The sequence below is a fragment of the Delphinus delphis genome, chromosome 7 (assembly GCF_949987515.2).
Source record: "Delphinus delphis chromosome 7, mDelDel1.2, whole genome shotgun sequence".
Lineage (NCBI taxonomy): Eukaryota > Metazoa > Chordata > Mammalia > Artiodactyla > Delphinidae > Delphinus > Delphinus delphis.
This window is the reverse complement of record NC_082689.1, coordinates 65,348,034-65,492,212: the sequence shown is the minus strand read 5'-3', so window position 1 is coordinate 65,492,212 and position 144,179 is coordinate 65,348,034. Positions and strand designations below refer to the sequence as shown.

Below are 144,179 nucleotides of genomic sequence, written 5' to 3'. Positions count from 1 at the left end.
AGAAAAATTATTGAAAGCAGCAAGGGAAAAATGACGAATAACATACAGGGGGACTTCCGTAAGGTTACCAGCTGATTTTTCAGCAGAAACTCTACAAGCCAGAAGGGAGTGGCATGATATACTTAAAGTGATGAAAGGGAAAAACCTACAACCAAGATTACTCTACCCGGCATGGATCTCATTCAGATTCGATGGAGAAATCAAAAGCTTTACAGACAAGCAAAAGCTAAGAGGATTCAAAACCACCAAACCAGCTCTACAACAAATGCTAAAGGAACTTCTCTAAGTGGGAAACACAAGAGAAGGAAAGGACCTACAAAAACAAACCCAAAACAATTAACAAAATGGTAATAGGAAAATACCTATCAATAATTACCTTAAATGTGAATGGATTAAATGCTCCAACCAAAAGACACAGGCTTGCTGAATGGATACAAACACAAGACCCATATATGCTGTCTATAAGAGACCCACTTCAGACCTAGGGACACACACAGACAAAGTGAGGGGATGGAAAAAGATATTCCATGCAAATAGAAATCAAAAGAAAACTGGAGTAGCAATACTCATATCAGATAAAATAGATTTTAAAATTAAGAATGTTGGGCTTCCCTGGTGGCGCAGTGGTTGAGAGTCTGCCTGCCGATGCAGGGGACACGGGTTCATGCCCTGGTCTGGGAAGATCCCACATGCCGCAGAGTGGCTGGGCCCGTGAGCCATGGCCGCTGAGCCTGCGCATCGGAGCCTGTGCTCCGCAACGGGAGAGGCCACAACAGTGAGAGGCCCGCGTATCGCAAAAAAAAAAAAAAAAAAAAATTAAGAATGTTATAAGAGACAAGGAAGGACACTACATAATGATCAAGGGATCAATCCAAGAAGAAGATATAACAATTATAAATATATATGCATCCAACATAGGAGCACCTCAATATATAAGGCAACTGATAACAGCTATAAAAGAGGAAATCGACAGTGACACAATAATGGTGTGGGACTTTTTAACACCTCACTTACACCAATGGACAGATCATCAAAACAGAAAATTAATAAGGAAACACAAGCTTTAAATGACACAATAGACCAGATAGATTTAATTGATATTTATAGGACATTCCATCCAAAAACAGCACATTACACTTTCTTCTCAAGTGCACACAGAACATTCTTCAGGATAGATCATATCTTGGGTCACAAATCAAGCCTCAGTAAATTTAAGAAAATTGAAATCATATCAAGCATCTTTTCTGACCACAACACTATGAGATTAGAAATCAATTATAGGGAAAAAAACGTAAAAAACACAAACACATGGAGGCTAAAAAATATGTTACTAAATAACCAAGAGATCACTGAAGAAATCAAAGAGGAAATCAAAAAATAACTAGAGACAAATGACAATGAAAACACGACAGTCCAAAACCTATGGGATGGTGCAAAAGCAGTTCTAAGAGGGAAGTTTGTAGCTATACAAGCCTAACTCAAGAAACAAGAAAAATCTCAAATAAACAATCTAAACTTACACCTAAAGAAACTAGAGAAAGTAGAACAAACAAAACCCAAAGTTAACAGAAGGAAAGAAATCATAAAGATCAGAGCAGAAATAAATGAAATAGAAACAAAGAAAACAAGAGCAAAGATTAATAAAACTAAAAGCTGGTTCTTTGAGAAGATAAACATAATTGATAAACCATTAGCCAGACTCATCAAGAAAAAGAGGGAGAGGACTCAAATCAATAAAATTAGAAATGAAAAAGAAGTTACAACAGACACCACAGAAATACAAAGCACCCTAAGAGACTACTACAAGCAACTCTATGCCAATAAAATGGACAGCCTGGAAGAAATGGACAAATTCTTAGAAAGGTATAACCTTCCAAGACTGAACCAGGAAGAAATAGAAAATATGAACAGACCAATTACAAGTAATGAAATTGAAACTGTGATTAAAAGTCTTCCAACAAACAAAAGCCCAGGACCAGATGGCTTCACAGGTGAATTCTGTCAAACATTTAGAGAAGAGCTAACACGCATCCTTCTCAAACTCTTCCAAAAAATTGCAGAGGAAGGAACACTCCCAAACTCATTCTATGAGGCCACCATCACCCTATGAGGATACCAAAACCAGACAAAGATACTACAAAAAAAGAAAATTACAGACCAATATAACTAATGAATATAGATGCAAAAATCCTCAACAAAATACTAGCAAACAGAATCGAACAACACATTAAAAGGATCATATACCATGATCAAGTGGGATTTATCCCAGGAATGCAAGGATTCTTCAATATACGAAATCAATCAATGTGATACACCATATTAACAAACTGAAGAATAAAAACCATAGATCATCTCAATAGATGCAGAAAAAGCTTTTGACAAAATTCAACACCCATTTATGATAAAAACTCTCCAGAAACAAGGCATAGAGGGAACCTCCCTCAACATAATAAAGGCCATATATGACAAACCCAGAGCAAACATCATTGTCAATGGTGAAAAACTGAAAGCATTTCCTCTAAGATCAGGAACAAGACAAGGATGTACACTCTCACCACTATTATTCAACATAGTTTTGGAAGTCCTAGCCATGTCAATCAGAGAAGAAAAAGAAATAAAAGGAAGACAAATTGGAAAAGAAGAAGTAAAACTGTCAATGTTTGCAGGTGACATGATACTATACATAGAGAATCCTAAAGATGCCACCAGAAAACTACTAGAGCTAATCAATGAATTTGGTAAAGTTGCAGGATACAAAATTAATGCACAGAAATCTCTTGCATTCCTATACACTAGTGATGAAAAATATGAAAGAGAAATTAAGGAAACACTCCCATTTACCACCGCAAGGAAAAGAATAAAATACCTAGGAATAAACCTACCTAGGGAGATAAAAGACCTGTATACAGAAAACTATAAGACACTGATGAAAGAAATTAAAGATGATACCAACAGATGGAGAGATATACCATGTTCTTGGATTGGAAGAATCAATATTGTGAAAATGACTATACTACCCAAAGCAATCTACAGATTCAATGCAAGCCCTATCAAATTACCAATGGCATTTTTTACGGAACTAGAACAAAAATCTTAAAATTTGTATGGAGACACGAAAGACCCAGAACAGCCAAAGCAGTCTTGAAGGAAAAAAACGAAACTGGAGGAATCAGATTCCCTGACTTCAGACTATACTACAAAGCTACAGTAATCAAGACGATATGGTACGGGCACAAAAACAGAAACATAGATCAACGGAACAAGATAGAAAGCCCAGAGATAAACCCACGCACCTATGGTCAACTAATCTATGACAAAGGAGGCAAGGATATACAATGGAGAAAAGGTAGTCTCTTCAATAAGTGGTGCTGGGAAAACTGGACAGCTACATGTAAAAGAATGAAATTAGAACAATCCCTAACACCATACACAAAAATAAACTCAAAATGGATTGGAGACCTAAATGTAAGGCCAGACACTATAAAACTCTTAGAGGAAAACATAGGAAGAACACTCTTTGACATAAATCACAGCAAGACATTTTTTGATCCACCTCCTAGAGAAATGGAAATAAAAACAAAAATAAACAAATGGGACCTAATGAAACTTAAAAGCTTTTGCACAGCAAAGGAAACCATAAACAAGATGAAAAGACAACCCTCAGAATGGGAGAAAATATTTGCAAACGAATCAATGGACAAAGGATTAATCTCCAAATTATATAAACAGCTCATGCAGCTCAATATTAAAGAAACAAACAACCCAATCCAAAAATGGGCAGAAGTAAATAGACAATTCTCCAAAGAAGGCATACAGATGGCCAAGAAGCACATGAAAAGCTGCTCAACATCATTAATTATTAGAGAAACACAAATCAAAACTACAATGAGGTAACACCTCACACCAGTTAGAATGGGCATCATCAGAAAATCTACAAGCAACAAATGCTGGAGAGGGAGTGGATAAAAGGGAACCCTCTTGCACTGTTGCTGGGAATGTAAATTGATACAGCCACTAAGGAGAACAGTATGGAGGTTCCTTAAAAAAATAAACATAGAATTACCATATGACCCAGCAATCCCACTACTGGGCATATACCCAGAGAAAACCATAATTCAAAAAGACACATGCACCCCAATGTTCATTGCAGCACTATTTACAATAGCCAGGTCATGGAAGCAACCTAAATGCCCATCAACAGACGAATGGATAAAGAAGATGTGGTACATACATACGATGGAATATTACTCAGCCATAAAAAGGAACGAAATTGGGTCATTTGTAGAGACGTGGATGGATCTAGAGACTGTCATACAGAGTGAAGTAAGTCAGAAAGAGAAAAACAAATATTGTATATTAACGCATATATGTGGAAGCTAGAAAAATGGTACAGATGAAATGGTTTGCAGGGCAGAAGTTGAGACACAGATGTAGAGAACAAACGTATGGACACCAAGGGGGGAAAGCGGCAGGGGGTGGGGTGGTGGTGTGATGAATTGGGAGTTTGCAATTGACATGTATACACTGATGTGTATAAAATGGATGACTAATAGGAACCTGCTGTATGAAAAAATAAATTAAATTAAATTCAAAAAAAAAAAGAGTGTGTGTGTGTGTATACATTCTAGTGTAAGTATGATGCTATCATTCACCAACGTGAATTTTGAGCCCACTCCCCTTCCCCAATAATAGTGATGGACTTTCCTGTATTAGTCCACAGTGTCTCTCTGAGCCTTCCCTAGTGAACACTTTGCATTTGTGAGATAATCTGCCCCTTGAGTCTGGAGTAAACACCAATTCGGATCATGTTGGCACCTGTTGACCATACTTCCATCAACTGAGCCCACTCAAGTGGCCATATTTATTACAAAACATGATTTTAAATTTAGTGATTATTAAGCGACCCTCAAATTTTGGTAAAACATACAGATTTAAACCTAATAAGGTCATCATTGTATATTAGGAATCACTTACACTAAAGTCATAAAGTCATTGGCTTATGCACTCCAATGTTTCTTCAAAATACATTTTAATCCAGTTATGGTCACTGCCTTTCTAAGGGTGTGTTACAGTCTACTTCCCTTTGAATACCTTAATGCCTACACTGCTGAGAGATGGGAATACATCTCAGGATATTTTAACTTTACCTCCTCACAATCATAGTACTGAGTGTAAATACACCCAATGCTCAACAAATAAAAAAGAAATTGAATCCTAAAATGCGTAAGTTTGCAAGGTTAGTGCACTCTATGATGAAATAAGTCTTAATCTTCGTACTTAATTATTTACATAAATATCTAGGAAACCCCTACTGCTTCATTGTAGGTACTGTTATGGAAGCAGTGCCCGTTCATTTGGAGCACTCGATACACAAATCCACAAAATCCACAAAATACCCACATGCTGTAATAAGCACTATGGAGGAAGAAAACAAGGAAGCAAGACAGAACCTAACAGATAACAGCTTACTTTTGACAAGGTGATCAAGAATGATCTCTGTGACGCAGAGACCTTTGAGCTGAAGTTTAAACTTTGCAAAGGAGCTAGGCATTTAAAGAGAGGAAGGAATAGTCCAGGCACTGGGAACACTTGAAGAGGCCTAGGGAGTGAAATTGTTTCATGTGTTTCAGGTACTAAAAGACCAGGGTGGGGACTTCCCTGGTAGCGCAGTGCTTAAGAATCCACCTGCCAATGCCGAGGACACGGGTTCAAGCCCTGATCCTGGAAGATCCCACATGCCTCCCAGCAACTAAGCCGGTGCACCACAACTACCAAGCCTGCGCTCTAGAGCCCACGAGCTGCAACTACTGAGCCCATGTGCCACAACTACTGAAGCCTGCGTGTCTAGAGCCCGTGCTCTGCAACAAGAGAAGCCCCCGCATTGAGAAGCCCATGCACTGCAACAAAGAGCAACCCCCGCTCATCACAACTAGAGAAAGCCCACGCACAGCAATGAAGACCCACCACAGCCAAAAATAAATAAATTAAAAAAAAAAAAAAAAGACCAGGGTGGCTGGAGCATATAAATGAGTGGGAGATGCACTCAGGGAGATTGTAGCGGAGGGCCAGATCAGAGAGTGAGCTGTAGGCTACCAGAAGGAATTTGTTATTAACCGTTTTGTGTTTCTGCATTTATTCCTTTTTTCTATGTAGTTATGAGCCACTGAATGTTCTTAAGGAGAGGCATAATGGCATTGCTTTGTATGAAGAGTGAATCACAAGGGAGCGAACTATGGAGGTAGGTTAATGTGAAGGCTGTAGCAGGAATCCAGGAAAATTATGATGATGCCACTAATTTGGTGGCAGGGTAGATATAGAAAACAAAGTGGAAGAGGTACAGCTGAGAAATATAATTGAACAGAGATGCGTTTGGGAGATAAGATTGAGAGATCTAAACATGGACTGATTAGGGATAAAATGCCGTGACGAGGAACAGAAAGCAATCAACACTTGGTGGATGGTGGAACCATTAATCCAGATGACAAAGACTGGGGAAAAGGATCTGAGACAAGAGTTTTAGGGAAAATCATAAATTACTACCACTATGACGTGAAGAATGACCCATTCATATTAATAAACTTTAAGTTCCTTTACAGGGTTAGAAAAATCACTTCCCAGTACTTCACACTCTCTCACATGTCTAACAGGAAGAGACATTAGGTAAATATTAATTTTTACTATTCATGAAAAATGCAAGATTCTGTTCTTTTTCCTTGCCACAGAGAAAGTTGGTTGGTCACATTAAATAAGGTGAATAGGACCCCAATGATTCCACCTCTGAATTTCTTACATTTTCTTTGCTGCCAAAACTCTTCTCAGCAACAGGTAGCAAAATCACAGAAGCACTACCACAGGAGGGCTCCCATGGTCTCTCCTGGTCCTGAGAGTCACAGAGGCAGGAGGATGCTCTTGGCAGAGAGCCAGACCTGACTCATCTTTCTTCCATAGAAGCATCAGGTACCCTGTAAGCCCTGCCCTGCACCATAGGAATCATGGCAAACCATATACCCGGCTTTTATAAGAATATGTCATGGTGTCCCACGATTGCACAATGGTTCACGTTCAAAAGGGGACCTCTAAATAAAGAGGTACTTTAAACAGCTACAAAATACAAAAACGTACCTTAAGCAAAACTACTGTCGGTTGCCTGATACAGGGCACATCCTTCATTACATCAAATGCCATATTTTGTCTAGCATTTTGTTGTAAATAAGCTGTTCTAGCAATCATGATCATTCCACACACAGGGCTCAGATAAGGCTTTCAGATAATAAAATTTGTTAAAGATCCTACTTAACATAGTTTCTAAAAAAGTGAATTCTAGTTTAAATTGTTTTAAATGATGGAAAAATAAGTTAAAGACTTTTCAATAAAATGGACTGTTTAATAATTGGACTTGGTTTGCAGATGATATATAGATAGGTTTTATTGACATTAAAGCAAAAATCATAAATATATATTTTAAATTACCAAAGAAAGACAATACCTTTCTCCTGCCCATAGAGAAGCATGAGAAATAGAAAAGAACATTGTGTTTCTGAAAAAACCTGAACCTTCTAGCACTGACTTCACACTCAACAACTGAAAATCCATCATTCTTTTAAAAGCCTATGTTGACTTGGTCTTTATCTTATTGAAATGAGCTTTTTAAAACCTCCCCTAAGCTTCTCTCACATAAAAATTGCTCTTAGCTTCAGAGGAGATATAAATTATTTTGAATACTGCAACTGTAATAAAAAAAACTAAAATAATGAGAAATATGTTTGCTGTAATCACAAAAGTTGGCACTGAAGTTTCTAGTATGTTAATCTCGCTTTAATCTTTTGTCTTTAATAGAAGTGACGAAAACAACTATTTTCTTCTTAAACTAAATGACGGTTTCAGCTGAAGCCGATAAAAAGTTAAAATGATTCTGAATCTCATCTGAATTTCACTATAAAATGCACATTCGTTTGAAAAAAAACTGCGTCGAGAAATGGGGCTAAGCAGTCCCGTCAATCATTTGTGTTTGTGTGCTCCGAAGGGGTTCGGCGCATCCTCGCCGTCTCCACAGGTAGTGTCAGCTCTGTTGGTTCTGCACGCTCACATTTGCAGATGGGAAAAAGAACACATGCTTTTTGCTCGTAAAGAATACGACCTACCCCTGGAACCGAAACCCATCCAACGACTCAGCTAGCGTAGACAGAAAGAAATAATAGTAAACCATGAGGTGCAGCTAGCTGCCTTGCCTTTCCACATTTTCTGAACCTGAAATCCACACCGTCAAAACTGGCAAAGGACCGGTTGCCTTTCCAGCTCCTCTTTGTCCAGTCGCTGGCACCTCCTCGCCTAACTTCTCCCCTCTACTTTCCAGGTGGCATTAACACCGGTCGGCCAAAACACGACAGATGTGAAATCAGGCACAGGTGGGTGTGGCGGTCGAGGCGAGCACTGGCGAGAGACTGGCGGTTTCCCTGCCCGCCATACCGGAGGAACAAGAGAAAAGGCACTTACTTGCAACCTTGCCCGCCGACCATGCTCACCCAGTGCGCACGCAGAGTCTGGCGCCGGGTAGGGGGCGGGCTTCAGGGACCCTTCCTCGCTCCCGGCCTCTCTCCCGCAGCGTCCCCTCCGCTGCCGCTGCCACTGCCGCTGCCGCTCCCTCTTTCTCTGGGCTCCTGTTGCTCAGCGGACGCCTGCCACTACCCGCCGCTGGCACCCAGCCCCAGCCGGCCGAGCCCGCGGAATTGGAAACCAGACACCGGACGCAGCACTGCGGGCGAGGGCCAGCCCGGAGACTGCGCCCCTCCTTCCGGGGCGCGCCCAGGGAAGCAGCGGCCCCGCCCCGGTTCTCCGGCCCCTCCTCGCTCCCCGCCCTTTCCCCACCCTCGCTCCCCGCCGCCCTCCACTCCCGCAGGGGGCGCGGGGCGGGGACCCAGCCGGCGAGGTATTGGAGATGCTGCAGTCTCGCTACCGTGCGCTAGTAGAAGGCAGAGGAGGGGATGGCAAGACCGTGCACCCTCACCTACCCCATTGGGTGGGGCGCGCGCGTGTGTGTCCAGGAGCCAGAAGAGCCCTTCCCTTACCTCACTCCGCCCCCATCACCCCTTCCTCCCTTCCTGCTCAGCAGAATCTGCTGAGATTTCCGAGAAGTCACTTACTGCGGCTTGACGGGGAGCTGGAGAGAACTACGGGCAGAGGAGGTGGGGACCTATGGCAAAGGCCCAGCCATTGTCTCCTGGGCCCTGGGCTCCGAGGATTCAATACTGGGAATCGGTTCCTTCCCTGGGACTTTGCCCACGGAGGCTGGGTTGGTGGCGCGCTAGACCTGTCTCTAGGCTGCGATTTTTCTTTTCTTTTTTATGATAGATCGATCGGGTTGCCAAGTCTTCCAGGGAAGCAAAGAATGCATTTTCTTTCAAAGGCGGAGAGAGGAGCCCAAGTCGCCGTGGGTGGAGAGGGGGACCTGGGGCAGAGGGGACTTGCCTTCCCGGACCTGGGACCCGCTCATCTGGTTACACCATCAGTCATATAGGTTCTGACTTTCAGAGCTGGGTAGGAGCGACTGTGAAAAGAAATCTTTCTAAATCATTTTGTGCGATGTGTGTGCGCGCGCGCGTTTTCTACAGCAGCCTGCTGGGAGGAAGGGGATGAAAACAGGATAGAATTATCTTTCTCAAAGAGAAACAGGAAGTTTCCACCAAAGGGAAAAATCGAAGGATTAAGACGTTGAGGCAGGGTAGACTTCCGGATCCCGGCCTTATAAAATGGACAGATCACTTAGCTGTATAAATATGAATGATGGGCTTTTGCAGCTATAGTGTAATTTGCTTCCACTCCTATTATGGAAATGATACTTAGTGGTAAACACACAGGATACCAAGTCCCAGGGTTTACCTTTCTGGGCCGCTTATTGAGCTTCTGAGATTTGCCCTGGGGCTTTGGACCTTAACATTCTTGATTTGTAAGATGTGCTGTTGAAGGAAGGAAACTGTCAGTTTCTGAGGCTTTCCACTGAAGAGTGAACTGGGTCACTGGGACCTAATTCTCAATGCCATGTCATGGCCAAGTCACTTTCTCTTCCTTCATTGTTTGCAGACATAAGAAGAAGAATTAACTGTACTAGGAGACACAGCCTTTTTTTATTAGATGCAGTAAAGCCACTGTCTTTTCTTACCACCTTGAAGTGGAGTCTCCCTTCAACTAAATTGTCTGATGCACAGTCACTGAGATGTAAGATGAGCTCAATCAACCCTTTCCCTTACAGCTCTCTCCATTTCATTAGGGAATAATCCATATGACATTCAGAATAATTAGAACCCACAGAATTTCAAATCCATGTTATTTTTTCCTTAAGAAGATAAATTAGAACATTAAGGCTCTAGCTGATTAAGACAAAGAAAAACTGATCAGTGCCTCTGAAATTATAAAATTTATTAATATGATTAACACAGATTTGATCAAATTCCAAAATAGTCAAAGCTTTAAACAAACAATCAAGAACAAATCAAAGTACCATATTATAAAATACAGTATAGAGTGAGTTTACTGGATTTGTTATTCCTAGAGATGGTGAAAAATGAAGACAAAAATAGAGTCAAGAGGAATTGGAAAATGATGGCGCCATATGGAATGATAGGAAATTAGAGTCACTTCTGGTGGTTAATATCATGTAGGACCAACCAGAAAACTTCACTTGGGATAGTGATGAGATACTAGGCTGGGTGATCCATTGGTTCGATGAAGTGTAGCAGGTTTTCTTAATGACCAAAATTTTTTCCCACCTGTGTGGTAGGAAAGGGATTTGGTATCCCTCTCCCCCTGCCACTAAGAAAATAATAAATAATATATACCATGCTTTGCCACTCTAAAAATCTGTTCAATATACCTAGGTTCTTATTAGGGGTCTTCAAAAATAAAACCTCCTTGGTTTGTCTGAGGGGTCCCTGGTGGGATTTTACCTGTGAATTCATTGGCAAAGCATGGTGTACCTTATTCATTATTTTTTCTAATTCTCTTTCATCTCCCAACTATTTATTTACCATCCATCTATTTACTTTATGTACCATTTTCAGTCTTGCAAGAATTTGTAATCTGTTGCCTATAGTCTATGCTGTCTGTGTTTTTATTGCTCTTTTGGCAGTGCTGGGATTTTTTGTCTCTGTTTAAATTCAGAAAAAGACTCTCCAAGTCTCCTATTGAATATTATACTAAATACCCCTAAGAATTCACCAAACACTAAGTGATGGTGTCACATGTAGACATAAGTAGATAGTGCCATTGAGAAGGTTAAAGCGTAGGCTTGAATTATGGGAGGCAGAGAAGAACCCAGTTGAGCCAGCCAACAACCAATAAATTCTTGAACTATTCACAACTGATATTCTATGATTTGGGTAGAAAAAAGTAGGGATGTTTATACTTTGAAATTGACTAATATTATACTTCAAAACCAGAACAAGAATGAAGAATTTTGTTTTACTTGGTAGTAACATGGAAATCCACACATCTATCTTTTCCACAATTGCCACTCCAATTTTCAAAACTACAGAAGTTTCTGGAAAAGAGGTAGATAGGCAGTAATATGAGACAATAAACTAAGCAATACAGTACTGGCAGAGTTTTCTCATTAAATAGGATTAGAAATATCTATTTATCTTCTAACATCTGCTACATGGCAATGTTCTAATTTGAGGAAAAACAATTACACTGTTGTGAAAATGGAGGAATAGAGCTATGTTTTTGTGTATACATAGCTAAAATGTAGGGTTCAGGACTTCCCTGGTGGCACACTGCATAAGACTCCATGCTCCCAATGCAGGGGTCCTGGGTTCGATCCCTGGTCAGGGAACTAGCTCCCACGTGTATGCCACAACTAAGAGTCCGCATGCCACTACTAAGGAGCCCATGTGCTGCAACTAAGGAGCCCTGGAGCCATAACTAAGGAGCCTGTGTGCCTCAACTAAGGAACCCACCTGCCACAACTAAGACTTGGTGCAACCAAATAAATAAGTTTTTTTTTTTAAGTAGGGTTCAGAGACTTTCCTGGTGGTGCAGTGGTTAAGAATCCGCCTGCCAATGCGGGGGACACAGGTTCGAGCCCTGGTCCTGGAAGATCCCACTTGCCGCAGAGCAACTAAGCCCGTGTGTCACAACTACTGAGCCTGCGCTCTACAGCCCGTGAGCCACAACTACTGAGCCTGCGCTCTACAGCCCGTGAGCCACAACTACTGAGCCCGTGTGCCACAACTACTGAAGCCTGCGCGCCCTACAGCCCGTGCTCCAGCAAGAGAAGCTCTTGCTCCTACAGCAAGAGAAGCCACCGCAATGAGAAGCCTGTGCACCGCAACAAAGAGCAGCCCCTGATCCCCGCAACTAGAGAAAGCCCGCGTGCAGCAACAAAGACCCAATGCAGCCAAAAATTAATTAATTATTTTAAAGTAGGGTTCAAAAGTAGAGTTTCAAAGTAGGATTAAAAAGAACTAGAGCTATAATTAAAACATGGTGCAATAAACAAGGAAGATTATCAGACATAAGCTGAAGTGATAAGATGGACAAATTATGCATAATGAAACAACAGAAGAAAAGCAGTTTCCTAAAAATGTATCAACATCAGAGTGTTTACTGATCTAATTTGACATGGTCTTGGCCGTTGTGCCAGTAAACTCATGTAAAGAAAAATAAATGTGTTTTGTTTTGCATGTAGTAGATGCTCAGTAAATATATTGATTGATCAATTATTCATGAAGAATTCCTCTCACAAGGTCAAACAGCCCACGGATGGGTCCTTTACCGGAGCAATGCTTTTGTTGATGATGTGCTTTCTTTGGAATTGTTCTTGATCAAAACCACTGTTATCCAAGTCCCCTTCTTGCAGAAGCCTTAAACTAGACAAGGTTACACAATATATGAAACCTTTGCTTTTAGACATTGGGGCAACATGATATGCAAAACTGTGAACCCTGAGAGAAAGGAAATAAACAAGGTGAGTTGGTGATCGTCCCAGTTTACTACATGAAATTGGTTTTCAGACTGAAGCAAAGAAAGAGGAAAACCCCAAAAGAGCTCCACAACCTCCCTGAGTTGAGAAGACAGAAACTAGAGTTTAACAGGCTGAGGCAGCTGGAATCTGTGGGCTAGAGAACCAGAGAGAAGGGAACTGCATAGAGAGTATGCCAGGGACCTGCAGAGGAGACCCTCACCTTTTCTGGTTGATCCTGATGTGCCACTGTGTGAGAACAGACATACCTAAGGCCAGGGAAAGAACTAATGGCAAACAGCAAGTCAAAAAATTCCTGGACCTCACGCAGGCCTAGAAATTGTATTCCCCCCAGCCAAAGTGGAAAGATCTCGTCACATGTGAGATATTGGTAGAATCCTTAAAAGGATATTGTCTTAGTAGTGGGGCTAAATTAACTTTAAAGTTGCTCTCGATTTACAGCAACAAAGCTTAAAAGCAAGACAAAAGAATCCAACCGGATTCAACTTGCTTAATTGCTAACCAGAATAAAATTCAACATTTCTGAAGGACCTGAAAACATAAAATTATCACTGATTGGCATCCATTTAAAAAAAATTACCACACTTGCAAAGAAGGAAAATACGAACTATAGCCAGGAGACAAGTCGATTAAAAGTCATTTCTGGGAAAAAAAAAAAAAAAAAGTCATTTCTGGGAACAGACCCAGAAATGGCGAAGACGGTGGAATTAACAGATTAGGACATTAGATTGCATATTATGTGTGTTTTGAATGCCCAAGACAGTAGAGAAAAATCTGAGCACGATGAAGAGAGGGAAATAGAAGATATAAAAAACCCCAAAACTGAACTTCTAGATGTGAAAAATACAATATAAGAAATTGAAAATCCATGCTATTTAAAAGTAATACTCACTTGGAAGAATATTTAAGGAATACATATGCGTAAGGTCGGATCTTAACAAACGGCACCGCGAAACAGAGGAAAGCTTCAAGTGAGCTTTATTAGGGAGCGCTCCCGGGCGAGGTTCACCGGTCCGAGAGAAAGGGGCCAGAGAAGTCGCTCTCGGGCGAGGGTTGGGCAAGATTTTATAGGGGAAGAAGGGAAAGGGGTGTGGTGAATCTCCGAGGGCACAGGGTATTCCTTATTTGGTGGTCTTTTCGGGTATCCTGGGGGACCGTTAGTCCCGCCCCTCGAAAGGCGGGAAGGCTGGGCTGGGTTCAAAGTCCCCAGGTCAGTTCCTGGAACTGGGTGGTCCGGAATGTCTCCAGGGCAGTTTCTGGAACTGGGTGGTCCAGAGAATTTCGGTCTGATGCAACCTGTGAATCTGATTGTGTTCCCCTGCCTCGGGCCAGTTGGCCTTACAATATGTATACGCAAAATAGAAAAGTAATGACTCCTGTAATCCTGAATTTCATGTACGAACTGTTTTATTTAAGAGGTTGACCACTGTCTTTCCAGACTTTTATTTGTCTGTGTGAACAAATATAGTATTATTTGAAACAATAAAATAGTAATGCATAATTTTTTGCCGTTATAATAATTCAAAGTTGTGACCATATTTAACTTCGCAATAAGTATTTTAATATATTGGATTTACCTAACATATTATATTTATATTTATTAAGTTCACTCTCAAGGTTTAGAAATTTTTGTCCATTAAAGATATATAAAACAGGCCTTGAAGATAGTTCCAAAAGAAAAATTTAAAAATATTTCAGCAATTATCATTAGTGAAATCAAGATGTAACTTCCCAAGCTGCTACTTTAAAGGTGGTAACAGCTATTTAAATGTATTAACTCCGGTATCTTTACTAAATTGAAACTTCCATTATGCAACATTAAATGGAGTTTACATAAGTGGAGTTTATATAGGCATTTTTTTGGTGGTTGTTTTGATTGTTGTCAGAAGTAGACTGTTGGCAAATTCGAACATGTAGTCTAGGATGTGGTAATAACTGAATTTTGCCAGAGTACGAGATGTTAAAGCAAAGATGGGATGGGGTATTTGAGAAAGAAGAAACAATGGAATGAATGTTCCCAGTTCATGGATCAGAAGTTCTGAGTGATTTAGAAAGACCTAAGAGAGGGGTCAGCCTGGGGAGGTCTCCAGGAGCCCAGCATTCAAAGGGTCTGAGATACATTTGCAAGGACTTGTTTGCTATTTATAGACCCCCTGTTCTAAGCACTAAGTTTGTTGTTTAAAGATTCCCACACTGCAACTTTTTATCATGTAAATACTAATTAGTTAAGGTTTATCTTTGAAATCACAGATTTTCCAATGATCAGATTATCATTGTAGTGGGGAGTTTTGACAATTAAAAAAAAGGTTTACTTGGCTGTGTTTTAAGCAATTCAGTAAATAGACTCAAAATTTCCAGCAGTGAGGAAAGATCAAAAAAAAAAAAAGGAAACCAGATTTTCTTTAAAACCGAATGTATTTGTGTTATGATGACTAGGATATGGTAAATTTTAAATCTGAATCCTGTTTAAGCAATGTCTAAAATAGCTACCTATTCCAAAAATATTTTGGGAGTGCATCATTATGTGAAAGGTAGTGAAGATAGACTGAATGGTAAATAATACTATGTTTTTTAAAATGGTCAGTATATTTTTATAAAAAATTCAGGAAAGTAGTTAGGTTTCACACTTAAAATTGTTTTTGTCCTTGCCAGTGAGATTAATAACACTTGTTTACTTTTTAATACGTAGTAGACATTGTTTTTAAAACTCTACTTGTTTAACCCATTTAATCCATACAACAACTCGTGGAAGTAAGTAGTATTATCATCCCCATTTTTGCAGGTAAGAACATTTAAATGTGAGAGGTTAATTAACTTTCCCAAGGTCACCCAGCTAATATGTGGAAGGGCCAAGGTGTCAGCCTAGGTAATCAGGCTCTGGAGTCTGTGCTTAAGCACCAAGTGATACTAATCCCACAGGGAAATGGCTATTCTATGTCTTATAAAGACAGTATACACATTAAGAAACATAAAATTACAATTAAGAAAAATTGGCCAGGATACATTATAATTATGAATTGAAAATAAAGTTGGTAATTGTAATGTAGAAGAACAATATAAACATAAAGTAAATCTCTCAGTAGTTCATTTATTTACAAATAAACATGTTAACTGGAATCAAACAAGTCAGAGAAGTTCAGTTGCATTGTATTATAGTGGAGAGAATACAGAAGCCATTTCCTGACCTACCAATTATGACTGTGTCGTTCATTGCACAAGTCTCCTAATCTCTGTGTATTTCACTTTTCTCCTCTCTAAATAGGAAGGCTTGTACTAATTATTTTTAAGATCCTTTCTTTGCTAACCTTTTAGATTTGTTTCTTTTAAATGAATATGTGTAGTTTTTCTAAGTCAAATTTAAATCGAATATCCTTTCATTGAAACATGTTACCTACTGGGTAATTGTTGTTTGTAAGCAGCATGTATTCAGTATTCATATTTTCTCTATGATGGCTACTTTTGGGAGATGTTATCAAAATGGCTAATTAGTGTCTATTGTTACAAGTTAAGAGAAATAATCAAATGAGGATTAATTGAATAAAAGCCATAGACTCAAATGTGAAGTTATCCTTACAGCACTGGATTATGACTCATTCCTTCAGAGGTACCTCAGTCAAATTCTAGCATGCTGCATACAGTGGACATTCTGTATATACTATTGATTTGCATACACAAACTGTTTCCTCCTCACGCACTCATTTTGATAAATGCTATATCTACTGCCACCTGGTGTTCAAAATATGTCAAGTGTTTTAGAAAGTCATAAAAATCTTTTACACTGTTTTCTTTTTCTTCTATTTTTGTTTTACTTTATTTTTTTAGGGAAGTTCTGGGTTTACAACAAATCTGAAAGGGAGGTACAGAGCTTTCTCACATACCCCCTGCCCCCATGCATGCCCAGCCTTCCACATTATCAACATCACTCACCCGAATGGTTTATTTTTTACCAAGGATGAACCTACATTAATGCATCATAATCGCTCAAAGTCCATAGTTTACCTTAGAGTTCACTCTTAGTGTTGTACATTCTATGGGATATTGGACAATTGTATAATTACATATGTCCGTCATTAAACTATCTTACAGAGTATTTTCACTGCCCTAAAATTTTTCTATGCTCTGCTTCTTCATCTCTTCCCTCTCCCCCTCCGCCCTTGGCAACCATTGATCTTTTTATTGTCTCCATAGTTTTGCCTTTTCCAGAATGTCATATAGTTTGAATCATACAGTATTATGTACCTTTTCAGACTGGTTCTTTCACTTAATGATATGAATTTAAATTTTCTCCATGTCTTTTCATGGCTTGATAGCTCATTTCTTTTCAGCACTGAGTAATATTCCATTGTGTGGATGTACTTTGGTTTATTTATCTATTCATCTGCTGAAAGATATCTTGGTTGCTTCCAAGTTTTGGCAATTATTACTAAAACTGCTATAATGTCTGTGTGCAGGTTTTTGTGTGAACATAAATTTTCAGCTCTTTTGGGTAATATCAAGGAGGGCAATTGCTCAATCATATGCTAAGAGTAAGTGTTGTTTTGTAAGAACCTGCCAAACTGTCTTCCAAAGTGGCTGCACCATTTTGCATTTCCGCCAGCAATGAATGAGAGTTCCTGTTGTTCCACATTCTCATTAGCATTTGGTGTGGTCAGTATTACAGATTTTGGCCTTAATAGGTGTGTAGTGATATCTCATTGTTATTTTAATTTGCATTTTCCTGGTGCCATATTATGTAGAGCATCTTTTCATATTCTTATTAGACAGCTGTATATCTTCTTCAGTGAGGTAGCTGTTAAGGTCTTTGGCTCATTTTTAAATAGGGTTGTTTTTTTCTACCTGTTGCATTTTAAAAGTTCTTTGTACATTTTGGATAACAGTCCTTTATCAGATGATATGTCTTTTGCAAATATTTTCTTCCACTCTGTACTTATCTTCTAATTCTGTTGATATTATCTTTGGCAGAGTAGAAGTTTTTACTTTTAATGAAGTCCAGCTTATCAATTCTTTTTTTTCATGGACTGTGTCTTTGATATTGTATCCAAAAAGGCATCACCATACCCAAGGTCATCTGGGTTTTCTCCTATGTTATCTTCTAAAAGTTTTATAATTTTGCATTTTACATTTACGTCTGTAAACAACTTTGAGTTAATTTTTGTGAAGGGTGTAAGGTCTGTGTCTAGATTCATTTTTTTGCCTGTGAATGATCAGTTATTCCAGCATTGTTTATTGAAGAGATTACCTTTTTTTTTTTAAACATCTTTATTAGAGTATAGTTGCTTTACAACTATGTGTTGTTAGTGTGTTAGTGTGTGTTAGTTTCTGCTTTATAACAAAGTGAATCAGCTATACATATACATATGTTCCCACATCTCCTCCCTCCTGCATCTCCCTCCCTCCCACCCTCCCTATCCCACCCCTCCAGGTGGTCACAAAGCACCAAGCTGATCTCCCTGTGCTATGCAGCTGCCTCCCACTAGCTAGCTATCTTACGTTTGGTAGTGTATATATGTCCATGCCACTCTCTCGCCTCGTCACAGCTTACCCTTCTCCCTCCCTATATCCTCAAGTCCATTCTCTAGTAGGTCTGTGTCTTTTTTTTTTTAACATCTTTATTGGGGTATAATTGCTTTACAATGGTGTGTTAGTTTCTGCTTTATAACATAGTGAATCAGTTATACATATACATATGTTCCCATATCTCTTCCCTCTTGCGTCTCCCTCCCTCCCACCCTCCCTATCCCACCCCTCCAGGCGGTCACAAAGCACCGAGCCTAGCCGATATCCCTGTGCCATGCGGCTGCTTCCCACTAGCTATCTACCTTACGTTTGTTAGTGTGTATATGTCCATGACTCTCTCTCGCCCTGTCACAGCTCACCCTTCCCCCTCCCCATAGTCTCAAGTCCATTCTCCAGTAAGTCTGTGTCTTTATTCCTGTTTCACCCCTAGGTTTTTCATGACTTTTTTTTTTTTTAAATTCCATATATATGTGTTAGCATACGGTATTTGTCTCTCTCTTTCTGACTTACTTCACTCTGTATGACAGACTCCAGGTCTATCCACCTCATTACAAATAGCTCAATTTCGTCTCTTTTTATGGCTGAGTAATATTCCATTGTATATATGTGCCACATCTTCTTTATCCATTCATCCGATGATGGACACTTAGGTTGTTTCCATCTCCGGGCTATTGTAAATAGAGCTGCAATGAACATTTTGGTACATGACTCTTTTTGAATTATGGTTTTCTCAGGGTATATGCCCAGTAGTGGGATTGCTGGGTCATATGGTAGTTCTATTTGTAGTTTTTTAAGGAACCTCCATACTGTGCGTTTGGTAATTTTTAAATTCTATTTGACATGTTTGTCTTTTAAGTGGAGTGTTTAGATCATTTACACTTTATGTAATTATTGATATGGTTGAATTTATATCAATGATATTGCTGTCTTACTATGCTTTCTATTTGTTCCATCTTTTGTTTGTCTGTATTTGTTTTTCAAGTTTTCATTCTTTTGAAAAATTATTTTAGCACTTTGAAAGTTTCCATTTGTCCCCTCTTTTGGCTTATTAACCTTCTCTTTGTTTTATATTTTTAAATGGTTATTCTATAATTTAAAATGTGCTTCTTTAACTTATCGAAGTCTAACTTCAAATAATATACCACTTCATGTATACAGTATAACACCTATTCCAAAATACTTCTATTTCTTTAATCTTGTCCTTTTTGCCATGTTGTTAGGCATTTTTTATACATGTTTACAAACAAATTATAAAAAACATACATTATTATCTTGCTTTATACAGTCAACTTAAAAATATTAAAGATGAGAAAATATGTCTTTCATATTTATTCACATGTTTACAATTTCTAGTGCTTTTCATTCCATTGTTTAAATCCACATTTCAATCTGATATAATTTGCTTTCCACCTGAAGAACTTCCTTTGACCTTGTAGTGCAGCAACACTGGTGATAAATTTTCTTATCTTTTGTTTGTGTTAAAAAGTATTTATCTGATTCACTTTGTTATAAAGCAGAAACGAACACACCATTGTAAAGCAATTATACTCCAATAAATAAAAAGTATTTATCTTTGTTTTGGCAAGATTACACATATATAAGATTGTTAGATATTGGCCCATAGGTTACTGAGACTCTGTAATTTTTTTTCTCTCTAAATTTGCATAGTTTTTATTCCACATTTTCAAGTTCACTGATCTTTTCTACTGCAGTTTCTAATGTGCAGTTAAACCCATCTGGTTTATTTTTCATTTCAGATGATTTTTGTTCATCCCTAGGACTTCTATTAGGATAATTGTTTATAATTTTAATTTCTCTCCTTATTACTTCATGTGTTCCTTTATAACCTTGTCCATGGTTATAATCTTCAGAATAGCTATTTTAATATCCTGTTCTGCTTATTTCATAATTAATATCATAACTGAATCTGTTTCTTTTTACTTCTGCTTAAGAGTCACATTTCCTGCTTATTCCATTTTCTGAAAGTTTTGATTGGTTACTGGACATTGTGGATTTTATAGTACTGAGTGCTGCATTTTACTGTATTCTTTAAGCATGGCATGCACTTAAATTCCTTTCAGATTTGTTTAGCCTTTGTGAGGCCTGTGTTAAAGTGTGTTTAAGTCAGGTCTGGAGCAGCCTTTGATAAAGGGCAGAGATCCTGAAACTTAGTTGTCTCAGGACCCATTCTGTCAGATTTCATAATCTTGTGCTGACTATTGTTCAATGTCTAAAAATATTTGTTTCCTACATTTTGTCAAGTTTTCTAGTTATATACAATGAGATGGCAATTCCCACATCAATCTTTTTTAAATATAGGCAGAAGATCCTGACTTTAATTTTAAGTAATCTTAAATAAAGCCCTCTTCCCCAGTGATTGTACCTCATATTAATGACAGCTTAGAATTTGATTTTTTCTCTCCCACATTAGCATATTTAATTTTCATCCATTAAATCAACACAGATCTCTTGAAGTAACTAAGATATGGAGACTATAACCATAACAGAGTAATGCTATAAACAAAACTTCCTACCACAGTCAGCAACATAGAATCTCCGGACCGCCTAGATGAGTTACTCTACTTTACAATTTCAAAGAGAAAAAGTTAATCATATACAGTTAACCTTATATAGGACTCAACTGATAACATAAGAGCCACTGACATAAAACAATATAAAGCAAAATAAAACATACAGAAATTATTTGAGTGCTGTCTTAAAAATACCTATAAATGCTTACTATAATAATAATAATTTATAGTCTAGTTAGGATAGTGTAACACATTTCCATCTTCTTGTTAAAGAAGATTTGTGTAAAAGAGTAGAGAGGCTTATATTTGTAGTGTATGACTTGGCCGTGGGGGCCATCCTCCCTCCCTCCACCAAGAGCAGCAATCAACTTCAACCAATTATGTTGATAATTCTGGCAAATTGAGGTGAATGCACAAAGGCTGTTATGTTGTAGGTTTAACACATAGTCTCTGATTGGGCAAAAAAAAAAAAAAGTGCCCACTGTTTTTTTCATCTAAAATAATAAAAAAGTAACGTGATCATATTAGAGATTAATGATGGCTGTTCCAGGAAGGTGTTTAGAGCCTCCTGGCATTTCTTGTCATTGGTGTTAAGAAAATGGACTAGAGTGGATTCATATCCTACAAGCTGTTCCATTGGTAGCACATCAACACTTCATGCTGCCTCACAAGCACTTACCCAATTATAAGGTGACCTCATGACAAGCTGCTTTTGCTTCTTACATACTCTGCAGTGGGTGAACTGTTCTGGATTTTCATACTTGTGGTTTTAAAATATTTTATATTTCTGTTTAGCACTACAATTCTGATTATTGCTACAATTTGCTCGGGTTTTCAGTAGAAAACAATGCAGGTCAATGCAAGCTAATGCACATGCAATCGATGTCTTGAAAGCTTTTAATCATACTTTCTTCCTGTACAGATCAATCGTTAATGAAGGTATCCAGTTACTTTCCTTGGAGTGTGTTTGGGAATAGAATTAAGTGAAGAGATCTTGATGTGGCTACCTGTTTATAACTGTGCATTATTCATGAGACTTTTCCTGTGTGTATCAAATGCTGCAGCAGCAGAGATCCTCAGCAGACCTTGGCTGGTTTTTCTTGGGTTGCACTGCAGTAGAATCTTTGTGTGCACTGGAAGGATGCAGTGCTTTCTTCTGCAGAAAGCAAGGTGAGGACAGGGAAATACGTTTAATAATTTAAGGTTCAGGAGAAAAACAGACATCTTAGAGATGATTCTTAGTCACTCTTTGGGATGTAAAAGAAAATAACTCAACACATCTCCTTTAATCAAACTGATGCTACTACTGCAGAGCCTTGCTTTTCCTAAATATGGCAGTGCTTCTCCTTGATCTAAAAGCTTCGCTCAGTTGAGAGAATGAATACTTTCCTTCACCATAACTGTCAAGCATGGTTGATAGAACAATTCGAAAGAAATAATTATTCAGCAAAAAAAAAAAAAGATAGCTCTTTCATGTACTGAAACAGTATGATGTACCCAATGATCGAAAAACACTATTTTATGAGTTTATGATAGTTTCCTTCCAATTCACTTGTTTAGGATTATTGGGGAGAATCCTAAGCAAAAAGTGAAAGTCAGTGCAGGGTTGGAAATTACTGCCCGTAATACCCATATGGCTAAAAAAGAGACAATTATAATAGGATATTATATTAGAGTTCTATGCTCTCTACTGCACTACTGTATAACAATTTTTCAGTTTTAAGCTCTAGAGAATATGGTTCTGCTATAATGGTGTGATTTTTTTTTTTTTAAAGATTTGGACCTTTGCCCGGAAATTTTGGAAAGAGGTTTGGTTCATCCCTCAGTGTTCACATTTTTCTTCATTGCTTAGGTAAAGGAGATACAATGTGATCTGACTGTTCCCTACTTTAATCATAAAATATGATTATACTTTAATCATAAAGTATGATTATCTGAACCAGACCCTTCTAACATTGCTTAGCATTCATTGATTGTTGGTCTCCCTTGTTTCATAACAGATGCCCTGCCTCTTCATCCATGTTCTGGTCAGTGGAAAGAAAGTTAAAAAGGATAGAATTTAGTTACATGGACAGCCTTAATTGAAAAAAAAAAGGTTATAAAGTATAGTATTTATTCCAGAAGGTCATGTTATCTAGCTAAGAATCAGGAATGCTATTACCACGTAAGGATGGGAGAACAAGTTTGGGGGAAACAAAGAGTCTTTGTAACATACTAAGAGTCTGCTTAACCATGAGACCTAGTTAGAAAATTAGCCTTTATCTAAATCTTACACTTATTAAAAGGAACTTATTGAACAATTTTCACTGTCGTGCCTTGAATTTTCTGTAGTTTTCTCATCAGGATGAGAGTATGGTGCCCATTTGGAAAGGAGGCTGCTATCTCTGTTTCTGCTGGATGGACTGGAAGCTTGGAGAGAATTAAGACAGTATTCTTGGTGATGGATTTTCAAGTGCTCAGGCTGGGTTGTGGCAGCAAAGATGTGATTTTCTGAGCAGAAGAACTTCAAGTAATTGGGAGTTGAAGCAAGAGTGGAAGAAGAATTGGGCTGAAACTTGTGAAAATACTGTTTTTCCTAATTGTGTTCATACTGCTAGTGTGTGATCAAAGGCCAGATCAAGTCCTATGGTGATAATCAATTTAGTAGCTGTGGTACATTTACTTCCATTAGTAATCTGAGTTGCAGCATATACCACCTTTAATTATTTTTATATCATTTTATTAATGGTCTGTTGCCCCACCTAGATGTCAACTTCTTGAGGTCAGAAAGTCTGTATTTTACTTGGTTTTTGTACCTAAATATACTACTTGGAAATAAGAACAGACTGGTTTTTTGGCATATATGAGACAGTCTATGCTATAAGAATTTTAACACAAAAAGGATTATTCAGCAAAAAAAAAGGATAGCTCTTTCATGTACTGAAACAGTATGATGTACCCAATGATCGGAAAGCACTATTTTATGAGTTTACGATAATTTCCTTCCAATTCACTTGTTTAGGATTATTGGAGAGAATCCTAAGCAAAAAGTGAAAGTCAGTGTATGGTTGGAATACACTATTTTGCATATTTTCAGATATTATTTGATATCAGTTCAGATTTTTTTTCACCCTTTTAACCTTTGCTTCTGCCCTCCCTCAATTTCCACACATTTAGGAAGAGAACTGATTTGTTCTTTCTAAACCCAGTCAATTATATGTCAAGGCAGAAAAGACAAATAGCTTCTAAGTACTCTGGACTTTGCTTTTGAAAAGCCTGGATCTTTAGGAAAACTTATAGGTTTTAGGTAATCTTCAGATAGAAACAAAACATCTTGACAAAGCACAGGGGAAAGGTGAATTTCCTTTCTTCAGATTAGAAAAAAACGTTCTCCCAGACGGAAATCAGGAGTGCTTCTTTCAAATCGGGGCCACCAGGGAGGTGAAAAGATCTAAACAATTCACTCTACAAGTCTCACCACACAGGTCACTTCTTCCCAAATGTTGCTTGCCCAGCTCTTCTATATCCAAGTTTCCTCTCCTACCTCCCATGTTCTCAGAGCCATATAGTTTCTCTGTTGTCTTGAGCAATCAATTCAGCTGTGGTTCCAAGCTTGTTAACACTCAGCAAAATACAAGTATCATAGGATGTACTCTTCCTTCCTTCCTTCTTTTCTTCCTCTCTCCCTCCCTCCCTCCTTTCCTTCTTTTCTTCCTTCCAGTTTTCTTGCCTTTACTTTTTCAAAAAAATAAAGTTAAATTTAAAAAATTTAAAAAAAGAGAGAGAATAAGATTTAAGCTTACTTTGAGGTCAATTATTACAGGAGGTAGAATTTGAGTTCTTTCAGTTTCAAGAACTATAAAAGGCCAAAAGTTTAGGTGGTGTATGGATCAGGGATAATTTGTGGAGAGTTGAGCTCATAAAATGTATGGACAAAGTTTAAAGGGAAGTCAAGGGATTTTGCTTCTAGACCTGAAGGTGTGGTGGGGGTTGGGGATCAGGGTGCAGGAGGCATGGTTACAAGAAGTTCCCTAGAGACTAGATGTAGCTATAACAAAGTGTCAGTTACAGAAGTTGCAGCCATAAAGAGTGAAAATTAAACCCAGTAATCTGGGAGATGCAGAGACTTTCCTTCTCTGCCCAGAGACACCTGAATGGTTGAGAGGAGCCAGCAAGGAGGATGCAGGCACAAGTAGCTGGTCCAGAAATTCTCCTTGTCCTCATGAGCTGTTAGTAGAGGGATCCTTCCTCATTCCCTGACCTCCCTCTGAGAAAAGCCAGGTTGCTTGGCCTATGGAAACCTCTTTCAGTCCAGCAGGGACGAGTGGCAGCCCAAGCCACATCAGATAAACAAGGAAAACCAAAATAACACCTCCAAGGCTCTGAAATTAAACGACTATGAGAAACATAGCCTGCAAAAATAGACCAAGACCTATATGCTAAACCTAAACAGTGTGATTAACTGCTAAAATAAAAGATTTAAGTAGGGTCCAGTATCTCCTAATATAGACAAAATATCCAGAGTATGATTTTAAAAGAGCAGCCAACATACAAAGAACTAAGAAAAATCACAAGTTGAAGGACAAAAGACAATTTGTTGACACTAATCCTGAGATGAGTCATATACTGGAATTATCTGAGAAATATTTTTAAAACATCCACTATAACAATGCTTCAACAATGAATTTCAAATTCTCTTGAAACAAATTAAAAACCAGAAAATCACTGCAAAGAAATAGATTCTATAAGAAAAAAACAGTGGAATTATAGAACTGAAAAATACAATAACAGAAATAAAAAACTCAATAGATGGGTTCAACAGTAGAGTGAAGATGATGAAGGAGAAAATCAGTGAACTTAAGCAGAGGACAATACAATTCACCCAATCTGAGCAAGAGATAGAAAAAAGATTGTAAAAAAAAAAAAAAAAAAAAGAACAGAGCCTCAGGTACCTGTGAGACAATAACAAAAGAGTCATCCATCATGTCATTACTATCTCAGAAGGAAAGGAGAAAAAAGCGAGGCTGAAAAATTGTTTGAAGAAGTATTGGCTGAAGATGTCATAAATTTGGTGAAAGACACAAATCTACAGTTCCAAGAAGCTGAGTAGATACCAAACAGGATAAACACAAAGAAATCCATGCCAAAGCTGCACCCAATTAAAAAATTTGAAAACTAAAAATTATTGAAAGCAGCTGTAAGGAGATGACATTTTACCTACAGTGGAATGAATACCAATGCAAATGACAATGGATTTCTTATGTGAGGTTATGGAAGCCAGAAATGGCACAATATTCTTCAGGCAAAAAACTGTCAACCACAAATTCTATATCCTATGAATTTATCCTTCAGGAATGAAAGAGAAATAAAAACATTCTCAATTCTCAGAGGAAGAAAAGCTAGAAGAATTTGTTACTAGCAGACATAGTCTTTCTAAAAATTTAGTAATATATTCTGTTTAACCCAATATATCAAAACACTATCATTTCAACTTGCAATAAATATATATTAAATATAAAAATATTAAAGAGAAATAAACTCTCTTACTTTTAAAGATTGGCGAAGCAAAATTCTTCAAACAGAAAATAATTGATAAAAGAAGGAACAATGGATCATCAGGAAGAAAGAAATAATGCAAAGAGCAGAAATATGGACTCATACAAGGGACTGTCCTTTTCCTTATGAGTTTTAAAACCATATTTGATGACTGGAGCAAAAATTGCAGTGCCTTCTGATTCCCAAGAAAATAATATTTTCAAATAGGGAAGACAAAGAGACAAATGAGAGTGAGGTTTCCATACTTCACTAAAAGTGGTAAAATGCTTTATATTAGATTGTATAATTTGTAGATTGATATATATATAGATGAGTAGATATAGTAATACTCAGAACAAGCACTACCAAAAATATACAAAGAGATACACTTAAAAGCACTATGAATAAATCCAGATGGAATCCTAAAATATGTTCAGAATTGTGCAGGAAGGTAAGAAAAGAGAACCAGAGAAATGAGACTGGAGGAAACAAATAAAAAACAAATAATAAATGACAACCTTAAATGTTAACATATCAATAATTACCTTAAATGTAATTGATCTAAATATACCAGTAAAAAGTAGATTAAAAAATGTGACCCAACCATATAGTGATTATAAGAAACCCACTTCAAATTCAGTGACATATGTCTATTGGAAGTAAAAGAATGAAAACAAGGAAGATTTCTCTCAACAATGGGCAGGCATCATCCAGTTCATTTAAGGTCCAAATAGAACAAAAAGGTGGAGGAAGGATGAATTCTCTCTCTCTGTTCTTGAGCTGGGACATCTATATTCTCCTGCTCTTGGACATTGGAGCTCCTGGTTCCAGGGCCTTTAGATTCAGATTTTAGGACTTACACCAGTGTCCCTCCCCAGTTCTTAGGCCTTTGGCCTTGGACTGTGAGCTACCCCATGGCTCTCCTGGTTCTCAGGACTTTGGATGTGGACAGAACTGTACTGCCATCTTTCCTGGTTCTCAAGCTTGCACATGGCATATCTCAGATTCTATAATTGTGTGAGCCAATTCCCATAATAATAAATCTCCTCTTATATATCTCTATGTATCCTATTAGTTCTGTTTCTCTGGAGAACCTTGACTAATACCTTTTTAAGGATAAAGACAACTTTATCTCTAAATTACTGTGCCTAGGAGATGCTCAACAGTTTTTTATGAAAGATAGTAAGAAGAAAAGAAGGAAAGAATGGTGATGAAATTTTGTATGAATGGGGACCCTGAATTTATGGGTCATTTGAAGATGTTACCTTCATGTGGTTTAGACTAGAATCCAGGAGTAGGGGTGTTGTGCCACCTGGATGGTTAATAGAGTAGATAGCTGGAGTTGAGAGAAAATCCTGTGAGCTAATTTGTAATTTTGAAGTCAGTGAAGATAAGAGGTTCACTTGCAGATGAGGAGAAGAGTAAGTGTCTGACCCTGACAGTTTTAGGTTACCTAACATAAAGAGGAAAATCCCCACTGGTAGAGTGAAGCCTCAGTCATTCACTGGGCATGTTATTGAGTGTTAGAGTTGAGCATGTGGACCTGGAATTTATTGAAAGGAGCAGTTAAAGGAGGAGTGGGTTCAAGAACCAAAGGGAAAAATAAAGCATGTCTGGGAAGGGATTCAGAGTAATTCTACTCCAGTTTCTATTCCATCTCTGCTGTGAAAATTTTATCCTATTGTTGATTCCTCTCTCTCTTTATTGTCTAGCTTGAAGAACTAGTAGCTGGAAACCTAGGTCTCATCTCCATGACGAACTCCTCTCCTTAAAAGTGTCTCTGTGTTGAATACAGTTACGTTTTTCTCTAACTGATAAAATCTTTCTTTTTCTTCAGGGGCTCATTCAATTAATATCACCTGTAATTTCTAATGTAGAATCCATCATTCCTTCCTGTATATATATATTACAGGTTATATGAAATAGTATAAAACTTACCATATATTATATATCCAGCTGAATAGTTATGTTTCCCCTGGCAGCCAATAAATTCTTTAGTTTCATATTTATCTTTGTATGTATCTATGTGTATATATGTATGTATATCTATCCAGGCTCTGGGTTTATCTCTAGTATCTAGCAGTCAATAAATGTTGAATGAAAAAAACTTCTATAGTTTCATCCCTTGTGCCTTTCCTTTTTCCAGAAGTGGTCATGACTTTTAAAATTCCTTCCATGGGGGTGGGCTGTGGGTAGTGGTGGTGGGGGGCTGGATGTTGGGGAGAGAAGGAGAGAGGGAGAAAGGGAGAGAGAGAGAGGGAGAGAGAGGGGTGGGGGAGAGGGCGAGAGGAGAGGGAGGGAAAAAGATTCCTTATCTCTGCACAAAAATATAATTTATCTTAAACTTCCTTTGTCTTTACCCAGGTCATTTATTACTAGACAGGTGTCATACAGAGTGGTTTACTATTCAGGCTCTGAAACTAGCCCTGGTTTGCATTCCTGGCCATGTTAATTACAAGTTCTGTGTCATATAAAAGCCCTTATAACCCTTCTAAGCCCGAGTTTTTTCATCTATAAAATGAGAATTATCATTGGTTCATGAGTTGTGAATGCTGAGTTCATGCATGGTAAATACTTAGCACAAGGCTGGGCTTAACAGTCTGCTCAATAAATTGTAGCTATTTCCAACATTTTAAAAACCATATTAAAGTGAATTATATTTATTAAAGAAGCAGAAAGAAAAATTTTAAAGAAGCAGGTACTGATAAATATTAGCATAACAATAAATTTAATTTCAGCATTATCTTCCATATAGCAACTTCTAAAAATATGGAGATATATACAGTAAACTTCGGATTTTGCTAAGAGGAGTGCTTTTTACATTTTTCAGTTTGTAAGGATCTCTGGTAAGCTTACTAATATTTATTTTACAAAATTAAGTTAATCCAAACGAAGCAAAAATGTTTCCAGTTTCGAACTTTGAACCTGAATGAATAAGCTTTAATGTAAGGCTCATTTTAAAAAAGTTCTTATTACACAAAGTTGCCAACCTAATTTACGAAAGAAAAAGAACCAAAGCTTACCTTGGTTAACAAGTTGTATTTACTATTTTCTTTAGTATCTAAAAAGTAAAATATGTTGTAAGATTTGTTAAAAATAATTCTTTACATAGCTTTCGGAAGGTTAGTGGCAAACACGATTTACAATTAAAAGATATCATTTTCGAACTAAAATCAGTTCATAGTCTTTATGGAATTTACAGAAGCAAGCTTAGATTCAGTTTAAATATTTGAAGCAGTTTCCACATTAAAGCATTTCCAAGAAATAGAAAATTGAGAAGCTTAAATAAAGCACCAGCTGTCACCATGTCACCAAATTAACACTGATTCCTCACTGGTCCCCATCACATGATAGAGAACAGGAGGAGAGAGGGAAGCAACATTTATAGTAAGAAACAGAACTCTGAAATTACATTTGCTTAGGGGATCCCCCAAAGGCATCTTGGTCAGGTTAATACATTTCTGAGGAGCAGAAATAGATTATAATAGTTAAGGCTCAATCAAGATCATGCATTCATAATAAAATACAATTACTGATATTTAAGTGATATTGAATGTCATACAACATATTTAAAGCTTTTCATTAAGTCATCAGTATACATATTTTCCTTCTGAATCCTTTAGGGCTTTGTAGGCACACTGAAATCAATCATCACACAAATAGAATAAATATCTGAATCTCAAACTACAGGGATGCAAGAGACTGCATTTTATGATTACATCAAAACAACAATTTGTGCCTATCTTACTAGTGAAAATTAATGCTTAGGATTTTAAAGTTTTTCAAACATAAAACATTTTACATAGTAATTATGTATGTGATGAAATAAACACAAAACAAAACAGAAAACTTGGAAAGATAAATGTGAAAGTGGAAACTAAGTTGCATACACTGATGTTATAAAACACCACGAACAGCAAACTCACACTTTGATCTCCTAGTTCAGAGTCCACACAGTTTTAGTGATCATTTTCTTTCTGAAAGTTATAAAAATCCATGAAGTGCAGTGAAAAGTACTACAAAGTGGCCACAGTTTCCCAACGAGAAATGAGAAAAATTAGAAAATGTAGGCTATAACTGTAGCTCCCTTTATGCTGATTGTTCTAGGAACTCATTCTCTTAAAGAGAGAATGGTCCTTAGCTGGAACTAGCCAAAAAGATGAGAAAACAGGAATCCAAGAACAATGAAACAACATTAATTCACAAACCAAAAATAAATAAAACCAAAACAATCAAAAACAAAACCTAGGCTCTAATCAATCTTTTTCAAAAGTGGTTTGAATCAGCCCAAGAGTCTCTTTGATTAATCTCAGAGACACTTTCTAAGAACTGCCTTTCCTCTTCCCCTGATTGGCATCGGCCTAGGCAAGTTTATGATTTAATGGCCTGTAGCATTGTACTATTTTTTAAAATACCATCCCACTTTAAGAAAGTACTTGTTTATTTGTAATTAAGTCCCATTAGTAGTGACTTGAATCCCATCAAGTTAAAGTAGACATAAAATGTATAAGTAAGCTCCTTTGGCTACTAATTTCTGCTATTACCTCCCCCAACCCTCCAGAAGAAGCACACTCCATATAAGCCATATAGAGAAAACAAGTATTGGATTATTAAACAATAGTTTTAACCCCATTTAACTCTGCAGTAATATCAAGGGGTTGTCTTGGTCAGACTGAATATACAGGGGTAAAAGTGAATTGGACGTGGGATCTTGTGAGCACAAGCTTCTCTTCCATGGGTTGTAAACAATTGATTTTTAAGTGAAATCTTTAGTTTCTCTGATCTTTGCTTTTATTTCTGATCTAAACTTTTAACATTTGGGGAATATGTAAAGAAGGTGAAAAGGTAGTGAGTGGGATTAGATCTGGCTTTAAATAGTTGACTTTCCTTCAGTTTTGTCAAAATATGAACCTTCTTTGATAGCCTGAACTTCCACGTCTCCATCTATCATATGAATATCTGATGTTTTCTTGTCATTTTGCCTCAAACGGTAACTTTTATAAGCACGCTGAATGATGGTTGCTGAGACTGCCTCTTGTTTTCGTTTCAGAGTAGTTGTAATTGGCTCATATGTGATCTTAAAAGGGTTGGCTAACATAAATCCAGATTCCACCTCTGAAAGAACTTTCTCCATGCTTACATCTTGACTCATAACTCGCTTTGTTAAAGCAAGTAGGATGTCAAGGCAATGAACTCTGTCCCCGACAGCCATGGGAAGATCCATGGCAACGATCTGGCCCTTGTTTGGTTTTGCCATGAAAAGAGGAGGATGAAGAGCAGCTGCAAAGTCTGAAAGCTTGCTAGAGTCTATATACTGGGTTCTATCAGGATCAAACCTCTTCCATACCTGAAAAAATTTTCTAAAATCATCTTCACTCAATGTCTTGGCTTTTTTCTTAGAAGCAATATTTAAAAACTCCATGACAACAACAATGTACATGTTTACAATGATCAGCCATGATATGAGGATGTAACTGACAAAATAAACAATCCCAACAAAGGGGTTACCACAGTCTCCTCTAACCTGAGTCCCAGGGTTAATTTTATCAGGATCACAGTCAGACCATTTACTGTTGAAAATTGCATTGAGCATCCCGTCCCAACCAGCAAATATTGTAACTTGGAAAAGACAGAGCATACTGCTGCCAAAGGTTTCAAAGTTGGACATATCATTAATTCCAGCTTCCTTTTTAACATAGGCAAAATTGTACATTCCAAAGATGGCGTAGACGAACATGATCAGGAAGATGAGGAGACTGATGTTCAACAATGCGGGGAGGGACAGCACCAAAGGAAGCAACAGATCATGGAACACCTTTGGTCCTTTCTCAGGACGCAGGATGTGGATGATCCGTGAGAGAAGTATCAGTTGCACAAGGGAAGGAGGTACAAGGTAATACCCCACCATCAGAGGCAGAAATAGTCCTTGGTGTAGGAAAAGATAAAGCAGGCAATACAATTATTTAGAGGAATATAAATTATTTTACATTTCTTTGGTTTTCTTCTATATGTTAAGGTAATTAATCCTTCCCGTATAACATTTAGCACATATTGAAAGTCTGGGTTAGCCAAATACTAATTGTGGCAATGCTCAGAGTGTCTAACAAAATTTGGAAGAGAATTATTTCTACCATCATTTTCAGAGTATTACAGATCAAGCACTTCTGGAGTCACAGATGGCATGAATTCATAATATAGGACAGTAGTTATATTTTTTTTCCTGATTGCAGTTAGATCAAGAAATTTAATTCAACCCAACCTTTATTGGATACCTCATAAAGGTGTCAAGAAAATATGCGGAGATGAGTGACATGACTCCTATCCTCAAAGACCCTATAATCTAGGGAGTAGAGGTAGATATTTAAACTAACTATAATGCAAGGCAGAAAGACCTAGTGGGTAAACACAGTTTAAAAAATATTTTGTATTCAGTGATCACAGATTATAATTTGATTTATTGACTTCATAAATAGTATCTGGGACATTAGGAGCTTTAAATGTGAATTGAATAAATGAGTCTTCGCCAAGAACTTTTCTTTCTGGCAATGGTGGGAGGATGACGGCACTATGAGAAGGAGATATATAACTATAGAGCAAGGTGAAATTATAATTACCATAAAAAACATAAGGGATGCTCTCTGAAAGTACTGGAGAGGGTGTGGTTCATTCTGAGTTGAGAAGGTGGAGAAGGGGAAAATCTCATGAAACTTCTAAATGAGATGGTATGTTTGCTGAATCTGGAAGGATCATGTCTCACATTTCTGTTAATTTGGTCACTGTCAATGATGGCATTCTCTCTGACGTTCTATCTTACATATACCCTCATTTCCACAGTGCTTTAGTGAACTTTCTACTCTGACTCAAATTTTCATTTCTCCTCAATCTCTCAAACCCTTCCATTATGCAGGAGGTTTCCCTACTTAATTATAAACACATTTTTACTTCTTCATCACTAAATTTTCTTCACTTCCTTTCTTATCTAAAATCTGACTCTATCTTGAGGACACTATTTCCCTTGCAACACTCTCAAGCACAGATAACTCACTCTTTCCCATTCCACATTTCTCAGGGTAGAAAGATGGAACAAGCAAGCATATTTCCCTCTTTCCAATGTGATTTTCAGATACTTTTCCTTCACATTAATTTTATAAACAGAAAAGAAATTTTTGAGTTTGTGGACCATGACATTCAACTCTACCATCTCCTACCATTCCTTGATTCTATGATCTATTCATTCTCCCTCACTCATATTCATTGGAGACTTTCGTACATGGCTCACTGTCACCCTTTCCACCCCAGCACCTACCATCAACAACCCATTGAAAGGCTAGCCCTCCAGTATTTAGCTTTCTTAAATTTTAATAATCTCCATCATTTTACTGTAGACACACCCATCTATGGCCACATTCTGCACCCAGGATACCTGACCTTCTGAGATCTCAAATTCAAACATCTTTATCTCGGACTGCAATTTCCTCTCCTTCTAGATGTCTGATTCAGTAACTTTCATTTCAATCTCATGGGGCTCTTTAATTCTGTTTTCCTCTGTTTTCTTCCTATCAGCCCTTTCCTGACTTTACATACTTTTCTAGCAAGCTTCTTGTACTTGTCTATCAATATTAGCTGCACTGCCTCTACTACCAGCTGATGAATGAATTTTCTGGGAGCACAACTGAGCAGTTTATCTACATTTTTCACTACTGACTGCATAGAATAGTACCTGACAATAACATTAAATATTGTTTCTACTCTTATGGAGATAACATTATAGTATGTGTCTTATGGGAGGCAGACAATAAACAAACTTTTCTCTGCCTAAAACACTTTTATCTTAGATTCTTGGCTACCTCCTTATCCAATGGGTCTCTATTTAGATTTTTGCTTCTTCCGTGAAGTTTTCTCTGATCTCTACTTACTGATTAGGTGGTCCTTGCTCTGTTGTGCTGTTGTGGCACCCCATGCTTCTTCCCTTATCATAACCTTAATAGCACAACATTAACATGTACTGTTTAATTATCTGCATCCCTTGATAGATTATAAACTATGTATATACAGGAATTATGCCTACTTTGTTTGTAACTGAATTCTTTGCACACAGCATAACATATATTCAAAAAGAGGGTAATCAAGTATATTTATTAAATAAAGGACTGGGATCTCCAGAGTAAGAGAAAACTTGTAACAAATTCATTAAACCCTAAAACTCTAGTGTTGTGAAAGTAGCAAACAGTTTTAGAGATTAGAGGAAAGGGAACAATAATGAGTTTGAAAGGTTATACCATGCTAAGACATAAAGGTTCTTCTAGTGTCATCTTAGAAAAATAATGTATGTGATATACTGAAGGGGTAATTAAGCATTTATCTGGTGGTCTGTGAAGTAAAGTCTATGTATTAATTCAGAAAGTATTTTAATATCTTATATCTGTCAGGCATGTGTACATGTATGAATGTAAAAATGTAAGGCATTCCTGCTGGAAATAAAAAGGATCCCTACCTGTTTTGCTTATTAAGAGACTATATCTCAGGAGATATTTACTCTAAGAGCTTGCCTGAATTAATATTATTACAAATGAAAATTTGACTAAACAAAATCTTACCTGTCATAGAGAAAACAACCACCATAAAATCAAAAAGGTTCCATCCATTGGTGAAATAGTTATAACGGAAAACGATGAGCTTTAGTACACATTCTCCAGTGTACAGTGTAACAAAAACTGAGTTAATCCAGTAGACAGCAATGTCAATTTTGGGGTTCTGTTCATCACTTTGTATCATAATGGTTATTGCTTGGAAAAATATAAGAACCATGATGATGATATTAAAAACTTTATTTGTTACCAAGTCAAAGACAAATCCTTGGAATTTGTTCTGTGTGTAAAGAAAAAAGGTGTAATATTTTTATTAATAAGATATTTATACAGACATATTGTCTTTAGATTTACAGCTTCCCTCCCAGCATAAATAGGAAAATAACTGAAGACTAAGTTTTTACCAAGCAATAACTATAGCACAGAGTAAAAGCAAACAGAAAGACAACCAAAAGCTCTTTCAAAGACTATATTTTAAAAATTTTGTCAAAAGCATTTGTTGTTAAGAATTTTAAAAACACATCTTCATTTGTAAGAGAGAATATATAAAGGAAACTTTTTCAGAACTTAAAAAAAAATCTAGGTATTTCCTTACTCCTGGGCGAGGTACTGGTTTTTGAGAGACTTCACACATCAGCTTCTTCAGTGCATGGTATTGTTTCTTCTGTTTTACTGTTATAAAGATATTTGAGCCTCCCAGGTAAATAAAGGGAAGAAAAAGATATTAAAATCATATTTAATCCAAATTTCATCTTACATTAATATGCGTTTTCGAAAGTTTGGCAATTATTGATTTAATCCTTTAAAAAAGGCTTAACTGCAATGAACTAAATCATGTTTAAACATGTCTGATCTTCTGAACAAAAATTCATACAAAACACAGAGTATACACTGGAAATGATTGATAATTATCTTTTGATGAACTTTCCTGTGGGTAGTCAACCCTATTTTAACTTTTTAGTTACTGAGGCCGACCTCTTGTTAGAGACAAAGGAGAAACAGCAGAGGATATCTGGAAAGGTGACTAAGAAAAGTTGAACTAAAAAGCTAAAGGTAAAGCTGGTTTATACCTTTTAATAATCAGGAAAAAATGTAATTGGTCATATATGTGTTTTTATATGTTCATACGTTACTTAATTTTCCAAATACTATTAGAAGATACTTTTCACTATTATTCAAAAAGCACCAGTGTTTACCTCTTCATTGAACCTTCTAGGGATTATTCATCTTTGTGTTTCTAGTGCTAATTTCAGTATCTTATACAGAATATGCAAAGTGAATAAGAGGTGAACATTTAATGTGTTAATCTAGGAATTAGGAATTGTTACTGCCCATGGCAGGACTTGCTCACTTAAAATTGACAGGGGTCATCAGTTTGAAGTCCAGAAGCAAATCCTAGGATATCATCCCATTAGGTTGAAATCCCTAGGAAGATGAAGCATCCAATCCAATGAATATTTCATTTGACCACTGATCTTTCTAATCCCATCTAATTAGTGCAGACTCAGAGTGGTTTGTTTACCAGATTCTGCATGTGGTTAAGCTTTGATGACATGGCCAAAGATGGAATTTCAAGATTAAACTCTTCTTTTCTTTGATTTACCATAAGGCATTCCTACACCTAATAGAAAGTAGGGCCCTGAGGTTAAAATAAGTGAACTTATATGACTTTTGAGATATTTGTATTAATAGAAGCCCTGAAGGGAGTCTTTGTGTGGAGATGGCACCAAACATGGGTTGTTCAATTCTGCCTCTGAATTCTCTCTTATTTGTTTCGAGCACTCCTATTTAGGTCATGTAGTTAGGATTTATGACTCTACTTCTAGCAGAAAAAGCTATTTCAACCGACAAAGATGTCTCTGCTGGTTATGACTCTGAAAGCTTTGAGTATATCAGAGAGTAAAAAAGTGTGGTTTATTTTCCTTGAACATCTTCAGATATTTGTGCAGATGCATAACAATGTTATTTTTCAGCATGTCATTATTTACAAACCCATATACAGAAACATTTGTAATTTTTAACTTTTAAGCTTGTCTGTGCTTATTTAAATATAGAAAACGATGTAAAAGTGAACATGTCAGCAATATCCATCAATCTGTAGGAACATCAATCATTTTTTTAAAGATAAGTACCAAATAAAAACAATATTAAGCTGGATCCAAAACTAATTATTTGAAGCAGGACATTTTTTTCCCCTCAGACATTGATGAAAAAAGAATATTTATACTTATCTTTACTTTATGTTTGTTGAAATTAGCAATAATAGCACCAATCAACATACTCAGAGGAAGAAATAATCCAATGATAATGAAGTCAATAAAGTAACAACACATGTAGATGTTGTCTTCAAAATTAGGCTGCATATCTACCTAAAAGTTAAGTTAAAAAATAAATGAAATAAGGCAGAACATAGAGGATTTTTAGGGCAGTGAAAATACTCTGTATTATATTATAACGAAGGGTATATGTTATTATACATTTGTCCAAACCCATAGAATGTACAACACTGAGTGAACCCTATGAACTATGAACATTGGGTGATTATGATGTGTCAATGTAGGTTCGTCTTTGGTAAAAAATGCAGCACTGTGGTGAGGAATGTCAATAATGGAGAGGTGTGCATGTGTGAGAGCAGGGGTATATGGGAAATCTCTGTACCTCCCTCTCAATTTTGCTGTAGATCTAAAATTTCTCTGAAAAAATTGTTTTTAAAAATAAAATAAAAAGTGAGAAAATAAGCAAAATATTTATACTGACCTTTTAAGACTTAGAAAATAATTTATGACAAAAAAATACAACAGTGATACTTGAGGCAATATTTCCTCCTTGGTCTTTGGTGAAGAGATATCATGGCTTTTATTTGAATTTTAAAATTTATTGCATTGGTTTAATCATTGTTATGATAATCCTTCAAATGGGTCTGTTTGGCCTCAACCATTGTATATAATCCTGGAAGGAGTTCATTGTTCATGAAATATTCAATCTGAAATGTATTTAATTTCTATCTAGCATAAGCATTTGCTTTTACCATGTTAATTACTCAATTATTGCTTGTGTCCTGTCCTTGAATTGCAAAAATGTCTTTGTGTGAACCTTAACAGTGGCTCTAGGATTATATTGTACTTACACCAATAGAATCAACTGCTGAATTCATAATAGTGATCCATCCATTAAATGTGGCCTGTAAAAATGGCATGTATTTAATTTTTATGGAAATCTTATGCTTTGTGGCAAATAAAAATTAAAACTCAATCTGTTATTACTACAGTAAAGCATTTGATTAGTAAGGCTGACCACACTTCAATATACTGTGTAATTGAGATCTTTACCACTTTCATTTTTACATTTATACTGTTTATTAACAACTATTTAAAACTACTTAGCTTAATTGTAGTTAATAACTTAAAATATTTTAAGATAGTATTAATAAAAAGAGAGAGAGAGAGCACTGGTTAGATAGATAGATAAATGGTAAATAAATACACGCTGCCCAAGTGTCATAGTTAGTTGTAACTGCTGTATGTGTGCTTTACTATGACAGAGGTAAGACAGGAATTATTCACCACCTTATATCTGCTAGATATTGGGGGACCAAGTAGCCATTCCTCAAAGTACTAAGTAGAAACGAAATAGCAGTAATCTGAGTTAGATCAAAAATTGTGAACCTATTATCTCATCAGTGGTGGAGGAAATAGCTTTGGCCAGTACCTGTCATTTCCTCCGTTAGTCCTACCTTTATTTCCACTTCCTTCTCCCAACAGAGCAAGGACTTTTGTCTTTCTAAATGAGCTTAGTATAGTATGTCCCATAACATGTATCTACTAATAATTGCTAAAATAATTTAAAACCAACTTTATTAAGCACCCACATTTTGTCCTTTATGTTCACATACAATATGAATGAACATGTAATTCACAAATTCAAACATGTACTTACTACTTGAAGCAGTGAAAGGAAACTGATTCCAACATTATCAAAGTTCAGTTTTGCATTCTCCCATGGCATGGATTCATTAAACACAAGGCTTTCACATTGACTTCTATTCATGACTTCAGATATAGGAAACCTTTCTCCACTTGTTGGGTCAATGCATTCATAGAATGTGCCAGCAAATAAGTGTACTCCTATGATGCTAAAAGCCAGCCAGATCATAAGGCAGACCAGTAACACATTCCATGTGGGTAAAGTTGTTTTTACCAAAGCTCTCACTACCACCTGGCATATAAAAAACAAACATGTAAACTTTAGGTAAGAAATGTGAAAGTGTTTTAATTAAATTGGAAATATTTATTAATGTAATGTCATATTGAAATAACAACAAAAAAGACCATCTTTAAAGATTTAATAGATCACATCTGGTATTTGAATAACCTAAAAAACAAATTTCAATTAAAAATATATATTAAAGGCCATGAGCCTGTGCTCTAGTGTCAGCCTCAGTGCACCCCAAGTTACCTCACCACCCACACCTGCCCAGACTGTCCTGCTGCCTACTGCCTGAGCAATTTCAGTGCTAATTAGATGATACCAGCCTCAGATTGCTGATCTTTCTGGAAAGTTTTAACTGTGGAGGAGAAAGGAAATGTCTTAGCTTTAGAAGATAGGCCTGCCTTGAGGGAGTGGCAGACAGGTTGAGGGGGGCGGGATTTCTAAGAATTAGAGAGAGGTTGGAAGAATATAATAGGTCCTGAGGGCTTCTGAACCCCAACCAGGTCAGCCCAGCACAGCTTCACCCAACACGACCCTTGGAAGGGAAGAAGCGAGGTCCTGGTTTATTAAATGTGAGGAGTAAAATGCCTGCAGTAGAACTAAAACAATCAGAGTGGTTGATAAAAGAAAGAGAGAGAGAGAAGAGAAGAGAAAAGAAGAGAAGAGAAGAAATGAAAAGAAAAGAAAAGAAAAGAGAAGAAAAGAAAGATTGAAATGTTCGAGTTTTAACAAGCTGCCACATGATAACCATGTGCTGGTCTTAAGATCACATTTTGAATACAGTGTGGCTGACAGGGTCGTGGTGCTCCGGCTGGGTGTCAGGCCTGAGCATTGGAAGTGGGAGAGCCAAGTTCAGGACAATGGATTACCAGAGACCTCCTGGCCCCACATAATATCAGTTGGTGAGATGTCTCCCAAAGATCTCCATCTCAATGCTAAGACCCAGCTCCACTCAACGACCAGGAAGCTCCACTGCTGGACACCACATACCAAACAACTAGCAAGACAGAAACACAAACCCACCCATTAGCAGAGAGGCTGCCTAAAATCATGATAAGTTCACAGAAACCCCAAAACACAACAACAGATGTGTTTCTGCCCACCAGAAGACAAGATCCAGCCTCATCCACCAAAACACAGGCACCAGTTCCCTCCATCAGGAAGCCTACACAATCCACTGAATAACCTCACCCACTTGGGGTAGACATCAAAAACAACAGGACCTACAAACCTGAACCCTGTGAAAAGGAGACCCCAAACACAGTAAGTTAAGCAAAATGAGAAAACAGAGAAATACTCAGCAGATGAAGGAGCAAAGTAAAAACCCACCAGACAAAACAAATGAAGAGGAAATAGGCAGTCTACCTGAAAAAGAATTCAGAGTAAAGATAGTAAAGATGATCCAAAATCTTGGAAATAGAATAGAGAAAATACAAGAAACGTTTAACAAGGACCTAGAAGAACTAAAGAGCAAACAAACAGTGATGAACAACACAATAAATGAAATTACAAATTCTCTAGAAAGAATCAATAGCAGAATCACTGAGACAGAAGAATGGATAAGTAACCTGGAATATAAAATAGTGGAAATAACTACAGAGCAGAATAAAGAAAAAAGAATGAAAAGAATTGAGAACAGTCACAGATACTTCTGGGACAAAATTAAATGCACCAACATTTGAATTATAGGGGTCCTAGAAGAAGAAGAAAAAAAGAAAGGGACTGAGAAAATATTTGAAGAGATTATAGTTGAAAACTTCCCTAATACAGGGAATGAAATTGTCATTCAAGTCCAGGAAGTGCAGAGAGTACCATACAGGATAAATCCAAGGAGAAACATGCCAAGACACATGTTAATCAAACTATCAAAAATTAAATACAGGGCTTCTCTGGTGGCGCAGTGGTTGAGAGTCCACCTGCCGATGCAGTGGACACAGGTTCGTGCCCCGGTCTGGGAAGATCCAACATGCCGCGGAGTGGCTAGGCCCATGAGCCATGGTCGCTGAGCCTGCGCATCTGGAGCCTGTGCTCCGCAACAGGAGAGGCCACAACAGTGAGAGGCCCGCATACCTCAAAAAAACAAAAAACAAAACAAAAAACAAACAAACACACCCAAAACAATTAAGAAAATGGTAATAAGAACATACATATCAATAATTACCTTAAATGTAAAAGGATTAAATGCTCCAACCAAAAGACATAGGCTGGCTGAACGGATACAAAAACAAGACTGTACATATGCTGTCTACAAGAGACCCACTGCAGACCTAGGGACACATACAGACTGAAAGTGAGGGGATGGAAAAAGATATTCCATGCAAATGGAAATCAGAAGAAAGCTGAAGTTGTAATTCTCATATCAGACAAAATAGACTTTAAAATAAAGACTATTCCAAGAGACAAAGAAGGACACTACATAATGATCAAGGGATCAATCCAAGAAGAAGATATAACAATTGTAAATATTTATGCATCCAACATAGGAGCACCTCAATACGCAAGGCAAATGTTAACAGCCATAAAAGGGGAAATCGACAATAACACAATCATAGTAGGGGACTATAACACCCCACATTTACCAATGGACAGATCATCCAAAATGAAAATAAGGAAACACAAGCTTTAAATGAGACATTAAACAAGATGGACTTAATTGATATTTATAGGATATTCCATCCAAAAACAATAGAATACACTTTCTTCTCAAGTGCTCATGGAACATTCTCCAGGATAGATCATATCTTGGGTCACAAGTCAAGCCTTGGTAAATTTAAGAAAATTGAAATCGTGTCAAGTATCTTTTCCAACCACAATGCTATGAGACTAGATATCAATTACAGGAAAAAAATACAAACACATGGAGGCTAAACAATAGAGTACTAAATAACCAAGAGATCAGTGAAGAAATCAAGAGGAAATCGAAAAATACCTATAAATAAATGACAATGAAAACACAACAGCCCAAAACCTATGCAATGCAGCTAAAGCAGTTCTAAGAGGGAAGTTTATAGCAATATAATCCTACTTCAAGAAACAAGAAAAATCTCAAATAAACAACTTAACCTTACAACTAAAGCAATTAGAGAAAGAAGAACAAAAAAACCCCAAAGTTAGCAGAAGGAAAGAAATCATAAAAATCAGCATAAATAAATGAAAAAGAAATGAAGGACACAATGGCAAAGATCAATAAAACTTAAACCTGGTTCTTTGAGAAGATAAACAAAATTGATAAACCATTAGCCAGACTCATCAAGAAAAAAGGGAAAAGACTCAAATCAGCAGAATTAGAAATGAAAAAGGACAAGTAACAACAGAAATACAAATGATCATAAGAGATTACTACAAGCAACTATATGTCAATAAAATGAACAACCTGGAAGAAATGGACGAATTCTTAGAAAAGCACAACCTTCCAAGACTCAACCAGGAAGAAATAGAAAATATGAACAGACCAATCACAAGCACTGAAATTGAAACTGTGTTTAAAAATCTTCCAATAACCAAAGCCCAAGACCAGACAGTTTCACAGGCAAATTCTATCAAACATTTAGAGAAGAGCTAACAGCTATCCTTCTCAAACTTTTCCAAAATATAGCAGAGGGAGGAACACTCCCAAACTCATTCTATGAGGCCACCATCACCCTGATACCAAAACCAGACAAAGGAGTCACACACACAAAAAAAACCTACAGGCCAGTATCACTGATGAACATAGATGAAAAACTCCTCAACAAAACACTAGCAAACAGAATCCAACAGCACATTAAAGGGATCATACACCATGATCAAGTGGGGTTTATCCCAGGAATGCAAGGATTCTTCAATATACACAAATCAATCAATGTGACACATGACATTAACAAACTGAAGGAGAAAAACAATATGATAATCTCAATGGATGCAGAAAAATTTTTTGACAAAATTCAACACCCATTTATGATGAAAATCCTCCAGAAAGTAGACATAGAGGGAACTTACCTCAACATAATAAAGGCCATTATATGACCAACCCACAGCAAACATTGTTCACAAAGGTGAAAAACTGGAAGCATTTCCTCTAAGTTCAGGAACAAGACAATGTTACCCACTCTCACCATTATTATTCAATGTTTTGGAAGGTTTAGCCACACCAATCACAGAAGAAAAAGAAGTAAAAGGAATCCAAATCGGAAAAGAAGAAGCAAAACTGTCACTGTTTGCAGATGACATGATACTATACATAGAGAATCCTAAAGATGCTACCAGAAAACTTCTAGAGCTAATCAATGAATTTGGTAAAGTAGCAGGATACCAAATTAATGCACAGAAATCTCTTTCATTCCTATACACTAATGATGAAAAATCTGAAAGAGAAATTACAGAAACACTCCCATTTACCATTGCAACAAAAAGATAAAATACCTAGGAATAAACCTACCTAAGGAGACAAAAGACCTGTATGCAGAAAACTACAGATGTCAATGAAAGAAATTAAAGGTGGTACAAACAGATGGAGAGATATACTATGTTGTTGGATTGGAAGAATCAAGATTGTGAAAATGACTCCACTACCCAAAGCAATCTACAGATTCGCTGCAAACACTATCAAACTACCATTGGCATTTTTCACAGAATGAGAACAAAAAACTTCACAATTTGTATGGAAACACAAAAGACTCCGAACAGCCAAAGCAATCTTCAGAAAGAAAAATGGAGCTGGAGGAATCAGGCTCCCGGACTTCAGACTATACTACAAAGTTACTGTAATCAAGACAGTATTGTACTGGCTCAAAAACAGAAATATAGATCAATGGGACAGGGTAGAAAGCCCAGAGATAATCCCATGCACATAGGGTCACCTTATCTTTGATAAAGGAGTCAAGAATATACAATGGAGAAAAGACAGCCTCTTCAATAAGTGGTGCTGAGAAAACTGGATAGCTACATGTAAAATAATGAAATTAGAACAGTCTCTAACACCATAAACAAAAATAAACTCAAAACGGATTAAAGACCTAAATGTAAGGCTGGATACTAAAACTCTTAGAGGAAAACATAGGCAGAACACTCTATGAAATAAATCACAGCAAGATCCTTTTTGACCCACCTCCTAGAGAAACAGAAATAAAAACAAAAATAAACAAATGGGACCTAATGAAACAAAGGTTTTTGCACAGCAAAGGAAACCATAAACAAGGCAACCCTCAGAATGGGAGAAAATATTTGCAAGTGAAGCAACTGACAAGGGATTAATCTCCAAAATATACAAGCAGCTCATGCAGCTCAATATCAAAAAAACAAACAACCCAATCCAAAAATGGGCAGAAGATCTAAATAGACATTTCGCAAAGAAGGTACACAAATTGCCAACAAACACATGAAAGGATGCTTAACATCACTAATCATGAGAGAAATGCAAATCAAGACTACAATGAGGTATCACCTCACACCAATCAGAATGGCCATCATCAAAAATCTAGAAACAATAAAGGCTCGAGAGGGTGTGGAGAAAAGGGCAACATCTTGCATTGTTGGTGGGAATGTAAATTGATACAGCCACTATGGAGAACAGTATGGAGGTTCCTTAAAAAACTAAAAATAGAACTACCATAGGACCCAGCTATCCCACTACTGGGCATATACCCTGAGAAAACCACAATTCAAAAAAGAGTCATGTACTACAATGTTCATTGCAGCACTATTTACAATAGCCAGGACATGGAAGCAACCAAAGTGTCCATCGACAGATGAATGGATAAAGAAGATGTGGCACATATATACAATGGAATATTACTCAGTCATAAAAAGAAACGAAACTGCGTTATTTGTAGTGTGCTGGATGGACCTAGAGTCTGTCATACAGAGTGACGTAAGTCAGAAAGAGAAAAACAAATACCGTACACTAACACATATATATGGAATCTAAAAAAAAAAAAAAAAGGTTCTGATGAACCTAGGGGCAGGACAGGAATAAAGACATAGACGTAGAGAATGGACTTGAGGACACGGGGAGGGGTAAGGGTAAGATGGGACGAAGTGAGACAGTGGCATGGACATATATACACTACCAAATGTAAAATAGATAGCTAATGGGAAGCAGCCGCAGAGCACAGGGAGGTCAGCTCGGTGCTTTGTGACCACCTAGAGGGGTGGGATAGAGAGGGTGGGAGGGAGGTTGAAGAGGGAGGAGATATGGGGGTATATTTATGCATATAGCTAATTCACTTTGTTATAAAGCAGAAACTAACACACCATTGTAAAGCAATTATACTCCAATAAAGATGTTAAAAATATATATATTAAAAATCCAGATATTCTCAAAGTTTTTGTACTAAAAATATTAAAAGACAACAGGGCTGATCGGTATAAATACTAGAATACATAATTATTTCACTTATTTAACTCATTTTTCCATTTTCTCTATTGTGCCAGAAATGGGCAAGACAACTGAACCTGTGTATATGTATGAGATTATTTAGAAAGCATATAAAATGAGAGTGAAATAAGCCTGGATCTAATCTTGGGGATTCTAACTTCAGGGAGGATTAGCCTATAAAGGAGATGGTGAAGAAGTGGAGGGAAAATAAGAGGAAGACCAAGAGATTGTAGAGATTGTAGATTCTTGAAGCCAAGGCAAGAGATTGTGTCAAGAAACACTGAATGCGCAGCTGTGCCTCTCAAAATCATAGATCTCCTCTCTGAACCACTGTCTCTAGTGACCTACTCCAGAGTGGGTCATTTGGGAAATGAATCTACCACCTAAACTTAAATATAACAATAATCTATGATCACTGTCTCCATTTCCTCAGTTCCTTCATTCTTTAAATATTATTGATACATTCAGAATTTTATTCTTATCAGTCCACTAAAGCTGTTATGGTGAATGTAAACCAGTGGCTATACCCAATAAAATATTTTCAATCTTTGCTACCTCTTTATCTTTCCTTTATCATTTATACTTTGACTCCTTTTCCCCAACCTCACTTCTTTCTCTCTCTCTTTTTTTCCCTGAGGGAACCTTCTCTTTTCTACCATTCTAACCTTCCCTTCCCTCAGCCATTACTGGATACGGAGCCTTTTGCCTATACTTTCTTTCTTATATTCCTTAGATTTCTGTCCTTGAATTAATATTTTGATTTTTAATTATGCTTTTAATTACATTTAGTTTTACTTCTAAAACTAAGTCACAGATCCTTTGTTGACATTTAGATATTTTGAAAGGCCCACTGATGCTTCTGATGAAAAAAATGCTATGTCTATTAGAAAATACACACAAATGTAAGAATAAAAGCAATAGATATGGTTGAAAAAAATATTTAAATAGTAAGAGCACCTGAAGCTTATTAAATACATAAAACATTAATTTTGTAATCACTTAGCTTCCTTATATACTCAGTTAATTCAGCTACAGAACTTCCAGAGGATGAGATGAAGTTTAAGATCTGGATCTGACCTTGACCTAAACATAATTATTTACCTGACCTCGAATTGTCCATGGCTACTCTCTCATTGCCGTTCTAATTAATGAATGGCATCAAATAGTAACAGCACTTGATTTCTGAGAGGCAGCTTCCCTGGCAAATCGCTTCCTACTTTTCTGTGAATCAAGGGCAGAAAACTTGCTGATTTTGACACTTTTTTTTCCTCTTTGTATGTAAATTTATTAGGATAAAGAAACGCTGATATTATGCCAGAACGTTTTTTAAAATAAGGAAAAGTAGTCTAGTTACATTCATTATCTAATTTCTGTGTGTTAGTGTATATCTGTACATGTGTTTTGCTTTATTTAGGTATAATTTACAAAAATTGTGTAAATTTAAGATGTACAAGGTGATGTCATGATATATGTATAAATTGTGAAATGATTCCTACAATCAAGCTAATTAACACATCCATCACTTCACATAATTATCTTTTCGGGTATGTGGTGAGAAACATTTAAGATCTACTCTCTTAGAAAATTTCGAGTATACAATGCAGTATTACTAACTGTAGTCACCATACTGTACACTAGATCCCCAGAACTTATTCATCTTATAAATGAAAGTTTGGACCCTTTGATCAACATTTCTCCATTTCTCTTACCCACAGCCCTTATGTTTTAATAGGCCATGTGTGGTTTATAGCCCTAGAATATACTATGAAATTATCTTATCACTAAACTGAATTTATGCTAGAAATTTGGCTGTATTGTCATTCCTGAATCTTACAGATCTTTTCAATCATTTTCTCCTTTTCAGCTTATTTTCCTCCTTAAATTGGTTTAAAAGCACTGGGGAATATCACCACCTTGTGGACTTCCATAACGTTGTTAATAAAGTGTTTCGTAAGTCATAATGTAAATTACAATTAATATTCAAAATTTTTGTTTGCTAGATGTATGATAACTGGAAGTTTTCTGTATTTGCTACATGATCAAATGTTTCTTTCCCAACATCAGCACATCAAATGTATTTGGAGAATAGGTTGACCAGTCACAGATTCGTATTAATTACAAAAATATTGTCAATCATGCATTTGCATATATATTAAAATATAATTAACATACTTAAAACATATACACATGTATACACAACTGTGTATCACATAATCATATTATATTGAATCATATAAAGATGGTACTATTAAAATTTTGGAAGGATGTTTTAGGTAAAACACATTTTTTAAATTACTTATATTTGTTTAAATTTATAATAACCACTCAAAGTTTGAAATAAAAATAAATATCTATTTTTTAACCAAGTGGAAGGAATTTAAGTATTGAGTTTCTTAATGAATGGCAGTTTAAATGTAACATACAATGTATCAACTATAAAAACAATGCAGCTTAAACATAAATAAGTTTCTTATTGTTTCCACCTACATTGGATATATGATATTCCATAGTGTTAGTCAAAGAGGCAGGCTAATGTTAAATAATCCATGTAAATGACAAATGCAAGGAAATATAAATGTATGATTACAAAATAAAAGGTAAAATACTACTCTCCCATTTCTGCATATAATTGATCACTGTATGGCTATATAATTATACTAATTGTGGTGGTCATAGACTCTGCTTTTTCTTCTAGGTTGAGTCATATGGGACTTCCATTATAGGCCCAAAGATTGAACATTGGCCATTTTATATGGTGCAACCTATTAGTTTCCCTCACATTGTTCAGAAGAAGTTTTAACATGGGAGTGAGAGAGAGAAGACTGGCAAGAATTCATAATTTGTGACGTGTGACTTAAAAGTGAATTTATTTTAAAACTCAAACTGTTATTTCATTTGGTAAATTAATAAGTGTGTATGATGTCCTTATAATTTAAAAAAGTTAGCTAACTGATCAACATTTCATTTTCTATCAGTTATATTTTTTTTTTTTTTTTTTTTTTGCGGTACTCAGGCCTCTCACTGTTGTGGCCTCTCCCGTTGTGGAGCACAGGCTCTGGACACGCAGGCTCAGTGGCCACGGCTCACAGGCCCAGCCGCTCCATGGCACGTGGGATCTTCCCGGACCGGGGCACGAACCCGTGTCCCCTGCATCGGCAGGCGGACTCTCAACCACTGCGCCACCAGGGAAGCCCTATCAGTTATATTTTTAACATGGACATCATTTCATTAATACTTCTATGTATCAGTGGGTTATTATTTTTTCTCTCTCAACTATTAATTTTTTGCTTATCTTTATTAGTTTTCATATCTTATGAGCAATAAAGGCCTAAAATGTTAATAAGCATAACTAATAAACCTTTCTTCTGTACTTTTAATTAGTGATATGTAAGACTTCTGTATTAATATTGTTAAAGGTACAAATGTGAAGACAACATGATTGTTAATTTATGGAGATTTATTAATCCTAAATAAAAACCTATAGATTAGAAACTTTTCTCTTACCTTCATTCTTTCAAATTGAGATAGAACTCTGAGTGCTCGAAGGAATTTAATGGAAATAAGTGGTTTTAGTTCTTCCCGAGATTTGCCTATTAAGCTAAGACAAAACACCTGGGTATATCAAAAAAGTGAATAGAATTTAATTTTAACTTTAATCAAAACAATGTGTAAAAAACTTTTATTATGGAAAAGATACAGTCAAAGCCTACTAAGAAATTTATGAAATATTTTAATATACATTTCAATATATCTTAATGATGACCTACAGAAGATATAAGAAAATCATTCTGTGTTCAAGTCACTTAAAGAAAGATAAAACTATTTTCTGGTAATAGGAATATATGCTATCGAGATAAACAAAAGTTTGTATATTTGAGATTCTTCATGGTCAAAGCTTAATATTTATATCCACTTTTTATTTTTAAATTAAATTAAGAATCAGTTACATGATTATTTGCAATATGGTAATAGTACACAATGTATTCATTAAAACAAAATTCGGAATATATTTGCATATGAATCTAAATATGAAGATGGTTAAGATGATATAAAAAATAGGATTTCAGAGAAGAGGCATAAAGAAGGAAATGAATACTGTTAAGTCCAAGTACTAATTACCAAAAAATGTAGCAAGATTCTAAGGTGATTTTTTAAACTAAACATATATGTATAAATATGATTCAAATTCTAAAAAATTAACGGAGATTGAGCAAGGTGGTATAGTTATGATTAACTTTTGTTGTATCTTCATATTTTCTGTATTTTCAAGGCAATATAAATGAAAAAAATTACTCTCTTTTACTCCATGCTAAAGAGATTATCTTGAAGTGGACTTTGAAGTAAGGGTATCATTTATATAAGCATGGAGGGATGTGGACTCAAAAGAACAATACCAGGAAACAGGAAGGTGGGTTGCAGGTGTAGTATGGTTTGGTTGAAGTAGAAGGTTAATTGCAAGAATTAATTTAGAAGACAAAGGTCAGATATTGTAAGTCATTATTTAAAGACTGAGAAGCTTCAATCATTGTTTATAGAATAGGGAGACATTTGTGCATTCAAGAAAAATTATTGAGCACCTAATATGTGACATGAATTGTTCTAGGATAACAATTGTATAGGATAAGGAGAGAACCAAACTGAGAAACTATTTTGCCTTAATGGAGCTTATCTTTCAGTAAGCAAAATCAGTGAGTAAATTATATTGGGCTGGCCAAAATGTTTGTTTGGTTTTTTTCTGTAAGATGGCTCTAGTAGCACTTAGTTGTCTTTAACTTCATTTGAAACAATTTTGTTAGATTGTATTGTGACAGCTGTCATATCTGTGTGCATTTTTTAAAAACTTATCAAAATTGGTGAATTTTTGTGTAACCATTTTAATATTGAAGATGGAAAAAAAGAAGCAACATTTTCAGCATATTATGCTTTCTTATTTCAAGAAAGGTAAAAACACAACTGAAATGCAAAAAAAGATTTAGCAGTTTTTGAAGAAGGTGCTGTGACTGGTCAAATGTGTCAAAAGTGTTTTGCGTGCTGGAGATTTCTCGCTGGATGATGTTCCATGGTTGGGTAGACCAGATGAAGTTGATAGTGTCAAATTGAGACATTAATTGAGAACAATCAGCGTTATACCATGTGGGAGATAGCTGGCATACTCAAAATATCCAAATCAAACACTGAAAATCATTTGCACCAGCTTGGTTATGTGAATCACTTTGATGTTTGGGTTCCACATAAGTTAAGCGAAAAAAACCTTCTTGACCGTATTTCTGCATGCGATTCTCTACTTAAATGTAATGAAGACATTCTGTTTTTTAAAAAAAATTGTGACAGGCAATGAAAAGTGGCTACTGTACAATAACGTGGAATGGAGGAGATCGTGGGGCAAGTGATGAACCACCACCAACCACACCAAAGGCCAGTCTTCATCCAAAGAAGGTGATGTTGTGTATATGGTGGGATTGGAAGGGAGTCCTCTATTATGAGCTCCTTCTGCGAAACCAAACGATTAATTCCAACAAGTACTCCTCCCAATTAGACCAACTGAAAGCAGCACTCAGCAAAAAGCATCCGGAATTAGTCAACAAAAAACGCATAATCTTCCATGAGTTTAATGCAAGACCACATGTTTCTTTGATGACCAGACAAAAACTATTATGGTTTGGCTGGGAAGTTCGGATTCATCCACTATATTCACCAGACACTGCACCTTTGGATTTCCATTTATTTTGGTCTTTACAAAATTCTCTTAATGGAAAATATTTCAGTTCGCTGGAAGACTGTAAAAGGCACCTAGAACAGTTCTTTGCTCAAAAAGATAAAAAGTTTTGGGAAGATGGAATTATGAAGTTGCCTGAAAAATGGCAGAAAGTAGTGGAACAGAAGGGTGAATATGTTGTTCAATAAAGTTCTTGGTGAAAATGAAAAATGTGTCTTTTATTTTTACTTAAATCCGAAGGAACTTTTTGGCCAACCCCATATAATATTAATAGGAAATGAAGAAAGCAGAGAAAGCACAAAGGAGTATTGTAGTGGTTGCAGTTTTAAATATGGTAATGCAGAAAGACCTAACTTCAACACTTTCTTTTCAGCAAACATAAATGAGGTGAGCCAGCAAAAATTTCAGGTGGAAGGAAGAATAAGTGCAAAGGCACTAAGATAGAAGTAATTTTGGCATGGTTTTTGAACTTCAAGAATTCCGGTGCTGGTGGAGCAGTATATAGACCAGGATGGGAGAAAGGGAGAGTAGCAGGACATAAGACTGGATCATGTAGAGACTTGTAGGCCTTTGATTGCAAAGACTGTAGCTTTTACTATGAGTGAGGGGTGTTTATTGGAGGATTTCAAGAAAAGTGACTTGAGCTGAGTTTCATTTTACAACAGTACAACATATGTGGTTGCTATGTGGAGAGTAGAACAAAGGCGTGCAGTGGTGGAAGCAAGGATCTCAGCTTGGAATCTACTGCAGTGATACAAATGGGCAGTTCTGGTAGCTTGGATCAGTGTGGTACTGGTGAAGGTTATGATAAGTAGTCTAATTTTAAATGTATGATTTAAAGGTAGAACCAATCTAAATATTTTAGAATGCTGATATTTTCAAGATATTCTGCAATAAGAGTATTCTAATTAGCAGCAGGTTTATAGGCAATGATTAGAAGAATCAGGAGTTAAATACTGAACTGTTAAAATTTTAGAATGAAAAGAAAAGGATGGATGTGAAGCATTACATATGAAGATATATGGGATGTTGGTGACTGAAAATGTATATAGAGAGGGAAAAGAAAGACATAAGTAAATGGAAGAGTAAGTCAGAGTAAAGAAGGAAGAGTAAATCAAATAGCCTTTCAATTTTTTCTTTAAAATACGTACAATAACAACCATGAAGTCTAGTTGGTACCAGCCATTAGTGAAATAGGCTTTAAAACCGTATGCCATCCACTTTAGAAGCATTTCCAGAATAAAGATGTAAGTGAAGATCATGTCACCATATTCTAATAAGATTTTAATAGTCTTCCTCTGATCAATATATATATCTTCAAAAGCCTGTGGGTAAAAAATTTAAGGATTAGTGTACATGTAATTTCTATAAGCTCTTTTGGCACAGAGGGGAATGAAATCCCATCTCTAGATGGTGAGCATTGTCATAGGTTGTAGTCTCAAGGGCTTGTTCACTTGGTTTGGATTTATTCACACAATCCACATCTGTTTTCTGATCCCATGCCTGTAGCAGACATCATTCATTGATTCCAGAACCTCCAAATTGTGTTCTAATTAGTGATCTGAAAAGCCTCTCTCAAATCAATTAATCAAACTTAAGAGGTGGAATCTTTAGCCACATCTGACCTGGTTCTTGTCTCTAATTCCACATAGCCATCTCATAGATATATGCTATTGAGATTAAAGGAGCAGAGATAAACAAACAAAGAAACAAAACCCCCCAAACCTGTGTTTTCAGAAATCCATGCTGCTATTACATGAAAAAGTCACAGAGTTTGTCAGATCAACCATTGGAAACACATGAATATGAACTAAAATTATAATGTTTTTCTAAAGTTTCTTGGTTTTAATAGATCAACCTCAATTTTACTGTGAAGGAAGCAAATTCTGATAATGTCATTCAAAGCAATTTCATAGTATTTTTTATCACTGTAAAAAAGGCAATAAAATATCAATAACCTCAGGCAGACTTGTTTCAAAGTGTATTTGAGGTCAAAGATTAAACAAGGATGAAAATAATCTTTGGTAAATAATGGTGTGACTCTTAAAAACCTATTAAATAAAAGTAAATATAAAATAAGAGAATTGCTGACTCAACTGAACGAATTATGGAGTAAAAGTGTTTATAAAAGCAGATTATAAATATCATCCAAAGTTATTTTAAAGGACTTTATTCATTACATGTATTTACTTACTGAATAGGTATATAATGTGAAATAATATAAAAAGATATACAGAAGTCTCTATTTCAATTAAAACATTAAAAAATAGGCAAAACCAATCTGTGGCAGTTGAAGTCCACATACTGGCTATCCACATGGAATGAAGAAGTAACTGTTAGGGTCAGAGTATGGTTCTGGAGCCCTGGTAGCATTCTATTTCTCAAGCCAAGTGATGGTTACATAGGTACATACACTTGGTGAAAATCTTTTATGCTATACACTTAAGATTTTCATGCTTTTCAGTATGTGTGCTAAATGTCAGTATAAAGTTTACTTTAAAAATATTTGCAGTACAAAGTCTGGTTCCCAACCATGACTCTGTTTTGTGCATCTCATGATTAACTATTTCTTGTGTATCATTCTTTGATCTTCTTTAATCAAACAAAAGCAAATATCAATATGCGTTCTATTTTTCTCCCTTTCTTACATAAAATGTAGCATGCTGTACACTTTATTCTTTCTTTTTTTCACTTATTACCATATCTTGGGGAATTGCAATATCAGCATGCAGACAGCTCTTGTATTTTCTAGGTAACTGCACAGTGTCCCATTGGATGACTGTACCATAGCATATTTAAACAGTCATCTAATATGGTTTCTTTTTGTTTTTCAATCTTTTGCTATTACAAAAAATTCTTCAGTGCATAGCCTTGTAAATGCATTTAATATGTGTGAAGATTTTAAAATAATTTCCCTGAATTAAGATTCTTGGGTCAATGGGTAAATATATTTGCAGTTCAAAGGTTCTTAAAAGTATGTGCAGGGACTTCCCTGGTGGTACAGTGGTTAAGAATCCTCCTGCCAATGCAGGAGGCACGGGTTCGGGCCCTGGTCCAGGAAGATCCCACTTGCCGCGGAGCGACTAAGCCCATGCGTCACAACTGCTGAGCCTGTGCTCTAGAGCCCTCGAGACACAACTCCTGAGCCCATGCCCCTAGAGCCCGCAACAAAGAGAAGCCACCACAATGAGAAGCCCACGCTCCGCAATGAAGAGTAACCCCTGCTTGCCGCAACTAGAGAGAAAGCCCACGTGCAGCAACGAAGACCCAACGCAGCCAAAAATTAATTAATTAATTTTACAAAAAAGTAAATGCAATATTTCTCTTTCCAATGGAATGGGTAACAAAGTACTAGCACAATATGTGCATTTTATTAAGCTTTATTAAAATAAGAAAAATTGGGTATTTATTAACATTCTTTTTTCCTGCTATCATTCATATATTTTGAAATTATATTATTTATTTAATATTGAATGAGGCATATACAGACTTTCTGAGAAACTGTAATGTATGTCTTCCACAACTAAAATCCTAGAATATGAAATTTTGTGCTATAATAAGTATTCTGGGGAAAAATGATTTGGCATGGTGACTTCATGAATGTAGATTCATGATGCATTTTTTTCCATAAAAATATGAACTCTCACTTACCAGAGCACCTGTGCTGAGCAGAGTGACAAGGCCAATGAAACACTTAAAACAACTGTTTTCTACTATCTTGCAGCAAGTTTTCCTTATGTTCTGCCAAATTTTTCTTTTCCTGGAGTCTCTGCTGATTTGAGCAGATGAAGATCTTCGTCCATAACCTGTCAAGAATGAAACTATTAAGAACAGAAATCTAGAAAACTCATGAAAAAGTAAACATTCCAAATGTTTTGGCAAGTATTTATTTACAGAGTCTAATATAGGTGGTTTCTGACATAAATATTTGATTTTTACCTCTATTGTAGTGACCACTGCAATCACTGAGGAAAAAAAGAAAAAACTTAGCTTGTGAGTTTGGTAACAGTAAGAGGAAAGAAATTGTGAAAGGAAGAGATGACTTAGAACATCCTCTTACCCTGCTGGACAGAGTCTGAGAATAGAACTCACCCCCACTCCTACAAAACACACACATGCATACACACAAGACACACACACACCATCTTCTGATTACTACATTTTTGTATAATGCCTGAAAAGTCATTCTCTGAAGATTCACATGGCATAACAAGCATTTCCATTTAAATATACAAATATTTATGACATGGTAAGAGGTATAATATCAGTTAAGTAAATTAAATTGATCCCAGCTCTTAGGTGGCATGGGAATGGAAATTTTGATTGAGACTCTTTAAGGAGCTAAGCTTGGAGTAATTTGTGGGTAGGGTACTGGTGTATGAGGTTGAATTCTACCTTCTCGTCAAGAGAGTTAGCATAAGGAAAACGTGAGGCTTGAGAAGGGTATGATTAACAGGTAAGAGAATGAAGAATGGAGGTGGGTGGAGTTTAAAGAGACACATTTTAGAATTTTATAAAATTTTACCTAGAGTCAATTTATACATCTTTGGTCAGAAAAATATAGAAAATGTTTCCTCCCTGGTCTTGTATGATACAAGTGCTATAACTCAAGCTACCAAGAGCGGATTCCTATTTTTGAATATAGGAATTTGAACATTTAGCAATTACCATTTTGATGATTTCCAGCGATTTCAAATGTTCAGAACCTACAGTTATTTGTTAATCTTGTTAGGAAACTAATTTGAATTATAAGTCATTGAGGGTTGCATGCTACATATCTAGTGAGTCGGTCAACTGACAGAAGCCCCATACATTTCTTAATATTCATGTGGTATATAAAAATACATGACCATCACGTGATTTGTTTTCCTATGAGTATTTTAAATATTGACCCCATTCCACGAGTTATAAAAACATACGCACGTACACTAATTTAATCTTTTTAATAATCCCATGAAGTCTTATTATTATTCTCATTTTACATGTTAGGAAATGAGCCAGAGAGAGGGTAAGTAAAAGCTAGTAAATGGTGGGCTGGCATACGAACTCAGGCTGTCTGATTTCAGAACCAACACTCTTAACTACTTCATTAGACTCCCTAGGAAGTAGGCCCTTCCTCTCTTTTCCAAATACTGACTTTTTCTTAGATATTTATTATAAGTTTCTATCAGGATTCATATGGGCATGTGTACAGGTGCATGCACACAAACATGTTCATGTGTGTGTATTCCTTAGTCAAATTAATAAACTCTTTAAAATTAAAAGTATATTCAATAGTATTATTTAGGTTAAGAGAAATTTAGTCTAATTTCAATACAATTTTCAAAGGAATTACTTTTTTTCTTACCGTTTTTAAGACGCTTTGGCTTTCCACGTTCATAGACCATTTCTTCTTCTTCAGAGATAGAAATATCAACCGTACTGCATTCAGATGAGCTAGATTGCTTTACCTTCTGAAAAGTAAAATCCCACCAAGAAAGTTGTGATTAAACTTTCATTTACTCACTGTAGTTAAAGTTTATTTTATTTTCAGAAAAAAGAAAAATTATGTACAGAAAGACTACTGTCAGGCGTAAAAGACTTCAGGCCAATTTCATAATTGATATTAAAATGCATACATATCTCTGGGAATTGAAGTTTTTAAAAAATATTTAAAAAATTAACTTAAGATAAAATGATTTTTAGATTAAAATTAACATATAGTTAATAACACTGTTCTCCTAAAAGATGTGCAGGCTATCTCAAATTTCTGAAAGGAAAGATCTAGGTAGAGTATACAAAAAAGAAAATTATAAATATTTTGTTCTACCTCTTTGTCTTTTTCACAGTAAGCATCAAGGAAATAAAATTAGAAGTTTTGTTTGCTTTAAACCATATACGGTCAATTGTAAGACATCATGGTGCTCAATTAAAAAAATAAAATATACAGCAGGATATTACTCTTAAATAAGCAAATCTCTTGAAAAATTATTTCATTTCCCTTTGTATTCTCTTTATTATTGATAAAATAAGGGTATAGCAATGCACTTATTTGGGAGTAGACAATAAATAAATTAATATTATATCATGTTTGAGCATTCAATGATTGAAAATTATACATTTTATATTTAAATGCTTTATTAGAGTTGGGAAAACCCTTGCACATAAATTATTTGATGACATTTTCCCAAAACTGTGTGAGTATTTTATTCTAAATTTATAAATAAATCAATTAAGATTCAAAATTATAAATCATTTTAGTAAAAGATTATTTAATGGCCAATATATATTGCTACATTATGAAAAAACAAGTTTCAAAATCTGATTTAAATTTTATGCTTTTATGAAATTTATATAGTTATATATTTGTAATAAAATATGAAAGCTTAAATACCAAAGAGAGCATGAATCTATGAATTATCAGATCACATGTAATTTTATATTTCATCTTTGGCTTTTGGTATATCAACATCCTAAGCACTCTTGGGCTACATAACCTGGAAAGTGTTATAAATATATAAATGAATAAATCTTCTTTGAGTAGTTAACCAATCAACAAGACCAAATAATTATGCAGCTTAAATGACAACTTCTGAAACTTCAACATTTACAGTTATATTAATTTCCATCTTTCCTATGTATTTTCGTATCTCCAACTTTCTAATGAGATTGGCAAGAAGTTTCCCATTTCCACATGATGTGCTATGATAAATAGTAATTTTACTGAGAAATGGATGGTAGTACATGCCTTATAGTGTTGTTATAATTTAAATAAAATCAGTTAGCACTCTATAAATATTCATAAATATTTAAGTGAAGATATAGAAGTGTGCTGGAGAAGAATACTTTTCATTTTCTAATAATGGTATTAATTAAAGGAAAATGAACCTGAGAAATATGGGGTGTGACAAGGAGTGAAAATGATTCTCGGAAACAAAGATGCCTGCACTAGAAACTAGAAGGACTTTGAATAATTGAAACTTAATTCCTTTTAGAAGGCCAATTTGATAAGTTATTGCAGAGAGCGGCTGCCAAGCCAGAAGAGGTCTGGGAGATAAGATGGTGTCAGAGACTATGGGGACCTGGAAAAAGATATTCTCTGCCCTTCCCCATGCCAGTGAATGAACTAAAACGATTCTCTAGTGAGGTCCAATGCAAGTGGCTCACAGTGCAGATGTGATCTCTATAGATGTAGCTTTGAATTAAATGATAGCTCCTACTAACACATTATGCTGCTCGCAAATGAAGACAGTAAGACTGTATCCCGTAGGGTATACATTTTAAAAGCTAAGTGAACAGCAGTATCTGCCCTTCTTTGAATATGACCCTTCTCCCCCACCACCCTGTGTTTATAAAGTTGCAAAATGTTCACAATTCAAACTGGTGGTTTTTTCCTTTGTTCTTTTAGTCCAACTCAATTATATATGCTATAATACGTTGCAGAAATGGACTGACAAGAATCTTAAAATTTTAGCAAGCAAGAAAGTAATTTAGCACTCTTCTAGTCCCATCTTATATTTTAAATATGATAAAGTCCAGGAGAGTTTGGTGATTTCTCCAATAACACACATAGATTTTAAAAATGTAGTTTTCTTCAATATGCTTTTCATCACCCCATGCTGCTTGCTTATTAATGGACAGACTATTATAATTATATTATCTGTTGTTTACTAAGTGCTTACTATATATGGGCATTATTCTATGCACTATTGAACTATTTTTCTCAATCTTTCTTTTCTATCTCCTCTAAGAAATAGATACAAGTTTATCCTCATTTACAGACGAGGAAACTGAAGCTTAGAAAGTTTAAGAAACTTGATCAGCAGCAGAAAATCAGGAGCAAGGAATGCTATAGCTAGGATTGAATGGGTAATCTAACTTGGGAACTTCAGCACTGCTTCACTTCCTTATCAACAATGCCATCAATCAACAATAAGAAATCATGATATTAAAACAACTTACTTCTTTGCTGCTTCCATCACCTGACTTGCTCTGAATCTCCTTATTGTTCAGATTTTCTATATCAGATTCTTCTGACGCAATCGGTACAGTTTCTGAGACACTGGGACTGGGGATAAGTGACTGACTCCCATTTTCGGTCATTGTGTTTTTCTCTGTGCCACTGCTTTTTTCCTTATCCTTGAGGAATTCTTGGGTGTTGCTCAATTCAGAGAGAGTATGGTCAGAAATATTCTCTTTAACATATATATCACTTACATTGTCCATTGTTTCCTCTGGAACATTTTGGTTTTTGCATAATATTTTAGAAAGCACATAATTTATTCCTTTTTTAATCCTCGCCATTGCACGCTGGAGATTTTTTGCTTCATCATTCTCTTCAGTTGTTGCAGCCTTGTATGAACTAAATGAGCTGACCAATGCCAGAAACAGGTAAAGTATCTGAATGAGGAAGTAAATGAGGTTAAATGCATCTCATTTTTTTGTTTCCTTTCAAACAACAACGACAAAATAATCTTTTAAAAAAGCGGACCTGAGATTTGAAAACAGCATACACACTGCAATGCTATTTAGGCTATTCAGTTTTTGCTCATCTACAGTGGGCCAGGTGCTGTGTTAGTGGTTTGTAAAGCCAGAACTCATCTCAAGGTCACACTATTCTATGAAATATCATTTGTTTCTCTTTTACAGATGAAAACCACAAAGCTTACAGATGCTAAGTATCAAAGATCACAGAGGTTGAACATAAGTCTGTCTTATTCCAAAGTTTGTTTTTCTCACTAAACCAGGCTAACTCTCCCAAAGTGAGAAAATGATTTGCTACTCCAGGTGGCTGACTTCACTTTAGCCCTAACCCAGGAAGATGTGTAATGACATCTTCATGGGTCTGCAAACCCATGAGGAATCTCATGGGGAGAGAGCTATCCCTGGTTCTGAAGCCCACATCTAACTTTCCTTGTGACGTGCAAGCACAGGGATTGGGTAGGTTAACTGATTCTCTGTGATAATAAATTTGGTCAAATAAGAAAGAGATGAGTGATGGAAGAATCATTCCTAATATTTGCAAGTTATTTTGAATTCGAGGATAGTGTGTATTTCGACCTTTACCATCACTGAGAAATAAGATCAAGGCATGTACATTTTGCAGAGAATCAGATTTTTATTTTGTTTGTTGTTGTAGGGTATAGATTATAATTTTAGATTCTAGTGTTGGAGATTTATGTTGATTATTCTCTTAGACTTAAAGTAGTAATTTGAGCATTTTGTCTATTCTGGCAGTTTTCTCTCCTCTCTTCAGATATTTGAGTTTCTGAAGATTTAATTTACTTTATGCTTTGCCTATTATTTTTAAAGGGAAAGGTTCAAATGTTACACATTATGTGTAATAATATGTATATAACTTACATAACATTTTCCTGCTTGTATTTCTGATTTCTTCATATATTAAGATCTACTTTTAAAAATACTTATACTGAAAATTTATGTGTACATAAAATAAAATAGCTAAGTAGATGAAGATCTGCAGCATTCATTTGTTAAAATATCTTTCAGAATTTTGGATCTATGTGAAGAGGTGAATTCTCAAGCGCTCTGATAATTACTGTTTCTCATGCGCATATACACCTAAAATATTATGAAGTACCCACCAAATCGTGTTCATTTCTAATGAATTACTTTTACTTCTCAATACCCAGATATTTTTTAACACTTAGGAATAGAGAAAGCTCAAATGAGACTCACTCATGGAAAAATCAAAATATTGTTGCAGTTAATAAAGTCATCAAATAAATCATCTTAATCGTAACCATAGTTTTGGTGTAGCAATAAAACAGAGGGTATAAGATGGCTCAGCACTGGAAATTTCTTGCAGGTAAGATCATCTGAACAACTAACATATATTTTCTATAACCTACAATTACAGAATCTCAATGGAAAAAAAAAAACTGAAAAGACAGTAATTGAATGCCAATATCCCCAGAATAGTTTGATTTTCTCCCACTAGTGTCCCATTTTGATATTAAGGCTTACTTACAGATAATCTGGGCAGGGGCTCCATGGCCCTTGTAGGAACTAGACTATTAGCATCTCTATCATTCTCAAAGGACAAAGGGAAAGACCAAGTATAATTTAAGGTAGTTGGTTGTTTTTTTTTCCTTTGTTTGGTTAAGTATTGTCCACAGTGAGAAAAATGAAAAGGGTGTTTAGTAAGAATTTCATGACTATAAGCTTCATATGAGTAGAAACCATGTTTTCTCTTAAATAGACAACCAGCACAATGCTAGGCACAAAGTACATGATAAAAAATATTTGTTGAAAAATTAATTAAGTATGGAATGAATGAAAGAATAGATTTTTGTGTCAGGATTTGGAGAACGAAAAATTATGCTACAGCAACTGTATATTTAAGAGCTTACAATGTAAGATTTCTTATATCTTAGACACACACACACTTCCCCCTATATATATATATATATATATATATATATATATATATATATATATATATATATATATATACAGCAAGAGCGTTAAAAGGCTGAAAATCAAGTTCAAAATGCTCTGGAACTGTGATCTAAAGAAAGAACTTTATAACACTGTAAAATGCTACTGCTTTGTTTAAGTGCGCTCTGAATTAAAAATAGCCTAGTCTCCTAAAAGATTAATAGGAGGACTCATGATCCCTTCCTTCATGGAGCCTACAGTTTAATAAGGAAGATAGACAAGTACATGAACAATTAAACATAATGTCAATGTGTGCATATGACAGGAGTATGCCCAGGGTAAACAGAAGCAATGAGGAAATGTGCTGATACAATGGAGTCTAACCTGTGATTTTTTTCCCCACCTTTTGGGAGATGTGCTTGACCTCTATGACTTAGGAATAAAACGTAAATATTGAATCTCTTTTTTTTCCTGTAAGAAGAATTTTGTCTTATAAGCCATTTTTTTCTTGAAGAAGTAAAAGGTAATATCACTCCAATTACTGGAAATTTAAAAGTGAAAGTACTTCCTCTTAGTTAATGCATAACAGTTTTATAGATCAGTGGTTTTCCAACTTTGCTGCACAATTTAATCAAATGAGGATTTAAAAAAAATCGTGATGACCAGGTTATGTCCACATACCAATAAAATCAGAATCTCTGGGAATGAATCCAAGACATTAGTTTATTTTTATTAGTTCCCCTGGTAATTCCAACGTGCAGTCAAATTTGACAACCAGTGCTACATTTAAGTGCTTCTTAAAATTTAATGTGCATACAGATCACTTGGGGATATTGTTAAAATATAGATTCTGATTCCACAGGTCTGGGATGGGATCTGAGAGTCTTCATTAATAACTATCTCAAATAAAACCAAAGCTACTTTGAGTAGCAGGTTATAACCAGTGCTATCCAATGGAGATATGATGCATATCACATATGCAATTTTCCAGTAGGCACACTAAAAGTGTAAACAAAAACAGGTGAAATTAATTTTACTAATATATTTTATTCAACTAAATGTATCAAAATACTATAATTAAAATACATTCGATATAAAAATTATTAATGAAATCATTTACATTCTTTTTTGGGAGGTAAGACTTCAAATTCAGTGGGTATTTTACACTTATGACACATCTCAAAGTGGACCACTCATATTTTAACTGATCAATGGCCACATGTGGCTAGAGGCCACCATATCAGATAGCACGGTTATAGACCACTGGCTTCCATAAGTCCACATTGTGAAAATGCCAGACTACAATACATCAGTTTTTCAAGGAAAATTTTAAAGCATGGATTACTTACCAATAAGTTTCCAACTAAAATCACCATCATGTAAAAAGGAATACAACTGAATTGGCCTGCTACCTTAAAGCAATCCCATAAAGTTTCTATCCACTCTCCACAGAGAATCCGGAATACATTCAGGAAGGAGTGGAGGAAATCATGCATGTGCCAGTGTGGAAGTTGACAGTCTTCATCTATGTTGCAGACGTATATTTTGTAATTTGAACCAAACAGCTTCAGGCCAAGCACAGCAGAAAAGAATATGAATGTGAACAACAGCAGGACCAAGTCTTTCAGGGCCATCACTGAGTTACCAAGAGTCAGCAGCAAAATCTTGAAAGTTGGCCAATATCTCCCCAATTTGAAAATTTGCAACTGATAGAGCAATGTAAAACCCAGAATAAGAAAAAAACAACAAAAAATCTGGTCACTATTCATTACGATGTACATTAAAATTTTTTATCAGCATTATACACATATACATATGTAGTCTTTAATGTAATATTCAGTTTTGAGCATTATTAATACTAAGCACTGAAAATTCAGTTTATGTATAATTCTTAATACATCTTACATATTCTATAGTTTATTACTGTAAATCCATGTATATTTTCTTCTATTGATCTGTCAATTCCCATTCAATATTACACTATTATAATTATTCTAGTTTTATGTTTTAATATCTGGTAAAGCAAGTATCCATTCTTTGCTTTGTTTTTCACAGTGTATTGAATATTTTCCCACATTTTGACATATAGATGATGCTGGAAAAGTCTTCAGCTTCCATTGAATTCCATTGACAGTTCTATTGTGTATTTACCTTTAAAAATAACATGGAAGACCAAACATAACATGCTAGGTTTAGTCTGAATATTTCATTTCTTTTCACCAGATTAAAAAAATTTTATTTATATGGCACAAAATCACCTTAATATTTGGGTCATCTAAAATCCATATATTATTTTTATATGTGCTATACCTTCCTCAACATTTTCTGGTATATAGTTGGCTTTCTGGACTCAGGGGTAGGACTTAACATTTATCCATGTAAAACTTAATCATCTTAGGGCTTCCCTGGTGGCGTAGTGGTTGAGAATCTGCCTGCCAATGCAGGGGACACGGGTTCGAGCCCTGGTCTGAGAAGATCCCACATGCCGCGGAGCAATTAGGCCCGTGAGCCACAACTACTGAGCCTGCGCGTCTGGAGCTTGTGCTCCGCAACTAGAGAGGCCGCTATAGAGAAAGGCCCACGCACCGTGATGAAGAGTGGTCCCTGCTTGCCGCAACTAGAGAAAGCCCTCGCACAGAAACGAAGACCCAACACAGCCAAAAAATAAATAAATAAACGTAATCATCTTAGATTCAGTCCATTACTAGTCTTTCAGATATTTTAATACTACCTTTTATTACATTGTCTGTATTTCCCAGTCTTGTTTCATCCATAAATTTGATAAATACAGCTTTTATATTTTTCTCTTACTCATTAGACAAGCCTATGGATAAAGATTTAAGATAGGATTCTGAAGAATTATTTGGATAAGATCAAATCTACTTAATTGTTCTTGATATCTGCTACATTCCTTCAACTTGTTACCAAGAATGAGACAATATATTATTTATCAAATGCCCAACATTTCTATAAATATCATTCTAATAACATTATTTCTTTGCCTAGTTTTCTGATGCTTTTACTACCACCTACATTGCAGGCATATAGTGATTCTGACTTGATAATTTTCTAATAACATTTTATTGGCCTGACCGTTCTTCTTTTACAAAGTTTTCTACCCTACATTTAGAAATACTCACCTGATTCTTTAGTTACACACTGGCATTCTGCTTCTGGGACTCTTTATTATCCTGCTTCTCAAAACTGACCCAGTATTCCTGACCCTGCTTTCTAAAACTGTATCTCAAATTTGCTGTATATATGGCGTATTTCCTTTAATGCCTGAGCCAAACAACAGCATTGGAGACTACTTACTCTTTTCTGGGTTACTTTCTAAGCTTGTTACATATGAATCAGTTCATTTACTACCTCCAGTATACCAAAAGGATAGGTATTACTATTCTTCCCACTTCACGTCTGAGGAAACTGAGATGAATTTTTATAAAATAAAATTTAGGTCTTGGATTCTACTTACCACCCTGAATGATCGTAAAACAGCCAGTCCATGACAATGTGTTACATAAAGTTCTACTAAACCATGGAACACAATTAGGCTATCATAAATGTTCCAGCCTACTTGGAAATACCCATATGGATGCATGGCAATTATTTTAAAAATCATTTCTGCTGTGAAAATTCCAATAAACACCTAAATAAAGCAAAACATAGAGATGAGAATATAATTCCAGTAGCTCTGTCAGAACCCTCACACGCAGAAACTGTAAATTTTCACTGCCACCTTTTTCATATTTCCTCTGTCAAGATCTGATTAGTTTCAGAGTCTGTATTACAAGTACAGGCTCATAGCTTTTGTTTGACAATCTAATGTCAAACATCGTGTAATCTTCAATTACTTTAATAAAAGTCATCCTGGAAGAAAACAAAAGAATACTTGAGAGTGAAAATCTTTTCATTTTGAATAGTTCCTTTTGGGCTAAAGAGTACATATTAAGATATTTAATTTTTAAAAGTGTAAAAGAAATTTTTCAAAAGTATATATGATCCAGAAAAAAAGCAAACCCATGGAAATTGTCCTTTGAAAACTACACTGGCAGAACTAACTAAATTACTGTTTTGGTATCAAGTAAATGTATAGTTCAAAATTGGTAGCAGTTGGCTGTTTGTATTAGTATCAAGTAACTAAACAACAATAAAAGCAAACGAAATTAAACAATATATATTTGCTTGAATGTGACTTGTTTTTAAACTCATAGAAATCTTTCTCTTTTGTATTGTATGTGGAAAGAAAAGATAGGCAAATCTCAAAAATACCTTGCCAAAAGGATAAGCTCCAGTCTAAGATTAGGTGCAGTTGTAACAGAATTCAAAATTCAGATGTCAGTGAAGGACTTGTGTCTGTTATTTCACCTCTGCCCTACCTTGATCTAGGGGCTACCATACCAAAAGAGGGGATATTTGAGAAGGGAGAGGAAATAAATAATTTCTACTTAACCTGACTGCCATGCAGCTAGCTAGAAGTATTAAATTTAAACGGACTCTAGCTATAAATCTATTCAATGATAAGAATATTCACAAAGCAGGGCTGGGGGAGGTGAGGTGAGAAAGCATGAACACAGTACTTCATCTCATACTCATATAATGCATTTGCAACATTTTGGAGTTATAAAATAAAATAGCAGGGATAATGATGACTAAAGAAAAGTTGAAATTGCAAAAGAAAATAATGTATAATGAGAGCCTTACCTGGTTTTCAATGTTGAGAATATTGTTCGTTTCTAAACTCATTGGGTAGTGTTCTAAGGCCAAAAAATGTACATTTAGAATTATGCATATGGTAAGGAAAAGATCGGTAAATGGGTCCATTATAATCATATGGACAAACTCTTTCAACTTTAACCAACAAGGAGAACAATTCCAGATCAAGAAAGTTTTAGCAAATCTATACCAACAAAATGGGCATCTCTTCCTGGATTTTCTAAGTTCTGAAATGAAAGAATAGAAAAGTTATGCATTAGCTAATTGTTTATTTAAGCTCTAACTAGTAGAAATTTTTGACTTTTGCATGCAAAGGGAGGTTTGAAACTAGACTTCTGATTTTGTATTAGCAAATAGAAATATTTTGTATTAATAAAAATCTGAGCAAAGTAAATTTCTTCTATTTTGTTCATGCTTTCAAGTTAGACAAATGAAAATGAGACAAATTACGTATTAGAATCAAAACATAGGAGTACCTCTCAAGAAAAACAAATATGGAATATAACTGAGAGTATATTTATAATTTTAGATTTACATGCTTTACAAAATAATGTCTTTCAATATTGTCTATAATAATGATTACTAGTTATATATATTTAAAAAGCAGAGACAAGTATAAAAAGGACCTTAATAGGTTAATGTTATATACACCAAACTGTATTTTTAGTTACAAGGTAATACTTCATGTTGTTTTCAGTGTTAAACAAAGAAAATACCTTGGTACTCTTTGGTTCCTTTTCCAGTGTCTAAAACACTATGCTTATGAAATTTTAAAGTATTGTTTATCCTAATAGTCTCATGTTATTCCTTAAATTTTAGTTACTATCATCTAAAATTCTGAAGAAATTGGAGGATTTCCTTAAAAGTGAGTCATATGGGGACTTCCCTGGTGGCGCAGTGGTTAAGAATCCTCCTGCCAATGCAGGACACACGGGTTTGAGCCCTGGTCTGGGAAGATCCCACATGCCACAGAGCAACTAAGCCCATGTGCCACAACTACTGAGCCTCTGTGCCACAACTACTGAAGGCTGTGCACCTAGAGCCCATGCTCCACAACAAAGAGAAGCCACCACAATGAGAAGCTCACCACAACGAAGAGTAGCCCCCGCTCGCTGCAACTAGAGAAAGTCCGCGGGCAGCAACAAAAAACCAACACAGCCAATAAATAAATAAATAAATAAATAATTTAAAAAAAAAGTGAATCATATGAATGGTACCTTCCATAGTGTCTAAATATTTTTTACTTTACCTTCTTTATGTCTGATAGTAGCATCATCCAACATATCCAAAGAAGTAATCATAGAAGTTGATGATCTTTTCTTCATTTCTATTTCTGTAGTCTTGGTCTAAAAAGAAATTTGATGAATCTAATACTGGCTTCTCCCCTTTGTATATCTAAGACAATAACTATAAGACGGCTTATAACCTTCTTTAAAATGCTGATTCTTTCTTCCAAAAGCCTTTCTGTGTTCCATAATTTGCCACTCTTTACACTATAGATATTATTAAACTGACTTAGGATTATTTGGAAAATGAATGTGTACTACTTGCAACTCAACAAAATCATTTTATATTATGAGGTCAACTATAAAAGGAGAAAATCAGAGAATGATAATGGTATTACCCATATTTGACAAAGAATTCAGTGTACAGTTTAGAATTATTGTGGAATATGCAGTTGGCAAACATGCTACTGGACAATAACACCTTACATTTCTCTAACACCTTACATTTTTTACTTGAGGATATGTTAACTACGACTTTGTAAACTCTCTTGATAAAATCAATTATTTGGTGTTGAGATGATGAAACATGTCTCATGTAATATCAGGTAATAGAATGAATTTTAAAGGATATTTTTGGTTAGAACAAATTTGATACTTCCAAAAACGAATCACTTCTTTCTGTCCCTCATGACTCTTGAGTAACGGTTTTAAGACACCCTTTGTTTTGCTGATGTGGTTACCGAGTTAAAAAGAACCCTTGCATTGGAAAGGCACTCAAAACTCCTCGGCTTCGATGCAGATGTTACAAGTTCTACACATTCATGATTATCACAAGTATGGCCCCAGATGTTTCTAGTGACCATGTATAAATTTTGTATTTGAATTTAAACAGTAAGAAACTGGCAATGGGTAGATGACATTGCACCATAGAGCCCCCAACAGTTTTTACACTTGGCACACACAAAGAATAATAATATTTGTATGCTTGTTAATTTGGTAAATAGGTGAGCCTAATAGGTGAAATAAATAGTAAATAAATTTAAATAGGTGAGGCAGCTTTTGAATAGAGATAACTGGCATGGTCCTGCTGCTGCCCTAACACTGAGGGGATTCATGGTTGAGGCTCACTGATAACCCATACCCAGAACACCTTGGCTGGCAGGTTCTGCTGTGGTCTATCTGAAGTCCCAGAGTAGATATCAAGGGAATCATCACATTCATCTCACTCAGTAGGAGTCAAGTCCTTCTAATTTAAATACTAGAGCTAGAGGAGGTAAAAACCAACTGTACTACATACTGAGTTCCATCAGGAAAATGACAGATTCTTTAGGTCTACAGATCTCTGTTGCCTCACTTTTTTTTTTTTAAACTGAAAAAGTAAGCAAAAGCTCAGGATGTGAAGCTAATTTATTTATTTAAACCAATGCTTATTCCAGAAAGTATTTTCTTTGCTGACTTACAAGGCTACATAAAATATGTGATCATTTATATAACTCCAAATTTCCATGAGTTAAAAACCGACAGAACTATAATTTTTGTTATTAAAGTCTGATAGGAATTTCCCAGGTGTTTCTTCATAAAGATGATACTTTGTCATATCGTGAACAATATCCTCCACTATATTCTTAATACCGAGGAATTACTTCTCATAGAGCTGCTTGTGGTAGTGACGGTGACAATGTTTGATGAATTTACAACAAAGAGCAATCCAGTTAAGATCATCATCTGTGATGTGGGGAGCAGTGGAGCGGGGAGAGTGATAACGTTATTGTTGAGACAGTCAATGCTCATTACTGATTTGGCTTGAACTATGGATATGTTTTAGGATACAAAATGAACAAACCACATATCAGTTTAGTAATTATCTCAATTGAACTTCTCAATAAGTGCCCATACGTTGGCCAACTCCTAAGGATACACCTAGTTTACAATGTAAATTGAAAGGATTATGACTCAAAAATTTTCTTTTTGGAAGTTTAAGAGCTAATGAGGATATATGCCTGAATTTTAGACAATCCAGCATTAAAATTAAACTGGAAGAACGGGCTAGGATTCTTCTCACTGCTGGTTTCAATTTTCTCTGGAGGGGAGATATGAAAAAGGAAGAACCCAGTCATACTCCTGGCATTTAGCAATGAACACCTGAAGTGTTCATCTGGGACCCAGACTTCCTCTCTCTACTGCAACCCCACTGGCCTTTTTAATCCTCTGACTCATCCTGTTCCGTCCCGCCGGAGAGAACGGACTCATTCTTCAGATCTCAGTTCAAGTGCCAAGTCCTCAATAAAAACCTTTTCTGACTCAGAGAAATTCTTTATTACAAGTTTTCAAAGCACTAAGTTTCTCACTTTTATAGCACCTCCCATATTTTCATTTATTTTTTTTAGTGGAGAATAATACTCACCAGGTACCCAATAGGTTGCTTCAACCATTAATGACATTATACTTTCCATTTTTCATGTATTACTCACCCTACTTTTTTCCTGAATTATTTTAAATCAAATTTCAAATATCATAAAATTTCAGAATAAGCTTTTTAAAAAGATAACCACAACACCATTATCACAGTCAGCAAAATTATTAATTCCTTAATATTATCCAAGACCCAGACCATGCTCAATTTTCTTTCATTTCTCAGAAACATTCTATTATAGTTGACTTGTTCCAATCAAAATACAAAATGATATACATTTTTTTTGGTTTGCAGTTCTACTGATTATCATGCTTTTAAATTTATTTAGCCTGTGTAATTTGTTAAAGACACTGAATCACTTATATTGTAGAATTTTCCACATTCTTAATTTGGCAGATTATGTCTTTTTAGTTTAATTTAATGCATTCTTCTCTCTCCTATAGTCTCTGGAAAAAGATGGTTAGATCTAGAGGCATATTAGACTTAGCGTGGATTTTGGCAAGAATATATTGTGGTGTTTTATGTTTCCTATTTCATAACATCAGGAAACATAATGTCTGGTGGTCCTAAAGTTACCATTTATTTTTATAGTTTATCTCCCCATTAGACCATTAGCTTCATGATGATAGACACTGTATTTATATTTATTAATTTTAAAATCTCCAATGCTTAATACAATGCCTAACATACAGAATATTGTCAATAATGTTTAATTATACAGGTGAACTGTAAGGATATCAGTTTAGATGGGCAAAACTTTTTTTAATATTTATATTCCTACAGTTGTATAAATCATTCTTTTCTAAGGTTTTGCCAATAACTGACAATTCATAGGAAAGTTTCACCTACAAACTGTGTAACTGATGAAATAATATTGTTTCAGTGTTGATTCTCCAGAACAGTGATGGTAAAGTGATGAAAAATGGGTTCTCTTTCTCAGTGTTGAGAAATCAATTACCAATAAATATAGATCAAACTTTGTAACTGGAACTTCTCAATAAAGATTAAATTTGAGAATTTGTGAAGACACTAATTATGTGTCTGGCACATAGTTGACACTCAATAAACATTATATACTATTATTATCATTATTATTATTATTACTTTAATTATCCCTAAAAGGGGGACATAGTCAAAGACTTAAAGAATTTTATATTGACAAGTATTCTCCATATGGACGACAGTGCCTTCTTGCAGTTGTCTTCTTGTCTTTCCTATAATTAGCCATTACCATTTTTTCAGTTGCTTAGTATATTCTAAGCAGTGCTAAGTGCTTTACAAATGTTTATTTAATTTGAATCTCACAACAACCTATGACACAGATATTATAATACACACCTTACAGATAAAGAAGCTGAAGTTTAGAAAGGTTAACAGGCTTGGCAAATATCATACATCTATTAAGTGGCTAAAATGGACTTAAATCTATATTTATCTGACTGCAAAACTCTAATTTTAGCCAATATGATCTACTGTTTTCTTATAATGTGAGAATATGAAACACATATGTAATTTCCCAGTAATTCCAACATTGGAATTAGAATCTGTCTAGGGTTAAATCAGGTTGGTCATCTAAAGGGTCCTCAGTATGTTCCATTTTAAATTCTTCACTGTCCAGTGTTTTCTTATGTATAAATAAAAAAGGAAAAGAAAGCACATCTTGTGAAAATAACTTTTATTCTCATTTTCCCAGAAAACTTTTGCATGACAAAATGTTCTAGTACTCTTCCAGGAACAGAAACCTTTTATAATTGAAAGAATTTAATTAAAACCAGAAAGGCTTTATGTGATCCAAATAGCCAAAGGAATGGAGATATTGGGAAATTAGGGAATAATCTAAGTTCTTCATAAGCAGAGCTAATAGGGCATCTCATCTGGAATAAGAGAAGTATTGTGCTCTTGAATGCATTTGTGTGTAGCCCTTGAGATTTGAAATGCCACTTCAAAACAAATTACACATTCAACATATCATTCAGACTACAATCATTCAATCTGAAGGACCTCAGACTCATTTCTAGAGACAGAAAGCTTTTGTAATTTGTTCTTCTGTGACTTCCTCATGGGTGATATGATGGCTATATTTGATAGCTTCTTTTTATACATGTTTTCTTCATACCGTCTGTAATTGATTCATTTTTCAATTGTATGCATTGAAACCTCATAGATACACATATCTATCAATAACTTGTCATTTGGTATGATCCTATATCATATCATTCAGACCTCACTTTGTAGTGGAATGACTTTTCTAGAGCTTCTTTACTGATGACAACTTAATGAAAGGGTTATATAACAGGGAAGTTAACATTTTCCTCTTTTTGGCCCAGCAGGGGCCTTTGGTATTAATGAATTTCTTAGCCAGTCATACTACACATGCCGGAGTGAATCTTTTGCCCTTTACTTTTCCTCAGCTCTTTTTATCTTTTTATGTGAGAGGATCCTGGATATAGCCCCTTTCTATCTTTTGTTTGCTCCGTCAATCTGTCCTTTTTACATCTACTAGAAAATATAGTTCGAGTATTTTTCCTGTGTAGACAATCTTTATTAGCAAGTGTTAAGAGTGCAAAAATAAATATTCCAGAAGGATGGAAAAGAAGGCAGGGCATGGCCCCCCTCCCGCAAGTGAGGGTCCTGTAACTAGGCCAGTGGGGTGGGAGCACTGGACTTGCTTGTGATCACTTTGGGCCAAGCACCCTCCAAAGAACAAGCTTCTTGGCAGGGGGACTGCTCACAACACAGAGGAAGGGAGCAACACCTCAGAAGAGGCATGGGTTCCGTCCCCCTTAGGCTGCTTTGGCTTCTGCCCACTGCACACCTTGACAGCTTCTGGGTGGGGATATTAGGAGACTGAGCTAAACCTATCCCTCTCTAAACCTAAGAGGAGGTGTGAGCTAGCTAGGTCCTGTGGAATATAAGAAAGCTACTTCTGGTTGCTTTCCTAGGTCCTGTTCTTCTTTTCTGCACACTTATGGCACAATTTAGATTTTTAAAGATAATTTTCTACAACTTCTTTAATGTTACTTCTGTCAATACTTTTAGATTCGTGGGCAAAATCTTTTGCTATGAGGCTAAACATCTGAAAATATATTCAAACACAACACTAAGGTCATTGAAAATTAGAGTAAAATTGTATTAAATTTTACTGATCATGGATTTAATTATTCCACAGGTAAAATAACTCCTTAGGTCAGGATGCACAGTGCATTTCCTCTTGAACGAGTTAGAAAGTCAATAAAGTAAAATTTTTTCCTCTTTTTACAACTTCAGTACTATACTTCGATCCATGCTTTTAGTACTTTCTGATTTCTAAATTATGGAAGGCACTGTTACTTTTGAGTTGAACACTGAAATTTTCCAAAGCTAATTCTGATGTGCTGTCTGAAGCAAGTTTAAATTAATAAATTATACCTGCATTAAGAGAAGTCAAGTTCAAAAAAATGTATAATATATCCATAGTTTATCAGCAGTAGTAGTATGCATTTTGGAGCAAAAACAAAATCTTAAACATGTTGGTCACTCTTACCACACCACACTCAGGAAAGAATGTTATGTAGCAAAAGTGAGCCCTCCTATTAAAATCACTTACGATCTTATTATGTACCACACACAGATATTGAGCATCTATTAGAAGACAATATGCTCCAAGAAGATAAACTCTGACTCCAAAAAAGCATTTAAAAAATCTGTACCTCTGCTGCTTTATTTCCTTCTTGAAGTTCCGTTAAAGCCTGCTGAAGCTCCGGCTCAATCTTCTTAGCTTTTTCAGCAGCTCTCTGCTTTTCTTCTTCACAGGAGATAGCAAGTATGCCTAAGAACAAACTTGCCATATAAAAGGCAAACCAAAAACTTATCACAACAAAAAATATCATGTAGACCTTCCCAGAAGCATAAAGGATCTAAGGAAAGGTGGAAAACAGGACAGAGAGGAAACGTTATTTGTCTTCCTGCAATCTGTTATTTTAAAATGAAAAATGAAATTTTGTTATGAAAATAATTTAGTTATAAGTGGAATGTAATCACAAGACAGCTTAAGTACTGGCTCTACCTGGAGAAATAAATGAAAGCTCTTCAATTTAGACATATATGTAAGGTACAAAATATATGGTACAAAACCAGGGAAGAATTTAGTAATTTAATTAATTCAGGCTGAACATCTGACTTTTATGTCTTCATTAACAGAGTAAACATGTTGAAAGGAAAAAACTATCATCTTTCAATAAAGAAAGCTGGACAGTCTAAATATGAAAGATTATTTACTTTGAAGTAGAATCTTTAACTATACGAAGTGTAATAAAGTCAAAGAATGACTGTTTGGAGATTACTTTCCTCTGAACTTTATGGAAACATCACAACGAAGTACAAAATCAGGTCTATTCAAAGGGGTGAGGAACAGGAATATTTTTATATCTGTCGGAATACCTGCTTTGTTGATGAACCTCTAGACAAATCACAAAGGAAAGTTATATCATTCACTTATATGAAGTCATTTGTGGATAGAAAAATACAAAACTGTAGATTTCCAAACTGCGCATTGACTAGCTTTTATTTCATAATAATTACCTAAGATATATCAGAAAACTTTTAAATTTATAAGTAGATATGACAAATCTAAAATATAGTCCACTGATTTATCTTCATTGATTAAAAGTATATGAACAAATTTCAAGAAAACAAATGGGAATAGTTTTAATTTTTAAGTATTCATTTGAATCAATAGACAGGTATTTACAGAAAATACTGTGTTGATATAACAGAGTTAAGAATGTTTACAAATTAATACGACCTTCTAACATTTAGTCAGAAATAATTTCTTATTAATCTATAGTATGTTTTTCTTTAAAGGTATTTTTAATAAACTCGATTATCCCAGTGAGTCAGCTATTTAGGATGTGGTTAAATATTTTTCCTACTAAATGGCTGTCATTTACAGTATATTCAGGAGTTAGTAATAGATATCATGGAGTACACTGCAGGACATGTATATTAATAAATACTTTATGGTTATCATTTTATTAATTCTGGGCAAAACATTCGTGTGGTATTTACCACATAGAAAAGAGATGAAAATTAGACAGGCAAAGATCTCACAACTGTGGGGGAATGCCTGAATTCAAAACTTTTGCTCTTTCCCCTATATGAAGCTGATGGCGAATAAAAGTATACAATCTTATTAGAATGGAAAAGTATACAAATTCTAGTTCTATTATATTTTAGCAGGAAATAGGGGCTAATTATACCCCTTTGTCATAGATTTGTTATGAAAATCAAATGAAACAATGTATGAGATGATCTTAGCTCATGGCAAGTATGCATTACGTTAACTATTGCTAAACATAACTCCATTCCATGAGGATTGACAATCTGCTTTGTTCATTTCCGTACTGATGCTGTATCAAAGAGTACTTGGGTCAAATAAATATTTGTTGAATGAACGGAGAATGATATCCTCTAAAACATGAGCTGTACTCTTTGGGAATAATTACCAAATTTCCCTAGCCACAGTCAGTCTAGTTCAGTAGGGCAATGCTCAGAGTAAAAAACAAGTCCAAATCAAAGCAAACCTTATCTACACTAGTCAATAAAAATTTAGAGTACAATAATGATGAAGGTCCTGTAAGACTCCAGCACCAGGGCACTCCCAAACTGATTTCTCATTTCACTGGTTGTATGAGAGGATTTCCTTTAGACCAATGTTACCAAGAAAATTAGCTAACGCACTTTGAAAGCTGTAAAAAAAAAGGCAAGACATTCACTATTATATAAAGTAACATAACCCATGAATATTTACTTATATTTTTGTTTATTAAAACTTCATCAAACATTTCTATGTGTTAGATGCTGAGAATACAAAAATTAAAATAAGACCAAATACTTCTTCTTAGGTAGTGTATCTCCTAGTGGGAGGAAATGCTGAACAAGCAATTAAAATAAGCACTACCTGAGGCAATTATAGGGTACCATGGAATTCTGATGTAGAATATGTCCAGCTCTAAAAGAAGAGGTTGGGGAAAAGCTCAAAAAAGAAATATAGCTTGGAGGCAAAAATCTGAGGCATGAGACTGAAGATGGAAGACACTTGAATTTGTACACACTGAAACAAGAAATTACAGGAAAAGGTCATTTAGGAAACAGCAAATCTTTTTGACTGAAATAAAGCAGAGAGTATATATTGGGATATTTTGGGAAATGAATCTGGCAACAAATGCTGAGACTAGATTTTAAAGGGCACTATGGACAATGCATATGGACTTTGAACTTCATCTCACAGAAATTTGGAAATCACTGAAGGATTGTTAGGAGAATAACATGATGAGATTATTTTAGAAATAAGAAGTTTACAGTGTTGTGGTGGAGGCATTGATGCTTGTCAAAATTTTGGGAAATAACAATATAACTACTCTTACAAAATTAGAAAAATATAGTTTGCATAAAGAAAAAAATCACTTGTAATATTTTCATGTACTTTTACTAGAAATATAATTATACTACAAGCATGTTTGGTTTACTTGATTTTCATTTAATAATATATTATGAATCTTTGTACCAAAAATATATTATATTATCCTTATCATTATTAATGGCCTGTAAACACACATACACACACACCATAATTTACTCAATCATAAAAAGTATGGTGTGTGTGTTTAAAAAGAGTGCTCTTCTTCAACTGTAAATACTTTTGGAATTTAAAGTAATTTACTTATTTTATCTAATATCCTTTGATATTAACTATGCTGCTGAAATGACACTGCATATTCCACTATACTGGAACTTTTCTTAAAAGAAAAATTGAATCTCTATTTTAATGAGCACGTATTATATCCTTCTGAGACACTATGGCACACAAATCGTCAGTTATAAAGGAGGACTCTCAGCATTTTGATTTCAAGTCTCATAACAGCAGGCTTTCTGCTATTACAACTGGAACCTGATTGAATATTAAAGGAGAATGAGAAGAAATAGAGAATTAAAGAGAAGGAGTACATTGTGGGCATTCAACAAATAATTTCTTAATACATGGTAATCTCATAGGTTCAATTTTTTTGTCTAAAGAATTAGTACTTAGAAATGCTCTTTACTTAGTTAATGTCAAACGTCTGAGACCACAGAGCAGTATAGTGATCTCTGGCAGATACATGTGTTTTAACTTTGGGGAGATTACCTAAATGCTCTGATCTTAGGGTCTTCATAAAAAAGCGCATATACATATTTATATCCTTGTAGGATTGTTTCAAAGATTAAATAAGATATCAATACCATACATAAGAACACAGACTTGGGCTCAGTTTTAACATAGAGTTTGACATTAGGTTATTCTTGTCCTCTTTTCTTCTGTCCTCAAATTCTTCTTCACATAAAAATTTAATACAGTGTATTATATTTGATCATTATTTCAGAAAGGAGGAGCATGGCACCATTTTTCTGTGCAGTGCAGATTCTCTGTGTTCTTACCTGGTGATAAAGTGCTTCAGGGTAATCCTGCATCATTAACCGAAATAGGGCTAATAAGGTCCAGCCAAAACTGTCAAAATTTGTGTAGCCATAATCAGGATTTACACCAGCTTTTACACACACATATCCTTCAGGACACTGACTAATTAAGACACAGAAAAGAAAAACTGTTTACTCTTAGGTGACTTTCAGATTATGGTCAAATCATAAATACATAACATCTGCCCATGAATAATAAAGGGCTCCCTCTTCCACAGGAAGTAGTCTTCTCCCAAACAGTTCCCGGCGGAAAAAGCTGCATATGAGTTAGATTTTAAGTTGATATAAGTGAACAGTGTTAATTAAACTAAAAGACAACAGGCCCTCACAAATGGTTTTTGCTAAGCCTTTTGTTAAAGATTTCTTTACTACCCAGTATCAAAGTGAAAGTATAACTGACGGAAAATAACACTGATAAAAATAAAACTGTAGTAGTTTAGGGTTTAATTTTTAAATGATATCATCTCAAACCCTTACATCCCATTATTCAAGGGTGAGAAAAATTTTATTATCAATAATTTATAAGCAGAACTGGAAGTTTGGTAGAAAGATGATTAAATATTTATTTCATTTCCTTTCATGGAGTCTTCATACTTTTACCTACTGGGGCTTGGGTGTTGTGGTCCATTATGACAGTAGTGGCCCAATAAATCATGCTTCCTCCATCCACAACTTTCTGTAGTTCCTCCTACATTATTGGAACTTTGGCCATGTGACTTGTTTTGCATACTTGTTAATGGTTAACAATTGTGATGCAAACAGAGGTTTAAAAAGTACTTGTGTGTTGAGGCTTGTTAAATTGCTGACCTACAGAATCTGAACAAATGAATTTTTGTTCTTGTCTTAAAGCACCAACTTTTAGGATAGTTTACCATGCAGCAAAGTATGATGGCTGCAGGTAAAACGCTGTATGACTTTCTCTTCTGGCCTTGACATACTATATCATTGTGATTCTGTCTATCCATGACCAGATATCTCCAACATGCATTTCAGGTCAAATTTAATTTGGAATGTCCATTGAAAGGGTTAGCTTGAGTGGGATGGGGCAGAAACGATGCGATGAAATCACAATCTGGACTTGAAAACAGAAAGGAAGCCCAGAAGTAGGGTGGCAAAAAGAGTTGAGTAAGCAATATGTCTAAATCACCTTAATACAACTAAACTACATAACTCATGTTCCCCTCTCCCGTGTGCTTTTTTGTCAATCTGTGCCCAGAGCCTCTAAGAAAGAGCTGAGTTTACAAATGGGTGTCAAGTCATCCCGGCTTAGGGAAGTAACATAAGGAATTGAGTCATAGTACTGCTGTGTACCTTCTTAGTACTGCATAGTACCTTCTTATCTCTTCATCTGAAATTATAGGACAATAAAACTTGAGAGTTTTGTCATCTCACTGAAGAATTATTTATAAGTACTGTTTTTAAGAGCAATCAGCTTGTGATTAATGTAAATTATATTCATTAAAGACATACAAGTCATAAAATAAGTGAAATAACATCATATCTTTAATTTTTTTTTCTTCAAAGTCTTCGGGCTGAAGAACAGATTACATTGTCTTTCTTGATAATTCCTATTAGCTCTGGGGCACACTGAAAACAGAAAATCAGATTCTTATTTAAGTCCCAGCTCTTCCATTTGCTAACTTCTTGACCTTGAATAAACCATTTAGCTAGTCTATCCATTATACTTTTTTCTGTAAAATCAGATTAATAATATTCCATATTGTACACTTCTCAGCATGGTTTTGATGGTAAAATGAGATTATGTAATCAAATGGGAACCATTAATAAAAGCAATAATCATTAAATAAATACTATTGATCAGGGATACTGAAACGGAGCAGGACCCTATGGTCCTTGCTCTCCCATGTCCTCATCCTGACTTTTGTCTGTGGAAAAACTTTAACCAAAGAATAAGTTTAATCGGAGAAGTGAGAAAAAGTAGAAACAAAGGAAAACAGTCAAAGGAGACCAAATAATAATAGTTTAGTCATTAAACATAGTTAAGGACCTTTAGTTCCTTTTCAAGGGCTACAGATAATATTCTGAGCCATATCCTGTGAGCTGTCTATAGATGATGAAATCCCCACCAGGTGGAAGAAGTTAACTACATGAAGACCAGACTGTAGCCGTGACATGAGCTGCCATAATTCCAAGAACTGGCCTCAAGGAAATGGGAACAAACCGTCCCTGGAACTGAAGATTAACTGTACTTAAAACAATCAAAATGATGCTGGTCAGACCACCGATGACCAATATCAAGATGTCTGTCAGAGCTGGCTGCGCTGTTCCTGCCTGTAGCCCCCTCCCTCCATCTATAAAAGCTCTTGCTCCCTGATTGTCAGGGCGGTGGGGTCAGAGTCGGCCATTGGACACAGGCTTCCGCCCTCTCCCCACCCCACTCCCTGCTCACGGTTGCTGGTACCCAAAATAAAGCAAACTTTCCTTTCCACCAACCTGGCCTTTTTACCGGCTTTTGAGCGTTGAACAGCCAGACCCCACTTCTGGTTACAATAGAAGAAAACATTAATACCACTTACCCAGCATCTGTTCTGTTGCCACAAAGAAGAGCATATCTTTCTCCTTCCAAATAATAAAAGTTTTCTGTTTCTGAAAAATAGGAAAGAAATGATATTCTATATCTAATCTTGAGTGGACAGCATATCTGAAACCCAATTAAATCTGTACAGATGAACATACTTCTGTACAGTGAGAAGGAAGGAGCATAGAGCTTGCCTCCCCCGCTTTTCTTTTAAATCTAGGAGGCTGTCCTAGCATCCAGTGTACAGGCCAAAAGACCTCTGGCAATCCACCTACTCCAGCCAGGTATGACCAGACCCTGAAAGAAAAATTCCCAAGACTAATCTATTTGAAAACTGAGGATTATTCCTTCCAGGATTTATTCCTGATGATCTTCCTGAACAGAAGACCAGAGTTTTCTGTCTCTGGGTTTAATTTCCATTCTCTTCCCACTTTGCAGCTTACTTTTCTACAATGAGTGTCCAGTGCCGCCTAATTACTTGTCCTGATATCACCTAGTTTCAATCATAATCTGAGCTAATCTGAGTCATAGCCCGTAGAATTCATCCAGGTATTTTTATCTGCTATCAATCAAAATGTAAATTGTGTATTTATAGATATCAGTTACCAGGGTTAGGAACATACATGCTTAGTAGCATTGCTTTTTAGGTTCTGAATTCAAATCACACAAATCAAACCCATGAGATCAGTCCTGGTGAGTGTGTGTGTGTGTGTGTGTGTGTGTGTGTGTGTATACAAAATTGAATTACACCAATCTCAGAAAATGTCACTTTAATTTGTCACCTAAAATAATTTTAGAAGAATTTAAAAATCATAGTTAGGAGCCATTAATCAAAACTTTTGAGTGACTGTCAAAAACCAAATGAAATTTGACATTAGAACTGAGCAGTCCCAAGTGCTCTTCTAAATACAAGGACTACGACATGGAAATTAGGTTAAATAATGTTTTGCAAATATATTTCCAGCAATTCCTAACATGCTATTTGAGAAAATGGAATGACTAGAATTGGACAAATATGAAAGTGATAATCTTTAAAATGATTTCATTATAAGATACATACTTTAACAAAGAAAAGAACTTGGACTCTATTTTCTTAGCAATAACCAGTGAAGTAGCAAAATTTTTAGTAATTAGCATATTTTTATTACAACATCAAAGAAGTTAAAGGGGATTTCATTTGGAATCTAAGATTTAACAACCATCTCCTATTGTTCTTATCACTAGAATTAAGACCATGAAATAGACCTACATAATAAGGAAACATTTCACATATATACTAATAATTTTGCATTACTTGCATCATAATCATATTATGGGATAAACCAAAGAGTAAAATTTATTAAGATTTGTTTTAGAACTTATTAAATCCAAAGTATAAATAAAATTAAGGTAGAAGGACTACTTAAGGTTAAACAATATTTTATTTTTATTAGTTGAACAATATGCTTTTGGTTTTTTCTAAATACTGTCAGAAAGGAGCTGATGATTTTAATATGAGGGAAAAATCTAATAAGAGAGTATGGCCTGGTGAAAATGGAATGGGTTTTAAAGCCAGATGGAGCTTGGCTAGAATCCTAGTTTTGCCACCGAGTGGTTATAGTATGCTAGAACATTCACAAAATTTCTCTTTACTTCTGTTTCCCTGTTGGTAACAGGGGTTATTCATGTCTTCTCTGCAGGATTATGGTGAAGATATGTGATCAGGCATATGAATTACTTATGTATAAGGGCTAAGCAATACTTGTTTGACATTATTTCTGTTAGCCTAAAATATTTTCATTATTCATCAAAGTATAACTCAAAGCATTTAAAATGAGCAGCAGCAATTGAAATACAACAATAGTAAGACTTTCTATATTGTAGGTCATTTTTTGATTTATATGATCACCCCAAAGTTTATAATGTGTACACTTACATTTAAATTTTAAACAACTTTATCGAAGAAAGGTAGTATCATGAGGATTGTACTCTGATAAAATTGCAATTAAGACTTTGGTCATATTTATTTATTTATGAAAGGATAAAACTTGCAAGTTTTAGCAATTCCAAAGTTAGGTTTCCCTGATTTAACTGTCTGAAGATTTGGAACTTTATTATCCTGATAAAGGAAACTGATCCAAATTAGTACTTGAGCATAGTTATGGCATTTATATGAAGGTTGTTCTGAAGTCAAATTTGTTCTGAAATTGAATGTTCAATATTTCTGTGAAGAATGTTTTGCCAGTAAGAAAAGTTTTAATTTTTTTGATATAGATGCAAGGGATTCTTACCTCGAATATAATAAGGGTTTCCAGTTCTGTTGTGCAGTGTTTCAGTTTCATTTTCTTGGGGCCATCGCAAACATTTATGCTTCAGGTTGCCCATGAAGAGCTCCATCCCAATTAGAGAAAATATGCTCAGAAAGAAGAGAGTTAGGATAATGACCCCAGTGAGTTTCTTCAAACAATGGATCAGGATCCCTACAAAAGACTTCAGACCTGAAAAGAGAAAGGTTTGTTTTCGATAAAATAAAATATCTTAGTAAAGCAGGATTAGCAAACTTCTCCCATGGCAAATGCAGATGCCATCGAAATCAATAGCTTTGTGTTTTATAATTTAGTTCACCATTATCTAGGTCCAATGACTAAAATGAATAAAACCCTTAACTTTGAGGTTTCTGTATGATTGCTAATTTATTACACCTGGCAATAATTTAGACATAACTTAGTATTTTTAAATTAGTTATTTGTTTGTTTCTCTTTACTACATAAAGAACAGGCCTTCTCTCTTGGCTATTGCTTTTCATACCAATCACCATTATTTATAAGCATAGGTAAAGGCGTAGAGTTAAAAATCAACATGGGTTGCAAATGTTGAAACAAGAAATAGTTTGAAATAGCGGTATTCTATACATTCTTTCATTAACTTTTTTTTTTAAACATCTTTATTGGAGTATAATTGCTTTACAATGGTGTGTTAGTTTCTGCTTTATAACAAAGTGAATCAGTTATACATATACATATATCCCCATATCTCTTCCCTCTTGCATCTCCCTCCCTCCCACCCTCCCTATCCCACCCCTCTAGGTGGTCACAAACAACTGAGCTGATCTCCCTGTGCTATGCGGCTGCTTCCCACTAGCTATCTATTTTACTTTTGGTAGTGTATATATGTCCATACCACTCTCTCACTTTGTCCCAGCTTACCGTTCCCCCTCCCCATATCCTCAAGTCCATTCTCTAGCAGGTCTGTGTCTTTATTCCCATCTTGCCCCTAGGTTCTTCATGACGATTTTTTTTTTCTTAGATTCCATATATATGTGTTAGCATATGGCATTTGTTTTTCTCTTTCTGACTTACTTCACTCTGTATGACAGACTCTAGGTCCATCCACCTCACTACAAATAACTCAATTTCGTTTCTTTTTATGGCTGAGTAATATTCCATTGTATATATGTGCCACATCTTCTTTATCCATTCATCTGTTGATGGACACTTAGGTTACTTCCATGTCCTGGCTATTGTAAACAGAGCTGCAGTGAACATTGTGGTACATGACACTTTTTGAATTATGGTTTTCTCAGGGTATATGCCCAGTAGTGGGCTTGCTGGTTCATATGGTAGTTCTATTTTTAGTTTTTTAAGGAACCTCCATACTGTTCTCCATAGTGGCTATCTCATTAACTTTTTAAGAACTCAATTTTTGGAGCTGATTAAGTAAAACATGAAAAACTTTTAATGATTAGAAATGAGAATAACACATAACTGTGATTATATGTGGCTGTATTTATATCAGAATACTTACTAATCGAGAATTCAACTTTAAAGCTAGATTTATTTAAGAACATTCATTTTTCTAATTATTAAATAATACATGCTCAATTTTGAAAACATAGAAAACAAGAAGATGCAACAACAAAAACCCCATAATTAAATTCCATTGATGAAACTACTATAAGCCTTCCTTCCTCCCTTGCTTCCTTCCTTCTTTCCATCCTTCCTTCCTTCTCTTTTTCCCTTGCTCCTTTTTTATTTGTTGGTCTGTTTAAATTTATGATCCTAATAGTTACTCAGCTCAACAATGGATGAGAATATACTAGCTCTGTGACGCTGAGCAAGTTACCAACATTTCTATGCTTGTTTTATTATTTTTTAAATGGGTATAGTGATACCTATTTCATATATCATTGTGAGAATTGAAAATCTATTTTTTAAATGACCTCCTCAGATGATTAGATTTCTTGAGTGTAATAGAATAGGGTTGAAATAAAGTTATTCCTGTGGTTAAAGAAATGTGATATCTAGAGTAGATATACAATTTTAATTGCTATCATACCGAAATACATATTTATAGCTGCTTTTGCCACCTGGAATAATACTATTAATTTTTTTTGCCATATGCAAGTCTCTTTAAAGTATTACATTAGAAATGGAATTTCTGTATCAAAATATATGACCATATTTAAGTATCGATTCATACGTTCAAATTGTTGAGATGTTGAACCAATGCATAAACCAGAGACTATAAATATATAGTCAGGCCTTCACTAAAGCTAGGACATTTTAAAAAAATCTCATTGCCAATGTATTAGAAGAAAAATAAGAGATATAATTTATAAACCACACAATTCACCTGTTTAATGTGTACTATTTAATCTTTCAGTATATCCACAAGGTTAGGCATCCATTACCATATTTCTCCAATCTTTTTTTGCTGTTTTGCCCAGCCTGTTCTCCAAGTACAGAGTATGCAATATATCTGGCCTTTTTCATGGTGTTCCAGTGGATGAAAGTTGCCTGTAGATCTTATTTTTGGTATTATCACACTTGCCTGTGGGTTTATTCGTTCAACTATTTCATAATACCTCTGACTCATAGAAGCCAAAACAAAACTCAGGGTCAAGTTTTCCTAGCTGATTGTTTTTATTCATTCAGAACAACAAATCAGAAGGTATTGGTAGGCTTCTCTAAGACTCTTTCCGGAATGGGAGGTGTAAATTAGTTGTCAGCTTCTTCCATCAATGTGGTCACAGCTCCACTTTATTTAGCAGAATCTTCTTAAACTTTGTGGCATGTGGAATGCATCCTATCCAAGCACTGACAGCAAAAGGAAATTTATCTTATTTTATATTGCTTTGCTCATTTCAACTGGTTTTTAGACACAGTGAGGAAAAGAAGAGGACAGATTAGATATCTGTCTAAACTGCTATCTCTCTCAGAAGTCTAAGGACAATTTTATAAGTTCATATTTAAGACATAAGAATAAGTAAAAAAGAAAAAAATAGAAAAATAATATATTTTGATTGAGCTCTATATTTTATTATCAAAAGCATTGAACCCATTTCAAATTAGTAAAAAATGTGATATTTCTTTCTTGCCGTTCCCGGAGTGACTGAAATAAATTTGAAAATCAGATAATTCATTTATTCCAAATCTGAAACACTGTTCAATTTAACATTTCTTCAAGCAATAATAGGGGTGTTCAGATGAATACACAGAAGTACATGAAACAAAATGAAGAACCCAGTGCCTTTTCTTACCTTGGTTTAAAGGAATAATTTTCAAAATTCTCAAATTTCTTGTAATTCGAAATATTGAAATGAAGTTTGGAGGTGAATATCTTGATATATGCCTGTGGGATTAAATTGGAGTCATTTAGAAGTCATATTGGCTCTTTATACTATTTGAAACTTATTTTTAAAACCATATATCCAAATGTTTCACTTGCTTTCATTATTGCATTTTGCAAACAGTTTTATTATTGATTGGAAGGGAAAGACTGCTATAGTGCAAGGTATCCAAGTAAATATTGATCTACAAACAAATTATGAGTTTATAAAAGCTTGACACTCTGAGTAGTCATAATTCCATATCAAATACTCTATATTATGTTCATAAATACTTTGAATCTAATTGGTGAAGAGATAGTTAAAAATAAGGAAATCCACAGTTTTTTAAAGGAATAAAATTTAAGTATTTAAACTTCTGGTGATGATAATGATGGTGATGAGGTGATGATGATGATGAGAATGGTGATGGTGATGACAGCAGAAGTAAAGGTGTATAGTGGTTAAGGATACAGACTCTGTAGCCAGACTGACCATGTAGAAATACAGGCTCCACTATTTAAATTACTTAATCTTTCTTGCCTTAGTTTCCTCAAACGTAAAGTAAGGATAATAATACTTCCTAATTCTGAGGATTTGGGGGGATTAAATAAGTTAATATATGTAAAGTTCATGGCAAAGCATCTGGCACATACTAAGGGCTAAATGTTAGCTGTGTTACCTAAGTGTTAGCTAATAGCAATGGCAAGAGCAGAAATAATAATAGTAATAGTAGAAGTAGTAGTGATAATAATTTCAACGATATTAGCTACTATGTTTTGACTGCTTACAACATGGCAGAAACTAATTATGTTCTTTATAAAGGTTATTTCTTTTTCAAAAAAATTGACCCCAAGTCCACAAATAGAGTATTATTTTAAATTATTTTAACAGAAGTTTGATGCCAGTGACAATTTCTTTAGCCATAAAATAGAGTACACTAAGTAGAAGGATTAAATAAATCAATACACATGTAAATTATTAGAACTTAATGTATCATTCTAGAAAAATGTGTGCATATAAAATATCTTATTCTGATAACTAGAATATTTACTGTTTTTAAGCAATGTAGATTAGAGAAGAATCAAATACGTCAGGATCCTCTCTTAAACTCCCAGGAGATTTTCTGTTCACTGAAAATAATCACTTCAAATGCAAAAATTCAATCTATTGTTTTTGCTTTGGGTAGATTACAGAGATAATATCCCACTCCTTTAATTTTGAATGCATATTCTAAGGATTAGTTCAGTTGGAGCTGCCTGAGGGAGCTCATTATGGCTATGATTTATGAATTATTCTTTACTCACAGAATTTTTGCAGGCAGAAAACTTTATCATACTCAATGTTTCTTTATGAAAAGCATTTTCTTAGCAAGGTTATTAAGATGTTTGCAACTTAAAAGAAATACTCACTCAAACAAAGTTACACTGAAATCGAGCCAGTTCCATGGATCACCAAAGAAATAAAAAGATCCTGCCCAGATGCCTCTTGCAATGAGTTTTACAAGTATTTCAAATGTATAAATTCCAAGCAAAGTATTCCTGCAGAAAAGTTTTCATATAATAACTTCATATTAAAAGTGAGACTAATACATCGTCAACTCTGAAGAACTATGTTGAGGATAATTATCTGGCAACCAAGCAACCAACCAACCAATCAACCAGACGACCATAGGACAGGGCTTTAGTTAGGGCTTCTAGAGTGGGCTATGTCTTACAGCATTAACCATGAAATTTGACTATCAATTAATTGTGGAATGTGTATAAATATTATATTACGTACAATGTAAATTATATATTAAAAATATTAATTTGCTATATTATGTAATATATAATGTACTGTAACACAATGTATTAAATATAAAATATAATCATATATGCAATTATACACAATAAAATTATATAACTTACTGTAATGCTGGCCCCCATTTTGGCAAATCAGTCATGGACATAAATATGCAGTCAATCAGGATGCTAATTAAAATTAACAGTCGGAAAAAGGTAAGTTATTGTCAAGGAATAATGTTAATAAAAATAATATTGGAAATACATGTTTCTATAATCTGTTTATATGTATTTACACATATGAGATCACATAGTTTCTCAAATGTCAAAAAAATATACTCCTCATATTGAAAACAATGAGGATTACTAAGATTTGTTAACATTTACTACTGTTGTGTGTACTAGAAAAGAAAAAAAAAAAAAATATATATATATATATATATATTTTTTTGGCCACGAGGCATGTGGGATCTTAGTTCCCTGACCAGGGATCGAACCCGAGCCCCCTGCAGTGGAAGTGCGGAGTCTTAACTGCTGGACCACCAGGAAAGTCCCTAGAAAATATATTTTAAATGTACTTTCAAATATGGAACACAGTGCAGTTATAATCAAGATTTCAGTATGACCTAAAATGAAAATTAAAAAGAGAAAAAGACTGCAGCAATATCTGAATAGAATAGTTGCATTTGATATTAGTACAGTTTAAAACCAACAGAAAAGGATATGGATGTACCAAAATCTTAATGGCTGTTCTTCTAACTGAATTGAAAGGAGACAATGTACACCAGGTGGCACTGAATCTGAATACTGTTCTCTTTTTATTTAATACTATGAAAGTCTGTAAGAGGAAAAGAAGAACATCAAGTGAAATGAAAATAAAGAACATCAACTGAAATTAGAACTGAGAAATTATGATCTCATCAATTATGAAGCATATTGCCAATGATCATTTGTCATGAAGTCTAACAGTTATACTTCTTACATTTTGATATCCTTTTACAGACTAAATCAAATGGAAAGTTTTCTTTAAACTATTTTTACTTATATTTAGCCTTATCTATCACTTTTTTTTAAACAGTGTTCTACCTAAGAAAACTGTTTGCCACACACCAATCCTCAAGTCTTCCTGCAAAACTAATGTAATAGAAAGAAATCTGTATCCAGATGGCTCATGGGTATGCATTTAAGCATACTAAAATTCAATGAATGTAAAATAAGTTAATTTTATTTTGAAGCAAATAAGGTATGGGATTATAGTAGTAAAAGTGACCGAATGCACTCAAACATTACATTAATCATTAGTAATTACCTACGGTATAAAACCCCACTTGTAAATTATCAATGACATAAACATATATATATATATATATATATATTTTTTTTTTTTTTTTTTTTTTTTTTTTTTTTTGCGGTACACGGGCCTCTCACTGTTGTGGCCTCTCCCGTTGCAGAGCACAGGCTCTGGACGCTCAGGCTCAGCGGCCATGGCTCACGGGTCCAGCCGCTCCGCGACATGTGGGATCATCCCGAACCGGGGCAAGAACCCGTGTCCCCCGCATCGGCAGGCGAACTCTCAACCACTGTGCCACCAGGGAAGCCCCGACATAAACATATTTAAAACAAGTTTATATCATGTAAAACTAATATGTTGGCATATAGAAATATTAAACCAAAAAAGGGAAAAATCAGAAACATTTTAAAAAGGACTTATGTATATGTGTGTATATGTATATGTGTGTAAAATATGGATACACAGTAAAAGTGTATATGTATGTGTGTATGTCTGTATATATATATACACACGCACATAAGTATATACACACATACATATGTGTACTTTTACTATATATACATGCCCATTTGGAAAATTCATTTGTTGTGGTGTGTGCATAACTATATTACACATAGTAAACATTATATAGAGTATAATGTAACAGTTATGTAACAGTAATGGATAGTGTATAATGCAATGTGATAAAATATATTATAATATACTAAAATATATATTATATTTAATATATAATTATACAGAAGTGTATATGTGACTATACATTGGTATTTATATTTGTCTATATATACAAATATATATTCATTGATATTTTATGGATACCTATTCTAAATGGAAAACAAACCATGCTCTGATTCTCCTCAATGGAACACTTCTCCAACATACAATTTGTGTGTATTTTGGCCTGATTGTAGTTATTGTCCCTCTTTCCATTTTAAAAGCAAAAAGAAAGTAAAAAGGGCCAAATAAAATAAATCTGATTGTTTAAAATGTGCTTTCCATGTATTTTCCAAAACAATTTCAAACTTCACACAGGATGTAGCCAACCAACTTATGTCTTTGTGAAGGAATGAGTAGATCCAGATAGAATAATTTTCTAGTTAATGTTTAAGTGCTGAAATTGTTCATTTCATTTTAGAATTATTTATTTGTATGCCATCTTTAACAGAGTAAACTAAATATAATTAAAATTTTTAGTATCTTTGTGTTATCACTAATAACAATACTTTTTATACTAAGGTATCCTTACCGTTTTTGGTTTTTTTCAAAATCTTTGATTTTGTCTTCACTAACACACCTAGATTTGTCTGTCACGTCTGTAAACACTACAAAGAACCCAGAACTCTGCTATAATAGAGTTACCTTTAAGGTTACTGTTATATCAACTGTTAATGACTTAAGCATAGCAAAAGTGAAAGCGGAGATAATTGAGATGAGGACTTACATTTTCACTAAAATGTTCTTAAGGTTTTATAGGTGTTTTATAGCGAATGATGCATAATGCCCATGGAGTCTACCTGAGATACTGGAGTCTTTTGTTAATATATACATTTATACTGTAAATTGTCAATACGCTTCCACCATGCAAAGTATTCAAAAGAGTTGTGATTATACAAAATTCTCACTTTGCCTTCTGTCCAGAAAGTGATTCATTTCCATTTCACCCATTTGGTAAAATCACTGAACACTCTACAAGAATATCAAATTACATTTGTCTACAATGGGACTAATCTTCATCTCTCCCAAATTTGATCTTTCTTTATAGTTACTTCATTTTTGTCAGAAGCACTTCTATTCTTTCAAGCTGGAAACCTTGGCATTATTAATCAGTCTTCAAATCCTGCTATTTCGTCTCGGGTGTGTTACCTCTCTCTCCAAGACACTCCTATAATCCAGACCTCTTGACTTCAGGCCTCAATTGTTTTCTCTCTAATTTCATCTTTCTGACCCTATCTCTTCCATGCAATAGTAATTTAGGAATCTCTAGATTAATCTTACTTAAACACTGCATTCATTACACCAGTATTTTGGCCACCACATTAAAGCCATGTTGCCATCTCTGTTATCTCATCTTATTTCCCACAATCTGCAACACAGCTACAGGGTTCTAGTTCTATCATCAGCCTGTCTCTTCCCTATTCCAGAATTAATACCTGCTATTGACTGACTGTTCATTGAAGAGCTTCCCTTTGCCTTGTAAAAATGTGAAGTGTTCTCCAAGCTATAACTCAAATTCTATTTTCTTAGTAGAGACTCTTCCAGCTTTGTCAGTCTACACAGATCTGTCTTTTCTAAGCATAATTATTTTTATTTTTATCATTTTGTGCTTCTTTTTGGATTGTTCAAAATATTTAGTAAGTTCCTCAAATCATTCTCTGGATAGAGAGGCTGTGACTGTATGAATGAATAAAATTTATGAATGAAATATACATTGGCTTTATTTTCCTAACTACCGAGTAAGCTCATCAAGTTGAACAGTTGAAATTGCTGTACATAGTATGGAAATTTTACATGATAGTTATTTTAAAATCAGTAATCTTAAGTAGCCAATCATTATGCTCACATAAAAGAAATCATTTACATCAAGGCATAACAGTATAGCCTGTTACATACAAAGTAAAGTAACCCTAAACAAACTAACCTACCAGGCAAATATTCGGTTTTGATAAAAATCTCAAATATGTGTGAAATTTCTTATCCAGTTTTCTGTAACTTAAAATTACCTCTTCACTTATTCTTCCATCTTCTTTCATCCTATCTCAATTACATTTTTCACATGTCTGGAAAATGAATAAAAATATAGTCATAATAAGTTTAATTAATCCTTACCATTTTATTCTTGTAGTATGGGTCCACATCTTCCAATGGCTCTGACACCATTGCTCTAGGAAGATTTCCATAAACAAATGGCAGCTCTTTTCCAGCTTCCAAGTCAGTGTTTGGCTTTAAATCTTCTTTGTGTTCCTCACTGTGTTTTTTAGCACTATGCTGTTCCATAGCTTCAAGAGACTCTCTGGTGAAGGGGACAAGGCCCTTACGTTCTGGGGAAGCCATTTCCAATTTTGCACCTGAAAAGTATTTTCTTCAGTTCTAGATAAGATTTGTGTATATAAAGAAAAATTTAAAATTTTAAAAGTCTAGGATAGGAATAAAAGAGAAGAGCAAACTGAATAAAAGCATTCAAAGAAAATTCCTGAGCTTTAGAGAAATCTGAGTCATTAAACTTGGTTTTGTTTCACTTAATATTAGACTTAATTTGTAATTTCACAAATAACTCATTCTATTTCATTTATTCATCCATTGAATCTTCTTTCTTTTACTGAAATCTGCCTTTCAGTTTCTCCCTTGTAATGAAAGAGTTCTAAAGTGGCTAGAGATTGTTGGAAGGCCAAATCCAATTATTTCACTCTCAGCTGTATTTAACTACTGACTAGACTTTCCTTCTCTAAACTCAGTTTTCATTGGCTCTGGGGGCCCCCTCTTCTTTATCTCTTCCTATAGCTCTGATTAATTCCTTTGACTTAGTTTTTCCTCTGAAATTTTAACTTTGATATCCTTTAAAGTTCTGCTTTTCCCCTAGTTATATCCATCTTTTTGGTAAATACATAGGCAAACACAGAATTTTAACTACCGTACATGGGTATTTACCAAGTACATTTCCCCAAACACTCCCTTCCCTCAGTCATCTATGTGGCAATCCACCAATAACAGCAATTTAACAAGTAAAAACAAAGTTTGTTGTTTTTCCCCAAGACTAGAATCACTCTTTTACCTTCTAGCCATTGTAAAAAAAAAACACACACATATAAACTTATTGCCTTGAAAGTTACTCATGAAATGTTTTTCTTTGTCATTAATTCCTCTGAAAAAAGTAATTTTCTTACAATTATTTTCCATTAGGTATTTAAATATTATCCACTGTTCATATACCTACATCAAGATAGTCATCTTTGTAATTCTATCTCTGGATTGCTCTAGTAGTCTTTACAGGTCTCTCTCAATTCTAGTCTTTATCTACTTCAAGCCGTCCTATGGGTCACTCAATTAGTCTTCATTAAATACAATTTCATGCATCAATTCTCCATTTATGAACCTGATTCTTTCCTCTCATAAAATTATGTTCTTTTGCTGATTTTTCCCAGTCCAATTTCTGTCAAAACCTACACTTCAAATGATCCTGCTCAGTGACAACTGACTGATTATTCTTTATACATTCTTCTTAACCCCCTTGGTAATTTTATTATTGCAATTAAGGATAAGAAATTTTGTACTTGATACTGTAGCATTTTCTATATGTATATTTTGTCTGTAATAGTGTTGGCCTTAGCTGAATTTCTTCTATAATATTTTCCTAAGACAGAAATCACACACATATGTATACACACATATATGCTAATCCAGAATTTTCCACTACTGGGTAAAATTGAGTTGTTTAATAGTTGAATCCATTACTTGCTATTAATGGAAAGTAAGAAAAAATATGTTCATTAATCATAATGGAGTACCAATCATTGTGAGAATCAGACTCCTAATAGGTTAAATAAGAGGTGTGTGAGAGATATTTAAAATATACAAATGGCAGTCTTGTAGACATCCAAGGAGAGGACACATAGTCCATTTCTGTACCCTGAAAAATAAAAATGGAAAATAATTACTAGGGTAACTCCTTATGCCGTTCATGGCATCACAGTTTTCTCGGCTTTTCTTTTAATTTCTACTGCATTCTATCTAAAGAATGGCTTCCTATGCTTACTTCTAAGAATGCACATAAAACAAAACGCCATCGCCTGCCTCAACTTTGATATTTCAGTTTAAGTTCCCACCATATGCCTATAACCTCTACCTCCAAAAATGTAAATTAAAAGATACTCTAATTGACTAGCCCAGCCTATGGATTTATTTCCTCTTGGTTCAGTTATTTGTGACCAGAGAGAGGGACATTTTCACAATAGCAATGGCAGCTTATGCCCAAGACCCTCAAGAGATGCTGCAAGGATGCGTGTGAAGCAGTTTTAAAGAGAGAAATATGGAATAGGAATGTCAGCATATATCTACTTGGAACTCTCTTTCCAGACTAATAAAAACTAACAATTGCTCATCATAAAATTTACTTATTTTTCAAATATCTTGCTTCAATATCATGCACAAAACTAACACTTATTAAAAGATTATTAAGAATTATTTATATACACCATACACACATACAAATGCATGTATAGGAATACCTCACATATCAAATTTTATTGAGGGGAGTCAAAATGCTTTGAATAAGTACAATTTATGGAGACAAGCTACAGACAACTGAAGTTTGCTCTTACTTACATATATAATCTTCTTCCCTTAAAATATTTAATGAGCTTTCAAAATTGTACTCCTTACATGGAGTTCCTTGAATAGATTCTTAACAATTCATGGTTATAGACTAGTATAAATGAAATCACAAACTTTGGAATTAGACTTACAATCAAATCCTAAATTCTGTTATTAATATTCTTAGAGGTCTCAGTTAAATTACTTATGTTCTTGAACCTGTCAATCATAAAATTGGGGTTCTTACTCGGGTTAAATAAGGATAAAATAAAATAATGTGAATGAAAATGCCTAGTGTGGTGATTGGCACATAATAGGTTCAAACTACACATAAATTTTAAAAAATTAATTAATTTATTTTAATTTTTTGGCTGTGTTGCGTCTTTGTTGCTGCGCGCGGGCTTTTCTCTAGTAGCGGAGAGCGGGGGCTACTCTTCGTTGCGGTGCGTGGGCTTCTCATTGGGTGGCTTCTCATTGCAGAGCACGGGCTCTAGGCGTGCAGGCTTCAGTAGTTGTGGCACTCGGGCTCAGTAGTTGTGGCTCGTGGGCTCTAGAGCACAGGCTCAGTAGTTGTGGCGCACAGGCTTAGTTGCTCCGCGGCATGTGGGACCTTCCTGGACCAGGGCTCCAACCCATGTCCCCTGCATTGGCAGGCAGATTCTTAACCACTGCGCCACCAGGGAAGCCCTAAACATAAAATTTTAACTGTGATATGATTTTATATCTTAGAATGATTGGTCGAATCTAACAGAATAATAGTATAGTAGGAATACATGTAAGGTTTTGAAATTTGGACCAAAACAACCCATCTGCACAAGTGCAGTCAGTACGTTTTTACAGCAGAGAAAACTGCCAAGGGGGTTTACTTAATAGTAAGTGCAATATAAATCAATACTGACTTGTGTCTGCCAAGAAAGCTAATATAAACTTTATTGGTATTGAAGGAAGATGAAGGAGGCAATTTCTCTCTCTTCTGCTGTATTCCATGACCACTCTTAAAAGGCATGCATGTAACTGGAGGGTCTTCAAATGGGATCAGCATATGATAAAACTCAAATCATGCCATCTACAGACCAGTTAAAATAATAGAGGATATATTAGTTGAAGCAGAAGAGACTGAAGTAGAACATTATTGTGTCCAAGTATCTGAATGATTTTATGTAGAAGAGAAATTAGATTTAAGTACTACTTTAAAAAAATAAGATGAACTAGGAGCAATGAGCTGAAGCCAGAATAGATTTGGCTCAAGATAATAAAGCACTTTCTAAATAGCCATTGAAAAATGGAATAAGTTGACTTGGATATTAATCCTTCCCTCTGACTAGCAATGTGGAAGCATGGACTTATTAACAGTTAGAATAATTTAAATGGATCCAAATATGATTGATGGTGACCTTGTACTTTTAGAACTTTGCAATCCTAAAATCTTTGAATATTCACAGAGTATCACATGACCTAAAAGTTTAGGCTAAATATTAGCTAAACTAAACCTATATGCAGCACTGAATTAACAATAATTGAGTTAACAAAATCAAAAGCATTTTTAACATATATCTCTTCATATTACAGCAAAAGTGCTTTTTTATATTTTTAGTGATCCATTCTAACTGCTAAAAATCATTATTAAGTTTATGTGTGTAAAAAATAGTGTCCTTAAAAGTAGATACAAAGGGAGGTTGCAACCTTATTGCAAAGATGCCACCATTAATGAAAATATTTTTGAACACCATCCATTGAAACATCAAAATTTAATTTGCCAGCCAGTCTTCTTACTGTATAGTCCAAATATAATCTTCTTTTCCTTTCTGTTATCACTTCACAGCACAACAGTCTTTGATTACTCAGTCTGCCACCTACTAGCTATGAGATCTTAATAACATAGCCTGGGTAAATTTTGGAACCCCTCATATATCACACTGGGTCACAAACATTAAACCAGACCATATACAGAAAGCCTGCTACACAGTACTGACTTTATCAGTGCTAATTCTCTCTCCCAATCCAGTCAGTTCTCCCCAAAGACTTCTTTAGTCATGATTTTGATGTTGAATGAAACTACTCCAGTTGTTGACTAGGTGAATAAATGGATAGTGGGCCTTGTCTTCTGTGGTATGACAAAGAAATGCAAGCACTTAATCAGATAAAACTGGCTTGCATCTGACTTTTAGATGGCTGAGTGCAGATTGTAAATTATTAATCATTAAATCATAATTCAGTAAAAGCATTTCTGTGGGGAATTTATGAAATATGGTGCAGGCCCTACGTTTTCTGGTGAATGATCTTAATATAGCACTAATGCCTGAAAAATATAGAAAGATTAATAGTTAATCTAGCCATTAGACCACCTTTCTAAAAAACTGAATAGCTGAAGTAAGATTTTGGCAAAAATTGTATCAAAGTCAACTCAGGTTTGGACTCTAACAAGTGCCAAGTGTAATAATATTTTATATTGTTGATTAAAGTGCAAGCCATTTCTCTTGGTCATTAGATGAAAGGAGCAGTACCAGCATCAGTATGGAGAAAAGATCTTTTTTTTTTTAACAGCTTTATTGGAGTGTAATTGCTTTACATTGTTGTGTTAGTTTCTGCTGTATAACAAAGTGAATCAGCTATACATATATCCCCATATCCCCTTCCTCTTGCATCTCCCTCCACCCTCCCTAACCCACCCCTCTAGGTGGTCACAAAGCACCGAGCTGATCTCCCTGTGCTATGCGGCTGCTTCCCACTAGCTATCTATTTTATGGTTGGTAGTGTACATATGTCAGTGCCACACTCTCACATCTTCCCAGCTTATCCTTCCCTCTCGCTGTGTCCTCAACTCCATTCTCTACATATGTGTCTTTATTCCTGTCCTGCCCCTATGTTCTTCAGAAACACTTTTATTTTGATTCCATATATATGTTAGCATATGGTATTTGCTTTTCTCTTTCTGACTTACTTCACTCTGTATGACAGATTCTAGGTCCATCCACCTAATGACAAATAACTCAATTTCATTTCTTTTTATGGCTGAGTAATATTCCATTGTATATATGTGCCACATCTTCTTTATCCATTCATCTGTCGATGGACACTTAGGTTGTTTCCATGTCCTGGTTATTGTAAATAATGCTGCAGTGAACATTGTGGTACATGACTCTTTTTGAATTATGCTTTTCTCAGGGTATATGCCCAGTAGTGGGATTACTGGGTCCTATGGTAGTCCTATTTTCAGTTTCTTAAGGAACCACCATACTATTCTCCATAGTGGCTGTATCAATTTACATGCCCACCAACAGTGCACGAGAGTTCCCTTTTCTCCACACCCTCTCCAGCATTTATTGTTTCTAGATTTTTTGATCATGGCCATTCTGATCGGTGTGAGGTGATACTTCACTGTTTTGATTTGCATTTCTCTCATGATTAGTGAGGTTGAGCACCCTTTCATGTGTTTGTTGGCAATCTGTATATCTTCTTTGGAGAAATGTCTATTTAGATCTTCTGTCCTTTTTTGGATTGCGTTGTTTGCTTTTTCATATTGAGCTGCATGAGCTGCTTGTATATTTTGGAGATTAATCCTTTGTCAGTTGCTTCATTTGCAAATATTTTCTCCCATTCTGAGGGTTGTTTTTTCATCTTGTTTATGGTTTCCTTTGCTGTGCAAAAGCTTTTAAGTTTCATTAGGTCCCATTTGTTTATTTTTATTTCCATTTCCCTAGGAGGTGGATCAAAAAGGATCTTGCTGTGATTTATGTCATAGAGTGCTCTGCCTAAGTCTTCCTCTAAGAGTTTAATAGTGTCTGGTCTTACATTTAGGTTTTTAATCCATTTGCAGTTTATTTCTGTACATGGTGTTAGGGAGTGTTCTAATTTCATTCTTTTACAGGTAGATGTCCAATTTTCCTAGCACCACTTATTGAAGCGGCTGTCTTTTCTCCATTGTATAGTCTTGCCTCCTTTATCAAAGGTAAGGTGACCCTATGTGCATGGGTTTGTCTCTGTGCTTTCTATCCTGTTCCATTGATCTATATTTCTGTTTTTGTGCCAGTACCATACTGTCTTGATTACTGTAGCTTTGTAGTATACTCTGAAGTCTGGGAGCCTGATTCCTGCAGCTCCTTTTTTTTTCTCAAGATTGCTTTGGCTATTCAGGGTATTTTGTATTTCCATACAAATTGTGAATTTTTTTATTCTAGTTCTGTGAAAAATGCCATTGGTAGTTTGATAGGGATTGCATTGAATCTGTTGATTGCTTGGGGTAGTACAGTCCTTTTCACAATGTTGATTCTTCCAATCCAAGAACATGCTATATCTCTCCATCTGTTTGTATCATGTTTAGTTTCTTTCATCAGTGTCTTATAGTTTTCTGCATACAGGTTTTTAGTCTCCTTAAGTAGGTTTATACCTAGGTACTTTATTCTTTTTGTTGCAATGGTAAATAGGAGTGTTTCCTTAATTTCACTTTCAGATTTTTCACCATTAGTGTATAGGAATGAAAGAGATTTCTATGCATTAATTTGGTATCCTGCTACTTTACCAGATTCATTGATTAGCTCTCATAGTTTTCTGGTAGCATCTTTAGGATTCTCTGTGTATAACATCATGTCATCTGCAAACAGTGACAGTATTACTTCTTCTTTTCCGATTTGGATTCCTTTAATTTATTTTTCTTCTCTGAATGCTGTGGCTAAAACTTCCAAGATTATGTTGAATAATAGTTGTGAGAGTGGGCAACCTTGTCTTGTTCCTGATCTTAATGGAAATTGTTTCAGTTTTTAACCATTGAGAATGATGTTAGCTGTGGGCTTGTCATATATGGCCTTTATTCTTTTGAGGTAAGTTCCCTCTATGCCTATTTTCTGGAAAGGTTTTATCATAAATGGGTGTTGAATTTTGTGAAAAGCTTTTTCTGCATCTATTGAGATGTTCATATGGTTTTTATCCTTCAATTTTTTATTATGGTGTATCACAATGATTGATTTGCCTATATTGAAGAATCCTTGCATTCCTGGGATAAAAGGAATACACTTGATCATGGTGTATGATCCTTTTAATGTGCTACTGGATTCTGTTTGCTAGTATTTTATTGAGGATTTTCACATCTATGTTCATCAGTGGTATTGGCCTGTAGTATTCTTTTTTTGTGACATCTTTGTCTGGTTTTGGTATCAGGGTGATGGTGGCCTCATAGAATGAGTTTGGGAGTGCTCCTCCCTCTGCTATATTTTGGAAGTGTTTGAGAAGGATAGGTGTGAGCTCTTCTCTAAATGTTTGATAGAATTCGCCTGTGAAGCCATCTGGTCCTGGGCTTTTGTTTGTTGGAAGATTTTTAATCACAGTCTCAATTTCAGTGCTTGTGATTTGTCTGTTTATATTTTCTATTTCTTCCTGGTTCAGTCTCAGAAGGTTGTGCTTTTCTCAGTATTTGTCCATTTCTTCCAGGTTGTCCATTTTATTAGCATAGAGTTGTTTGTAGTAATCTCTCATGATCCTTTGTATTTCTGCAGTGTCAGTTGTTACTTCTCCTTTTTCATTTCTAATTCTGTTTATTTGAGAGTTTTCACTTTTTTTCTTAGAGTCTGGCTAATGGCTTATCAATTTTGTTTATCTTCTCAAAGAACCAGCTTTAAGTTGTATTGATATTTGTTATTGTTTTCTTCATTTCTTTTTCATTTATTTCTGCTCTAACTTTATGTTTTCTTTCCTTCTGCTAACTTTGGGGTATTTTTTGGTCTTCTTTCTTCAATTGCTTTAGGTGTATGGTTAGGTTGTTTATTTGAGATTTTTCTTGTTTTTAGAGGTAGGATTGTATTGCTATAAACTTCCCTCTTAGAGCTGTTTTGCTGCATCCCATAGGTTTTGCGCTGTCATGTTTCCATTGTAATTTTTTCTAGGTATTTTTTGATTTCCTCTTTGATGTCTTCAGTGATCTCTTGGTTATTTAGTAGCGTATTGTTTGGCCTTCATGTGTTTGTATTTTTTACAGTTTTTTTCCTATAATTGATATCTAGTCTCATAGCACTGTGGTTGGAAAAGATGCTTGATACGATTTCAATTTTCTTAAATTTACCAAGGCTTGATTTGTGACCCAAGATATGATCTATCCTGGAGAATGTTCCATGAGCACTTGAGAAGAAAGTGTATTCTGTTGTTTTTGGATGGAATGTCCTATAAATATCAATTAAGTCCATGTTGTTTAACCTGTCATTTAAAGTTTGTGTTTCCTTATTTAGTTTCATTTTGGTTGATCTGTCCATTGATGAAAGTGGGTATTAAAGTCCCCTACTATGTTTGTGTAACTGTCAATTTCCCCTTTTATGGCTGTTAGCATTTGCCTTGCGTATTGAGGTGCTCCTATGTTGGATGCATAAATATTTACAATTGTTATATCTTCTTCTTGGAATGATCCCTTGATCATTATGTAGTGTCCTTCTTTGTCTCTTGTAATAGTCTTTACTTTAAATCTATTTTGTCTGATATAAGAATTGCTACTCCAGCTTCCTTTTGATTTCTATTTGCATGGAATATTTTTTTCCATCCCTTCACTTTCAGTCTGTATGTGTCCCTAGGTCTGCAGTGGGTCTCTTGTAGACAGTATATATACAGGTCTTGTTTCTGTAACCATTCAGCTAGTCTATGTCTTTTGGTTGGAGCATTTAATCCATTTACATTTAAGGTAGTTATTGATATGTGTGTTCCTATTACCATTTTCTTAATTTTGAGGGGTTTGTTATTGTAGGTCTTTTCCTTCTCTTGTGTTTCCTGCCTAGAGAAGTTCCTTTAGCATTTGTTGTAAAACTGGTTTCATGGTGCTGAATCCCTTTAGCTTTTGCTTCTCTGTAAAGGCTTCAATTTCTCCATCAAATCTGAATGAGATCCTTTCTGGTAGAGTAATCTTGGTTGTAGGTTTTTCCTTTTAATCATGTCCTTTTAATCACTTTAAACATGTCCTGCCACTCCCTTCTGGCTTGCAGAGTTTCTGCTGAAAGATCTGCTGTTAACCTTATGGGGATTCCCTTGTATGTAATTTGCTTTTAATATTTTTTCTTTGTATTTAATTTTTGATAGTTTGATTAATATGTGTCTTGGCATGTTTCTCCTTGGATTTATCCTCTATGGGACTCTCTGCACTCCTGGACTTGATTTACTATTTCCTTTCCCATGCTAGGGAAGTTTTCAACTATAATCTGTTCAAATATTTTCTCAGCCCCTTTCTTATTTTCTTCTTCTTCTGGGATCCCTAGAATTCGGATGTTGGTGCATTTAATGTTGTCCCAGTGGTCTCTGAGACTGTCCTCAATTCTTTTCATTCTTTTTTCTTTATTCTTCTCTGCAGTAGTTATTTCCACTATTTTATCTTCCAGGTCACTTATCCTTTCTTCTGCCTCAGTTATTCTGCTATTGATTCCTTCTAGAGAATTTTAAATTTCATTTATTGTGTTGTTCATCATTGTTTGTTTGCTCTTTAGTTCTTCTAGGTCCTTGTTAAACATTTCTTTTATTTTCTCCATTCTATTTCAAAGATTTTGGATCATCTTTACTATCATTGTTCTGAATTCTTTTTTAGGTAGACTGCTATTTCCTCTTCATTTGTTTGGTCTGGTGGGTTTTTACCTTGCTCCTTCATCTGCTGCCTATTCCTGTTACTTCTTATTTTGCTTAACTTACTGTGTTTGGGGTCTCCTTTTTGCAGGCTTCAGGTTTGTAATTCTGCTGTTTTTGGTGTCTTCCCCCAGTGGGTAGGGTTGGTTCAGTGGCTTGTGTAGGCTTCCTGGTGGAGGGGACTGGTGCCTGCATTCTGGTGGATGAGGCTGGATCTTATCTTTCTGGTGGGCAGGACTGAGCCCAGTGGTGTGTTTTGGGGTGTTTGTGAACTTATTATGATTTTAGGCAGCCTCTCTGCTAATGGGTGTGGTTATGTTCCTGTCTTGCTAGTTGTTTGGCATGGGGTGTCATTGAGTGGAGCTGGGTCTTAGCGTTGAGACAGAGATCTCTGGGAGAGCTCTCACTGATTGATATTACATGGGTTGGGAGGTCTCTGGTGGTCCAATATCCTGAACTCAGCTCTCCCACCTCCAAGGTCAGGCCTGACATCTGGCCAGAGCACCAAGACCTTATCAACCACATGGCTCTCACCAGACAGAATTCTTCAGTCTTCCTCTCTGAAGCATTCAGAAGTGCTATTAAGAGGTGCATTCTTAGAAAAAAAAATATTCTCCTTAAAACAGACTTTAAGCAATTGAGTATGAGCCAATATTTACTGTAATAAATATGGCAATTTTAGTTATAGTAACACTTGCTGAGTGAGTACCATTTCAAGGCACTCGACTAGATGTTTCTAACTCTATTACATCATATTTTCATGTATTACCCTTGTGATCACCATTTTACAAATGAGGAGAGAGAGATTGATGAGTTTCATGACTTTATCATTGTACAGCTAGATAGGTAGTGAAGATAGATGCTAGCGCAGTTGTGTCTAAATCTAAATTTGGGTACCTCTAAACTATACCACAAAAGTGCTTACAAGCTGTAAAATTTTAAGACAAGTGTAAGCAATTGGTACCTCTGTATGGCTACTTTAGAGATATCCAAAAACCAATGGGCTTACTAGGATAACTTGCTTCGCTGAGTAGCTAACAGGTTGATGTCAGATGGGATTGTCTAGAAATTTTCTTTGTTTAAGTGTTGTAAAAATCAAATATTTTGTAAAATTTTGTAAAATAGAAGGTGAGTAAGCATAGTGGACATTAATTTGGAAGGAGGAGGTGCTGCCTAGCATGGTGACCCTGTACATAGATTTAGGGAATTTGTTACTGTATGAATCATGGTGGGAGACCTCCTGCAATACAAGTGAAAAGGACCAGATAATGACTTTTCCAGGATCTTATGGATCTAGGAAGTGACCACATGACCTTGGCTGAGCCAATCAAAGACATTAGCTCAAGATTTCTAATATGAATTTAATGACACAAAATAAGAGAGGCAGTGGAGAATCCCTATTTGCAAGAGAGTCAGAAGCTTCAACTTTTCAGCAGTTGAGGGAGCAATAGTAGCAATGGAGTCAGTAGCAGAGACTAGAGCTATATTTTTGGTGGTTTTAGCTGAGGTATTATTAATGTCAGCTGGACTGGTTCTGTCATATGATATTGGCTTTGATCTTGGCTGTGACTTAGTTCGCCCCCCCATTACCCCTCCCCCATTTTTTCTGTGGACGCCCAGATTTAAGATTATTAAGAGTTGAGTTTTAATCTATCACGTGATTTCATTCCCCGAGACTGATTTTGTTACTGTCATTAAGTATAATTTGAAGCATTAGTATAATATAGAATCTACATAAAAACTGTAGTTTCAGATCAGAATGGGAAAATAGAGGTTATTAAATAGCTTATACAAGGAAATATGTGGAAATGCTTTTTTCCCCAGCATCTTCACAATTAGGGGGAGTATTCTCTTTCTGTCAGTCATTTAAAATAAAATTGATACCCAATTTTCTATAAAGACTTGGAGTATGACAGAGAGAGTGCAAATTAATTTGGTTTTACTTTTCCTTTACAGGCATTTTGAAGTTTGGGCATTCTCTGCCTTCTAGTTATGCTGATGGTGCGGGTTTTGTGTAGTTTTATTTGTTTTTCTTTTTTTGGACTGTATTCCTTGTGTAGTATATATATGAAGGATCAGAATTAGGCAGTTCCCATTATCCTTGCCTCCATCCACTTATATCCAGATAAAAGTTAGATGGCTCAATGATTCAAATCAAAATAAAATTTATAAAAACACCAAACTATGAAACTTATAAAAGAAATCATAAGTAAACATGTTTATAATAATTTAAAATGGAAGCCCTAGTTTAATAAAGCAAAGTCCTGCCTAGGATGTGAGGAAATAAAGCACTCTAATAAACTTTTTTGGTAGAGTTAAATTCATACACATTTCTTAGAAGGTAATCTGATACTAGTTCTCTAAATTAAAATGTATATACCTTACCCCTGCAATGTGAGCAACAGGAACTTACTTCATGGGTACATCTCAAACCAATTCACATGCACAAGATTGTTCAGAATAGTATTTTGATAGCTAAGAATAGAAGCAGCTAACATGTATTTCAAGTACAGCTGCTAAAATATATATATTTTAAAGTATACGCACATAGAATTATTTTGAAAATAGAGACAAGTGTTAACTAGAAAATGATGTGATTCTTAATATCTTTATAAATTAAAAAAATAATAGTTGATTTCTAACTATGTGCATAGATCACAGGTTCTGACAGTGAGGTCTATAACATCTGGATTTTATGATTGACTACCATATCATATAGAGAATATGGAATATGGAGAAGTACCAGTTTAGAGATTATAGGAGGGAGAGATAATGTTTTGTATTTTGGGGATTTGAGGTCCATCTGAAATATCCAAAAGTAAAAATTCAGAGATTAATTGGAAATTTGGATCTGGAGCTTAATAAAGAAAATTAAACTGTATATGTTTGTATATGTTTTATATATACACTTAAATATATGTGTATATATGAGTGTGTGTATATATACATACTATGTATGGTTATATAGTTATATGATATATAAATAGCTGAAAAGAATAAAAACGATTATGTGCATTTGCAAAATGTGTGGAATTCTTTATAGACTGATTTCAATGACAGCCTATTGAAAAGGATCTACCTAAAACTTAACCTTTTTGATGGAAAAAAATAGTTTAGAAAGCAAATTATTTTATATATCACTACTAATGTTTTAAATCATATCAGTTAAATATTAACAAGGGATATTATGGTCAAAATAGTAAAAGCACTTTAAAAAATAATATATTATATATTAGGAAACAATGGTAACAATAATCACTGTTCTTCTAGTCTTAAAAGAACAGAAGACAATGTAACAATCTTTAAACTGTTGAAAGAAAAAAAAAATGTAAGGCTGGGATTACACATACACCAAAATTACCCTTCAAGAATGAAGGCAAAATATATTTTCAAATGTTTCAGATGGAAATTTAGATCTCTAGGAAGGAATGAAGAGAAAGAGAAATGATAAACATGTAGGAGAGTATAAAAAATATAAAGCATAATTACCCAAAATTGGAAGCAGCCCAGTTGTCCATCCATAGACTAGATAGAAAAATAAAAACTGTGGTATATTTATACAACAGAACACAATCCTGTGATAAAAATGAATGAACTACTGATGCACATAAAAATGAGAGTCCAAAAACATTATGCCAAGTGAAAGAAGCCTTACACCAAAGATTACAAACTACATGATCCATTTCATATGAAATGCTAGAACAGACAAAATTAATTTCTAGGAGTGAAGTAGGAACTGACTGGGAGATTGGAGGAATGATGGAACTTTCTCAGGTGACAGTAATGTTCAACATCCTGAGGGTTTGGAGCACACAGGTATATATGTTTGTCAAAACTGATAAAATGATACATTTAAGTTTTGTGGATTTTACTTGGCTTTACCTTTAAAAAGCCCATAAACAAATACTGAATTCTAGTTAACTATATGAACTATTAAGTGTTTATGGGTGAGGCCTAATGGTATTTGCAACTTATTTTGAAAGGCATCAAAAAATAAGAAGAATTAATTGATGGTTGAGTAATGCATAGACAGACATGTGATAAAGTAAATATTATAAAATTACAAGTGAAGATTCTAGGTGTTGAATGTATGGGTGTCTATTGTACAGTTCTGTCAATTTTTCTACATGTTTGAAATATTTTATAATAAATATTTGAAAAAAAAGTTTGGTTTTGGAGCTCTTGTCTGGATTCAAATCTGGGCTTTAGAACTTTGTAACTGTGACCTTGAGCAAGGCACTTAACCTCTCCATGCCTCATTTTCCTCAACTGTAAAATGGGAATAATAAGAGTACTTACTTCATAGGGTAATATGAGCACTGAATGAGTTAATAAATATAAAGCACCTAGAACAGTGCTTGCCAGGTATTACACACTCAGTAAGTACTAGTTGTTATTTTTAATCCTTTAAAGCATAATACTTTTTTGTTTAACAATCTTTTTAATTAAAATTACTGCCTTATTTCTCGGAATTTATAACGGGAATATGCAAAATATAATTTAATTTCTTACTGATAAATCAAAGTAATAGTAGTATTCAATTACAATAATCAGCTGCAATACTGTGACATACTTAAATAATTTTTTTTTTTTTTTTTTTTTTTTTTTTTTTTTTTTGCGGTACGCGGGCCTCTCACTGTTGTGGCCTCCCCCAGACACGCAGGCCCCGGATGTGCAGGCTCAGAGGCCATGGCTCAAGGGCCCAGCCGCTCCGCAGCATGTGGGATCTTCCCGGACCGGAGTGTGAACCCGTGTCCCCTGCATCTGCAGGCGGACTCAACCACTGCGCCACCAGGGAAGCCCCTTAAATAATTTTTAAAACTCAAAGAGTTCTGCTTTTTACATTTTCTTCTGCTTTATTTATTTGTGTCTCATTTATCATCAGACTTTTGTTTTTGTTTTTTTGCGGTACGCGGGCCTCTCACTGTTGTGGCCTCTCCCGTTGAGGAGCACAGGCTCCGGACGCGCAGGCTCAGCGGTCATGGCTCACGGGCCCAGCCGCTCCGCGGCATGTGGGGTCTTCCCGGACCGGGGCACGAACCCGTGTCCCCTGCATCGGCAGGCGGACTCTCAACCACTGCGCCACCAGGGAAGCCCCAGACTTTTATTTATTTATTTATTTTCCACTATCTAAAACAGGATAGTTTATTGAAATTGAATAATATTAAAATCATTACTGCAATAATTACAGTGAAACCCACCTTTGCATTGCCTCAATTTTGTCCCACACATCCACCTTGATTCCCAGGAAAAAAAAAATTTTACATGTACTCAGTATATTGATTCCTTATAATTTACAATGTCATATCAGAGATACTTGGTAAGGACTGCAGTGATTGCCATGAAACTTGCTGAGAAGAGCATGCAGAGGCCTGATGCTTTGAGAAAATGCCTGGCATAGTTTTCTCATGGGCACAGGAGTCCTGGACAGGCATTGCAGGACCCAGGGACCTTCTGAGCCAAAGTGCAAGTTCATTCCACAAAGGGATCTATAAGGAGTTCCCCCCTTGAGAAGCTTTTGTTGATTGTCACATTTGTAAAATGTCCATGGTATCATCAGATTTTTAGATTTTATTTTTACTGCTTTCAAGTTTCTTGCTTCTATCTGCTTCTTCTTCTAACAACTGCCTCTAACTTGCTAAGTGTAAACACCATAATAATAGGCCATGAGTGGCAGTCCAAGACCTTCAATGAAAAAAAATAATCAACCATTATTTTCTTGTCCTGAGATATATCTTAAAGGGTTGAGATTGATGAATAATGACTCCCGGGTTAATAGGCAGAATGTACTTCTCTTAGATTCCAAGATTCCTGTCAGGTTTAGAAGAAGCTGATGATATTTCTTTATATTATAAGTATAATCCAAAACAAGTCACATTTATCACCTGACCATTTAAAGTCCCACAGGTAGAAATATTTCTACGTGGGAGGATTGATTGAAAGGCAGCTATCGGGACAGATCAAACATCTGATGAAAATAGCCATCGTACTCCTGTGGGTATATAAGTTCTAGCCTCCAAAAACTGGCTCAGGCTTCACTCCATTTACTACATAACTAATATATATTCTTGGATTCTTCTTGTATTTGCATCTCTTTACTCCAGTGTGCTAACATTTTCTTTATTCCAACTCTTTTTCTTGCCCCTGAGATTGCTTTACTCTTTCTGACTTAAATGACTTTTGATTTTGGGCTCTTGTCTTTACATTTTCTGCAATTGTATTCTGCCCAGGGTTTAGCCAGTTTTGGCTAACGCTCCTCACTATGTGTGACTAACTTAGGATTGACCTACTTCGGGTCCCAGTTCTGGACTTTCTGGTGGCTTCAGATTTCCTGATTGCTCAACTCTATCCTTCCTGAGATGTCCTAACCCATCTGAGACCCCTTGGAACACATTACTGGAATATGCTATCTTGCAGAAAGTGGTTATAAAATAAGTGAGTTTCTCAAAAATATATTTATAATCATATACACTTATTTTTATTTATAATTCTATATTTTAGCATTTTAATTTCAGATATATTTTTAAAATATATATAAATATTGCAGTTTGATATATAATATAGGGCAATAAGTTTAACCATGGTTTTTGCTTTTGACATTCATTTATTTAGCAATCATTTGTGGAGCATATATTAAGTGTCAAGCACTGTGCTAGGTATCAGTGCTGGAAATAGTAATAAAACATAGTCACTGGATTTAAGGACAATGGGAGACAGACTTGTAAACAAATAAGAACCAAGTTATCTTGGTCATCTCTGAAAATTATTAAGTTTCAAGATCAACAGAGACTGAAATTAAAATCATTTCCAACACTGGTGGGCCTGGATTCTACAGTGTTAGATTTTCCCTCCTCTTCTTGAGGGAGGGAGCAGTCAGGACATTAAGATTCAGAATGACACGGTCAACATATACAATAGGATTAGAAGATCATAACCAGTGTCAGATAACAGAGTCTATCTGCATCTGATTGCAAATTTTCTAAGAACAATGAACAGGAAGCTTAGTGGCAGTTGAAATATTAGGAAGGGATGCAGATCACTGGGGATAGGATCCCAATGAGGGTCTCCCACCTGACTAACAAATGCCGCTATGACAGTGATAAAGACAGTAGAAAGCCAGGTTGCCAGGAACACAAAAGGTAAAGCTGATTCTGCCTTAAATAGTCCTACTTGAATCTTCTAAGACAACAAATATGTTGATTCCCTACTGGTGAGTCTGGGAAAGTGGTCTAACTCAACATTCCAAACCTCTCAATGTTCCCAGTTTCTCTAGATGTTCTCAAAACTTCTACTGCTTTGTGAAATTGGCCTCTAGGATTTCTGAATTATCCCTGTTACTCTGAAAAAAATGAACAAGTTTTAAAGGAGCCAGGATCTTCCTAGAATTGTATTTCTCATGAACCCAAGAATCTGTCAGATCTTTGGCCAAAAATTTCTGGCCAGTGGCCTCATTTTGGGTTAACAAGTGAAAGAAAAGTACTCTTTGCTACTTCCCATAGGAATGCAAAGGGGCTCTGTCACGCAACGAGATTCTACAAGTTATCTTCAGTCCTAATGTCCTTGATGCAACTGGTTCCCCTGAGATGTAAGACCTGATCTCAACATCTGTTTAAAAAATCCAGAACTGGAACTATACCTTGGAGCTCTTGGGGACCATTCACAAAGAGGTGACCTCCTTAAGCATCCTCTTAATCTGCAGAGAGACTGTGAGTTTTCTCAGACCTTCACTGTTGCCCAGCTTCTGAGCAGTGGAGCTAAGCTCATAGAACCACAAACCATTTCCTAAATCTTCAGTCAGATGGAAGAGCTCTGAACCAGTTGTCATAAAAGACCAACCATTAGCACCTACTCTGGCTCTGGGTTAGCTTGAGATGGGCACAAAACCTTCGACATTGTACTAGACCTTGGGCAGCTGACTAGATGTGATAGCGTCAAATCTGCAGTTTATGAATCCTGGGGCCTCTGAGAGGAGGGAGAAGGGAAGAGGGTGTGGCCCCCTGATCAATATCCTGGTACTGAGAGTTGTAGGGAAAGACAACCCTCTCAGTACACCTGATTTGAATTATACCAGCTCTTGACTGCATATTAGAAATCTCCTGGCACTAATGTTGAATATCTAGGAGTCAGCAGCCCAACCCAGACAGACAATTTCAGAGTATCTTGGGCTGGGGTCCCTTGGGATAAATCTAATGCAGCCTGCTAGACAGAAAGATTCCTTTGGCTGATAGCCATGTTTCATTCAACCACCTTCAAAAAGCAAGCAGAGACATCATTACATTTTCTTTCGTTGTTTCTCTTATCTGATATCCTAAGTATGAGAGACGAAGCTTATACCAGAATTGCAAATACTCGCTTTAGAATATCACTTCTCCAAAAGATCACATTCTTTTCACCTCTCTGGGCACCTTATCTCCCTCAGCTCTACAATTTTCCTTATTCCGTGGGTGCCTTGACCTTACCAGATGTTGCCATTCTGCCACAGAGGTTCTGGTGCAAAACAGGTCTAAAGTTTGAAATGAAAAATGCAACTGGGATATCCACCTTATCCTGTTGCTCCCAGTTCCCTCAAGATAATGAATCTAGCTTTTTCCTTCCACTCTTTCCTTTTGTTTCCAACCCACTCAATCTCATAGTTAAGTAGCATGACCATAAGTCACAGCATTCTGGGGGACAGTTTGGGTTTATGCCTGTTGCTGAGAATTAATTATTAACGGCATTCTCTTTCCTTTTCAAAAACCTCTGTGTTAGATGATGAATGACAGCCACTCAATCAGTGGGCCAGTGCTCGGCCTCTCTGTAGTTTAGTTTCTGGGAAGAGGCTGTGTGTACAGATAGCATTCTCTATCAGCAACTGCAGCTGTATTTCTTAGAGATGACGAAGGTCAGGGAAGAAAGGGGATGCCGGAAGTCGATGTTTTTCCTCTCCCTCTTTCTCCCATTCCTTATTGCTTCCCTTGCCCCTCAGTTTGATTCCCAGAGCACAGCCTGCCAGTAATGCAGTCAAACTGTGCAGATAGATTCTGCACATGTAGGAGGTGACTGCCCAGAGCAGTCACCACCTTCTCACTTTCATTTTTCGCACCTTAGGGAATTAAAACTACAGCATCTAAATAATCAACCTATATGCATTCTGGGAAGCTGGAGTTGATCTTAGATGTGAGAAACAGATGCTAGTGTAGCTTTGCCAAAGAGAATTATGAAATGTTCACTTATTATAACAGATAATAAATATTTATTCTCTTAATACATTTACCAAAAGGTTTGGGGTAGTATACAAAGGTGTAGGCCATAAAGCAAGATAATATAAGTTAAGAAAAATGAAGCAAAAATTAGGACAGTAGATCCATAGAGTAAGGATAACTTAGCAAATGTCAATTTCACTCTGACAGGAAATAGGAAATAAAGGGTAAAATGACTTCTTACTTAGTTTCCAAGCTATTTTGAAACAATTATGCTCTCTATCGGACATGGACAATGCAACAAGCCTCTTGTACCAATTACATTCAGATAATTGCAAAAAAAAAAAAAAAAGTAATGATAGTAATAACAAGGCTGATAAACATTTGGAGACTAGAAGGTACTGGATGCATAACTGACAGAGACAGAGCTAATGTGATGATTAACTGGAATCTATATTGTTGAGAATGTAGGAACCATACTGCTTTAGTGAAGTAACCAATTTAGATTATATTTTTGTTCATTGGAGCCTCTTGACTGCACTACATAGATATATTATGGCTTATATTTCATCTTATCCAATTCTGTAACGACTCACAGCTAAATTCTCTGATGCAAAGCCTTTTCACCAAGAGTTCTCTATAATTTTTTCTTCTCCAGGGTTTAGAACTCAAATGATATTTGATGTATTGCTTTTTTCTTATGAAGGATACAAAAATATTATCATTTTCTTTTAGGACGCATAAGGAAAGATGTCTCATGAAATTTTGAAAGATATAAATAAGATTAAAACAACCAATAATCTTAACAGTAAATCTCTAGAGACATACTTCAGACTCTTCTCAATGGATGCAGTCTTTGGCAGGCTAGGATATGGAAGTAATGGGCCCTCTCTCATAGTTCAGGAAAGAGTGTAAATAAGTGCATTTTTTCTGAAGGACTGCTTGGCAATACTTCCTAAAATAAAGTTGCATGAACTCTTTCACCCTGCAATTAAACTGCCCTATGAATATTTTGCTAAAGTTTGAGTTCTGTGTTCATATGGAATGATTCTCCAAATAAATTATTTAGTGAAAAACAAAATGTTGAGAACAGCTTGCATTGCATTCAAAGAGCGGCTTTGAATAAAATGTTTTATGAGGATTATACACACAGTGGCCTATATGCTAGCACATGCATGGCGTTTTCCCTCTGAAAGGAAGTAAACTGCTATATCTAGACAGAGGGACTGAAAAGGTGTCAGAGGACTCTGTTGCTTTCTGGTTAGTATTTCTATACTACTTGAACATAATTTACCATGTATCTGTATTACTAAAATCCAAAAATAGAAAATTTACATACTGAAGGCTTGGGAATAAAGGACAGATTGACCAGAATAATGCCAATCCACCTGGAATTTTGCAGTGTCTGTTCCCCTTGACTTCAACCTACCTGGTTTTCTGCTTCTGGATTATTTTTTCACTTCAACTGCTTACTTCCTGTTTAGCTTTGATTATCTGACTCCTACACTTTTACTTCTCTCTGGTATACAGTTTATCTCACCTGGCTTAATTGACTTTTTCTCCTTTGTCCCTGGACCTGGATTCTGCCTGCAGCTGTGTTCTGCAACCAGGTCAGCCAATTTTGGCTTCTATATATCCACTTAATTCTGGACTCAACTCCCTCACTGTGACAATTTCAGCCAACATGTTCCTAGAATATGTCATTCTACAGAAGAAAACTGTAAATTAATAATTTTCTCAAAAACATAAGTATGCATTGCCATTTTACTTTGATTTTATTCCTTAATAATTTTTTTATTCCAGGCATTCTTCTATATTCAAAAACTCAGAAAGTAGCCTTCGAAATAAACAAGTATCAGCAAAAATCCAAAGGGACAGGTGCTATCTCTCCCCAAGTAAAAAGTTATCCTTTGAGAACTGAACTCCCCCCAAATCTGGTAAACTCAAATTCTAGTGATGGTTCATTAACATAATCAGGATCTGAGGTCTTTGTGTCATATTTCTAGGGGGGAGGAGTTCATGTCACACATTCAGAGTAGTACGACTTATACTGAGGAGAAGAAATCTGGACAAGAGTGTCACGTGACAAAGTCTTAACACCTGGTCTCTTTTCACATTCATTACGAAGAATGAGCCCAAGGAAAGGTCAGTTCATGTTTGAATGCTTTGACAAGATGCAGGATGGTAAGTGTCTATGGGAGATGGAGTCTCACTAGGGTGAACCATTATGACTGGCAATGGAGGCAGAGAAGGCTTCTAGAACATGAAGGAAAGTTGCCTGGGTTTTAAGTATGCCCACTTGAGCTTCCCTATGGCAACCTCATGGTTCACAAACAGGGTCCCTTGTTTCTATGGATATGATAATAACTTCCAAGCTGTGCCTGTCCAGCCCACCAAAATAAGCATGTTGGGGAAAGGCCAGAATCTTTCCAGAACTAACTATTCTTGTGACCCAAGTCAGTCAGACCCTTGACCAGAGGAATCTGGCCAGGAGCCATTTAAGAGCTCAAGACGGAGGAATGTATTCTTGCCTCTGCTAGAGTAACACAAAAGGGAGCTTGTTATGCATGTAACTTCTATACTCATCAGCAATCCTGAGACCTTCTGGCCTATGGCTTTAGACGACACTGAATCTGTGGAATGCTAAATTTAAAAAAAATTCCGGGACTGGCATATTCACTGGAACCCTAGACGCCTCTCAGAATTGGCTATTTACCTCTGCTCCCGATCATCTAAACAGTTGGTCTGTTTTTCCAGGATCTACTTGTACCACCCCCAAAACTACTCTAGCTTTTCAAATGTGGAACTAAATACACAGACACCAGGTTTTTCTCAAATTGGAGAGTAAGAGCAACTAGAGAGGAGCCTTTAAACATATTAGGGTGAGGCAGGATATGGACCAGTGCCAAAATTATAGCCTATAATTAGGTTCTTAGACCATGCAGCCTCTGGGAGAACTCAGAGAATGAGAAGCTGGTGGATGGGAAGCCTCACTCTGGCATTTAAAGCAGAAGGGAAGGAATATTCCATTCAACACTATATATTCAACCAGGGACTATGGCCCTCAAATCAGCATCCTTTTACGTTCCAGTTTAAAACCAAGTGCCCTGGACTAATCTCTGACTTTTAAAATCAGAATTTCCTTGGGTGGGGCTTCAACATTTTCATCAAGCTCCTGTTTGATGCTGATACAGTCAGTCTGGCACCTGGCTGTCACCACAATCAAAACTGTCAACAAAGTTGGCTATCCTCAGTCAGCAAAAGCTGAGTCAATCCAGTCAGAAGTGCTGTGTATACAACAGGGATATCTGTTAGCCAGACACGGGGGTTCCCCTATCAGCATAGCGCATGACCAGAATAAGCCTGGTTTATAAATAACAATAAATGAACAAACACATGGAAATCATGATCCCAGCTGGGCAAAGAGATACAGACGAGCTAAAGAAACATCCCTAGAAGCTCTCCAATGAAAACTTTCTCTTCAGCCTTAAAGGTTTCCTTTTTCAGTGTTGCAGAGGTGAGACCTTGCTTGCATGGCCTTGGTTAGCCCACATTAATAGAAGAGAAGGGGACCAACTCAGGGAAAAATGAGATCTGTCCATACAAGTTAGTGTCATATGATGGTGGGTGACTGTGCATTGCTGATAGCTAGTCAGGGTGGGCAGAGTTTACAGATGTCCTCTTACAATGGACCAGTCACAATATGGGTTAGTAGAAATAATGGGACCAGACTTCCAGGTATCAAGACTGTCTCTTTTATGCTAATGCCTCTACCATAAGCTTTCAAGAAAGAGTCTATGGTGGTAAGTTTAGGGTTGTGGGTCAGTCTCTGAATACCCCAGTTGTGTTACAGATACTGTCATAATGAGATCTAGGCCTGGGGCATATTGGGATACTTCTTCCCTAAGTGAGGGATTGAGCACAATACTGTTGTTTCCATTTTCAGTGTGCTTTAGACCTGTATTCATCCTACCTGTGCAAAATTAGTGGGAGTGTAAATCAACTACCCTCCCAGAGCCTTTCCCACAGGAGGCTGTGAGACAGAATGCCCAGTTCCTAGGTGCTTAGCTCTTCGGCCCCCTCTGCAGTAGAGACTGACACACAGCAACATGTGTATCATGTCCTTTGGAATCTGTTGGTTCCTTTTCCTGAGCCTACATCCAATTTTAGGTTCTTCTCTTATTGCTTTATATACATTAATGGTAAAAAGGGAGCTCACAGTACCTGTCCTCTCAGTGCAGAATTTTAATAAATCCCAGAAGACAAGAGTAGCATATTTATGCCTAAACTTTGATTTCTCCTATGTTAATTAGTGGATCAAATAAATTCAGCAATATCCAATATACTGATGGTTTCATCCCAAGGAAGTAAGAGCATATACCTAAAACAAAATTTAAAACTAAAAAGAGAAAGAGAGTAAAGTATATTTTGAGAATATTCAAAAGGTTTAAATATGAATTGTTAACCAAAGTACACAATTTTGTGAGGATGGAGGCTCACAGGTTAGAATATATTTTAAATTGTACTGGTGGCAGTAGATCATGACATGGATTTGAATTTCACTTCCTCTAGTGCGTTCTAGTGAGGTCTGTCAAGACCTCTTTTATTCTTATAATGAAGTGGACTTTAAATGAGAGCTAGAGAGTGAAGTGGATAAAAATACAGAACAATTCCTTATATAAGCAATAGTTACACATGGTATTACCTTTACAAAATCCTTCATGTAATCTCTGTCATTTGGTCCTTGTCAGGATCTGTAAGTTTTTTATGTCATTTACAGATAAGAAAAATAAAGCTTAATCAAAAGTTCAATAACTGCAATTTCACAAAAACAGAAATCATTTTATCATATAAAATTCAAAGTTTTCTTCAGTGGAATTCCAGCTCATTATTGATTAGCCAGGTACCATCATCAAATTATTCCTCGTGGGCCCTATCTTCTTTACTTGTAAAACTAGAGGCTGGATTATAGAAACTTTAATTAGGGCTGGTTATAGCAGGTATGGTGCTCAGGACTCTGTTGATCATAGGGCCCAGCTTCCTTATATCTTGCTATAGAGTACCCAATAGCCAGGAAAAAAATATCCACAAAAAGCACCACCCAAACTCCTCCTCATTTCAAGAAATTTTTCTGGCCAGTATCCAAACTTGACTCCATCATTTCCATTAATGAAAGGAACCCATCAGTGTGTCATTCCACATGTGTTCATCATTTGTCCTTCTTAGACCGATATCCTAAGTATTGGAAGCAACATAAAACTACATTCACAATGATCACATCATCATCACTTTTAAAAGAAAACCTTCAGAAGGTATGCATATTACAGAACTAAACAATGGAAAAACAAAAACAGAAACCTGTTGATCCAAACAATACCAAAATGCCCAACTGTTTAAACTGGCACACCATTTCCCATCACATCTGTGCCGCTAATTTTATCTGTTGATTCTTACATGAAAAGCATCAATCTTGAAATCACTAAGTTACTTGGCGTAGAAGATAAGATTCCTTAGAAGAAGTATACTCCATCTTGCATAAGCTTTTATTCCTTCTGTTCTATCATTGTGTCATGTAACCTAAAAGTCATTGCCATATAGAGTTTTTAGAAATTTTACACTAACAGAGCATCTTGCTTTCATAAGCTTACCTGGTGGGATGAGAAAACTGACCACACATACATACAGTGCAGAGCAAACATTCACAGACAGTTGCTGCTCTTGAAGTAGCTCTCTTAATTCAAGTCCAGAATCTCCTACTGGGGACCCTAAGGGTGTGTATGGGGTGAGGCAGGCAGGGTGGGTGGGAAAGGCTGGCAGCAGGTGACAGCTATCACCATCCCAGGACTGGGCACTCAGCAAGAAAAAGGCACTTACTTGCTACCATGTGACGGGTCTCCACCAGCACCTAAAGGGAAGCTGGGCTTCCTTGCAGCCCCTTTCTCCTCCTGGGCTTCTCTTTCCTCCAGGATCTCTGGTCTCCTGAGCTCTGGTTGCTCAGCAGGTGTTGCTAGGCTGGCGTCGGCCCTCACCAGTGGATGCCACCCAGGCCACGACAGCTCAGCAGTAAACGGACCCCACCGAATTGTCGGCTGGGAAGAGTTTCTGGGGCGGCTGCTCAGCCGCTGACCCAAACACCCCTCCTGCCCAGGTGCGCAGTGGAGCTCCGCCCGCCGCCTGGAAGCTATTTCTGAGTCCTTCTCACTCCTCCCTCCCCTCTCCCAGCCACGCCACCCTGTCCCCCGCCCTCCTCCCCAGGATGGTGCGCGACTTCGGCCTCCAGACCGGGCGTGGGCGGGGTGATGTTGACAGAGACAGCGGCGGCTGCGGTGTCCCCTCTACTAGCTGCCTGGGAAGGGAGGGGGCGAGAGGAGCGGGATGGGGGAGGAGGGGAGCGGGGAGAGGACTGCAGGAGCGGGAAGGAATGGAGAATAGAGGAAGAGCGGGGATGCAGATGGGATGCAGCTGGGGGTGGGGGAAGAGTCGTAAACAGGAGGGACAGGAGCGGGAGAGGAAGAGAAGAAGGCAGCAAACTCAGGTCTTTAGGTCTAGGAGCTCGCTCTCCCTCCTTGCCTAGTTGCCCCCATGGAGGCCGTGAGAGGCAATTATTAGCCTGCAGCATTCAAATTTGGACAGTGCTGTAGGTGCGTGTGTGTGGGTGTGTGGGTGTGTGTGGGGGGGTGCAGATGTTTAGGAAAGAATGGATTGGAGCCACTATACCTTCTCACTCGGGATTTCTTTCCCACTCTGGCGATTTGAGACACAAAGACAGAGGAACAGTTATGCATATCTTGGAAAACTAGTGCACGACAGGGTGGTTTGGGAGTGAAAGAAGGAAGTGTTTGACCTTCTTTCCCAAAGGGAGTTTGGAAAATTTTGTTACATCATAGAACATTCATTTTATAACCCGATTCTGTTCAGAAATAAGGATCCCTGGGCTTCCCTGATGGCGCAGTGGTTGAGAGTCCGCCTGCCGATGCAGGGGACACGGACGGGTTCGTGCCCCGGTCCGGGAAGATCCCACATGCCGCGGAGCGGCTGGGCCCGTGAGCCATGGCCGCTGAGCCTGCGCGTCCAGAGCCTGTGCTCCGCAACGGGAGAGAGACCACAACAGTGAGAGGCCCGCGCACCGCAAAAAAAAAAAAAAAAAAGGATCCCTACAACACATGTCAGAAAGACAATAAAAATGAGGAAAAGGGAAAAGAAATCATGTGTATTTATAAAAGGCTCAAATTTTACATTCCAAGGCATCGGACAGAAGAATAAAGTAGAACTAAGCTAACATTAGTTCTGTGCAAACCATGTCAGAAACAGCATGTTTCATCCATGATTCACAGAAAAGGTCGTTACATGTATTTTGTTTGTTTGTTTAAATCATAACATTTGTTATGAAAAATTTCAAATATATACAAAAATACAAAGAAACTATAATAAACTCCTATGTACTCATCACTCAGCCTCAACTATTGTCAACATGTAGCCAATTTTATTTTGTCTATACCCACCCTCTCACCTTGGGTTAATTTAAAACTAGTTCAGATATATCATTTTATCCAAAAAAAAAAAAAATCAGCATATATGTCTCTGAATGATAAGAACTTCTAAAAAATACAACCCAATTCAATTATCATACCTAAAAATTAATAATCGTTATTTTGTAGTCAAACATCCGCTTGATCTATTTTTTTAATAAATTTATTTATTTATTTACATTTTTGGCTGTGCTGTGTCTTCATTGCTGTGCGCGGGCTTTCTCTAGTTGCGGCGAGCGGGGGCTACTCTTTGTTGTGGTTCACGGGCTTCTCATTGTGGTGGCTTCTCTTTGTTGCAGAGCATGGGCTCTAGGCGCACAGGCTTCAGTAGCTGTGGCACGCAGGCTCAGTAGTTGTGGCTCACAGGCTCTAGAGAGCAGGCTCAGTAGCTGTGGTGCACGGGCTTAGTTACTCCGCAGCATGTGGGATCTTCCTAGACCAGGGCTCGAACCTGTGTCCCCTGCATTGGCAAGCAGACTCTTAACTACTGTGCTACCAGAGAAGCCCCTCCTTGATCTATTTTTAATAGACAGTGTGTGGATTTCCAGCTTCTCTTGCTTACACTTTGAGGTAACCCTACAAGTGGATTGTCCATTGCATTGGACTTTTCTTGGAGCATTCCTTCATACCCAGTAAAATTCTATGCATCTTTCTGTACAAACATAATAGAAATAACATAATATAAAGTTAACAAACTTAAAAATATCAAATATTTTAAAGTTTAAATAAGATATCTGACATAAATAAAGAGAAATTCTGCTTTGTATAATGAACAAATATAACAGGCAACTAATCCCAAGACATTGTGCAAACCAAAAATAGAAACAAGTGGTAAATGGAAGGGAAGCCAATGATATTGGATTTATCTTCTGAGTTGGACAATAATTTTTTGTTGTTTTTATTCTGGAGCAAATATTTTGTCACTAATATTAGATAATATTACTAAATTAATCTGACTAATTTTAGCAATTATTATGATCCTAATAAGAGCTTATGAGACCCTTTTGGGTTGCCCGGCTGGGGAAGTGTGTGGGTAGGAGGGGTCACTTGCTGTTTGTTTTCCATGCTTCTGCCTTAAGAACCTTATAATCATATATTTTAAGCTGTGTTTCCTAAGTATATACCCAGGAGGCAGAAGCTCTAGACCTGCTTGCTCTACCTCATCAAGAGAAACCTTTTCTATCACACTACACTTGAACCAGATAAGCCCCTGGAGGAATTATTTCCCTTGCAGCCTGCTTAAGTAGAGGTTGTTTATTTCTAACCTCAAATATATCAGTGTCAGGTGTGTGGACGGGTCTGGTGTTTTGATTCTGACTCCATATCACCACATCAGAGGTCAGTAAAACCTTAAAACAATTCTCCCAAAATACAAACAAATCAAAACATACCTTCTTTGAACATATGTCCACTAGCTGTATCATCCTTTCCTTCTACTGGTCTAGCATTCATCTTCTGACTTTATAAATATTCTTATTTATTAAGGATTTATTTTCTGGTCGACAGTCTTCCCTTCCATCTGGACTCTTACAACTTTCTACTTTCTACTCTTAACAACTTTCTCATCCATTTGGATACTGATAAGCATTTCAGTAGCCTAGTTTCTACTTTCCTCCCTAACAGATGATTTTTTTCCACTCTACCTCAGCTGCTAATTCCCACACTCACATTTTGAATCTTGTCATAGCTAGCAACTGCTTGTTTTTCTCTGTAACGTTTATCTGACCTGCTAAAGGTCAGTTGTTCTTTTTTTTTTTTTTCTGTCTTGTACCACCAGAATGCATGCTACATGACAAGGGAGACTTGTTTATCCCCTGTTATAAGGTGCTTAGAACAGAGGTTGTAATATAGTAGGTACCCAGTAAATTTGTTAAAGGAATGAACACCAAGCATGCCCCCAGTCCACTGTGTGCTTCTTGGAAGAATGTGGTGATTCACCATAGAAACAGATCATAGGGGGCTTCCCTGGTAGCGCAGTGGTTGAGAATCTGCCTGTTAATGCAGGGGACATGGGTTCGAGCCCTGGTCTGGGAGGATCTCACATGCCGCGGAGCAACTAGGCCCGTGAGCCACAACTACTGAGCCTGCGCGTCTGGAGCCTGTGCTCCACAACAAGAGAGGCCGCAATAGTGAGGCTCGCGCACTGCGATGAAGAGTGGACCCCGCTTGCCACAACTAGAGAAAGCCCTCGCACAGAAACGAAGACCCAACACAGCAAAAATAAATAAATTAATTAATTAACTCCTACCCCCAACATCTTCTAAAAAAAAAAAGAAACAGATCATAGGGCACATGTAATATGAAGAACATGAAAATTGTTTGTTGATCTGCTTTTATTCTGCTTCATCTATGATACTTATACACTTTAATGCTTCTGTATACACAGATGTGAAAATTTCCTCTGGCTGCAGAATCTTGATACAAAGCACAGGTCTGTCTGAAAAGAAGTGGTACAAATAAGAAAGTCCAATTTTGTCTATGGGGAATGCCAAGGCACTCAGCGAAATAAAACACTCAGCATTAAAACAAAACAAGAAACAACAAAAAAACTATAACCTTATTCTACAATACTAAGAAATAGACATTGGTGTGGGATCGTTGTCAAAATCCAGGCCTAGATATTTTTAAGGATGAATATAAAATAAAATGTATTGTAGAAACATGTTTCTGAATCACTTGAATTTTATGATTTTTAAGACTTCATATTGGGACGTCCCTGGTGGTGGAGTGGTTGAGAATCCACCTGCTAATGCAGGGGACACAGGTTCGAGCCCTGGTCCAGGAAGATACCACATGCTGTGGAGGAACTAAGCCCGTGTGCCACAACTACTGAGCCTGCGCTCTGGAGCCTGCAAGCCACAACTACTGAGCCCACGTGCCACAACTACTGAAGCCCGTGCACCTAGAGCCCACGTTCTGCAACAAGAGAAGCCACTGCAGTGAAAAGTCCGCGCAACGCAACAAAGAGTAGCCCCTGCTCACTCCAACTAGAGAAAGCCCATGCACAGCAACGAAGACCCAACACAGCCAAAACTAAATAAATAAATAAATTAAAAAAAAGAGTAAATCCTAAGAGTTCTCATCACAAGGAAAAAAAAATTTTTTTAAAGACCATATCTTCTTTAGCAAATGCTAGTTAACTTTCCACATGTCATGTATAATATCACAGGCAAATGCTTATGATCCTTTTTGTCTTAGTCAGTTAGGGCTGCTAACTGGTGGCTTATAAATAACCGAAACTTGGTGGTTTATAAATAACAGAAAATTATTTCTCACAATTTTGGCGGCTGGAAGGTGACAGCATAGTCAGGTTGTGGTGAGAGCCCTCTTCTGGATTGCAGATTGCAGGGTTATCGTTGTATCTTCCCATGGTGAAGAACTGAGAGAAGAAGAAAAGTCTCTTATGATTCTTATAAAGTCACTAAACCCATTCATGAGGGCTCCACCCTTATGACCTCATCTAATCCTAATCGCTTCCCAAAGGCCCTGTCTCCTAATGCTATCACATTGGGGAGTAGGGTTTCAACATATGATTTTTTTTTTTTTTTGGAGGAGGACACAAACATTCCATCAATAATACTTTCTTTTCAGTTTTTATCATCCTCACCTACCTACATCAAAACAGTACTTCAGGGACTTCCCTGGTGGCGCAGTGGTTAAGAACCTGCCTGCCAATGCAGGGGACACGGGTTTGATCCCTGGTCTGGGAAGATCCCACATGCCATGGAGCAACTAAGCCTGTGCTCCACAACTACTGAGCCTGTGATCTAGAGCCCGTGAGCCACAACTACTGAGCTGCACACCACAACTACTGAAGCCCACATGCCCTAGAGCCCACGTGCTGTAACTACTGAGCCCGTGTGCTGCAACTACTGAAGCCTGTGAGCCTAGAGCCCGTGCTCTGCAACAAGAAAAGCCACCGCAATGAGAATCCTGTGCACTGCAAAGAAGAGAAGCCCCCACTCGCCGCACTAGAGAAAGCCCATGAGAAGCAACGAAGACCAATGCAGCCAGAAAAAAAAAGACAGTGCTGCAAAGCCAATATCAGTTTCTTATCATTATTTTTATTTGTATAGTATTCTACTTATGGTTCTGACTATATGTTTGAATTACCTAGAACTGTTCCAAGAAAACCTTGCCACAGTCTTCAATTCTGTCCCAAGTTCCAGAACTATAAGAATTTGGACAGTGAATAAAACTGTAAAAAGTTGTTTAAACAGTTGCAGAGGAACCAAATAAATGTCTTGATTCTTAAGGATTCTCAGAATTGAAGGAACAGGCCATGCATGGTAAGAGTCAATTGTGGTCCTCTATAAAAAAGTGGACAAAAATTCTTTTAGAGCTTTAATTATCAGTTGATAAATTACTAAACCAGTTCCAATTTCTCAGATTCCCTGGAATATATGCATATGTACATAATGTCCCAGTTTGACTCTTCCCCAAAATATTCCAAAGGTAGGCATAGTCAACAAAGACTATCAGTGAAAAGCCAAATTAAATATAGGAAATCAGCAAGGAAACATACGTCAAACTTCTCATTTGGAAAACACATTCATATAGTATAAGGTGGACCCTTTTGTGCCTATATTTATTTCATAGTTTTCTGTGGTACCAAGAATCAGTTTAGACAAATCATAGACACATCTGGAGTTTGTGTTCAAAATGTTCCTGATCACAATGCATTGCATTTTGCAATTTTGAATCCAACATTCATCTATCAAGTAATTTCTAACCAGTCTTGGCAGAAATCCAGAATATTTTCAAGTGAAATAATAAAACACAAAACAGAGAAAAATACAAAATCACAATTTGTTGTCATTTATCTGAATGTTCCATTATAATTTGTGTGCCCACATGTGAAACAGTTGAACATATGTATGCCATATGTAAAAGTAGGATTTGACTGCTGTAACAAAAAGCTAAAAAAATTGTAGCTTAAGCATGGTAGAAATTTATTTCTCTCAAACCTAATAACCTAGGCATAAGGAGTTCAGGGCTACAAAATATCACCAAATCAGGTTCTTTCAATTTTGTTGATCTGCCATCTCTACTGTATTATACAATTGTTTGCATGATTCAAGATGGCTCACCAACACATTTGTAGTCCAGGTAGCAGTAAAAGGGAATAGAGAAAATGGAGTTCATGCCCATTCCATAAAGGTTACAATCCAAAAGTTTTACTTTACACATTCTTGAGTTCATATCGTGTTGGCCAAAACTTAACCCCATAGACACAACTGGCTGCAAGGAAGGCCGGGGAATGTCGAGTTTATTCTGATGTCTATTCTGTGAGCCAAAAGTTGAGGTTTCTACTAATGTAGAAAAGTAAGAATGAATATTGGGGGATGATCAGCAACTTCTGCCATGCCCTGTCTGCATCTGCAATTGACATTCTAATTAGACTGGATGCCCTCACCACACAGCAAATTAGAAGAAAAATGTGTAACTTCTAAAGATTTAAGAACTTACAAAAGCAAAACTAAATTTATCAATAAACATTTCTCCCCACCTAAATTAGAATTACCAGGCAAGAAATTCAGATTGAAGAACAACCATTTGAACAGTTACAGTATTAGATTCTAATTTGTTTCCTCAAATGCATTAGATTTCTTGCCTATCAAGAGTAATACTGGTGAAAGTCGAGATAATCATCTCTTCAGGCAGCTAGGAAAATCTCAGGAATTAGGGAGACCTGGTTATCTTGCAACTGGGCTAGGTTGTGTGCTGAAAACAGGAAGTTGTTTGAAAATCTGTAGGCCACCAGAGGTCTAAATCTAGCCCACCCTGCTAACTGCCCCTTCCTCAACTTGTGGTAGGAAATACATTCTCTAGAAAATTTGGATTGTAAAGTCTTGAAATCTGGAATATTAAACACAGAGAAGAATACAGAGAGGTGCTAGACTGAAAATAAGACCTTTAATAAAAGTTTGTATTCTAAATGGTGAGACTCTCTCCCCTTTGCTCCAGGTAATTTCCCTTAATCAACACCCAGTATTCTGGTAGTCAGATTTTATATTTCAGAAGGGAGATTCTAGGATCTGCTCCTGGAAAATCTGACCTATCCCAGGACAGACCCATTGATACTGGTATATTCATGTCTTCAACAAAATAGTTAACTGATTACTGGATCATCCTAGAATAAAGTCTTCTAGTCCACAAGATTTACCTCCCCAACCCTCAAACACATGTATAAATGTATAGTGTATCTGGTTATTTACTTAGTGATCACTAAACAAGAATCACTGGACATTTGAGGAATGATTTCATCATAGGAGAGAGGAACTGAAACAAGTCTATTGAACAGAGTAACTTTGTGAAGGTAGAGACAGTAAGGCACAGAAGAAAATTCAAAGAAAATATAATTAACGTGGGAAATAAGAGTGAGTGATATATCCATGGAACAAAGATAGGATGTACTCTTTTAAAGGAACAATATATGAAAGAGCTCTTGGAATCTTAACCTATGATAGATGATGATGATGATGATGACGATGATGATGGAAGAGTCTGTATAATAAAATTGTGGAAATGACCAAGTATACACAAAGAAAGAGACAACAGCATATTAAAGATAAAATAAGAGACTAAATTCCAAAGGTCCAACCTTCAGTTTCCAGAAAGAGAGAATAGAGAGCAAGTGAGAGTAAATCATCAAATAAATAATACAAGAAAATTTCTCAGAATTGAAGGACCCAAGTCTCCCAAATGAATGGGCCCAGAAAGGGCCAAGCAGTTTAAGTGGAAATAGGTCCTCGACAAAGAAAATCACCATGAAATGTTAGAATTTTTAGATAAAGATAAGATTTTAAAGCTCCCAGACTGAAGAAAATTGAGTTACATACCTTTTGCCCAAATCTTGGGTGTAATATCATTCTCCAATAAAATCAACCAGGATTCCTTTGAGAGATGGTTGATTGTAGGTCTGGGGCAGGAAAAATATAAGATGAGTCTGGAGCATCTTGCAGTGCCAGAAAGTAAGAAAGCTCAAAAAAACTTCACAGTAATGGGGGCATGTCAAAACAAAGGGACATGAGAGCAAACTGAAAGCTAATAATGACTGAAGCTGGAACAATTTGAGCAACAAAATAAGTAAAGTAGTGCTGGATTATAACCCAAAGTATAAAATATCCATGAGTCCATACTCATGATGATTCAATAAATTAATAAATGTGGGAGAAGAGACAAATCTCCCATGCAGAAGAATTTTAAATAATTTATATAGATTCTCCATACTGAAGGAGAGGGAGCATTATTCCTTACCCCTTAAGTATGGGTTACACATAGATTCTTCCTTTCAAAGTGTACAGTATGGAAAAGGGGAAAAAGAGTAACTTTACAGTGTAGAAACCTGACAATCCTACCTCAGCCAGGTGATCAAGGTCAACATCAACCGTCATAAATCATGCTGATAGTAGGCACTCTTGAAATGACTTGATGGAAATAGCACTTTGTGATCTTCCTCCCAAATCTCATACCTGCAGACTAAGAGGAAAACATCAGACAAATTCCAATAGAGGAACAACCTACAATTTACCTGACCAGTACTCCTCAAAACTGTTTAGGACATCAAAACAAGGAAAAGTCTAAGAAACTGTCACATCCAAAAGAAGCCTAAGGATATGACAACTAAACGTAAATATGGTAAGTTGGATGAGATCCTGGAACAGAAAAAAAGGACATTAAGTTAAAAACTAAAGACATTTGAATTAACTATGGACTTTAGTTAATAATTATATCAACATTGGTTCATTAATGGTAACAAATGTGCCACACTAATGTAAGATGTAAATACTAGGGGCAACTGTGTGTGTGCGTGTGTATGTTTGTGGGGCTGGGGGAAGGTACATAGGACTCTCTGTATTATCTTTTCAAAAAATTGTTTATAAATCCCCAAGTGCTGTATAAGAAATAAAGTATTATTATAATGAGAAACAGGATATTCCCATATTCTCAAAGAATCTAGTCACAAAATAGGCATTAATTACAAAAGAAAAACTAGCAACTTTACAGTGGAGTATCCTGACAGAGGCCAACATAATGAAATGATCAAAATTAACATCACCAATAATAAGACATGCAATATTTTGCCCCCAAATTCATAAATTCAATTTAGTCAGGAGAACACACAAAACTCAGAGGGGTAATCTACAAGATAACTGGTCCATACTCATCAAAGGTGTCAAAGTCACTAAAGGCAAAGAAAGACCAAGGGATTGTCATAGAATATAGAGACCAAGGAGGCTTGACAAGTATGTATAATGTGAAATTCTGGATTGTATCCTGAGTCAGAAATGTGACATTGGTGGAAAAACTAGTGAAATTCTAATAAAATCTGTAGATTAAAACCACAACACAACAAAGAATTGGGCTATAAATTATATAGGATTTATCAGTTGCTGCATTGGAATCCAGAAGGCAATGGGTGGTAAGTTTCAAATGTCTAGAGAAGAATGAACTCCAATCTAGTATTTTAGACACAGCTAAGCCATCAGTAAATATAAGAAACTATATAAATAATTTTCAGACATGGGAGTTCTCAGAATTTTATTTTCCATGTACTTTTCCATCTATGTATTCTTACTTAAGAAATTATTGGAAAATGTGATTTTTCCAAGGAGAGAACAATACAAAAATGTTCCTGGGATCTAATAAACAGGGTTTCAAAATAGAACAAAGTGCCAGAATGAGAGATACACTGGAGGCCCCAAGAGGACCAGTTCAGACTGGAGGTGGAGGTACATGTGGTAGTTTACAGAAATTTTGAAGAGTACGAGAACATTTAGTCAACAGTTAAAAAAATAAGAAAATTTAAAAGTTACTTAAATACTAACCCAAGAAAAAACAAAATCACATATATATAAGGAAATACGATCATGGTACTCTCCTTGACTTAGCAGAATCTTATTATCAAAGCAACCAATGTGGGTCTAATCAATGTCATATAGCAACATTGACAGGATGTTTGCATGGGCAGGGCGTGAAAGAGAGGGAAAATGCTAATTTCCCATAGTAGAAATGTGATACATAATATCTAAAATTGATGAATCAAAAAAAAAGCAGTATCCACATATTATTTGTAAATTTGGAAGAAGATTATAGATGAAACAGCTAAAACGATTTAAAGGGTTGCCTGCCTAAAGTCAAGAAAATGAGAGAGTTTTGATACATGCCTTTTAGGAATATTTAACTTTTTAATCCATGTTTATGTTTTACTTTAATAAAACACAAAATTAATTGAAAATAAAGTTAATACATAATTTCCCAGGAAGTCATCATACCAATATGAAGATATAAATAATGTCCCACCTCTCCCCCGACTGCTGCTTTATCCCTTTACCCCATCTGAAGAAAAGACAGACTTGGAGCGAGAGATTTCACAAAACAACTATTCAAGAGATGACTCTGCAAAGAGATGGCTGGCATCCCTATCTTTTCACATCACCTGAAATGAGAGAAATTTCCACATAGTCACCCAATATTCAATTGGCTCTTCTCTTAAGTGAATACTGCATTTATAGCGATAGCCTGAGAAATTCACCTACACATCCTTCCAAACTCCATTCTCACATTCAAGGAAGTCTACCTGCAGGCTCCATCTTGTAAACCCCTGTAAACAAAGAAAAACAAAGTGTGTTGTTCACCACCAGGTTCTACAAGGATTAAGTTGTTAGCCACTGCAGTCTCTGACCAACAACACACCCTGAGAGGAATTCAGGGTGAAAACCAGGATGAGGCACTCTGTGCTTTGGATAAACAGGTCCCACAGGTAGTTAGATGTATATCTCAGGAAGAATTTTAATGAACCCAGATTCTTGCATCTTCCCATACATCAAAAAGCCCTAAAATCATTAACTTGAGATATCTGTTCTTTGTGATTAGCAGTAATCTTTTACCAAAATGTGTGCTTGACTGCATGTATTCCCTAACCAAATATCATATGTAAACTGGCTTCTTCTCTACCTCTTGGTAGCAATTTCCTCAGAGCTACTGAGTAGTTGTCTCCTGGGCTATTGTCCTCCCTAAGATCCCTGAATAAAACTTAAACTCACAACTCTTAAGTTGTGTGTTTTACTTTGAGTCAACATCCCCTCTGCTGGCAACTCTCTTCCAGAAGTAACTGCATCCCTTCCAGAAACAGAATGTAATTGTCCTTCAGGACCCCGACCTCCCCATGCCCCCAGTATTACAGGTGATGGAGGAAGCAAATCTTGAATGAACCAAGAGTACAGGAGGGTTCATATCTTGCCAACACCATCTCTTCTAATGCATAACAAACATCAGCTAAGGTAAATACCTAATCATCTAAATCCAACATTCTGAAATGTTCATGAATGGCAAATAAATTAACTTTTTTTCCCTTCAACCATGTTATAGAAAACTGAAAGAGTTAACTATTGTTTCATTCTTCTTTCTGAGTCAGATTCTTCTCCAGTGTTTGTCAAGCCATTTTGCCTCTTGCTTTATTTTCCCTTCAATGGTTTATCCCTCATTTTAAAAATCCTTAGGAAACCCTCTGCTGCCTTCTACCAGATCAAGTTAATTACCCCAGCTATGGGGTTCTAATTTAGTGATTAATTATGCCACTACTTGTTTAATTTATATCTTCTTCTCAGAATGTAACACCCAAGGGGTCAGTGAATGTATTGTTCTTACCCCAGTGTCTCAGTATGAGCTCTGGAGATTCAAGAACTGTCCTATATGTTATCTGTAAAACAAAATAATAATGTACCAATGTCTAAAGTCATTGGGGTGATTAAATGATACAATGTATATAAAGCTCATTGACTTACAGTTACTACTTAATAAATGTTATGTTTTATTGTTATTAGATTTTTTATCACAGATTATTAAGGAACAATCAGAACAATAACAACAAGAACACAATTTCCAGACACCTACTTTAGAATAGAATAAATATAGAGAGGTTAAAGGAAATACTATCACACTGTAAGTAGACAGGCTTCCTAGGAACTGTGGCTACTTAATGTAAAGTATAATGAGGATTTTGGACATGCTAGAGAAAGGCAGAAAATAAATTATGCAAGATGAGTAGGAAAGAAAGGTAAGATTCCCAAGTGTACTAAATGTATAAATTATTAAAGTCATACTGCATGTGGTCTTTCTTTGCATAGTTCTGGCCTTGGTACAAGTAAACATATGTAAGAAATTAAAACATAGTACTGCGTGTAATCAGCTTATATTAAGTGCTTAATTAGTATTTGTTGATAAATTAGTTTACAATCAGTGTTTTTAGACATTTGCCATGAAATGTAATACATTGTTTAACAGAAACATTTCTCTATGTAGAGGCAAAAATATTTGGAGAACCCCTAGGTGAAACCAAGAAGAAATTTAAAGCTCTGTAAACAGTTTTGCAGGACTTCTCAATATGATTATTCAAGACTGTCTCTGCATATACAGCCTTTCTTCCCTAAGATGACCAAATTGAGACTTTTTACTCTTCCTTAAGATCTACTTTTCCCCTCTCTTCCTGATTCCTTTTGTTACCTCCTTCCTCAGGGACTTTGCTCAGTTTTCTGCTTTTTCTTTATCCTCAAATTCTCTCATTAGACTAAACTGTAGATACGCTACACACTCCATTTACAGAAAAAAGTACATATGCATAAACCTAGAAAGGTTTGCACTTAGTTTCATAAGATTTGTGAACCAGTCTGAAGGTCATTTGTTAATCTTAAAGTAGACAGTGCAGGGAAACAAACTCCTGGTCTTCCATAGGCTACCGTTCTTTCTTTCTTTTCTCTATCACCTTAAAAGAACAGCTTCTACGTGATGTCTCACTTCCTCCCCATTCGTTTTTTCATTCTACTCTGGAATTTCCCACTGACATACTCTTGTCAGAGTCACTATTAGAGTTTCTTATATGAATAAAGTACTGTGCAGAGGACACACAGGCTGTGGTGGCTGTCCCCATAAGTTGCTCTATTAGTTTACCTTTCTTTCAGTGTATATTTTCACAAGCATTTTGCAAAGTTTACACTACAAAAATGAAAATTGTACGTTTCAATGCCGATTAACTGAAATTATGTATTATCATGTCTTATAATTCAGTAATTTCATTTTGTTACAGTTGTCTTCCCTCTCTGGAAAATCATGTTACGTTAGGATTCTGGGAAGTTAGCAGGTACTGTATAAAACTGTGAAAAATGATTTGCTAAATGTCAGAATTAATGGACCCTTTTCAGTTTCCATCTGCCTAACACCTCTGCTGTGTTATTTCCTTCTGGAAGCTATAGTTTTCTTTGTGTTTGCTCACTCCACACTTTTCTAATTCAATTTCTCTGGCCCATCATCTCAAGAGACCTGGTTTTATTCCAGCTCTTTCTGTAATCCAGGGCTCTCCAAAAGAATTCTCTGCAGTGATAGAAATGTTCCATATCTGCCTAATACAGTAGTCATCAGCTATACGGAGCTATTGAGCATTTGAAATACGGCTAGTGAAATTGAGGAATGGCTTTACAAATTTTTATTCTCTTAAAATTGATTTAAACTCAAAAAATGATGCGTGGCTAGTGGCTACCACACCGGGCAGTACAGTGCTAGAAAATAGTGTGACCTTGGAGAAGACATTTTTCTTCTCAGTTGCTTCATTTGAATAAAAGGGGGTCAGAACAGCTGGTTTCAATGATTCTTTCTACTTCCAGGTCTAAATTTTGACTGTGCTCCTCCACATGAAAAAGATCATGATTTCCTGAAAACATAAACCCCAAAGATTTTCCTTTTTATGATTTGAAGCAGAAGCAGTTTGAATACTGGAGAAGAAAGTTAGCCCTTAGTTATTGGCATTTATTCAGAGAGCATTTGCACAAAGAAAGTAGAATGTCACTTAAGGAATTATAGTTTAGTTGCTAAGAGAGTAGATCATGAAAGTTCTCATGAAGAAAAAGAATTGTAACTGTGTGTGGTGATGGATGTTAACTAGATTTATTGTGGTAAACATTTCACAATATATACATATATTGAATCATTGTTGTACACCTGGAACTAACATAATGTTATATGTCAATGATATCTCAATTTAAAAAAAGAAATTATGGATTGCTGCTATAAGAGGAATTCATATTGGTTTAAATTGAATTAGGAGTCATTGACTTAAATGAGGTAACATAGAACTGATGATGGATTTAATAATTATTCCAATTTAAATGCCTATGAACTGTGTACATTATTTCTTAAGGAATTTCCTCAACATATTTTTCAAGGGTCTGCACACAGTGGGCATTGAATAAAAGTGACTGATTGAAAAACAATTTTAAATTAAGTTTTTCCTTTAGATACATTATATTTTAAATAAGAAAATACCCTGTTGCCCCTGGTGGTCAAATTAAGCCTTATACGCTACACAGTCTACCTCCTACCCAACTTTCCTATTGTTTTATTCAAGCTTTTTTTTTTTTTTTTATCAGAGGTTGGGTGTTGGTTCAGATCTATTTTCATTTCAGCTGTGATTTTTGTGAGATTAATAATTATACCTGGCATGTTTGATCTGATTCAATTGCTATATATGAAATAATGCCTGCCCCAAATCTAAATTTCAAAGTCTGTGTCTGCTCTCTCTTCTCCTTGCTCCCCCTGCTCCTTTCCTCCTCCCTTCCTCTCATTAATAATACATCCATGCACATTTGCAAGGCTGCACATTCATTTAGCTTGCCTTTGCCCCTCCTGTTCAAATTAACTGTAAGGAACAGAAAAATTATTATTAGACATTCAGAGCTAACAATGATCTCTAGTTCAAATCTCTCATTGTAGAAGTTAAGATGTATTTCACAAGGGACATTTAAGATAACAGTGTAAATAATGATGCTAAATGTCCTGCCCACCACTCAGGACTTTTCCTTCTGTTTCCTTCTTAGTTTCCTTCTCAATTGCCTTAAAGTCAAGCATACAGGGATGGCATTATTAATTTTATACACAAATATTGGTAAATTTTGTGCCAGATTTTGTGCTAAGCGCAAGGCAGACCCTTCTTTCCCTTATGAAAATTATAGCCTAATAGAGACTACAGATAAATAGTTAGGATTTACAGTACAATGTGATACAACTGCATTCAAAGAACAAATACAAGGTACTATGGAGGATCAAGAAAAATTGTTCCGAATCTAGATGGCAAGGATCAAAAACACTTCCCATCAGAAGTGGTGGCTAAGCTTTGACCAATGTTGCAATTCCAATAACCCCATAGTAGTCACTTTGTCAATTTCTATAAGAAATTTGGCCATGAGGTATAAGAGCAAGGAGCTTATCTTTCTACAGGCTAAGTTTGTTCAGAAATAGGGATTGATTTATAAAGAGAAAACAAAAACAAACTCAGAACCCATTCTCTTCCTGATTAAATACCTGAGTCTCCCGTAACCCAGGCAAAGGGAAAGGTAAGGAAAGAAGAGAGAGAAACAAGTAAACTGGCAGGAAGGCCATTAGAAGATTTTACACTCAGTTCAGTAAAACATAATAGCACCAAAGTGCTTCAGAAGAGAACCACATTTGAAATTCTAGGTAGACCGTAGGGAGTTTATATGAAATCAGTGCTCAAACTTTATTTTAATAAGATAATTTGTTTCAAGGACTCAGAATGCAAGGAAATTTTTGCTACATTTTGGGGGAGGGTAGCTGCTAAAAGGTGACCATTTACATTGGGATCTAGGAAAAAAGAACAACATTTTGAGGGCCAGAATTAGTTGAAAGTTCCAGATCTTGTTTTAGAAAAATATTTGTTTTAGGAAATTATTTGTATTTTAATGATCATTGAGAATTTGTCTTTTGAGACATCCACAATTACGGATTTTAGAATTTACACAAATACCATAATTGTGACTAAAAGAACTTTCTGTGTATAATCTATTGCAATTGCTTTTTGGCTTCCACCCTTGTAGTCATTAAGAATAAATGTCAGTATTTGTAATGGCACAAAAATTAGTTTTGCTGCAATGGTAATGATTTTCAATAGTCTAAGAGCAGGGAAGGAAAACAAAATGCATTTACAGTGTGAAGATAAGTAAGAAATATATTACTGCTTAGGCATTTCTTGGAGTTTTGGGGACCTTGAGACTAAGAACATTGTGATTATCTGAGAACTCACAATTGCATCTAAAACACCATGGTTTCATTTTACTTTAAATCAGTTAAAATCATTTAGAGTTGAACATTTTATGGAGAACATTATATACAATACATTCTTCAGCTCAGACTGAAACTTATGGTAGGTATTCATTTTATGGAGGGTCGATTATTTATTGAAGTCAGAGGCATAATGGAGTTTGTGAATAATGTAGTATATCGTACTCTCCAATAATTTGTTTGCTTGAAAATAGCCCAGATTCTCTTTTTGGTAGGGCTCTTCATTCCTCACCCAGTTTCCTTCCACCTAAGTTATTCTTCACTTGTTTTGAAACTTCAAAGAATCCTGAATTGCTTACTGAGTCCCAGTTATTTGGGGACAACTCAGTCTATGTTCCACTGACATTTAACAGAGCTGAACAATGATGTTTCTATTTAAGTAATTCTATGCTTTCCCATGTGTACAGTCTAGAGATGCTTTCTAGACTGTAATAAATAGGCCCTTGACTCCAGAAAAATGCAGAATAGTAATTTTTTTTTTCAGTTAAAAACACTCCCAATTCTGCAGGTTTGAAATCCATTTAAAATGGTCATTCAGGGTATTATTAAAGTGGAAACAAATTTATTAAAAGGTAACACACAAGGAGCAAAGGCACTGACAGTATGGAGCTATACTTTGACAATTGTCGTTAAAGCCAGCATCATTCAGCACACATTATATGCTGAGCTAAAGGCTCATAAAGGAAGTAAGATTATCATCTCAACATACATAATGAGTCCAGGTAGACTTAATCCAGCGTCCATGTTCTTAACCCCTAGGGGATAACCTCTTAACCTCTATATTCTAAGCCAATTTATAGTCCCCAAACTTTGGTTTACATGAAAAAAAAATAGCTTAAAGAAATTATTGCAAATTTAATAGATATGGAGTGAGGTCTAGGGATCAACATTTTAACTGCAGCCCAGATGACAAGTGTAGACATACTAAAGTAGTGGGATATACTAGTTTGGCAGGGATCATGAATATAAAAATGGAGTTATTTTGTACATGTGAGCATCAGGTATTTGGTTTGTAAAAGTTGGACGAGCCAGCTTTACTCAGTACCCTTCACTCACCGTCAGCTGCCCGCACACATTACTGCCCAGCACCAGGCAAGCTCCCTTCTAGGGGTGCTCTGTTTACCCAAGAAAAGTGGCCCTGTCTTCTTTCAGACATTCACTTTTCCTAATGTAACTGTTTTGGCTAAGCATTGGCATCTTCTTAGAATATTATGCCAAGCGTTGGAAAAATATAATACTCTTCACAGGCCCACTGGGACTGCTGCATGGAAAGTGTTAAAAAGCAACTCTTTCCCAGCTTTACTAAGAGCCATCAGTGACAAGTTAAATTCTAATCCATTTTCTAAACACAGTTAATGGAGATGCTAAAAGGAACAGAAGTAGCCATCTCTTATGTAATAACATAATTTCCAGTTCCATTGTAACTTGTCTGTAAAAGAGAAGCATTAAACAACATGAAAACCAACTAGCATATTGGTCATTTTTATTCCTTACTTCTAACTACCGATTCTCTGCTTCCACTCTTTTTTAAAGGTATTTCATTTTACAGAGACTATTATTTATAATCATATAAACTTTATCCAGTTTTAGTCACCACACCAAGTTTTATAGTGTCTGAGAAGTGCATAGGGCACTCAAGATAGGTTAACACAACTAGCCAGTGTACTCTAAGAAGTGCTATAAAATATGAAACAAAATGTGTTGGGGTAGAACTTCTGGTTTTGATAAATCTTGCTATTAGCATTGGTCTTATTAATATATTCTGAATTTCAATGTGTGATTTATTTTTTGAATGATAAATTACTTGGGGATATTAACTTGAAGGTGCTCTGCTAGGAGGTATGTCCCAGATTTTAAAAATGTAGTAGTATGGAATAGGCAAAAAACCAGAGAGTCTATCTAACAGTGTTCTTGAGCATCAAATTATAGACCAGCAAATAATTTTGTTCATTAGAAAGGCAACACTGGAAGCATGGAATGTACTTCTGGAGTTTAACAGGCAGAGTCAGGCTATATGCATATATGGGGCACTGCTTACTGTCACCACAGATCTCAAGCTCACCTACAGTTCCTAGACCAATTCTTTGGTCCCAGCTACTGTAAATCCACTGACTTTAGGTGGATCTTGTCCCAACTATAGCAGAACAATCTAATGCTAAATTTTGTGATGCTTAATCATCCCACTACCTCTGACTCAAAAAAAGTTCCATGCAACAGGTGGAGGAATTTGGCTTCCTGATGGGAGCTGAGACACTCAGGTGAGACACCTAGAAGTGAAGGCAAATTAATCCCCCATGGGGAAAACTTTGACCAATGAGAGATAAGGGGTCAGAGGGAACCAGAATAAATTTTCTCTCAATGTCCTCCTGGTTTGGACTATTTGAGATGCAGCAGTTCCATACTGCTTCTATGAAAACATCCAGCAAGCCAAAACAAAAACTTATCCTTGTTACAAAGCTGGGGCTGCCTCACTCCTGTATATCTGTTCTCCCCCTTTAAAAACTCAGAACCTGAAGCAAAAGCTATTTGCTTATGCTTTTTTAAAAAAAATTTTTATCGGAGTATAGTTGCTTTAGAGTGACTGTGGTCCCTCAGACCTCAGCTCCTGTGGTGTTGCAATCACCAATAAAAAGCAGGCACATAGGCTTTTACTTCAGATTCTGTTTTCTATGTAACCCTACTGAAGACAATGTAGCTGGCTGGGCAGTGTTTATAACATAATTTCAGTCCTAATGCAAGTTTCAAAAGGTTTATGAGTTTGTTCAGCTCCAGTTGGAGGGAACGTAGGAAGCCATACAGAAATATACTTCACTAGAACAGGCTGAGTTAGGGAACTCAGAAATTCCTCCAACAGGGAGAGTTGTATGCCCGAAACTGTTTACTCAAGGCTGCCTGAGTATTCCTAAAGGAGATTTGGAATTGTGGTTGGTAGGCACAGTTACAGACTTTAAGATTAAGAAGACTCCTGAAAGGCAAGGGAAAGGAAATATGATAATATAAAAAAAGGAAATTGGAAAAATCAAGAAGCAAAAGAGGCAAATCATCCAGAATTCAGCTGAGAAGGAGCCCCGGCTTGGAAAAGGGAGTCTAGAATAAAATGCTTTACTAATGTCCCACCAGCTTTCCATTCTTGAAGATATATCAGTATGATCATGGTATATTATCCTTTTTACTTATTATTGGATTTGATACGCTAATATTTTGTTTAGGGTTTTTGCTTCTATGATCATGAGAGACATTAGTATACAACTTGTCCTTCTTATAATATCCTTGTCAGATATTGGATCCATGGTTATGCTGACCTTATACCAGCAATCACTTTTCTATTTTCTGAAAGAGTTTATGTATACGTCTAGAAAAGTTCACATGAGAAACCATGGCTTTAAAGCCTTATTCAAATTTTTAAATAAGTATAGAATTATTCACATTTTCCATTTCTTCCCAAGACAAATTTGGAAAATTACATTTTTAAGAAATTTGTCTACTTCATCTAAATGTTTAACTTACTGGAACAGAGTTGTCCATTATACTCGCTCTTATCTTTGTATACTAGAATATGTAATGATGTTCCATTTTTAAAATTCTTGATTTGGTAATTTCATTTTTTCTTGATCAGTTTTGTTATTTAAAAAGATTTTTTTTCTTAGTCTTTTTAAAGAACTAAATTTAGTTCTGTTGAGTCCTCTATTGTTAATTCGTTTTCTATTTCATTGTTTGTGCATCTTATCTTTATTTTCTTCTCTTGTATTTTGGTTTGATTTGCTGTTATTCCTAGCTTCTTTAGATGGATTCTCCAATTTTTTTTTTTTTTTTTTTTGCCATTGCACAGGCCTCTCACTGCTGTGGCCTCTCCCGCTGCGGAGCACAGGCTCCGGACGCGCAGGCTCAGCAGCCATGGCTCACGGGCCCAGCCGCTCCGTGGCATGTGGGATCCTCCCGGACTGGGGCACGAACCCGTGTCCCCTGCATCAGCAGGCGGACTCTCAACCACTGTGCCACCAGGGAAGCCCTCTCCAATTCTTAATGTTTAGCCTTTCTTCTTTCCACAATATGCATTTAAGTCTATAAATTTCACATAGCACCACTTTAGCTGCATTCTATAAATTTCTGTTTGTTTTCTTTTCATTTTCATTTAGCTCAAAATATTGCCTGATTTTCTTCACAATTTGTCCAATGGGCTATTTAGAAGTGTGTTATTTAATCACTAAAGTTAGAGATCTCTTTTTGTTGTTGTGTTGTTGTTATTTCTTATTTTCTACTTGCTTAATTTCATTGTGGTCAGATAAATATTCTGTATGATATTTAAACCTTGGGCTTTATGATTCAAGACATGGTCTATTTTGTTAAATGCTTCATGTGCGCTTGGGGGAAAAGTGTATTCTGTTGTTAATAGGTAGAATGTTCTATATGTCAGTCATTTTTGTTAACAGTGTTGTTCAAATATGTTATATGCTTCCTGATTTTTGTGGCTTTCTTATATGAGCTAGTGAAAGAGGTATGGCAAAATATCCTATTATGATTGTGGATTTGTGTATTTTTCATATGATGTTGTCAATGTTTGCTCTCTATATTTTAAAGCTATATTTTGGGTATACAAAGATATAATATTGTGATATCTCCTCAGTATGTTCAACCTTTTATCATTATGAAATATCATCTTGATTTCTAGTGATGCTTTTTGCTTTAAAGTATTCTTGTATTACCTTAGTAAAACTACACATTCTTTCTTTTGGTTGATATTGCATGGCATAATCTTTTATATCATTTTACTTTCAACCTTTCTTACATTTAAAGTATGTTTATTATAATCAGAAAATAGTTAGATCTATTTTGATCCAGAATGAACATCTTCATCTTTTAATGGTATCACTGGTATATTTGGATCTAGATCTATCAGCTTACTTTTTTCCATTTTTCCCTTTTGCTCATTTCCTTTTTCTTCTTTCTTGACTTGTTATGAATTAATCAAATGCATTTTTAATATTTCTATTTTCCCTTTTATTAACTATAGATTGTGTTATTATTTTGGGAGGAGGAAGGATGAATTTCCCAGAGATTACACAGTGGATCCTTGATTTATTGAGTCTCTACCTTAAATTAATACTTTATCAAGGTAGTACAAATGGATACATATTATGGTATATTCCAATCACTGCTGTATACAGCAATTGGGATGAAATCTCAAAATCATAATATTCAGCTAAAGATGATATATACAAAAGAGTACATGCTTTAGGATTCTATTGCTATAAAACACTGCAATCTGCCAAAATAATTTATGGTGATAAAAGTCAGGATAATGGTTTCTTTGGGGGAAAGTGGCAGAGATGGGGCACAGAGGGAACTTCTTGGGTGCTGGTATTTTCTATATTTTTATCTATGTGTTGATTGTATGGTCGTACTATAACCATGTTATGAAAATTCACTGAGGTATACACTTACATATGTACTCTTCTATAGATATATTAATATATGTGCAATATTAATATATATATTAACCTTTAATAAATATAAAATAAAAAATCTAGTTTTAAAAACACTCCTTGGAGAAATTGGAATCCTTTTGCACTGTCGGTGAGATTGTAAAGTGGTTCAACTGCTATGGAAAACAGTATGGTGGTTTCTCAAAAAATTAAAAATAGAACTGCCATATGATCCAGAAATCCCATTTCTTGGTATGTATCCAAAAGAATCGAAAGCAGGATCTTAAAAAGATATTTGCACTCCTGTGTTCACTGCAGCACTATTCACAATAGCCAAGAAGTGGAAGCAACCCAAATGTTCATCAACAGATAAAAGGATAAACCAAATGTTGTACATATATACTATGGAATACTATTCAGCCTTAAAAAGGAAGGAAATCCTTAAGCATGCTACAACATGGATGAATCCTAAGGACATTATGCTAAGTGAAATAAGCCAGTCACAAAAAGACAGATACTGTATGATTCCATTTACATGAGTACCTAAAGTAATTAAATTCATAAAAACAGAAAGTAGAATGGTGGTTGCCAGGGGCTGAGGGAAGGGGGAAATGGAGAGTTGTTGTTTAATGAGTTATAGAGCTTGAGTTTTGCAAGATGAAAATGTTCCAGAGATCTGTTTGTGCAACAATGTGAATATACTTAACACTACTGACCTATACACTTAAAAATTAAGATAGTAAATTTTATGTTTTTTACCACAATTAAATTTTTTTTAATTTAAAATTAAAAAAAAATTAAAAATTTTGTGGTTTTTTTACCACAATTAAAATTTTTTTTTTTAAAAGTTAGCCTTGGGGCTAACTTGTATAAGTTGTCCAGACAGGGTGAATCACTCCTTTGTGCTCATAACACATTACTCATATGTTTTTGAACACTCACATAGCTACCAAATTGAAATGTGCAAGTGTACTCAGCAGATTAATAATAAAATCATTCATTTTTCAAGGAGGGTTCTGGGAAATGTAAGGGCATGGGTCTTTAAGTGGTCATAGTAATCCATTTTGTAATCAACCTTGATTTCAGAAACAAATATTGTAAGTAATGTTTTCTTCAGCTCTGCCTTAGGCTTGCTCTGGTGATCTTAGAGGGGATTGGTAAAATAGCCCATGAGGGGCTTGGGATGTCTTTCTTCAAGAAGTTAAGGTTCACCTGCATGACATCTAGTTCCTCAAGTCTGCCTGCTTCTTTTTTCTAAGTCCTAGAATCCTGCCACAATTATCTTCCTTCTTCTCTTTGCTCTTCACTGACTTTACCAAGTAATCAAGACGTGTGCTAGATGTGTGATTAAGACAGACCTCTTCTTGAAGAAAGATTCCTTCATATCTTGTTCAACTTGTAGCGATCTTCCAAATACTGGCTCCTTGACTTGTCACTCAGAGTAGAACTTCTTCTCTTTAAACCCATAGGCAGATTATTTCTACCCTTCTTGTTAAAAGAGTTGTTATAAATTCTGCATATGAATCCAAGTTACTGCACTACCTCTAGTGTAATGAGGTCATCCTCTGCTGAACTATTGTCTACTAGTGCCTGACCCTTCACACAATTGACAGCATTTTTGTGTTTCTTCAATGGTTTCCATCTCTCATCTGTAACAAGAGAATATTGTTCTTTTAAACAAAGTCATATTCTCCTCTTCTTTGCACAGAACTTCTTCAGTTTCTGGTAGAAAACAACCCTTACTATTTTCAAATTTTATAGCAGTAGCCAAAGTCTTCAGCCTCAGCCAGAAAGGCAGTGCAAGGGATTTAAATTCATTCAGGCATGTATAATAATGACCATCACCTTCCAGCCAAGAAGAGTCCTACTGTTTAGAAATTGGGTTTTCATGCAGGTTGGGTTGAAAATATTGTTTAGTTTGCAATCTTACAGAGAAGTTTCCCTGGATTTCTCTGTGAAATGAAAACAAACAAACCAAAAAAAAAAAGAAAAAAACCATTGTGAAGAATATTTTATATCTTCTGATTGGATAAACAACTTTTTCCTCCAAATCACAACTCTACTCTGGTCAACTTGCATGCCTTTCAACAGTCAATTTCAATATCATATGTTCGTAGTTAACCAGTACTCTTGACTCATCTCTAGGGTGATGATTTTAATTCTAGATAAACTCTGCTTTCATTTTGAGGAGAGAGTTTTCAATGAGTCAAAAATAAATCTTACATAGTTTCTAGTCCCCTCCAGTCTTCCCAGGAAACAGTTGCTGTCTGTCCAACTAGTTACTCAAGCCAGAAATTAGGAGTCATCCGTGGCACTTTCTTATTGATCCTCCACCCACTCCTTCATTATTAGTGAAACCTATTGATACACTTTTAAACAGCTTTTAAATCCATATACTCTCCACATTTATGACATCATTATGCTGTTCCTAGCCACTATCAGCTCTCACCAACCAGTACTAATGCAATAGCCACCTACTGGCCCATTCATATATCCTCTTCTATTCCAAGCAGTCTCTGAAGAAAAACCCTCTCACGCTGTAAAAGTGATTATATCAACCCATTTCTCCTAAAGACAAGATCAAAATCATTATTAAGATCCTCAGGACCCCACATGGTCTGACATCTTTCTACCCATTCAGTCTCCTTTCACTCCAAGCACCACCTCACTGAATGTACCTCAGCCGCACTTCTTCCTTTAGTTCCTAGAAAAGGCTATACTACTTCACTTACTCATCCTTCAGATTCCAGGGAAAGCTTCGTTGACAATCCTGAGTATATTAAGCTGCTCTACTTTTACAATTGTAGCAATTACAACATTAATAATTTAACATCTGCATGTCTGATTATTCAATGTTTGTCATCCTGCTTCTACAAAAACTAAATGCAGACAGAAACCTAGTTTGTTTTTTCTCTTCATGACTATCATGACCATCTAGCACAGGATATGACACATAGTGTTGGCTCATTAATAATTTGTTGAATGGAAATGAATGAAAAAATGATCTGGCAACCTTAAATAAAAGCAATTTTAGTCTCTACTATATTCTCTTAAAAATTCTCAAATCTCAGTATCTTACTAAGGCATGTTCTTAAAAATCATTTCCCCATTTTTTTTCACTTTCAATATTTCTTATACCTCCTAGTCATCTGTTTCTTTTCTCTTTCCTGTTTTCTCTCCCAAGAGAAATCCTGTGTTTTAGCCAAAGCAAATCCCACTAGCCTCTCTTCTTCTCCAGCTTTTCCTTTTACTCACTATTAGGATAAGTATGGGGATCTCTGGTTAGTAGGAAATCCTTAAAGAAATAAGTGAGGGCTGGGAAATATTAATGGTTAACATCTACTAAGGGCTTCTTAATGTGTCAGGTGCTGATTTCAGTACTTTACATGGATTGGCTCAAACTTCAAAAACCCCACTATGTAAAGGCTAAAACAATTCTCATTTTATTGAGAAAAGATATGAGGCACAAAGGAGTTAGTAATCTATCAAGATCAGAGGGATGATAAATGGTTGAGCCCTGTCTGAACTTAGAAAATCTGAGTCCACTGTCTATCAGTAAGCAGTAGGCTACTGTCTCCCTCAAGTAACAAAATAATTCTCAGTGGTGGTGAGCTTGGAAAAGGCTGTAAAAACTCACACATTTATATTGTTTTGTGCTTGTCACACACACACACACCCATCCAGTGTGTAGCATAAACTCTAGAAAATGGCCAATAAAATATCAGTAGAATGAACTAATGAATGAAAGAATGATTAACCAATGAATCAGTCTGTCAAGTGGTATGACTTAAGGTGTTGAAGCAACAAAATGATGTACAAGCAGCTTGTGTTAAGAAGAATAATCTGTAGGATAGATTGTAGGAAACAGCCTTGAAGAAACACCAGTAACTAGACACTTATAATAATTTACATAGGAAATGGTAGGACTTGGACTAGAATATAATCATGAAGCTGGTCAGATAGATACTTTTTATAAAATTTCTTGAATGTGAAGGTTTTTTTCTATTTTTTTCTCTGACTTCCATTTACATATCTGCAGAAGGACAGATAAGGCAGATAATGGGGAAATAATCTATAAATTGTTTAAATACATTACGGTCCAAATTTTAAAAATTACTCTCCAAAAAAAGACCAGCTTCTGCCTTAACAGAACTTATTTCCTATTTAATATCCCATAGGGATTATATTAACCTCTTTCATTGTATTATAGTTTTAGTGATAAGGAAGGAACTTAAACTGTTTCCAAAGAGGTCTTTTTCTTTTTTCATCTGTATTACTTTCTTTCTCTTCCCTAGACCACATTAAATTTAGACTCAGGTTTGTAAATGCTACTGAAGCAGACAGAACACTATCTTCCTCCTCTCCTGCCAAAGATGTCCATATCCCAGTCCTCAGAATATCAATGTTAACTTGCCTGGCAAAAGAGACTTTGAAAATGTGATTAAGTTAAGGATCCTCTGACTAGGGAGACTATCCTGGATTACCTGAGTGGGTCCAATGTAATCACAAGGGTCCTTATAAGAGGGCGGCAGGGATATCAGAGTCAGAGATAGTTTTGAAGATGGAATGAGGGGCCATGAGCCAAAGAGTCCAGGAGGGCTCTAGAAGCTGGAAAAGGCAAGGAAACAGATTCCTCTCTATAGCCTCCAGAAAACATGTAGCCCCTATGACACCTGGATTTTAAGGTTTCTGACCTTCCATACTATAAGGTAATGAGTTTGTGTTGTTTTAAGCCACTATGTTTGTGATAATTTGCTACAACAGCAATAGGAATGTAATACCCCTACAGTATACCCATAACTTATTATTTTTTTTATTTCAAGGTTGGCAAAGGAGCAAAAGGACTGTACTGATTCACCTCAAAGAGTCAATTATTTTGCTATTGCTGAGGACAGAGACAATTAAATTAATTCTTGGAAATTTATAAAGTTAACGTCATTCAGTTTTGTTTTGTTTTCAGAGATGCTTTAAGTGGCTTCAATATAGTACCTTAGTTTTTCAAAACTGGATTACCCCTGGAGGAGTAAAAGATTGATAGTGAGAGAAGGGAGAGAGGCAATGTAGATGTAAAAACATGTTATGTGCTTAATCTATAAAGTACCAATTTTTTTATTCCATTGTTTAAGATTATCAGAGGAAAAAAAAAATAGCTCCTGAGAACTAATGATATAAATCCAAGCATATATCATTTATAT

General features: G+C 35.9%; 1 protein-coding gene across 1 annotated transcript; it reads right to left on the bottom strand.

Moving 5' to 3' along the window:
• Nucleotides 1–31,381: 31,381 nt before the first annotated feature.
• On the bottom strand, nt 31,382–117,061 carry SCN7A (sodium voltage-gated channel alpha subunit 7). Its single transcript, XM_060015685.1, has 25 exons — nt 116,775–117,061; nt 91,657–91,895; nt 88,265–88,377; nt 87,666–87,755; nt 87,168–87,296; nt 85,690–85,781; nt 82,442–82,648; nt 80,170–80,239; nt 77,594–77,735; nt 73,831–74,037; nt 67,752–67,848; nt 66,491–66,729; nt 65,262–65,435; nt 63,136–63,492; nt 59,348–59,785; nt 56,754–56,859; nt 55,058–55,212; nt 52,558–52,731; nt 49,195–49,302; nt 39,063–39,341; nt 38,250–38,307; nt 37,358–37,491; nt 35,722–35,826; nt 35,136–35,406; nt 31,382–32,463 (listed from the first exon to the last, which is right to left on the bottom strand). Exons 1-25 carry the CDS (start codon nt 116,782–116,784, stop codon nt 31,409–31,411), a joined length of 5,049 nt encoding a protein of 1,682 aa, XP_059871668.1. The 5' UTR covers nt 116,785–117,061; the 3' UTR covers nt 31,382–31,408.
• Between the last annotated feature and the right edge of the window lie 27,118 nt (nt 117,062–144,179).

Coding starts and splice junctions, on each gene's coding strand:
- SCN7A (XM_060015685.1), bottom strand. Junction 65,436..66,490: donor TTCTCAACATTGAAAACCAG/GTAAGGCTCTCA, acceptor TGCTTTATTTAG/GTGTTTATTGGAATTTTCAC. Junction 55,213..56,753: donor GCCAAAGCGTCTTAAAAACG/GTAAGAAAAAAA, acceptor CATTCTTGACAG/GTTATGGACGAAGATCTTCA.